This window comes from Drosophila hydei, unplaced genomic scaffold (assembly GCF_003285905.1).
Source record: "Drosophila hydei strain 15085-1641.00,03,60 unplaced genomic scaffold, DhydRS2 tig00000001-arrow-pilon, whole genome shotgun sequence".
Lineage (NCBI taxonomy): Eukaryota > Metazoa > Arthropoda > Insecta > Diptera > Drosophilidae > Drosophila > Drosophila hydei.
Window position 1 is genome coordinate 13,708,996 of NW_022045643.1, and position 121,896 is coordinate 13,830,891.

The window sequence follows — 121,896 nt, forward strand, 5'->3', positions numbered from 1 at the left end:
CAGTTGGCAGTGAAAGTCCTGTGCACTGTGCCCTGCCTGCACTTGGAGAAATCATTGTGTAGCAATTCTATGTTGCAGCTGTGACTCAGGTTCCCAGTTTGCCACGCACCTCAAAAGGGCACGCGACAGGAACTGGAACACATGTTCGGGTCTGGCTTGCAAACTCTGTGATTCATGGAAATTTGGCAATGCACAAAAGATCTCAATGTGGTCTTATATCCTCTTGGATCCTTTCTGCAGATTCAGGCAAACAGCTGATATCCATGAAACCGTCAATTGTGCGTGTAACCAGAGGTAAATGTGAAATGTGCTCACAACCAGGAACTCAATAGGCCAGAATGACCTGAAGTAGATGCCACATTGTATTGCCTAGTTCTGCAGGACTCTTAAACATCTGCGGCAATCGAAAACATTTTTATGCTCAGCAGGCACTAACTATGTGAAAAAGATGTTGAAAAACTGTTAAAATCCAATTAACACGAATCAGACAATTTAATTTATTTTATATGAGCATTAAATTATGTCATCTAAATATATCATCTGTGTCTCTGTAAATCAAGTCTTGCAAATTAATTAATTTTTTCAATAAGAACTTGTTAGATTAATTAGCATAAGACTCTTTTCGAAAGTATAAAATTGATTCAAATTTTTATTAATAAAAAATATTTTACATATACATTTTTATAAATAATAATTTATGCACACACATTTTTATAAATAATAATTTATATCAATATGCCAATTTTTATAAATAATAATTTATAGTACAAAATATTGCCAATTTCGAGGGTTAAATTTCTTACTTTTATTTTGAGTTAAGTTTTATTTAAATTTTTCCAATTGTAAAGCTTATGATTATATAAAATATAATTTATAAAATTTATTTATTTTTACATTATATTTTAAATTAAAATAAACTGTATTTCAATATTATCAGAGCATAGTAAATAAGCAAAAGCTCCAAAGGACTCGCTAACATATTTTTAATTCATTGTAATGTGAAATTTCTTTGCGTGTATTTTTTGGTCTTTGGTGCATTTTCAGGTTTTCATTTGGCTATGGCTCTGGCATTGGCTCCGGCTGTGTCGACGACTTCAGCTCCTGCTCCCGCGTCGAGCTCACAACGCTCAGACGCCGCACACAGGCACAGACAGCCCTGCCATAAGCTTGTCAAGTTTGCTTTTGGTGGGGTAGGCACGTAGAACACTCTCGCACACACACACAGCTTGGTCTGCTCAGCCACCACAAAGCGATTGTCAGAGTGCTTGGAGTGTGTACGCGTGTGTGCGTGTGTGTGTGTGTGCTTTGCATTAATATAATCGAAATGCGACGCCGTTGCCGGCGCTGTCCTCATGGTTGCCATGAAAGGGAATGCACTTTCGATTCCCAGTGAAGGGCTTTTGGTCGTACCGCTCGCACCAAACACAAATATGGCATATTATGTTCAATATGACGCCATTGTTGCTGTAGCTGCTGCTGCTGCTGCTGCCGCTGCTGTTGTTGTTATTCTTGTATTACGGTAGGCACGTGCGTGGCAATAGCAACGACGCTGTCACCACCCCAATTGGGTTTAAAGTATTCCCAGAGCGACAGCGTTGCCGCTGCAGCATTTGCTTTTGTCGATCGTCGCGGGGTGGTGACCCCGTCGTAGCTCGAATCTGTGTTTGCCATGCAGCTTAGAATTAATAGCACACGCACCGAATAGGCCAGAGAGCTGAAAGCTGAGCGAAATACAATTCGGACAGAAGTGCGCCGGCCACGCGAGCAGCAGCCTCCCAGCGTCGCAAAGTCCAAAATTCCAACCCTGTTTGCAATCCCAAACCCAAATCGCTCATCAGTCAGTCAGGCTGTCAACTACAAATGCTGCGTTATTTGCAGCTAGAGTCGAACTCGCACTCGCACTCGCACTCGCACCTCGATTCGGCATATTCCTTTGACTGCTCGGATTTCTGCGCTCCAAGGCGCAAATTTGCACTCAACAACACCCAGGACGACCCGAGATGACAGCGCTCCCCCTCGCCATTAAGCCAAATATGCCGCTGGGTCGACTGGGCTACGCATTTTGTTTGTCGTTTGTTGTTTGTTGCTTGCTCATAGCTAACCCTTAAGTGCATCTTTTTATGGTAATTTCAAGTGCAGACCCAGCCCCAAAGCTGATGCGTCTGTTATCCTGCCTGCTTGGCAATAATTAATGTTCGAAAATGCATCGTTTATGTGGCATAATGCATTTGCATCTGTGTGTCTCAAAAGGCTTTTCAGCCGCCGTGTACTCTTGCTTGGGCAGCTCCTCAAGGATGCTCCACTGTAGCACATGTTGCCATTGCCGCAGGCTGAAACTCAAACTGCTCCAATCTGTAGCAGGGGCAGAGCTCGTTTGAGCTGTAATTAAATTTTTGCTTCCATAATTTGATGCAATTTTTTGTGCAGCTCGAAAAAATGAACGGAAACTGGCTGGGATTTTGTTATATACCCTGTATCTATTATATATGGGTAATGAAAGGGTCTATAAGTGCCAGGAAATTTAGTAGGCAAACAGAACAAAAGCTGAGTAGGTATAGCCGGGTTTGCCTTTCTGAATGTTTGATATTTGCATTGCAAATGATCTTGCTGGCAGCTAAATTTCAATGTTTGTCACTCCGAAATTTTAATAATGATTTATTTTGATAACTCTTTTTGAAGCCATCAGTCACAAAGTGTAACGACTGCTTACATTTTTTATTACATATTCTCGTTAATCATATAAAATATTGATCTTTTTGAGTATTTAACTATTTTCTCACCTCTTTTTGAAAGCTTGACTGGCGCATCAAATGAAATATAAAATTTGCTTTCTAGCAGATTAAACCATTTCAAAAAACCATCAGCAAAGGCTCGCAATAAATTTCAAAATCTAGAAAGTTTTCCTATAGTATATAGGCATCGAATAAGATTTGAGGATCGAACTGCAACAGCCACTAAAGCAACGGGAACTCATAATGACTTATATGAATATGTCTGTATTTGTGTACGTATTTATAATAAAGATAAATCTATACAATTCGACGGCAGCTGAGTGCTCGAATAGGGTATCTAAAAGTCAGGCAGTCTTGTCCAACTCACTGGTGCTTTCTTTTTAATTCCAGTGTAAATTCTTCTTAATTGTTTTTCAGTTGGTTTTACGTTTTTTCGAGTCCCATATGGCAGCGATTAGAGCGGCATCACAATTGGTTGCAACTCGCGTCGCACCAATTAACAATGATTTGAGTGGAGCTTGCCTTTGTCCTGGGGGATTTAGTTGGTCGAGTTTTTGCCAGCTGCTACCTGGGGCAAATATTTTTCAAAACAACCTTTTATTTTGCATGACAATTATTCAATTTGTTGATCTTTATTTCGATTTGTAACTAGAATTAAATGGCTTTACAGCTTTAATGGATTTGGTCACAACAATTTGCGGAATCTGTGTGCTAAGAGAGATTCAATTATGAAAACAAAATAGAAAAATAACAAATTTGAACCCAGTTGGAGAGATGGCAATTTGCATAAAAGTTTTCTGATCCACTTCGATTAAATCTGAGTTCGACAGCAAGTATTTAATTATGAACGACGCAGCAGTGGCATGCCAAAATTTAAGTCAGAATAGGATTATGGAATTTGCACTCTAATCCACACCGAACACAAACAAAAGCCGTATGACTAACCCCCATTTGGACGGCGCACAGCAAATTGGCCAACTGAATAGAGGAAAGCAGGAGCGGCCCATGAGCAATAATTGTATACTAGATGAGCTCTATGCCTATTTATACATTGAATTGTGTGTGAGTCAAGGCAAAGCGCGTATGCGAGCACATGCATTCATTCATTTATGCGCCGCAGGACACTCGCACACATACACACAAATATCTGCGTTATAACTCGTCAAAGCGTTTTGCATGAGCGCGCAAAATGCGAAAAGGAAAAGCGGCGCAAAGAAAAAGGAAAACAATCACAATTCAGTTGGGTGTCGAAGTGCTTCAGGCACGCGACCATCAACCAACGTTGCTTTATTGTTGTTATTGTTGTTGTTGTTGTTGTTGTTGGTAATGTCCTTGCTGTGCACAGTCGCAGTCGCATAGTTGCTGGTGCATAGCGTCAATGCTACAAAGGGTCATTTTCCACATAGGCACACACGTTGGCATGTGCGCCGTGGAAATCACAATGCAAGGCACTGCAAGCAGGGCTACAACCACCCAGGCGTACATACAAACACACGCACAAAAGTCGAACGGAATCGAAGCCCGAAAAAATGTGGCCAGGTGCATTTGCAAACACTAACCAAAATGTCGTAGGGTGCACTCGAGCCAAACCAAACGCAAGCCGTAAGCCAACGAAGGACATTAACCAAGGGGGTTGGGGCAGAACAACGCAGTCGAGCCCCTGTTAGAGAACTGAATATAAACCAGAGCTCTAGCGTAGCGCGATTCCGATTCAGCGTTCGCGGTAACGCTCGATTCTGAGGCTGTTGCTGATTTCGAAAGTGCTTTAAAAATGTTTTAGGGCGCCTTGCGCTCTTTAGGGGTGGCTTGAACTGCAGCCGCATATATTCCAGACTCGTATATCCGCATGTCAGTCACAGTGCACACTGGGCTGGAGGGTTCGAACTGGGGTTGAGGTATTGCAGGGATCATATATATATATATTTATAAAAAATATATTTCATTTTTACCCCGCACCATTGTCTACAATATAAAATTCCAATTGGACGCGTACACAGCAAAAAAGGGGCGAACCTTTTTTCATTTTTATTGCATTGTTATGCGCTTGCAGGAGGTATTACAATTTGGTTACCAAATGTGTAACACACAAAGAAACCCAGTTCCGATTATATACAGGCGATATTTTAATCAGCTTCAGCAGCTGAGATCTTCTAATCGAGGGTCTCTGTCAATTTTAATCTTTAATTAAAAATATTTTAATTAAAAATATTTAGTCTTCAATTAAAAATAGTCTTTTATTAAAAATTGTCTTCAATTAAAAATAGTATTTAACTAAAAATAGTCTTCAATTAAAAATAGTCTTAAATTAAAAACAGTCCTTAATTAAAAGTAGTCTTTTATTAAAAATTGTCTTCAATTAAAAATTGTCATCAATTAAAAATAGTCTTTATTTAAGAATAGTCTTCAATTAAAAATAGTCTGTATTTAAAAATAGTCTACAATTAAAAATAGTCTTAAATTAAAAATAGTGTTAAACTAAAAATAGTCTTCAATTAAAAATAGTCTTTAATTGAAAATAGTCTAGTATTCGCGTAACAGTTGCATTTGTCAGATGGGAACATTATATCATATACTTGATACAGAGATCTAGCAACTTTAATCGGACTAATCTATCAATATAATACATTAATTAAGTTGTTGAATGGTATAGTATAGTTCTATAGTAGACTATAATAGTATAATAAGGTAGTATTCTCTAGTCTTATTGTACAATGTTGTCTATTATAGTAGAGTATAGTATAGTATATATAATATATAGTATAATATAGTCTAGAACAGTACAGTGAAGCAATATAATATAATTGTAGTATAGCTATAATTATAGCCCTATAGAATTGAAATGCCTCAAAGTCATATATTTTAAGAGTATAGAATATTCGTCAGACTAAGTCAGCTTGCTTGTTTTGTTTAAATATTATGGCTGAGCCGCCACTGCCTAGCAGGCAAAGATCCTGTGCAAGATTTGCTTTCGACGTTGACAGAAGCATCGGCATTAAGGCAAGCGGCGGCGTCAACGTTGACGTCGCTGCTGTGTGAAAATTGCACAAGTTGCGCTTCTGCTTTTGACAATAGCCTCACATTAACTAGTTTCCGCTGCAATTCCAATTCCGTAACCACCGTCGCCGACATTGCCGCCGTCGCCGCCGTCGCCGCCGTCGCCGCCACCGGCTCATCGCGACACGGCCGCCACTTTTAATGAGTAACTGTATACTAGAGCTGGGAACTGGCAACTGGAAACTGGCAACTGGGAAGTGACAACGGCCAACTGTGAACTTCATTACAAAAGCACCCCATTTGCGTTGGCCTGTGCTGCTGTGCCGTTTCCTGTTTGGTTTGTTTCAATTAAATCGCATGTGCGACCCACAAGCAGTGCCAGGACACAGGCAGGACATTGCTTGGCACATGGCTCATCTGTTACTTAATCATGGCATTGCCATGGATACCTCGCCGCTGTTGAGGGTGTGCACACACTCACACGCTAATTCCGCTGTCTATTTATGCAGTTGCAAGGATGTGCTTGCTAGATGACCCCTTAGTTACATCATTGAGGAGATGCTCCTTTGGAACTGAATTTTAAAGCTAAAAAATAGCTGCACAAAGATAGCACAACTGCCATTCATTATACAGAAGAACAGGCCAGAGGCAAGTGCTTATAAACTCCAGAAAAGGAAAACGATTTCATAACTAATTTTTGAATAAAAGGCGACGCCAATTGGGCTCAATCTGTGTGCTCTTCGAAGTCTAAGAATACTTTTTTAATTAACTTCGGCAGTTGTTATCGGGTCATATCATAATTTTGAATTCAATTTTTGCTCACATATATTAATATTTATTTAAAATAAAATAAAATATCGCACTGTATATATATAGATTATGCAGAATTACTGATAGGTAATTATTAGCAAATTGCTTGCCCGCTCGCTCCTTATGCTTATGGTTTAATAGAATCCGTAATTGTAGTCATATTCATAGTTATTGGGAAGTGTTTCGTTGCTCCAGCCCAATTGGTAGCGTACAAATGAGTCCAAGCCATTGACATCAACTCCCAAATTCCGCAAACGGCTAGCAAATGCGGTTGCCTGGGATGTGGCCAAGAAGCGTTCGTAGACCGGCTTGAGGGCCACCACACGCTGCCAGAACTGACCAAAGACGGCGCTCTGCTGGGCACTTGTCTCGAGGAGCTTGCGAATTGATGCCAGTGGATAGATGTAGTCGAATTCCTGTTCGAAGCCGGCTATGCCATTCACTGACTGCGCCCAATGGGGGTATTTGTTGAGCACCTTGATCTCCAGCTCCAGATCGTCGAACACTTTGAGTGACCCGCCTGACAGGATCAGCTGCTGGGACAGCCATTGGAGGAATTGACGCAGCTCCGGCTGATTGAGTAGCTGCAGCCGCAGGCGATATGTGGCCAGAGAATTGATCTCCCGCACGACTGCTTGAAATTCTGCATCGTTCAGCAGATAGGCCTGAACGAGGTGCTCGATCTGCTTATGAGGCACATTGCGCAATACGCTCCTTAGCTCTAAATAGAAATTGCTCGGAGGTACAGCGGGACTAGCAGGTGCTGCTGGTGCTGCTGGTGCTAGTGCGATTGCCGATAGTCCTGTGCCCAGGCTACAGAGCGTAATTAGAGCTATTGTACCCCAATGCATCCTACTATACGTGCGATTACTTTATGCTGTCTACGGCAGACTGAAGGGCTTTATATAGGTAGACGCTTATCTGTTGAATTTAAAGTCTTGTTTTGATTTGGCTGCAAGTGCATATTTGTTGTAAGAAACTTGATTTACATGACTCCCTTATCAGACTTTTATCAGCCTCAAGCGTTTGTTTTGCCAAAGCTTCGGACTACATGAATGTAGTTGGAATAGACAAAGTCTATTTGTCTGTCATCCCGTGCCAAGATAAACGAATTTACTGGCTTAGTCATCTGCTATAAGCAGGTGTGCGCTGTTCATGTTGCCACCCAAAGCAAAACAATCCGGATTCGAGCGAAATCAAGAGTGTGAAGTGAAGCGTCTTTCAGTTAGTTCTTCCATTGATAACTTCTTTTCACAGCTGCAGAGCTTCGAAGTACTTTGCCAGGAAATGTGTAACAAGTCAAGAACATCTATGCAATTTATTTCTGTGCCCAAGGGGCTAAATAATAAAAGCCGTAAATAATTAGCCAGACATGAGACTACGTAGAGATTGTTATGAAGGCAAGTAAATATCTTTTCTATTATAGCAAAGTACAGTAAAGTAAAGTAAAATCTTCGAACGGAGATGTCAGTAGTCACACGAATATTTCTAATTTTCTAACCTTTTTGAAAGATATTTTCAATTTTTAATTTGAAAATTGTAAGCCCAATATTTCAGGTACACAAATTTGGCAGCTTTCATGCGGTCGCACCTCTGGAGCAATACTCATTAGTTCCAGTCGAAGGGAGTTGTCGGTAAAGAGTTCATTGCGCTCGCCTATTTAAAATCTAGCAAGCGAGCAATTCGGGGCGAGCCCATTGCATTCTGCTAGTAACCACAGCGCCCCGCCCCGCCCACCGTTCACTAACAGATGGATAAATAAGTAGGGAACTGGAAACGGGGTGTTTCAATGGGAGTTGCAACTGCAACAGTAACAACTCGAATGGTCAGATTTTCGGCATCTGAATTTGAACGAGAAAATATTGGATTTCATGCAATTTATGTGCATAAAATAACAACAACTAAATAACTGAGAGCTGTTCTAAATTGTATAGCACACACACACAGAGAGAGTCACGCACTAGCATACATATGCATAGGCGAGAAGCCACCCCAAATGTTGTTTTGGGCCGACTCACAGGGGGTTGATTTTCGGACTCCCAGGCAATAGCATAAGCATTTTTCGGCCAAGGGCGATCGCAGCCCTAAAATGCCAAAGGGGCAGCAGCAACCAGCGGCAGCTGCAATACTCACACACACATGCAGTGCTTGGATAAATCATGTGTAAAGGTATTTTGATTTTTTACCTCGATGCGATAAGCGAATTGCAGCAGCTGGCCATGCGGGCAGCACAGCTTCAGATGGAAAATCGACACCGAGAATTTTAAAAATCAAAAATTACATAACGAACGAATGTAATGAAAGGAGAAAATATATATCTGTTGCCATGCACACTAGCAGGAAAACAAGCAACTACAAATTTTTAATTGATTTGGCATGCTTCAATTTAACGCTTGGCTGCCACTTCCTTTGCAGCGCGAGTCCTTTTTGCATATGTGCACGTGTCCCGTAATTGCCTGTTTTTAGTTTATTGTAATTTTCAATATTTTGTGTATAAAAACAGAGAAAGGAAAAGGAAAATGCAGTCCCCGCTCTGACAATCGCTTCCGCTTTACGACACGCCAATGACTCACAGGACACGGAACTTCTGATAGCTTTTACAGAAATTTAAACGACGGAACTGCGAGGCGGCGACGTTGACGGCAGACAGACGACGACGCAATATACGTCAGCGCCTCGCCTTGTCAGCGCAAGTCCTGAACCAGCTACAGGTACATATGCCGCGGCTTCAGCCAGAGTCTCAGTCACAGTCTTAAGCGCATTCCCAGTTGGAGTAGCTGCCTTGGCACACGTCATAGCTGAAAGAAACCCTCGGCTGTCTTGGTCGCTTTTTGTTTAGGGGTTGCTAGTTGCAAAGCAGTGGAAATCCTTATAAGAAACATTCCGAAGGAAGCGAAGCAACACGTTCAAGACATTGTTGAGTCACCGCAGCCCCTTTCTGCGGCGGCATTTATGTGCTTCACTGCCGACCCTTCTCAGTTTCAGTTTCAGTTTCTGTTTCTGTTTCGGAGCCGCCTTTCTTATCGGAACTGCAAGGTGCCCGCCTTTGTGAGGTGCTGGGTTTGCCCTTTTGGGTTTTCATTCAACTCTCGTCACTTAATTGAGTTGCGGCGCCGCAAGAAAAAAAATAATAAAAAGGAATAGGGAAAACGAAAAAGGGGCAATTCCTTTGGCTGGAAAGTGCCAATTGTAGGTTTCACTTTAGGCAGCTACAAATTGAAATGCCCACTGAAAGTCCCTGGCGCTGGCTTTTTATTCATGTGCCTTTTGCTCTGCCATTGTCTTCGGCGTCTTCACCTTGAGTGTAGTTCCTTTTTATGCTTGCTCTGCACCAGGGAAGCCATTAAATTGATTATAAAAAGTCTTCGAAATGTGTAAACACAATGTCAGACAGCGTGTCGCCGGAGCCAGAGCTCGAGCTAGAGCCTTGAGCATGGACTCTTTCTCTCTCTCGCTCTATGTCGCCGTCTCTGTCTGTCAGCTTAGGAATGCTACTAATTACATGGGCGTTGCGGAGCCTGCCGAGGAGGGACTCGTATACGGATTGTGACTTGGGTCTTAAGCAGCGAATGATTCCAACAATGAGCGCAGTAAGCGACAACTTAAGGGTTTATCAATGACAATAACGGAAATAGTAAGGGCTAAAGTGGAGGGCGTGCCGAGCTCCTTGAAGAAGGACGACAGTTGACTTTTGGAATGGGAGGTCCTTGCCACAAATTTGTAGCTGCAAGCCGAAAGGTGGCAATTACTGAGTTAGCTTTAAGGATACTTTAAGAGAATGATTATAGATGGTCGAAATGATGTTTATTACTATTTAAGGATGCAATAGTTAATCGGTACAAGTACGTAAATAGTGCTAATAGTAATGTTAATCTAATACTAATAATGTTAATCTCCGTACGTATTACTCAATTAAATATGTTATGCTGCAATAATGAACTTTTCAAACAGTTGTTAGACACTCGCATCCTTATCTTCCCGCAGCTATTGCTCAACTCTTATCGCATAAGCTGGTGGCGCGGCATTTCAATTGGTGCCTCGTGGCATGCCGCTGATAACCATCCGTCCAATGTAGAAATCTGTCATGCTGTTGGGTTCATGTCTAGGACCAATTCCAGGTACATAGTCATTTGCATGTTCACGGCTTGTTGGGCAACACACGTGTTCGATTCTACACGGACTTGGACTTATTTGCATGAGACGGGGAAGCGAGTAGATAAAGCTCGGTGCCAACTGTTCCAATCAACGAAGTTCTATGTAAAAACATGTTATATATTTATTTATTTATGCAAATATGGAAATTAAGCTAACAAACTGCGTGGCGGGCGCTGCGCAAGCGCAAGCATAACAACAGGCAGAACCAAAGCTGAAGCCATAGCCATAGCCATATGCACTAGCATTGTAAGGGGCGCAAGGCACGATCCAGGACACGTTCCATGGGCAACCCTCAGTTAGATAACGACACACACACACATATATACATACAGTCAGCTCGTAAATGTGTTACACATTTTACATAACATTTGCGGCTCGACTGCATTTCGTTTTTGTCTGTGTGGCAGCTGCCGGCGCTGGCTTTGCCAAAAACGTGTTTATCCTTATCCAAGGCGCGGTCCATATTCGAGCCTGGGCGAGCCGAGACTCGCGTGCCACCAGCCCCTTACTGTCCCACCCCATTCCGCCATATCAAAGCGTTGTGCTGCAGTTTCAGCTCATTTCGATGCTCATAAATAACAACAATGGCGACGCGGATGCAACAAAAACACGAATAATAAAAGCAACTGAGATCCCCAGGTATTTTTCACGTGTTTGGCACGTTTCACTCGATTTTCCGGTTCTCGATTCCCATTCGGCATTTCTGCCTCTGCTCTCTAATCCTTAGAGGCGGATGGCGAACGGCGAACGGCGCACGCGGCACGCGTCCGTCCTCTTTGTGATAAATTGGGCTTTAAAGCAGGGGTCTACAGCCGAATCCACCCGACTCCATTGACAAATGGGCAAAGCTGTGCCAATGGACAGCTCAACTTTTAGGTTTCCGCCTCCCTCTCTCACGTCTTGCGTCCCTCACTACAGTCTCCACATGGCAACATGCAATTGTTTGCTACATTGTCAAATAAATCTTAGTTCCGGCTCTGAGTCTCTTGTTTTATTTACAAAGTCGGCCAATTACATTAAGTTCACTGATACGCCTATATCATTTATCAAAGTCTGCAGATACACAGTGTTTATTGTTTGATATTACTTATATGAAGTTGACAATAAATAAATATTTATATACTCCGGCCCACACTACATTTATATTTATATATATACGAATCTGTATACCTCTGTATTTACAGATGCTACAGATATCTAGCCTATGCTGTATACATTTGCATACATACATACATTGATTGCATACTTATATAATAATTATTTACATTCATACACACATAGATATATATATCAACATACATACACACATATATACATATAGCAAAGCGGTATGTACTTAATGATATATTAATTCTTATTTAAAAATACGAGTATGATTCTACAAATATATAAATGCATATGTACATACATAGCTACAGACTTGTTTATTATTATAAATGCATTCATACATATCTAATTACATTTTTATATGCATAGCTGTGTTTAGTAACTCTGATCTGTGAATATATAAAATATAGATATATAATATCGGTGTAAATGTTTTCATCCGACCTTGACCAGACCAAGTTCTTATACTCGCTCACAAAATTGAGAGGGTATATTCTTTTTGTGCAGTGCTCGTCTAACAAAGACCCAATGCTTAGCAGTTACGTTACTACAGATCCAATCTTGATATTGCCCAATTGTCAAGCGAAAATAACCATAAGGAATCAGCTCATCTATTGATAGAGCTTTCAGCTGTATGGTTAGGCAGTTTCTCCTGTGAACGAGTAGCGTGCAGTCGTGCGCATTCGACTGCAACATTCTTACTTCTAATATTTGCAGCATGCAATTACTTAATCATACTTTAAAGTATTGATATGCATACAAATTCCTAACTCAACTATGGATGCTAGTTCTCAGTCGAGTGGCGTAGTCTTGTCAGAGATTTGTTGATTCCAGAAGTCGATCTTTTCCTCCATCTGCTTATAGGTTAGGCGCGCTGGCAGAACACTCAGCTTTTCTGGCAGCCCATGGACTCGAAGATGATACAGGAAGAACTCATACCTATCGTACTCATGCATTTTGGTATAATGGAAGCTAATGGCCGAATCGGAGCAGCAATCGCTCAACTGTAAAAAGGAACTTACAGTAATAATTCAATCTAATCTGCGAGGACAGCTTACATTGGGCTTGAAGTAAGAGTAGGTATCCAGCCAAGTGCCCTTTTGTATTTGGGGCATCAAGTGCCTGGGATGAAGTGGCAGAAATCTCTCACGTCCTCGCTCGTCCCTGGAATCGCCAGCTGCCACGCCCACATTCAGCAGGCAATAACCAATTTGCCTATCCTCTGCATTGGTATTTAGTGGACAGAATTTGGTATTGTTCAGAGCGAACAGGTTTAATCGACGCAATGCATCGCGACTCAGCACATAGCCAGCACCGCCCGACATATAGCCATGCGGATAAGAAGTGCGAAATCGATGCCCGAAGAAGACAGGTGCCTCCGGGTCGAAGGGATAGAGAAAGAGTCGCAGATTCTCCATTACCACATAGCTGACAGCAAGAAATACAGTGGAGTGAGAGCAATCAAGTGCCGTAGGTTATGTGCCACTTACGTGTCGTCATCCGCCTTGAGAAACCAGTCATAATCCTCCACGTGATGCTCATAAGCATAGGCAAAGCCCGCGCGCATCTTGGCGTACAGATTGTCGCGACTTTCCGACACATTAAGATTCACAGCGCCCAACACGTCGTCATCTTGGCTGCTCATAAAGATCAGCTTGTTGCAGCGTGCGCCCCATGTGGACATGACCTTTGCCGCCTTCGTCTTGTGGTGAGCTGGCATGGTCAGCACCAGGCACAGCACACGTGTCTCATGATAAAGCCAGTCCGCCAGCGATGCTCTCGCTAGGGCCGTGTGTATGGGCGCGGCTGTGTCAGCCGCAATAGCTGTGCTCTCATATTCCTCACCCGTAAGCGTCCAATAGTCCCACAGCTCGGTCAGCTGCATGCCCACAATGAGGCCCAGCGCCAGACACAGCACATTCCGAAACATGGCGTCCGACCAGCCCGCACATTTGCCAAAACTTTCAACTGAAGGCCTTACGAAATCTTCATCAGTGAGCGAAGTGCCTCTGCCTTCAGGTGCCTCGCGACTGTTTGTTCAGCTCGAAAATGGTCTCCAGATAAGTGAGTCTTGCACAGCCGTGGGCTAAAAACGAGTTTTGATTTGTTTTGGCTTGTGAATCGCATAACAAATGAAGTACAACGCTCCAAAGACGTTCTCCAATTGAGTTTAACAAATTATTCTTTGCTCGATTCCCGTTCCAGCTCCAAGAATACAGCAAATGTCATAATGTTCCTATTGCGAAACATTCAGCAATTTGCAAGTGTGACAAATATCTATAGAAACTTAAATTACGAAAACTAAGTATGTTGAACATCGAATACTCTTTCAGTTGTCTGCTTGATGGGCGTAAACTCTAAATCTAAGATCTATGAATTGAAAGAAGACAATGTTTTTCATATAGTATAGGAACATAATATTCTAGCAGTCGGGAAAGCAAGTAAAACAGTGCAATGACAACTTTAGTTAAGAATCGAATTAATTTTTATCAGCTTTATGTATAGACCCATAGCTCTTAGCTATCCCATATAATCTAGCGTATATAGCTTAGGCAAGTCCATTTTGTTCATATGCTTGGCAATCATTTCATTCAGTCATATTCATGATTTGGAAAGAGTATTCAAGTTTCGGGTAGTCAACAAAACACTGCAAATCGCTGACTTATTTGGAGAACCGGTTTTGAGCGTCTTCGTATCGTGTTGCTTTTGACCTACACAGCTGAATCTATCAACCGACTCTCTTAGTTCGTCTCCTTTCACTTTCCGTCCGCCGTCGACCTTTAGAGCCCTCAATATATATATAAAACACAAATTATTTTGGTAATGGTATTATTTATTTTATCGCTAGTTTAATTTTCATTTTAGTGTCGCTTGATGTATCATATTACAATTTATATAGGTATGTTTAATCTTTAATTAGTACAACTTTATCAATTCGTTTGTTTCTGTTTACACTAAATGTGGGCTAATATTATTACGAGTTGTTTGAATTGTCGTTCAATATTTATTAAATTTGTTTTGTAAAACGTCAAGTATTCATTCCTGTTTGTTTTGCTTGTTGCCATTTGCAATATGTATATTAAAATTGCTTCTCTTTCTGCGTTTCTCGCTTTTGACTTTCTCTTTCTTATTAGAAAATGATTACAAAACATTTAACCTTAACTTTAACTTTAGGTTTGTTTGCTCTTGTATACTTTTATAATTGTTTAATTCTTACTTAAAGTTTTTATTAATTATTTCATGTATATCTTATCTGTTTATCGTATTTTCGATTATACGTTTAGTAAGTGCACTTGCCAATTTTCGTTTATTTTATTTTCATTCCTTCTAGGGTCACAACAATTATCTCAAACAAACTGGAGAACAGAGAAAGGTAAACAAAAATTGTCAGGCAATGTTTCAACACAATGATTTTTATGATCTTTTGACTTAAACAGATATGAATTTGTATTTAGTTAGTTACACAGCCTTAGAAACTACTTAAATATAAAACATATTTGAGGGCTATCAAAATTGATGCAGCGCCAAAAGCAATATTAAATGAGAAGGAAACAAATTTAAATAAACAAACAAGTTAAAAAATTTGAAAAAATAACGTTCATAATTTGAAAAAAAAATTTTTTAAATAAAAAAATTACATTTTTGTGGGGCCTGGCTTGCGGAGTATTAATTAATATAAAACAAAAAATAAAACAAATTTTTCACAAAAATATATATATATATTACGTCTTTAGTTTCGGTAGCTTTTTTGTATATATATAGATATATATATGCGATGTATGTTGAACATATTAATTTCGCTTGAAAAAATATAATATGTTTATGTATGTTACTTATACAAAAGTGAAAATTCATCGTAATTTCCCTCAGCTTTGTAGTTATTCTTTCCGTTTTAGTATAAATTTAATTTATATATATTTATGTGTAAATGTTATGTATAATTTTGTTTACGTTTCATATGTTGTTAGCTTGGCTTTAAACTACAAGTCCTAATATTATTGTTTTTGCTTTTGTTTATCGTTACTTCACTAAGCTTTTTAGTTTTTTTTTTTTGCTTTCAATAGATTTTAGTTTTTAGTTGCATTACTTCTTTTATTATAATTCCACGTAGTTTTAGGAACCTATTTGTAACTAGCAAAGCACAGACGCTGTAAAATTTCTATAGAAAAAAATGTTACTATAATTTGGCTTACAAATAATTAATATATGTGTAACATCAAAATATATATATAGTACAAATATATATATATATATATATATATATAAAAAAAAAATATATATATATATATATATATATATATATATATATATATATATATATATTTATATGTATTGTATTACATCTATTCCTTAATCTTTCAAGAATTCTTGCTGTTTTTACAATGGCATTGCGCTGATATTTACTTAAGTTTCGAGAAGTTCTAAAGATAGTTTTCACGCCACATGCAGAACTCTAATTTTCTTCATTCAAAATTTAAAAAAAAATAATGCAGTTTATAAACAATTTGCTTAAAAAAAGACTTTGTAACTTGCAACTATAAACTTCATTATTTTAAGATGAATGTTCCAACAATTGTAATTCAGCGCATTTGCATTAGTTTTATATAGATTTTTCTTGTAATATATGTGTACATCGATTATTAAATATAAAACCTATTTCAACAAAAGATTGTATCTAATTGTAAATAATTTTAACAATATTCCTTTGATAAGTCACTGACTACACAAGTATCAAAAAATTATTGTTTATGGATATTAAATTTGCAATATTTTTTTTTCTGTAATTTTATCGAATTTTAACATTGGCACGTTATTTATAGTAAATGTAAATATAGTATATGAATTAGTAAATAAAATATGCATCTTTATGTATATGCCAATTATGTTATATTAACTCCATACGCAACTAGAAATCTTGATTGGTTGTAATTGTGAACGAAACATAAAACAATTTCTTAAGAAAATATAATATTTTTATATAATGTATGAGCCAATTTCACGATTTATCGCAACAGATACTAAAATATCATAATGGGTGCAAACAGTTTTCATAAAAGTATGGTATAATATATATATATGTAGTTTAAAATGAATGGGGCATCTAACTAAGCAACAAACTATATTAATTATAAAAATAATCGCCTAATTTTAATTTTTATATTTCTTTTTTGTTTTTATATTCACTTATTTCAACTTACACACAATATAATGCTATGTATTCATGTATTTTCATGTCTTGTATTGTATACAAAAGATGTTTTTTTTAGTTTTAAAGCATATTCAAAGCATTTTAATATAGATTATTGTTTTTAACTTGATGCACGGCTGATTGTTTTCTCTGTCGCCTAAATGCATGCTGCATGCTACAAACAATTACTGCAAGTAAATTCTACAATTTATTTTATATATAATATTTCATATCATATATGTATACTACGTATCTATGTACATATAGAGCTCTAAATGTTTGTCATATTGAAGAGGTCTACAACTATATATTATGCACGATTCTGTTTTTTGTGCCATTTAGATAGGATTGAGGGGCACACAGGATTTACAGATATTGGCTGGTTCGAATATAAGAAACTTACTACAAAGTTTATATGTATATAATTTGCTCGCTGTTTAGTTTAGCCATCCCAAGCGCTAAGTTTTGTACAAAGATTTCGTTACAACGACTTGTGGTTGGTTTGTTTTGCTTTGTTGCACAACTAAACTGTTATCAACTTAGGATTACGGCTAAAGCTTACCCACTAAGAGTTTTGTTTATTTATTAAACTTAGACTATACACACACGCATTCACCACACAAATACAACTACCATTCACACATACATGCGCTTTGGACTTTGGGCTTAAATATAGGCATTTAAATATAATAACCGTTCAATTATTTGTATATGCATAAAAAACCAAAACTCTGGCAAGCCCTTAGACCGAGATACCATTACTTTGACAACTTAGTTTCATTTATTATTCGCTGAGCTTGCAGCTGCTGTGGTGGACGCGGGACTGGCCGAAGAATGGGCATGAGCATGGATATTGTTGGCGCCTACTGTGTTGCCAGCACCGCCGCCATTGCTAGCCTGCATCTGTGGTAGGGTATCGAAACGGCGATAGTAGAGTAGATAAGGCACACGCGGCGTGTGCGGCTGTAGCACTTGCTTCTCGCCGATCGGCTTCACTGAACTGTCATCGTAACGCAGCCAATTGTTATAGCCGGTATGAAACACGTCCGTTATATAATGGCCTTTCGAGGCCTCTTTGCCGTCGTGATAGACCACCGCAAACAATCGATAGGTGCGCTGCTTCTGCGACGTCTTTTTCGAGCCAAGTATCTCTGCGAAAAAAAAACCACTTTAGTCTATCTCTTTGAGGTTTGATATATTAACTTACTGGCATCAATTTTGAGCTCCACAGGGAACTCAACCTTTTTCAGTATTTTTGTGCAGCCATCGGATCTATAGTCAAAATATTTTAAATGCAATATCAAAACGATAGGCAACTTTTCCACCGTCATTTGCTGCCAGGCAACCACCTCTTGTTTGCTCTTGCTGCCAGTAACGCCCTCTAGCTGATCACGACCAACAAGTATCTCCAGAGCCTCCTTCACCGATGCAGCTTTCTGCAATAATCATAATTAATAAACATGTTCTTAATAGGCTGTTGAATAGTCTCACTTACTTCAATATTCAATTGCAGCGTAAAGAAGGGCTGTATAACATCAGTGGAGTGTTCACCTTCACGCTGCAGACGCGAACGTAATTCACCGCGGAAGATATCACTAAGCGGAGTGCGTCCGAAGTCAGTTTGTCGCGTAATGCTGCCCTTATTGCGATTGTTGCAGATCATCTAGGAAAAATGAATTCAATAATAGTATAAATATATAAAAACACGTCGATGTTATTTAATTTCTAAGAATCAGTGAGCTAATATTTACCTGCCAATCGTCGCCTCCATCCTCGATCTCCATTTCTTGCTCCACGCCATTTTGTTGGGCATTTGGCTTGGCAATAAGCTTGATAATCTATTTAAATACAACATTCTTAGTTTACATCCATTTATATGACGAATAATGAATCCTTACCTCGAGCATCTCATCGTTCAGTTTGTTGAGAACATAGCCCAAGAACTCTTCAGCATCTTCCTGCCTGCCCTCTACGTGCTCTTCGCGACTGTCGTTCCACAGTTTATATATTTCAGTGGGCTCAAATGCCAAATCGCACTGCAGATCAACGCCGGCAAATTCATCCTTGCCCTTGATCTGAACAGCTTTGTTGTTCACACGCAAGCGAGTGCCGCTTGGTAGCGACGAAAAGTTGCTCATATACGACATCCTGTGATAAACGATAAAAGAATGTAATTTAGAAAAGGTCTACAGTGCTAGAAACCTAGAAAACTGATATAAATGTGCGTGCAAGTAGTGCTCATGATGGCATCAAAGGGCCAATCATGCGTATACACAATGCACTTGCGTCGATCTCGACGTTAAGCGAAGATAACATCCAAAACGGAGGAAACCTGCGCGTGCCAGAGATACTGACGCCAATTGCTATGCCATAGACGTAACACAAACACCAGCTGATTTTGGCGCCGAGGCGTCTGTTGACTTGCCTATGGCATCGTATTGGGTGGCAACTGGGTCACATTGGGTCATTCGCTACTTACATGGCATTCACAGTGGGTGTCTTGACCTCGCTCATAACCGCTGCCTGCTTGGGTATGGAACGCAGAAGATTGTAGAAGGGCGAACAGCCAAGCAACGCCTGCAGTATGGAGTTGATATAGCAATAGTTAGAACGATTAGTGAGACCGCGTGGCCGCAGGCTGATAGGCGCCAGGTTGGTTTTGTAACGTATCAAAAAGTCAGCATATTTGTTGGTCCATTCATCGAGCTGAGCAGCACGCAATGGCTCCGCTTTCAGCGGTTTCACAGCTGCTGAGGCGGGTGCTACTACAGAGGCCGGCACTGCCTGGGCCGAGGCCGCTGAATAGGAAAGTGCGCCAGGTGTGATAAGCGGACCAGTTGGCGCTGGCACCGGCGTTGGTGATTGTAACTGATGATGAACGTTTGGCAGGTTCTGTGTTGGGGACGTAAATGTCAATTGCTGTTGTGTTTGTTGCGCAGACAATTGCTGTGGCTGTGACTGTGGTGGCCCCAATTGTATCTGCGACGACTGCTGCTGCTGTTGTTGTTGTTGCTGTTGCTGTTGCTGGTGTTGTTGCTGCTGCTGTTGTTGAGACTTGTTGCCATCATAGGGAGCCACTTTGGCCACAGGCTTTTTGCTTGAAAACAAACTAGCCCAAGACGGTTGTCCGCTGTCTGCGCTGCTGCTGCTCTGAGAGGCAGGCGGTGCTGGCGGCGCCAAATTCAGCGCCGGCTGTACAGCTACAGGAGCTGCTGCTGCACTGAAGGATGCATCTGGGTTCAAGTTTTGGCTACTGTTTCTGGTTTTGGCTCCATAGGTTAGATGGGCTTTGGCACCTGCAGCATGTTGGCTATGGCCATGTTGTTGTTGCTGCTGTTGCTGTTGCTGGGGCAGCACTGTTGCATTGTTTGTGCTATTGGACTGACTTTCAGTGGACGTCTGTTGTTGAAACTGATGCGGCGTTGCAGTTATGCTAGCCGTTGAGGTAGTTGCTGTTGTTGTTGAATTGCTGTTGCTCAGTTGTTGCTGCTGCTGCTGCTGCTGCTGCTGGCCACTAAGCTTGCGTTCCAACGGTGGCGCAGAGTTGGCAACAGGTGATGAGGGCACCTTCATCGTACCATATGTGCGCATCTGTGGCTGATTGTTGCTGCTAGAATTGCTGTTATTGTTGCCATTGTTATAGTTGGCTTGATAGTGCTGCTGCTGGTAATGTTGCTGGTTAGTGTAGGTCTTGGTGGGATGAGTGAAGATACCGCCGCTAGCGGTGCTAGGCTGCTTACTAAAGCCTGCGCCGCCACTTGGCGGTGCAGTCGCCGCACTCGTAGCAGCAGTCGCAGCTGCAGAAACAGTTGCACCGTTGTTTACAGTATTAGGAGAGGCAGTAACCGCCACCGACTGCGTTGACTTCTTGTGTTGGGCGGAGTTTGTCCACGACATTGATTTGGTGGTTTGTATAGCAGTGTCGCTGCTTCCCTGATGATGGTGATGATTTTGCTGTTGTTGATGGTTGTACTCGGAGGAGTATTTGCGACGCACTTGTTGCTGCGAGCTGTTATTGTATTGCTGTTGAGGTGGCTTACGCTGCTGCTGCTGCTGTTGATGTTGCTGCTGCTGCTGCTGATGTGTTGGCTGTTGATGATGGGTATGCTGATGTTGTCCATGCTGTGGGTGTCCATGTTGCTCATTCACTACTGGCGTGTGTGGAGGCTGTGTTTGTTGTTGTTGCTGTTGTTGCTGAGGCACAACTGGCGAAGTTTGTTGCTGTTGATGTTGCTGTGGTGGCACTGCAGCTTGCTGTTGCTGCTGCTGGTGCTGGTGCTGTTGCTGTTGCTGCTGCTGGTGTTGTTTCTGCTGCTGCGGCGCAACGGTGGCAATAGATACAACCAGGTTGGCTGCCTGTTGCTGCTTATCGACTTTTTGCTGTTGGTAGTCCAGCTCAAGTTTCTGCGGCTTCTCGTTGTTGCCAATTTGCGTCTCATCTAGAGCCACCTCGTTGCTGCTCTTGTTGTTGTTATTGTTGTTGTTGTTGTTGTTAGTAAGCAACGTTTTGTTAACTGTAACAGAGAATTTCCATTAATGAGTAACTTTTCCCACAATTTTAATTAAAAATATAGTCTTACAAACAAAAGACCCCACAATTCATACCCCCTGTCTCTTGAGGCAGCACATAATACGCCAATTTACTGTGAGTATACAAAATAATTTACAATATCTACATAATTGATACCAATTGATGTCAAATGAGATATTTTTATTTAGATCGGATGCTGCTGATGTTCCCAAATTTGGACGTCTTTTAATTGATTTGTTTTGCCTCTCCAAAGAGGGCAACAATTCATAAATCGGTGAGCATGTGGCATATTTGGTATTCGAGCACAACTCAAAAGTACATAGATGGCACTATCAAAAAGTCAATTTCGAATGAGTTCACACGACGCTAATCAACAAAGACAATAGAGACTCGCCTGATCAACAATGAGGCAACTCGTGGTCTAACATCTAACAGTAACAATAATAACAAAAACAGCACGACAACAGTGATTATGCTGTTCGAACCGACGACACAGCAACTGGTCGATAAGGCATGCCACAGATTGTTGTCCACTGCGAAAAGTATAGCAAAGCACTTAATCCATGTTCATGTCAACTGAGATATGTGCCTCCCCCAAAACAGAGATAGAGCCAGCCAAACAACATTATTATGAGTATATCACACTGTGAACTTATTTATACAGTTGAACTTTGGGCCGTACTCTGATATGAGTCGTACGATAAACCGATTCAAAATAAGTCTGCCGATAAGGTAACGATACTCAACTGGGACAATTTTAAAACAAAGAGACCCAAAACAAGGCACACGTGAAGCGAATAACTCAGCGATGCGATGCTCGTCTCAGCAATTTGCCATTAATAAATGCCTAATTAATAATCTTCACTGATAGGGAATGTGGGTACTCCAACGGGTCTCGCCCCAAGTACTAACAATTACGCGCTGTAAATATTAGCACCTGATAAGGCCCAAGGCGAAGGCAAAGGGGTCATCTCACGGCCATTTGGGGCATAGAGGCGCGACTGAGACTGTGAGAAAATGGGGCGCCAAACTAAAGTTTGCACAGCTGATAAATCCCGCAATATTTTCACAATCCAATAAAAACGCAATCCAATGTATTTTCACCAGATGAAATACTTGGATTATCAGATTCAGAATATTTCTATAAAATTGTATGTAATCATTTCAGGGGACTAAATGATGCGTGTGAAATTTAGGAAACACCCACCACCCCCAAGACCCTGTGTTTGTGGTCGCCCATAGTCCTAAGAAAGATAGTTAAAATTTCTTAGAAAGCAGCAGGGCACTAACCTGCAGATACTGAAAAATATGGCAGTATGGAACAACGCATCAGAGGTGAAACACAGTAAAATACAAATGCAATCTTGGATTCAAATATATAATACATACACATAAGAAATAATGGGATTCCAGTTTAATACACTAGAGGACACAAAATTTGTATTGACAAACAAAATTTCTTAAGACAATAAATGAAAATACTCAATACACATTACAAAAATGACAACAATTTCAACTACACACAGATCGCGTTAGAATTAGATTGTAATATTTGAAGATATCGAGTCTATGCCAGCCACTCCCGTCCTGTCAGTTGTCACATGGCTGTGTGCACCGAGTGGACCAGGCCAGCTATTACAATTATAGTATTAAATATGCCATTAGGAATATCTTTGACGAAAGCTATTTAAAATTTTATTAGCGAATATATCATAACGAATGCTTTCAGTATACAATTCAAACACGGTGCTAAATATTATTTGCCCCATAACGTCATATGACAAACAGCAGAAATAGCAGCAGGGCGAACAGTTGGAATCGGATTTCCAACAATAGTAGAGCACCCAGAATTTCGAACTCAATGTGTTAATTAATTTCAATTAACGTCTAACGAGCGAGCCAGCCAATAAATATTCTCAATGATAGATAAACCTTAAAAAAATACAACTGGAACAGAACTCTCAAAAATTAAATGAAAATTTATAGATCAAGTTTTTGATGTAGCAACAATTAGATAAATACAAATTGAGTATTCACTCAAATGTGAATTGAATGAAAATTATATAAAGAACCTAGAGATTATAGTAATAATAATAAAAATAAAAAACTGTGTCACAATTGGGTGCGACGATGAGCTGAGAGAGCTGCAGTGTGACAAGGTTAGCTGGATAATTACGGACATGAGCGCACAGGTAAATTACAAATTACAAATAGCAACAACAATAGAAATCAGTAACAACAACAATAACAGTTAAACATGTTCAGCTAATAATAGAAGACAGCAACAACAAAAGGTTGAATGCAACAATGCAAACAAGGAAATCAACATCGACACGAACAAAAGCGACAACAAACGCGACTGTACTTCACTTTTACACATCAAACCGTCAGTCGGGAGGGAGCCGATAGGGAGGAGTATTCAGCTCAGCTACTACTGGAAGTGGAAGTGGAATTGGAAGCGTGAACAGCATTAGAACAGTTGTGACGTCTACTTCACTTGACTGGACAATTTCGCTTTCGATTTCACTATAAAAACTGTACTACAGACACACACACACACACACACACTCGGACATATTCCATGCACATATCGTATGGCAGTTATACATTACGCAAATGAACTTGCGTTTCTCTCGTTACAATGTGTTGCTATATATGAACAATCGAGATTTTGTTGCCAGCTCGTTTTGTAGTTGCTTTTCATTTGATATTTAATTGATTTTTCTTTCCAAGCGAACCGACTCAAAACGGGGTCAACATCAGCCGGAGAGCAGCCCCCAAAAGCGGGGCTGCCGCCGTCTGGTTCTATCGACTTCCCTCTGCTGTAGCTGGCCCCTTCCCTCTCTGATAGGCCATGCGCGGCTGTTGTTATTGAACGCGCGATTTTATTCAATTTTTATTAGTAAAACAACAACAACAATGATGAAAAATAAAAATAACAATTGCCACATTCAAGTAATTTGCATTTGACTTACAATTAAAAAACCCCTTTAATTGATAACGAACTGAGTGACAAAGAGAGTCGAAATAAAAGACATTCGCTGAATATTTCTAGTGACTCAAATGCTATAACTTGCAACAAGATGCAAATAAAAAGATATAAACATAAACACAAGCAATAATAATTTGGCATCTTTATAAAATTCACAATTTACAAACATTTCATACTAAAACTAAATGTTGTTGCGGAATCAATTATATTATTTATATTACTTTTTATAAAAATACTACTTTTCTCATACATTTTATAACATATTTGCAGTCTACCGCAACATAAGCAATTATTCATCGCATATTGCGTTCGGCTTATCAGTACAACAAAATAAGCTAAGCTTAGTCATTTTTGATTTGACTCACAGTATATTCTGCTAAAATAACAGCTTCAAGAAGAAGAGAGAACTAATCAACTGAAAGTGCAAAGTCAAGCAGGAAATGTGTGTTATATTCTTTGAAAGTTTATTTATATATAAGCGAGTTATATAATTCAGTAAATTCGCATACAATAAATAAATAAAAAGTGGCACGGCACTGCTATTATTAAATAAATGTATTGAAGCAAATAAATATATTTGCTCGTATGCATTTTCAATCACAAATAATTTGTTGTTTATCAGTAGGTGGAAAAAAAACTTGAAAGCATAATGCAGTAAACAAATAAAGCGTGATATAACTATATTGCCACACGTGGTACTCATTTAGTGCTGTTGCTGTCGCTGTTAATATTATTGTTTTTGTTGCCGTTGTTCTTGTATATAAATTGATAACGATTCTGGCCAACAATGCTACGTATTAGAGGCGCTCGGATTCGATGACAAACAGCAACACCAAAAGCAACAGTTAAATACACAAATGTGTACACTTTTGATTGCCTGGCAACAGCAATACAACAGAGAACACCCTGTGTTGTCCCTCTCTATGTTTGTGTGTGTGTGGGTGTGGGGCACCCTGTTATTGCTGTTGCTGTTGCTGTTGCAATTCAATTGAACTCATTTGTGTCAATTTACAATAAATAATAGCCCAAGAGCTGTGCCAGCAGTAAACAATAAGCCAAACAAATTGCATAATTCCCTAAGACGACAAACGGCGGCACGCGACCTTCGTCTAAACAAAACGAATTACCTGCCCCGCCCCTCTGCACTACCCCTGCCGCCAACGCACCACCTGTCAGCGGCACACACAAAAAGCCAAACAAGCGGCTAAGAACTGTAAAACGCTTTCTTATCAATGAAAGCACTAGCCAACAAATTATTTACGACAAGCTGGTTGCTATAAAGTGGGCGGCGATTATATTAAGCCATTTTCTTTTCTGTTGATACTGATGATGTTATTGTTATGAAAAGTGTGTAGAGCCGCAGGGTATATCAGCATTTCCATGCCTTAACAAAAATACAAGTGCAGTTCTACTCAGATCGGAAAGCCAAGTCGATGATCTCGGCATATCCTTTTATGCGTCTGCCTCTCAGAATAATCATTTTATCAATGTCTCTACTTTGTATATATCTACTTTGTATATATGTCCTCTTCCAACTATACAACTTAAGAGTACTTTTAGTTTTAAAGTCTGACATTATACGAAAATAATTGGGCGAGGCTTAGAAAACCATTTTGAATTTTCCCAATGCTGAAGGGTATCTCGAAGTGGAATCGATGACCCTTCTTTTGTATTAGCAAGAATTGTCGTTGATAGGTATCGACATAGATATAGGTAGGCGACAACAGCTGCATTGGTTGGGGCTGACAGTCGGCCAACCGAATAGGATAACTGAAAGGACACCGACAGCGACAGCAGCGACAGGATAAATGGTAAGGTGGCAACAGCACAGCAAGGACACACGTTTCACCTGCCTAGCTTGTAATGTAAATGTAAATGTAAGTGTGTGGCTATGTGTGTGCAACTCGCATTAACATATAAATGTGTATAACAGTTGGCGCGAGAATATCAGTTACTTATTGAGCGATGCCTTCTATAAGATACTACTGTATCTAGCAGGTACCACAGACGACAACAACATCAACAGAACAAAATCGGAAATAGACAAACGATGCTCACGAAAAGCAACAAGTAAAATACGAACAAAATATAAACGAAGAAAAAGACAAAACTAGCCAGCGATTAAACTGCGTCATTTTGTATAGATGTATATGCATATATATATATATATATATATACATAGGTATATATATTTGTATGTGCATTGGCTACACACTGTGTATATAGCATATTGATGCATATATGCACATATATATAGTATATACTGTGACAACGAGGAAAACTGTTTCGCAAAGCGTAAAAAATACACCTTTAAACAAAAGCGCACGAGAGCTGCCTGGCTGCCTGGCTGCGGCGCAATGTGGCGTATGCGCAATTTCAATTTCATTTCCCCCTACCAAAAATAAAACAGATAAAATAAAAGCAACAACAAACAATGTGCAGCTACGCGAATGAGAAGAAGGTTGTTAAGAAATTCTTGAACCGGCCTAGAGGCGATGACATTGGTGTCTTCAATACACAAGCATATCTATAAAAGCGCATTCAACTCTTTCGCAAAATAAAGGAAAGCTGTAATGAGATAGTAAATGGCCAGAAGAAAGAACACTCTCTTGTTCGCACTGATATATGTTATAGATAGATACAGATTAAATTATAATGATTTTTCAATTCATAAATAATTTTTTCACTCTTACCACATGAATTGTTTTGAGTTCTTAGATAATGCTTAAGCTTTAATTTTTTTGCATCGATTTTATATTAAAACACCACTCTCCTATTTTGTTTCTTGTCTTTTAACGCTTTTCTGGCTTGGGCCCAGAAAATTTACCCATCCCATTTGGTCTACGGCAGCTGCTTACCTCATTTGGTACAAGCAGATGAAATTGTGCAGGTAATTCAAACACCTGCTGCATGTACAAAGTGCCTTGTGGTTAGGTGGGCGTGGCAATGCAACCCACTCGATGCTCACACCGCCCACATTTGGCCTATTGCCACGTGTAGCAATCAGCAGCCTGGTTTGCATATCAAGTCGAGAACTTTATGCATTTCTAATGAAAACATACACACACGCACACGCATACGCACACTCACACGCACATTGTGTATGTGTGTGTATCGCTTGTGGTATAACAGTTTAGTCTTGTGAGGATATTATATTACGCTTTCTAGAATTACACGATGTGACCAAACTAATTGTGCAATTTCCTTGCGATAACAACTACTTTCACATGAAGTAATAGATGGGCTAGCAGAGGGCGGCTAATGCGCTAATATCATAGCAAATCAATTTGCGAAGGCAGAACAGCAAAACGTCAAGAGCTGCTGCCCTCTGGCATTGACCCACAAGTCACATGGCTGTGCCTTGGTGTGTGTGTGTGTGCGTGTAACAATTTTTATGAATGACATTGAACAGCCAGCCACACACAGTGATTAAACAGTTAGCCCGAAAAGCACATCCTTTTAAGAGAAACGCTTAAGAGAAACTCCGATCGAAATTCCCTTAAGCTCAACCTAAACGACAAATTATTAACCAAAAACAAATATAGAAAACTGTTATAAAATACACATTCGTATTACTTCAATACTAAAAATAAAAAATAATCCGTTTATTGGGTTATAAAAACTGTGAAATTAGCACGCTCTGCTTATCTAAAAACACATTGAGCTATTATAACTCAAAAAACCTGTTAAGATAATGCACAACTTTAGCTTCTGTTAGGGGCACTTTCGAAGGTCTCCTATTTAGTTCAGTCCGATGGCGGCGCCCAAAAGGCGGCACACCAAAAAATGTTTTAGCACACAGAACCACGCACACATACAGACGCATAGCGAAAAAGTAAAAGTTTGAAAGTCACAAGTTAACCTTTAACCTAAATCAAAACTAAGAGCAACAGTTTACGCTCTTTTGCTGCGTCTTTTATACACGGCTAAAACTGTTATACGTGTGCCGGTTTTTCTTGGCTTGCCAAAGCTAAGCAACAAAACAGTAACAGACATTTCTGAATAAGAAGACAACCCTTAAGAAAGTGCGTCATAGATGAGGGTAGTTTACCAGGGGGTTGGGTTGCTATGCGGATGGATGAGAAACTATGTGAAGTTGATTGTGTAAAATCTGTGTGAAACGTAACAACGTCCAACATTCCTTTCAGCGTTGTCGTTGACATCGTTGATGTTGTTGTTGTTGGTGCTGCTGCCGCCGCCTTTGGCAATGTGCACATCAGCTGTTTCTGCCAAGCTCAACCCTTACGCCGCATACCTGTAAACCGACGAGAGAGAACTTCGCAAAGCCAAAGAGAGCATTCGCAAAGCCAAAGAGAGCGCTTCAGTGAAGAGAGAGTGAGAGAGAGCTTGCGCGCTTGAACTTCAAATCGTTGCATGAAAATTAGACATCGGCGAGGCAATCGCAATGTCAGCAACCGCATGGCGAGAATATTTTGTTGTTGCCGTTGGTTGTTGTTGTTTTTTCTCGATATACTTTTTGTTTTCTTCGTTTGCATATTTGTTGTTGTTTGTAATTGAAATTGCGTTTGTTGTATAAGGTTGTAATATAGTTGTTGCTTTTGCATTTGCGTTCACATTCGGCGCTTTGTAGCTGGCTGTTTTGTATATCGCAGTATAACAGTTCTGGCAGCCCCGTCAGTCGGTTTCAGTCGTCTGTTGGCTACGACGAATTTTCATTTTATATCGAACAGCGCAGCAGTGACGACGAAACAGTCTGTGTGCGGTGCTTTTTGTTGGTATCTCTCGCGGCGCACAAAGAAAAAATAAAAGTTGTATACACCCAAAGAATATACTTAACTAAATATGCATATATCTATGTATATAGATAACTTAATATACCAAAGCTAGTCATCAGACTTAAGTTACAGCCTTTAGTTCTAACTGCAGCTCTGCGTCAATAGTTGTACGTGTGGTAAAGTGTGAAACACGTAAGCCAAGTTTCGTGTGCGCTTGTGTTATTTTTGTTGTTGTTGGATTTGTTTTCATTGTAGTTGTTGTAGTTGCTGCTACTGCTCGGCCTGTTTGTTTCGTTCAATTCACATTTTATCGATCACACGTTGCGGGGCCGCCCGTCGGCAACTAAAGTTTTGCTGTTTTCTTCTGCTGATGCCAAGAATTTGTATTTAATACACATTTGACAATTTCATTTCAATGCTCAGCAAATTATACAATTGCATTGCCATTATCGACAGCAACAGCAACAGCAACAGCAAGAGCAACAAAAGCAACGCCGAATACGTACAGCACCCCCAAAAAGCAGAAGTAGTGACAGCAGCGGCGGCGGCGACGTCGGCGGACAGCAATGCAAAAATGTGCCATACATAAAAGCAGCAGCGTGTACTACTAGCCCCAAAGGCAAAACCAAAACCAAAAGCCAAAGCGAAATTAAAAGTAAAACAAACGTAAAAGTGCAAAGTCAAAGACAAAAGCAAAGTTCAGCCAAAATTTGCAAAGCCAAAACAATAACACAAATACAATATTTAGTTTGGCCAGCCAGCTGCAACCGATACAAACAATTTACAAATATACATAATTAATAAAAACAAAACAAATTCAAGCACAACCACAATAACCAATATTTAGTAAATTAAAATATGTATGTATAGTTGCGGTCTCTCTCCCACTCTCTTTTTTGCTGTCGATAATGCAGAAGAACTTTAAGTAGTAACTATTTAACAATAACAACACACGCACACATCCAATATAACGGCATTCAAAGTCTCGCTGCTAACTCCGTGTGAGCAGAACTTAAGAGTGGCAACGCCATAAACATTGCAGAGCATTGGGGAATAGCAGAGAGCATGTTAAATGCTGAGCGCGCGCAAAGATAAAAACAGTAGCAGTAGCAGAAGCAGCAACAGCGACGTCGACAGCGGCTGCTCTAAGGCTCGCATAACTCGCAACGGCGCCGAGCGCGACACTTCGGCAACGCATAACAGACAAATCGTCGATTGTGACTCCCTCCCGCCTTCGACTGGTAACGGGGTCGAGCGAGCGAGCGAGCGAGCGGGCGTGCAAGTGAAATAAACGAAATTCCAATTGAAAAAAAAAGAAAAGAACATTTGCTTGAAATTCTGTCAACTCGAAAACAAGAGCTTAAGCAAAGTGTGTGCGATTAGGAAGGCGAACTAACGGCTTAACGCAAGCAACTACAAATCAACAGTAAAACACAATTATGGTTGACACCAACATTAATACGGGGTCGGCGGCAGCTGCCGTTGGTAACTCGGCGGCGCGGCTGCGCAAATTCGAACGCACTGACAGCGAACTAGCCTGCGAGGAGGCGGCACGGCTAACCGCCGAACAGAACGACAACAGTCCTGAGGATGACAACGACGAGGAGGACGACGACGAAGGAGATGAAGAGGACGAGGTCAGCGTCTACGGTGAACTACCGCCACCGCCGGACGGCGGCTATGGCTGGGTCATATGCTTCGCCAGCTTCATGTGCAACATGATCGTTGATGGCATTGCCTACACTTTCGGCATATTCCTGGAGGAGTTTGTCGCCTACTTTCACGAGGGCAAAGGCACCGTCGCCTGGGTGGGCAGTTTGCTATCGGGCGTCTATCTCAGCGCCGGTCCCATCGTCTCCGCCCTGGCCAATAAATATGGCTGCCGTGCCGTGTGCATTGCTGGCAGCATCATTGCCTGCATTGCCTTCGTCCTCAGCACGTTCAGCGGATCCGTGAGCATGCTTATGGCCACATATGGCTTCATGGGTGGTTTTGGCTTCGGCATGATCTATTTACCCGCTGTCGTGGCCGTGGGTTACTATTTCGAGACAAAGCGTTCCCTGGCTACGGGCATAGCTGTATGCGGCTCCGGCTTCGGTACATTCGCCTTTGCTCCGCTGGCCACATATTTGCTGGAGGAGTACGGCTGGAAGAATGCGCTGCTCATATTCGCTGGCTTGATTTTAAACTGTGCCATCTTCGGCGCCATGATGCGTCCTTTAACCTATCCCAAAAAGAAGAAGGTCAAGCCACTGATGCAGAGAATGTACGAGGAGAAACAGATGCAACTGGAACGCGGCTCCTTTGCTGGCTCACATTTCATGGTCCAGCTGCCCGATGGTACAATGGAACGCAAGTTGAAGATGCCCTTGAATGCCGATCCAGGTGTGCATTCCAGTCTCAATCTTGAGCTGCTGGCCCAGCAATCCGGCGGACTGCATCCGGTCTCAACGTTGCCCACCATCACAGAGTCCAAAGTGGTGGAAGTAAATGCTCAATCCCCTCCAAACAATGGCAATGCTGATAGCAACGGGCAACTGTCCACACGATCGGGTCGCCGTTCGCAGCGCAACTCAGAGAGTGAGCACAGTCCATACCAGTCGCACGATGCGATGATCCGTAATGCCTCCCAGCCCGCCTTCCTCGCTGGCGATCATCAGAGTCTTCCCAAGAACGGTTCGGTGCCATCTTTCAGCCGCGTGCGTAAAACATCTGGCAGTGAACGTTATCAGCCCTCGTTAGCGGCCATACGCGCCTCCTCTCGCGGCGACATCGAAGCGGGCGCAGGCGGCGACTTCAGTACCTCAAAATTGTCGCTGTCCCAGCGTCAAGGCAGTTCAAGCGGCAGTGGCGGACGCATGGTCCGTCCCATGTCACGCAAGGACATCTTCTACTCCGGCTCCGTCACGAATCTACCCCAATATCAATCCCAAAAGTCGCTAACAAATTACCGGAACTCCGTACTGTCCCTCACCAAGTACGAGAAGAGCATGCAGAGCATGCGTTTGGATCCCCTGGCCGAAGCTGATAAGCATCGAGACGAATATGATTTGTGTCCATGCCTGGGCATACCCGATTCGGTTAAATCTGTGGTGAACACCATGTTGGACGTGAGCCTACTCAAGGATCCAGTCTTTATGCTGATGGGCGTATCCAACATATTCGGCATGGCTGGTTTGTACGTACCGTTTGTCTACCTGGTGGACGCAGCCAAGGAGCACGGCATTGCTAAGAACGACGCAGCAATGCTGCTCTCCATCATTGGCATCACCAACACCGTGGGACGTGTCGCCTGTGGCTGGGTGGCGGATCTGCCCCAAGTCAATTCGTTGCTGCTCAACAACATCTGCCTGCTGATCTCCACAGTGGCGGTCACATTGACTCCACTTTGTTACAGTTATAGCGCCTATATCGCTATGTCAATCGCCTTTGGAATTGCCATTTCTGGCTACATTTCGCTAACGTCAATTATTCTGGTCGATCTGCTGGGCCTGGACAAGCTCACGAATGCCTTTGGTCTGCTCATATTGTTCAGAGGATTCGCTGCATTACTTGGAACACCGCTGGCGGGCTTCATCTATGATTTAACTCACACCTATGATCTGCCCTTCTACATGGCGGGTGCTCTGTTCGCCGTGTCCACCATCACTAGCTTTTTGGCGCCCTGTATGAAGCGCTTCAGTGGCTCTGATGAGACCCCAGTACACGCCGAAACACTGACGCCTATTGACGAGGAGCAGGGTGAGGATGCTGAGGATGAGGACGAGGATCAACCAATCACCATAGTGCCCAAGATCATCAAAACTCTGCCCAGCCCACAGGAATCGCCACTGCAGCCATTCCCCAGCACGCAACAGAAATCAGCAGCAACAACAACGGAATCAAAGCTCTAAGCAACAAGAATTTAGCACACAAACAAATAATATAAATAAAGTGAAGAGAGCGAGCAGGAATGTAAGATTGATAAATGAATTAAGAGTAGAGTGCGATATTTTTTTAGCAACTTATACAAAGAGAAATGAGGAACACGGAAGACGTTATAGAAAGATCAAAGCTGACATCGGAGTTCGGAGAGAAGATAAAAACACGCAGTTTAGGCAGGGGCAGGCCCAGGTCCAGGCAAAGCGAAAGTATTGTAAAGAGAGCACACAAAAAAAACTATATATATATATATGTATATATATATGAATTATATATTATATATAACAATACAAATACCGAAACTATGCCTAAGCAACTATTCAATATACATACAACAAATTATAGATTTGCTTGATAGCAAATTAAGAAATTCAAGAAAACTTGGCTTAGCTTCGATAAGTTTGTAGCAGAGCTCTGCTGCCATATATATACTTAGCTCTATACAAATATTAATATATAACACGCTCATGAAAAACAACAACAAAAGCAACAACAGAAACTAGAAACTCTGATAGAATTCTTATTGATTATAGTTTCAACTGTTATACAATAGCGAAAGCAAAAAACCTAGATTGTAAAATATTTTTATTATTTGTTTGTTAAATTTTACGATTTTTAAAATACCATTATGTACGATTATTATTATTATTACTATTACCATTATTGCTATTGTATCTGTATCTTCTGTACATGTAGTTTAGTAACTCTCGATCTATATAATAGCTGCTATGTCTATAACTGTTGTTGTGCATTCGTTGTTATACGGCAATTGTTTAAATGTGTCATACGGTCTAGTTATAGTTGAAGAAAGAAAGAAACCGAATAGCGATCGCAAAATAAAGAAAGAAAAATGAAACGAGTATAAACTTTACTATGCTAATAGTTAATAACTTTTTGTATGTAAAAAAGTGGAAAGCGATTTGCTTGTAAAGGGTGTATGCAAATTTAGAGGAGAAGAGCAACAACTATTGCAAGAACAACGCTAAACTAATAAATTTTATATTAAAATATTATATAAAAGAAACCTTAAGCAAGAATCAACTGAAATTGTTTTCAATTTTTTAACTATTAATGTATATGTACAATAACAAAATGGCAATTTTATGGCTCATATTTTGTAAATCAGTGAAATGAAAGAATCGTGCAAATATTTCCGACAAGTCCATGATTAAACAAATTTTTAAAGGCTTGTGCGTTTTGTAATACACAAGAAAAACTATTAACAAAATATACATACATATATAGATTGTGTTATATACATATATATATATTTATATTTTAAAACTAACCAAATGTATAGAGTGTGTACCACACACACCGACTCACACACACATAAAGAGCAATAAAATGCAGTTTTACGCCATTTACACACACACTTACACACTCACACATGCTCCTAACTAAAAGCAAAACAAATTTCAACTGTTATACGCAACAAATATATGAAGAAAAAATTAAAAAGAGATCGCTAAGCTATGCTAGTATAGATACAAAGTAAATACGCAGCACTAAGCAAAGCTGAACAATAAATGTTAGAAGAAAAACAATCAGAAAAAGAAAATAAAAACATTTTTCCATATTCTCCATACACTTCGAGAATCTGTTATACGGCTGGTAAGTAGTGGGTAAATGGTAATATAAATGTATAACAACTTGCGGCAAATCGGGTTAGGGCTCTAAAAATCATCGATCAAAGTTCAGATAATAATAATTCAGTTGGCAACTTATCGCTTTACCTTGTGCTCATACGACGGGAGCTCTAAATGGTAATGATGTGTGTGGAGTGGTCGTGCGCCACTTGAGCAAAACTCGCAAATCGCAGCCCGATTATAAACTTGCCAATATGATTAGCCTAATCAATAAGTGATATGGCAGCGTTTAAATCAGCTTTCGGAATTGCTTGCATTGCGAAGAACAGCTACAAACAGCTTGTCATACGCCAATCTAGCTGTGCATACACCACTCTACGTGATATCAAAGTATTGACAAAGTTGCCCAGCCAAGTGCTGCGAAAATAACAATAAAATGTCCACTGAGACATTTCAGCAATTTAGCAGGGTAAATACTCGTGCACACACCCATACTCATACGGAACTGGACGGCCAGATATCAATTTTACTTTGGGCCGGGTGCATAATATACATGTGAGCCATGTACGCGTGAAGTGATCCATATCGTTTCGCTTTGCTTTACTTTGCTTCGCTGTAATGGCCAGTGGCCAACAAAAATGTCATTGACTGTGTGTTTGATAAGGCGGAAGGCAATACTAAACCGGACGCCATGCATCATACAAGTAAGCTAGGGGACAAAACAAAGGTAAAGCGAAAAGAAGCTCACAGAAAATATGAACTTAAGAAATGCTCATTAGAACTATAAGGTCTTCGGGGAAGCTAAGTCCTAATAAATTTTAATCCACCCATAAATAATAAGTATTGTTAATGCTCCATTTCTGTACACTAACGACATCATTTATAAACTATTTACATTGAAGAAATAATTCAACTAGTATCAATTAATATATATATACCCGATTCAAGCCAGATGACCCTAACAATGCACATACTGCACTAATGCGACAGTAAGTGGATCATGACGCTGACGTATTATACTGTCTACACAAAGACTGGTGATTGATAAGCAGAAAGAATACAAAACAACAGCAAAGTACAAAGCGAGAGTTATCGTCCTCTTACACAGCTGATTAGTGGTTAAAACGAGTAGTAACACAGCTAAATATACTAAGGAACTATAAACCCAAGTATATGAAAACCGTGTCTAGCCAATAAGAGGTTACACACTCAAGTGCCACCCCTCATAACTAAATAGAGCAGGCATTACATGCAGTCAAAAACAATTCAATCGGATCGCAGCAAAGCAAGCGCCTAGCAACAATACGAATAACTCACTCAAAAAGAGCTGCCCCAGCAATTAAGCGAAACTATAAAAAATAACAGAAGAAGGAACTGATCGCTACTACATGACGAAGACAACATACCCTTACTAATGATATATGGGTTAAGAGGTTATTTAATACAGTAGTATTATATCCGAGTGATTCTAATTTGACGTTATAGACGAGTTCGAATAAGCGAAACCTAATCGACAGAAAATAAAATGAAAAGCTAAAATAAAATGAATAGCTATTTATACTTTTTGCTGCATACAAATTTAAGAACTATGACTCGAACAAGAAAATTACAAATTTGTTAAAAATATATAAAGAAAATATATAAATATATAAAGAAAATAATACTGGCATTGATCAATAGATATACTGCAAAAAAATTGCTTTCATTCTATTTACACATTTTGTGTTAAAACTGCAGTACTCTGTATAAAGTGTATCACAAAATTATAAAATAAAAAAGTTTGGAAGCCGTCGCAGCGACGTCCCATACATATATCATGTGATATTTTTGGTACACCTGACACAAACGCAACTGAACCCCAAGCGAATTCAACCGTAAGCCGAGCACTCATCGACCGCTGAAACCCGAAGAGTCAGCACAAATTACATAAAATAAACACAACGAAAGATCGAGATCGAATATGTTCATGAAAACCTTAAAAAACCTGCCTATACATTAGTTTTCAACTGAAAGCAACAAAAGGCAAAGTAGATACATAACGAGCTCAATGTTAATAAATGAAATCAATTAACATTCATTCATGTTTAATGAATCAAAAATTCAATTCAATTTTTTAATCAATTAGCCGAGAAATTTATTTCAACTGATTTGTTTTTATGTTGGAATAAGAAAATATCAATTTAAAAGAATGTTCTTTATTGACTTCTTGATAAAGTCAAATATTAAATAGTAAAGTGTAAATAATTGATTAAATATTTCTTTGCCTCAAAAAGTTGAAAGTTAACAATGAATATTATTTATATATACAGACGTATGAAAAGTCATTGTTTACTTGAGTCCAATTTAAGAAGAATATTGATCAACAAAATATATATCGACCTGATTTTTATCATTTCAACAGAAGCCCAAATTAACATGTATTTTATTTGAATCAAGTTCTATGTTATGTTAGAGCCAAAACATACCTGAATAAATTGCAATTGATAAACAAAAAATACCTAACAGACACTATCGCAAATCGTTCATCATTGATGAAAATATAAAAATATAAATAGGGAACGACATTATCAGTTATCCGACACTATCGGAACAATTACCAAGTAAAAACGCTGCTTATCAGCTTGAATAATCAATTTGTGGCACTTACCCAGCGTTTCCTGTGGGGCTTGTGGGGTGGGCGTCTCCGTTTGAGGAGGTTGGACAGGCAGTTGCTGTTGCTGCTGCTGTTGCTCGATGCAAATTGTTGGCTGAGGCTGTGACTGAATGATATGATGTGAGGGAACGGCCTGAACCAGAATGGGCTGCGGTGGACCATCTGCTGGCAGTGTCCACGCAGCGGGCATGCCGCCAACTTGCGCAGCACCACATTCGGATAGTTCGTCGTCATACTGTTGAAAAAAATCCATGAAAATAACTACGTTATGCAGAACTGTAAGGTCGCTCACCTGTGGCACTGGCGCGGCTATGGGATGCATAGCCTGAAGAGGAGCCAGTTGTCCATCATCATAGACCTGCATAACGCCCATTTGCTGTTGTATCTCATGCATTTGCTGAGTATCGTACATGGGATAGTTGGGACTCAACATGCTAGACGTTTCGGGTGAGGTTAACGTGGAACTATTATGGTTAAGCTCATCGCCATTCGCATGTGCCATCTCCTGGTAATCTTCGGCATACATATGAGTTGGATGCCACATTTGCCGGTCATCAACTACACCGCCTTGCGGTTGACCACCATCGTCGGGCATGTACTGATATTCAGACGGTGGCAACAGTGGCTGGTAGAAATAGCCGCTCATGTAGTTGTACATAGGTGCGCCATTGTAGAATGGTATTGGAGATATATACAAAGGCGTGCTAGTGGCCGGATGTGGTGTAGCTCCCGCAGCTGGCGGCGCTTGTATTGGGCCATGGTGCGGCGCAAAATAGGTGCCCTGATAACCGCCATAAGCAGCGTACGGATGCGGAGCGTAGTAGGACACTGGCTGCAACTGTGCCTCTGGCGGCTGCTGTGCTACCATCTGATCCGGTTGTAATTGCATGGCGTTTGGTGCCGGGCTAGTCCCATCCGGTTGCAGCTGTTGTTGCTGCTGCGGCGGCAACTGCAGCTGCTGTTGCATGTGTCGCGGTCCGTGGTAGTCACTACGACGTTGGCCACCTCCGCCGCGTGTACGATCACGTCCACGACCGCGTCCTCCCATACCAGATCTAATGTGGCCATTCGGATTGCCCTGATGGTGCGGCATTGGTGCTAGCTGTTGCATTAACGGATTGCCCTGTAAAACAGTGAAATGAACATGCAACTCCATCGCATTTGTATTTATTTAAACTTACCTGCTCCTGCGGCAATTCGCCATGCGCACTCACATAATGGGTCGAAGCACCGCCTCCTGGCATGTAGGCAGTCTGAGGCCAGTTATGGAGATTCACATTGGCGGTCACATTGTTCACAAACACATTGCTGGACAAGGGTGGCGGCAACATCGCAGATGAATGGAACATAGGACCGTGTGCGCTTTGCGACATGTGCGGATGTTGCGCTGATCCATGAGCAGTGGGCATGTACAGAGTTTGGTGCTGCTGATTGTAGATTGTAGGTACAGCATTCAGTGCGTTGCCGTTGCCGTTGCCGTTGCTGTTGTTACTGTTATTGTTAGATGACGACACAATGCTGTTGTTGTTATTGTTAATGGGCGGCGGCTGTGGCGTCGTTGGTGTGGACACTGGCGTCGCCGCTGGTGGCGGTTGCTGTTGCTGCTGCGCAACCGGCTGCTGCGTTTGCTGCGCCATAATTGGAACGACTGCGCTACACTGGCACCGCAGTTGACAATGATGACGACTGTCGGTGCAATCGAGTTTGGTTTGGCGTTTCTGAACGTATCTCAGGATATGCACAGCACATGAACACGGCAAACGCCAAACATTGAAGTTTTTACTGCGAAACAACAAAAAAAACCAAAAGTTAACACAAACGAAGCGCCAAAATTTGAGGTTAAATTGAGATAGCAGCAAAACATCTGGCAACACCGCACAGCTGTGGGCCACAGAACCAAGAAAAAAATACAAAAAGGCAAATAAACAAAGAGAGCAAGTGCAAGAGAGAGCGAGAAAGAGAGTGTGGCCATACTGTACCGGGTGGGGTGACAGTCCCACTTACCCCTCCCCCACGGCCACAAGTGGCGTTCTGGTGTCAAAAATATATAATTCAAAACAATTTGATTTTGCATGTCCACGCTTAATGCCGGCTGGCCAAAAAAATTGATTGCTATCGTTTGACACACACACATGCAAACAAACAGGAACGAATGACACATGCACGTAAATACACACACACGCACACCTGTAAAACAGGCGGCGCACTACGTCATTCAACTGGACGAAAAAAATAAAATGTAACTGCAATCTAAAGACAACGCTTTCAATAAGTGAAGAAACTCTTAACTAATTCGAATAGACTGCGTAACTTAAGCATGTAAATGCACGCATTCCAATGTCCAATGGCGGCGTCAGCGACCGACCCAGCAAAGAGAACACCACGTTGACGGCGAAAGAGAGCGCGGCGGAATGTGCCGCAGGGACGGGTTGGGGGCAAACCGGGCGGGCGGACAAGAAAAGTGCGTTGCGGTGACTTACCTTTAATGGTTCGCCAATGGTAATTCAATTTTGTGGCAAATCTTTCATGTTTTTTGCGTGCGGGCGGCCCCTCAACAGTGCTGCGGGTGGCTGCTGCCAATGAATGATTCGTGTTTCAGATTCACTTGCCGCGGCACTCTTTTTTCCAAATGACACGACGAATTCTGCAAGCAACTTTTCCACTACGCTTTCCTGTCGCGTCGGCTCTGGTCTAATTAACACTGTTACTCTCTGCATGCGCCACCCGCACACGCACAATTATAAATATATGGAGTATACAATTTGTTACCGCTAGCACAAAGTTTTAATTATTATATTTGCATGTGCAACAAAAAAATTCTTTTATTTCGTTTCTTTTACTCGTGGTGACAGTGTGACCTGTTAAGCAACAGCATTTTTACAGCGAATAAACATTAACATTTACTCATTCTGTAAACTAACAGAGAATAACACACTGCAATTACTAACACTAAAAGCACTAATAATTTCTCATGACTAAAAGCCTAACTAAACTAAACTTTTTTACATTTTCAAATATTTCTATTAAGTTTCTAATTATCTAATTATAAAATTAAGTTGAATTTTAAATTAATATCTGCCAGTTGGCTTCAAACTGCCATTAGCTAGAGATGAATCTATCGATAACACAACTGTAGTATTGTAACAAAAAATGTACATGATAACGATACGACATACATAGCCCAAATTAATTGTTTTGTTTTATGTATATTATTAAAAGAAAATATTCTTTTATAAATTTGGCATTTCAGAAACAATTTGAAAGCCGTTCAGAGTGTGACCGTACCTATGTAAATCCACGACAAATTTTGCCGCAATTGCGTTACCTTCTAAATCAATGCAACATGTTTTTATTACTTTTTGTTGGGAAAATACCCAATAACAATTTAACTCTTAAATTAAAGCTTTGACTTGCGCTGGGCAAAATCAATGATAGCCTGTATGCACTCAGTGTCGTAGAACCGTTTTAGAAGTGCATCGCACTCTGCATCATTGGCACGAATAAGAAGTTCACGTAGTGGCAACTGGATCAAGCGCTTGCATTCCCGCATCGAGTTAGGAGGCAACTCGGCATATTCGCGAATCTTTGGCCACACCACAGAATCCAATTCATTTAACTTGAAGATACGCGATACGAAATTAAATTTGTATGCTTCCTGGGCACTCATTTCTTCGTTAAAGACTAGCATCTCTGTGGCCTTCGATCGACCCATGATCAATGGAAAGGTAAGGCTGGAGCAGGCCTCAGGCACAAGACCTAGTTTGCTAAATGGTGTTTGGAAGTAGGCCTGCAAGAAAGAGTAGTTGGTGCATAAAGGCTTTTAAGCAACCTGTTGCTTACCTCTTCGGCGCACCAAGCCACGTCGCTGAGTCCCACAATGGTGGAACCGATACCAATAGCCGGTCCATTCACCAGTGAGAAAATCAACTTGTTGCAATTGAGAAAGCTGCTGACCATAGCTTTGAATGTATCGTTGGTTTCTTTAAGGTAAGCGTCCATGTCATTTACATCGGTTTTCTGCGACAAGTCATTACCAGCCGTAAAGAAGTCCCCTGCTCCAGTAATCACGACGATTGAGACAGTTTCGTCCAGGTTGACAGCGCCCAGAGCACGGCTGAGCTCTTTGTATCCATTGAAATTGATGCAGTTTTTCTTTCGGGGATTATTGAATTTGATTACCAGAATCTTATTCTCTTTCTGTACAAGCAAATGCGTAAAACCTTCATAAAGCATTTTAGTTTCTATTTATGTATATGGTTCGCAGTGTGGAAATAAATTCTACAATATAAAGTAATTTAATTGCCTTTTTATTTACAGTATGATTAAGGTACCTCTTGTATTTCAGTATTTTCCACTTGTGCTCTGCAATGTTTTGTCGCGGCGGAGAGCGAAGTCCACATTTATGAACTTCTCTCTGTTATGCCGCAGCCAATTACAATGGTCTACACGTAAATTAGGTGAGATTGACTGCATGCTATTCACAAAGAGCAAAGCTGAGTCCACCTTAGGCAAATTGTTACAGTCCGGCAACACCAGAAGAATATGAATTTAAAAGCGGCTTATCTTAATCGATTGCCTGGTGTGACCAATGTGAATCTTTAAAGTCACCGATTAGCTTAAAATAAATAGAATTTTTCAGTACGGCAACGCCATAAAAAAGAACTGTTTGAATTTGAAATATTTTTTACTAGCATTTACCGCCGTTTTTCAGTTTTGTACAAAATTTGACTTAAAACTAGATCTATTCGCTAATTTCATCAATAACGGGTACATTTTGCAGCTCTGAACATTTGCGCTTCCAAACAGCGATCTGCTCTCTAAGCACCTTCTCCTTGGCAGCAGCACGAGTCAGCAAAACTTTTGCCTTTTGCAATAGTTGTGTCTTTTTCATAAGCTGTTCCTTAATGTACTCCAGTTCCTCATCCTAAATATGTGGGTATATATAAATCCAGCTTGCTTTCATATTGTTCTAATATATTACCTTCCCATCACTACTGCGCTGCCTAAGTTCCTGCTGCAGTGCACTAATTTTCTCCAAAGCATTCGAATGCAGCTGCTGGAGTCGAGCTAGTTCAGCAGATGGAGACAGTGAGTCAGTGGAACCACGTGACTCAGTGGAGTTGCGACCATCTTTGAGGAACTTGTTCTCCGAACGCAGTTTTTCCACCAAATTGCGCAAAGAAATAATTGTGTGCTCTGCGGATTGGCCCTGATGTGTGTTGACCTTTAGTCCACTGCACTTGCACAACTCACGGCGTGACTCGGTGCGCGCCATTTCCTCCTTGAGTGCAAGGATATAACTGAAACAGAAATGGCATTAGTCAATAGATTTCAGCAGGATTAAGGCGCTTCACTTACTCCTCCAAATGCTTGATACGCTTTTGTAATCGGTCGGTTTTGTCACCCTGTCGCAGTAAATCTGAATCCAACTGCAATTGCAAATTGCGCGCTTCAAGGCGTATGTTCTGAGCCTCCACTGCTTGACACCGTTCCTGCAGCTTCTCCAGTTCTGTGGTCAACGCATTGCTGCCACGCCCCTCCAACTCCATGGCGATGATCTTCCGCTGCTGCATCTCAATACGTGCCTTCAATGCCTCTATCAACTCCGACTGCCCTTGCTCATAGAAACTGTGGTGACCAGAATTCGGCTGGGATTGATTGTGAGCCGGCGAGCTGCACTCACTGCTTGGCCCCGTATACGTTTCCGGACTCTCAGACGGGGAAGGTGTAAACTTTGCGGCGCTCACATGATGCAGATTCGGACAGGAGGGAGCACGACAACATTTTAAAGTGTTATGGGCATTGACATTTGTAGTCGTCGCAGTGCCTCCGCCTGATGCTGCCTTGCCCACCTTCGACTCGAGCAAGTGCTTGTCCTTTTCGAGTCGAGCTATTGTTGTGCGTGCCGCCTGGAGCAGAGTGCGAGTCTTGTCCAGCGCCAACTCCGTCTCGTCCAACTTGCTCTTGAACTTATCGGCCTGCTGTTGCCATCGCTTTTGCTTCTCCCAAAGACCCACCTCGTTGGCGCTGCGCGTGCGCTTGGCTTCCAAAAGCGTCTGTTGCCGCTGCAGCTGCGCCCGCGACTCGTCCAGATCCAGCTCCAGTTGCTGTATACGCTTCTGCAGATTCTCATTCTTCACACGAGCGTTCAATTCCGTTTTGATGGACACCACCGGACGCTTGAGCAGCTGCTGACGCAGCGACTGGCTCAAGTCCCGCGCCTGCTTTTCGCGCTGCGTGACATTGGCCAGCTGGCGACGCAGTGCCTCCATTTGGGTGTGATAGATCTTGTTGGTGGCCTCCATGCGATTCAGGTCGGCGGCCAGTTTGGCTATCTGCTCAGCAGAATAGTTGGAAGTGTCGTTAATGTAACGCTGTTGATCGTCCTGTTGGAAAACGATAAAAGCATTAAGTGAATCGCCCGATTCAAAATATTTCAAATAATACAGACATGGAAGTTTTTAAGTGTGTCCATGAGATCGCGAATGTGCTTGTCCTTTTCTTCTAGGAAGCCGCGTAGCTGCTCTAGCTCAGGACAGCTGCTGCTACTTTCCATGCATTTCTCGCGATCCTGGCAGAGCTTCAATCTAGTAAGTAATTTATTATAATTAAATATTGTTATTTCTAATAATAATCTTACTTTTCCCGCAGTATTTCGACTTCTTCTTCACGTGTCACCAGATTATGTTCGCAGTAGCTCAGTTTGTCCTTGAGTTCCTTGATTTGCTTGTGCAGTGTGGGCAGCTCCTTTAGCTCTTCGGTATCCTGTTTCTCCTGCTCGCCGGCTGCTTCGTCTGCAAGCACAGCGTCCACATCCGCCTCCGCTTGTTCCTGCTGCTGTGTGCCTCTATCGACGGAGTCATGTTCAAACAGTTCCTCAATCCTCTCATCCGTCAGCTCGTTGAGGGAACTCTCAGTTGCCTGGACATCTGTCTGCACGGGCAACTTGTGCAGGTCCAATTTGGCTTTCAGATCTAGCACTTCCAGATCTTTGGTCTTAATGTTGAAGTTCAAATTGTTAACCGTTGCCTTGAGAGTCTCATTCTCTGCTGTTTGCTTCGTGAGCAGCTGCTGACACTGTTCCCTCTCCGTTTGCAGAAGATCCTGAAACTTTTGAATGGACTGATCCTTCTCCAGCAGCAAAGTGTGAAATGATAAGATGGTCTTCTCCACCACGCCGCTATGATGACTATCCGACTCACTGCAGGCATTGCTGGTCTCCAACTGCTTGCCCAGCTCCTCAATACGTTTGTTTGCTACTTGCAGCCTGCCGCAAGAGGTAAGTACTGCCTTAGCATATGCATTTTATTACTTGTTATTACTACTTACTCTGCCCGCACTTGTTGCAGCTCTTCATCCTGCGTCGTTTGCACACCTTGATGCTGCTGCTGCTGCTGTTGCTTCTGCTGCTGATGTCGATTGCTGCCATTTGTTTGAACAGCTGTCTCAAGCAGCTGCTTGGTCGGGTTTTCTGTTTGCGTCGTGGAGTCATGGTTAGATAGTCGCCTTTTTGGCGACCCAATTGGCGACGATTGTCTGTCAATGAGCTGTGCGGTGCGTCGCATAGCAGGCACAGGCACAGGCGCTGCCGCCTCCGTATTGGTGGCCACATCAACGAAAGTGGTTGCTTTTGGCTCCGCGAACAGCGCCTCAATCGTCTGCCAATGCTCCGACTCTGCAGCATGTTGCAAACGTAGCTCACTCAATTCCTGCTGAAGCTCCGACTGCCTGGCCTGCAGACTATCACAGCGCTGCTCCAGCAACCTGGACTGTGTCTCCGATTTGATAAGCTTGATCAAATGCTGCGAGTTTTCCTCGTTGGTGGACAGCTTTTCCTGCACCACTTGCACTACATGCTCAACCAGCGCAGCACTGTCAGCAGATTGCTCCACGTGCTGCTGCTCCATTATACGTTGATTCAGCTTCTGATAAGAGAACACGAAATTGTTCAGGAAGATCAGGGGTGTAAATTTGGCATATTTCTCCTTGAGGGTAAACAGCGAACGCTGCAGAAATCTGTAAGCAAAAAGTAAAGCAATTAAAGCAGCCCACATCTTGTGCTATATATATTTATCTAATCAGAAAACAAGTTTATCGGACCTTTAACGGAGCAACTATTGACTCCGTAGAGGAGCTAGTCACATGGGAAGGTATCTAACTAAGGCTTACAGAGCCTGGCGCACTCGACCTGTGAAGCTATAAACAGAGAGGGACTTACTTCTGCTTAACGTCGCTATTGTTTCTTTCCAGTTGGAAGTCCTGTTGCATCTGACTCGCCAGACACTGCGCTGCCTGCAGCTGGGTACTCAAGTTATCAACGTCCTGTTGCAAGTGCTTTCGCTCCGATTCCAAGCGAGCGGTTTCCGCTTTAGCTGAAGCAATTTTAGAATGAGATCAACTTAAACTTAAATTTCCGCCAGCTTTACCCACCTTTGTCCAAATCGCGTTGCATCTTGGCTAGCAGCAGCTTGTCAGTGGAACTGCTCTGTAGATCCGCCACCAGATGACGCAGGCTGATCTGATTATCCGTAATTTCGTTAAGCAGTTTCTGCTGCGACTGGATCTGGCCGTTGGCCACCTGCAGCAGACCCTCTAGCTGTTTGTTCTCGCGCTGCAATTCCGCCTGCTGGGTCATCCAAGTGTCCAGCGTTTGCCGCTGCTTCTCGAATTCCGCAGCAGTCATATAGTCCAGCTGGTAATTGTCAGCAATGATGCCGTAGTCCGCACAGATTTCAGGTATCTTCAGTTCACCCATTAACTGTTCCATGGTCTGCGCTAGCTGCATGCTGAGCGTGGCATTCCGCTGCTCTAACAGCAGTCGTTCCTCCGTAGTGCAGTGCTGCCTGAGCTGCGCTGCGGCGAGCTGGTCGCACTTGGCAGCCAGCTCCGACTTGAGCAGCTCCAATTGCTTTTGCAGATTGGCCGTGCTCTCAATGTGGCGCAGCTCCTGCTGCTTCTGCGCCGACAGCAGTTGATCATAATCCTCGCGCATGTAGGCATATGAGCTCTTCTGTTCAAGTAGCTGCTTCTCCAAGCCAATCTGTTGCTCGTGCAGTTCTTGGGTGTATCGCATCAGCTCATTGCCATCTGCGGACATGTGCAGGCGCAGCTCATCATAATGCTTGCGAAGAATTGTAAGCTCCGCTAGATCTGCTGTGCCTGGCCTGGGCTGCTCCTGCTCCAGCTCCGTGATGACGGGCAACTGCAATCCTTCGACTACGTCAGTGGGTGTGGTTGGTCGCGTGGCTGAATCAACGGCCATGACGGCTGGCTGCTCCTCCTGCATTTCGGATATATCTCGCAAACTGTGCACGGAGGACAACTCCCCAGTCTCAGAATCGCTGATATTGTGATGCAGGAGCTGGCACAACGCCTCCTCCCGGGCCTTCAGCTCCTGCAGCTGGCCATGCAGTTGTGGAATGCCCGCACCGCTGGGCAGCGCTTCAATGAGACGCCGCAGCAGCTCCGAATCTATGGTGATGTGCTCCGAAGTAGCTACAAGAGATTTACAATTATTTCAAGAAGAAAGATGATACCTTGACTCTGGACAGGTAACCCACCATCGTATTCCCGCAGCTTCTCCAGAATCTCGTACATGCCCATGCGCAGAGCTTCGTTCTCTGCGAGGACGTCCTCGTATTTGGTCTGCAGCTCGGAGCTGGCGGCACCGTCGCCTTGCCCGCGACGTGGCGAACTCTCTAGCGGGGCACTCGGAGGCAGCTCGCCAATTTCACTGGGTTGATGCATAGACTCATCCAATCTCTGGGGCTCACCGTTCTGCAACTCGAGCAGCTTGCGTCTATAAATTACTAGCTTGAGCGCATGGACTTGGAGCTAATGATCTCTGCATACTTACCTCAGCTCGCACTTATCCAGCTTTAACTGGAGTCGCAGCTCCTCCGAGGTGCGCAGCTTGAGCGTTAGCCTCTCGATTTGCTTGTCCTTGTTGCGTTGCTTGGCACGCACATGCTTGGAGAGCACAACAACATCGTCGGGTATTTTGAGCCGTCGACGCAGCACAGAGTTCTCCTGCTCCAGCTCGTTCATGGCGTTGAGCTCCTGCGTATAGTTGCGCAGTTGCTTGTCCCGCTCTGCTAGCTTCTGCTCGAGGCCCGAGCAGCGCCGCAGTGCCGACACGAGGCCGTCCTCGCCACGTTTATACGCCTCCAGAGCATTCAGAGCGTGCAGTGCCTGCTTGGCCTTGAGCACGTTGTCCTGCTCGGTGCTGTCGAGCAGCTCGGAGAGCTGCTGCGACCGGGCATTGGCGACGCGCAGACGCTCCTCGATCAGCTTGCAGCACGCGTTGGGCTGCTGAGGATTCTTCTTGCTCTCGTGTTGCACGCATAACTGATTCATTACCTTGGTGGAGCTAACCATCTCCTCCGACATCGATTTCAGCTTGCTTTCTAGATCTTCAATCCGTTTTTCACGCAACTCAAGCAGCTGGAATATCAAATTGCGTTAGCTTCAGCTGAGAGCGTCAAATTCGGTCACTCACATGTCGCAGATTAGTTTCCTCTTCCTGCCGAGGACTCTGCTTACTGCTGGATGTGGATTCCAATGTACTTTGACCTGATGTCATCTGCTCTATTCTCTTACGGCACTCCTGCAGTTCTTTGTCCTTTTGATCCAGCAGCTGCCTCCAGTTGACCACTTGACTTTCATACTTATCCAGAAATTGACGCATTTCCAGATCCTGCTTTTCGCGCTCATCCTCAAGAAAAGTGACGTTGCCCTCCAGGCGAGCGATTTCTAAGCTCTGCTGCTGCTCCCGCTGCATTACGGACTTCCGCTCCTGCTCCACTTTCGTAATGTCTTGCGAGATCTGCTGCAGATTGGACCTAATCTGCTGCAGCTCCTGCTCATGCAGCACTATGGTCTTCGATTGGGCGATGTTCTGATTTTGCAGGGTCTGCAATAGAAACCACTTGGTAATAGAAAATACTTTAGCTAGGAGGAGTAAGCGTCATACATCGATTTCCCGCAGAAGACGTTTGATATGTTTGTTCTTCGTCTCGATGTTGTGCAGCAGATGCTCCTGTTTATCCAACTCGGAAAGCGGATCCGATGAGTCCTTGTCACTGGCGTCGGCTTGCTGGGCTGCCTGCCGCAGCTGTTCCTGCTGCTGCTTGATCTCCGCACCCAACTTACGGTTGAAGAGAGATGTATTTCTGATCAGCTTGAGAGTGGATAACAACTTACCTCCTTGACCTTGAGCTTAAGGCCATCACGTTCATTCTCTAGCTTCTGCACCATGCGCTTCAGCTTCTCGTTCTCATCCTGCAGGCGTCGCTCGCTGCTCTTCTCAAACTTCTGTGCCAGTTGTCCCTTGTACTCCAACACGGCTAGTGTCAGCTCCAACGTTTTGCGCAGCGACTTCTTGGGCAGCTCCTCTATCGAGTCAGCCAGCTCCAGTAGCGTCTCGTATAGCTCATGCTTTTGTCGCGAAGTGAATTCGCGAAACCTTCGCACAGATACAGTTTCCGGTATCTCCATGCTGGCTCATGCCTGAATCTGAATCGCGTCCCGTTCAACTTGCGTGCGATTTGGCGGCTCGTTGCGTTCTGAGCAAAAGAAAATTTTCTGATTTGCCACAAAGTGCTCAAAGTGCTCGCTTTTCATTTTCCAAGTTTTATTTGCTTGGGCCGAGTCGTTGTCATGACAGCTCGGTCGAAACACACCAGCTATGCCACTGGCTTCGGCTTTAGCTTTGGCTCTGAGCCTCGGGGGTTGCTAACTGACTCACGTGCTGAAACGGAAACGTTTGTTTTTGTTGGCATTTTGTTTTGCTACCAGCTTCGGTTGCTCTACACATCTCCACATGTACATATGTGTGCATAAAGTTTTTGACAGGATAATTGCTCCTGCAAATACAAATGGGCATTGCCCCGCTTGGGGCCGTCGTGGCTATAAACAATTGCAGGTAACCAGGAAAGTGTTAATTGGCAAAGTGTCAGTGTCAGTGTCAGTGTGCAAGCAAATCGTGAATTGAAAAAGCATTTCTAACTGTAAACTTATAGTCCTGACATTTGCTTCGTTCTTCCTCTGCCACGCCACGCTTTTTATGCGCTCTCTCCCTCTCTCTTTCTGTATGACAGGTCGTTGAGTTGGCGTAACAATTGCTGTACAGTTGTCAGATTTACATTTGTCCATTCCTATAATTGAAACTAATGGCAAGCGACTTCGGTTACCCCCAATTTGTGGATTCCCGCCCTATGTGAACAGTCGCAGTTGCCCGCAAAGCCCAAAAATGAATTCATATTTTACATGCCAATTAGCATGAATGTGTCGGTTCCTGGAAGTCGCTAGACTTATTTTAATAAATGTTAAATTCTCGCTAAGCTCATCGAATTTGTTGTCTACGCGGCGTAGGCGTCCGATATTGAACAATGATTTTCTTGTTCAATTACCTGGCTGTATTTGCTTAACCACTTTCGATTTAAAAATTTGCTAAAATAAAGCTTAATAAATTAAAAAATACAATTATTTAATTGCTTAAAATGATACGATATATGAATGCTTACTGCAAATCAGGAAAGATAACATTATTTGAAATATAAGCATTTTAGGTTTTACTGAGATTAAATACTTTATGTTTTCTTATGCCTATGTTAGTAGTTTTTTAATTTTTATTAATTATTTTTGTAAGATAATAATTTGAAAAAACATAATATAATTTAAAAAATATTGAAATCTCATACTTAGTATATTTTTTTATGTTAAAGAACAAAAATATAATTTTTTTCCCATGTGAAAACTTTCGTGTCAAACTGTATATATTTACGCATATTTAATTCATGGCAAAGCGAAAAGCTTTGTATCTTCTGAAGCTAAAATGTGAAATTGGAAATTTAAAATATAGAAAAAAAACAATATTCAGGAGTGTACAGCTTGAATTGTACAGCTTGAATTCCAATATTTGGCAGGGGAATTGCTATTGACCTTTCTACAGATGGACATTAAATGGTATTTCCGTGCCAAGTCAGGCAACTCTCAATTCTTGGTTCTACAGTTAAAACATTTGACAACCACTTGAAGCGTGTCCATGTGAGATACAAGTTTGCTAAATGAATCGATTTGATACAATTTAAGTAGACAAAACTCCAGCTGCCTTCAATTCGCACACTTCCCTATACTGCATCTGTCACTTACCTCACATCGTCTTTAGCTTCAATATAATCTTATTTAATATAGGTATTCCTGATTTTCAATAAGCATTGTTATATTTTATTAGACCAGGTACTCATGACTCCACTCATAACCTCAAGTTGAGTCTCTTGCAAAAGACATTGTATCTTGTGCAATTTTTAGTAATTAAATAATTTTTTTTAATTTTATGCCTCTAGATTTCATGCACAAAATGATTTTTTAAATTTAAGTCTATGCACATACATACACATACACATACACATGCCTAGGCATTTTCACATTTACACTTATATTTTCAATACTAAAATTTAACACTTCAGCGCGCTGGCTTTAGATGCAATAGAGCACTATATTTTTTGCGGACCTCTATATAATATTTCTTTTCGTATACTTCTATTCAGCGCCGACAAGTGTATGAATGCTAAAATGCTCGTATATAGGTATAGCACTTAAGAGAATTCATGCCATTTGGTTAGACCCTTCGACCTTTACCGCGTCCGTCACGCAGCTTCAGACAGAACTTTAATAGGCATCGCTGCTTTATACTCACGAAAAGTCAAGACGGATTATAATTTGTAATGACTGCTCTCAGCTGTAATATTCTCCTATGCAACCCATTGAAGTAAACCCAGTGCAGTTAAGAAATACAGCGATTCCAATAACAGAAAATCCGAATCTCAAAACACCCTTTAACAGAATAAAATACGATATTTCGCTCAAAAAACTAGCTTAAGATGATATAATAATATATAATATAATATACATATATTTCAGCTATTATTTTAATGAACCTCAACTGTTTATATGTACTTTAAAAAATTGCTGGTTTCGGGTCATATATTTGTTGATAATAAGTAATAAACAATTTAACAAGGCGTAACAAACAAAATGTGAGCACGGTTCCTGCATACATATAAATATATATATATATATCCGTATATTTCAAGAGCCTCTCGGATCAATCGTTGGCAGACTTCCAACTTGATTACTGCACGTACTAAGCTGTAACCACTTGAGAATTGTAAGATTGCAGCAATTGCACTTTTTGTCTGTGTGTCCAATTGAGTCTTTATGTATATTATTATTTATTATTTTAACTTTTAATAACTACGTAGAAAGAAGCATAACAGACTCTCCTTAAATTATTGATTAACTTTAACAATTCTTTCATATAATCTGTGTCTCTTTGCCATACGCCAAGCTCCAAACTGATGATTGATCTGATAGTACAATGTCAAATGGATTAACATATTAGTGTAAATAATTTAAAAACTTTAAAATATTTTTTTTTGAGAAATATCAAGGAACTTAGTCAGTTTTATTATGGTTAGTTGAATTTTTCCTTTCTTCAACTTTGTTCTTATGCCTTGTAATCGTATTCATACACAGCTATTGGCAAGATCATCCTTGTTGCTCTTGGCATCCAATTGCAATAGCATAAACTCATAGTAAACCAACGTCGTGATCATCTACAATAGAGAATAATACGTTGTTTTAATTATTGTTTATTTGCCAATGGCATTATGTGAAAGGCGCACTCCGAAGAAACTCCTGCGTGTCAGATGAAATAGGCCCAAGCCGGAGAGTCCAATGTACTGGCTGCCCAGTTGGTGGTTGAACCGCTGCACCTCCTCGGTCCAGCAATTACTGGGCACCGTGGAAAGGGCCCTAAGAGGCAGCAGCGAGGCCTCGTGAATTTTGGAGGCACACATAAAAACGGCGCAGGTGCGGCCCAGCAAATAGAGCAAACTGTACCAGAAATAAGCGTAGTTGATAGGATAATGAAGCTTTCTGTCACAAAAATAATTAAGTAAGTGATAAATATTTTTTAGAGTCCATTTAAGCGAAACACTTACGTAAAAATGGTCAATAGCTTATTGCATATAAAGTAAATGTTGCTCAAGCAGGAAATCAAAACAATATTCGACATGTTGACCTCAACCAGGTCCATGAGCTCACACAGGAGAATGTGATGCATGCGAATTTCATGCCATTCGGCATCAGGCACATACTGCCAGACAGTACAAAATGAGAAAGCCACTTAAAATATATGAAAATGTAGATCGTAGACTTACCCGCTTGACTGCATTCAAAACGCGATTGGCCATCTGTTGGAACCGTTGGGATAGGCCAACGCTTATCAAAATTATGAAAGTATCCATGAAGTTGCAAATGAAAGTGAAGGTGCCATTCAAAAACTGCGAACGTGAATACGTGAAAACTTTTCATTAGTTCCATTTGAGTAGCATATTTTGGGTACCACATACAAAGGCATAAAATATAAAGATGGAGTTGTAGGGCACCATTTCAAAAATATCCGCGAACTCCTTCATCATGTACCCTTTAAAGGGTATCTGAGTTATGTTCGGCTGACAATGCACTATTTGTATTCGAAAATTAGAATAGCTTGAAGCATAGTACAGCCAATGCTCAACTATAAAAAATATGAGTCTTAAAGAAGCTCTTAAAATATTAGGATACATTAATGCTTACGCAATGTCAAACATCCCATGGAGCATCCAGTGATAAGTAGCTTGCGTCGTAGACTATATTTCATTGTTTCATATGGGGGAAAGAGCATTATGATATCTATACCAGTCCAGGGCACAATCAAACGAGACCAGCCACGCGCCAGTGAAATAAAATTCACACAGATTACAATTCCGCTCGTAAAGAGCACGACGCTAACTGTTGCAGAAAAAGCAAAAATGTTTATTAAAATCGACTCGGAAAATTAGTTGAAGAAAGTACTAAAATGTTTAATAAAATAGACTCTGAAACTTAGTTGAATAAAGTATTAAAATGTTTATTCAGATAGACTCTGAAACTTAGTTGCAGAAAGTACAAAAATGTTTATTAAAATAGACTCGGAAAATTAGTTGAAGAAAGTACTAAAATGTTTATTAAAATAGACTCTGAAACTTAGTTACAGAAAGTACAAAAATGTTTATTAAAATAGACTATGAAACTTAGTTGCAGAAAGTACAAAAATGTTTATTAAAATAGACTCTGAAACTTAGTTGAAGAAAGTATTAAAATGTTTACTAAAATAGACTCTGAAACTTAGTTGCAGAAAGTACAAAAATGTTTATTAAAATAGACTATGAAACTTAGTTGAAGAAAGTATTAAAATGTTTACTAAAATAGACTCTGAAACTTAGATGAAGAAAGCACTAAAATGTTTATTAAAATAGACTCTGAAACTTAGTTGAAGAAAGTATTAAAATGTTTACTAAAATAGACTCTGAAACTTAGTTGCAGAAAGTACAAAAATGTTTATTAAAATAGACTATGAAACTTAGTTGCAGAAAGTACAAAAATGTTTATTAAAATAGACTCTGAAACTTAGTTGAAGAAAGTATTAAAATGTTTACTAAAATAGACTCTGAAACTTAGTTGCAGAAAGTACAAAAATGTTTATTAAAATAGACTATGAAACTTAGTTGAAGAAAGTACTAAAATGTTTATTAAAATAGACCATGAAACTTTGTTGCAGAAAGTACAAAAATGTTTATTAAAATAGACTCGGAAAATTAGTTGAAGAAAAATGTTTATTAAAATAGACCATGAAACTTAGTTGCAGAAAGTACAAAAATGTTTATTAAAATAGACTCTGTAATTTAGTTGAAGAAAGTATCAAAATATTTATTAAAATAGACTCTTAAACTCTTAAGTGAACTCGCACTCGGTTTAGATATAGGTTCCAGCAGTAGGGTTTTATTAAGTCACAACTTTAAAGCTTTCAGTCTATGGCTTCTAGCGAAGAACTTAATAATCAAGAAGACTCTTAACTTATGCTTAACTTATTAAGTTCACAAAATCTATTCATATATATTTGATTGAGAGCTCCTTAATGCGCATTTCGTTAGCATAGAAATTTAATAAATAAATGGAAATTTGATGTTTATAGTCAAAAATAGAATGAAGCATTATTAAAACTCTATTCGAATCTGCGTTTTCAAACACACTGCATATCAAGAAAATATATAAATACATTCATAAACATACATACATATATATATATATATACAGAATACAGAATAGTTACACATAGACTATATTTATATAAGCAGAAAAGGTGAAAACTTATAATGACACAAGTGTGCTCTAGCCGAGACTGCTCAACTAGGGGATGCTCTGAACCCTGCTAACAGCTAATATATCTATACTTATACGTTTATCAATCGGAGCACGTGTTCTACTGCGCAGTTTACGCAGCGGTTGCGCTTGGGCTGCCGTATGGGAATTTTATTGTTGAATAACTTTTCTTCTGGATGGATTTTCTTATTGGCATTCAGAATTTACCAAAGCACAAGTCTTTAGTATTTTCAATAGGATCTTTGTCAATTTAAGGGAAGGGGGCGCAGGTATTAAGAATCACAAATTTACAAAATCTCTGTAGTTATTACAGAAACCCCCACAGTAACTTGGATGAGTGAAGCTTTTGTGGTATTCAAGCTACGCTTAAAAAATTAAGTTAGATAATAATAAGAATAATATAATAAATATAATACTAATAAAAAAAGATGCATTTCCGAAAAAAGATTACTTCTTGAATCCCTATTTTAAATGAGTTCAGTGTGTACAAGGAAATTCGCCCTCTTCAGGAATCTGAAGACTGAATGTTCACTACCTCACGCATCGGCTCTACTATCCGCTTTTATCCTTTGGTCAGTGCATAAAATGTCGAAATTGTAACAATTCAAATATGACTTTATTTTCAAAGCTCTAGCTCCAAGGTTTCAAGATCGACACATTCAAACCTTTGGGCAGACGGACGAGGGAGTAGACAAACGCACAGAGCTAGATCGAGTCGGTTTTTGATCATGATGGACAACGGCCTCTGTCGCGCTGTTTCTGCCTTATACATACATTGAAAATGTAGCACAATAAATTATTTTTGAGAAGGCTTTCCCAGACTATAATTTCCAACAATCTCTCTTTCCAAAAAGATTTCCAAACTTACTCATACTTTTGGCATTCAGGCCGCCTTGGAAAAGCTTCGTTGCCAGACGCATAGTTTTTAGGCCACCTAACAGAAGAAATATCAGTGAAAAGCAGGTGCCACAAGAACGCAGTTGAAATTTAACCAGGTGAGGACTACGACTTAGCACATTCGTAAGTGGCATCATGCCGAACACCTGGGCCAGGCACAAGTCTGTAGATGAGCAGAGTGAGACGGGAGCATCTTTAAGCACACAAAATCTACCCACATGGCCGTATGGCACGATGAAACGTATCCAGTTGCTCCAAGTCCTCAGCATTGCCAGCACAGCGCCATTTTTTCTCCACTGTGGCGCGTTGCTGTCGCCGCCTCGCCTTTAACAGCGTGAAAAGGTTTCGATCCCATTCGAACGGATGTTTAACCACAGCGTGCCGCATGTCGACTAAGTTCTTGCTGCACAGTAAGCGCCGACAGCTGCTTTTCTCATTAGCTCCTAATTATTGTTTACAACAACTAGCTCCCACGCAGCGCGTGTTAACTGCATTTTTAAACTGTAATTTCCTCAGTGTGCAGTGTGACCAGCAATGCTCAAAACACATTTTCCAATTGGGTCGCGCATAGACGCAGGCGCTCCGGGTCAGTGCTCAAATGACCAGCGACATGGACGGACAGACTAGTGGGAAATTGCGGCGCATAATCAAACAGAGCCCACAAAAGTTGGATAAAAGCACCCAAAGGAAGCAATCGAATGGGGGCAATTTCGACTTTCGTGTAATAAAAAGCGAGACAACTACGAACTATGCGCAGCTGGAATTATTTCATCGAGCCGCTTCTCCTAGTAAGTAGAAACTATTTCACAATTGATGTGAAGATATGCTGTGTATACACAGATTTGTTCATGTTTTATATTTATGTAATATCTCATAAGTGTTAGAAAATAATTTATGAAGCTATCAGTTTTGAGGTTTTGAACAGGATAATTGCATTCTATCATTCTAAACATTCTAAATTCTAGTCTTAACTTTCCAGTCTTCAGCTCTGACCGAACAGAGTAAAGCCTAGAAATGCATGCCGTTTTCTAATCGGAATATCTGTTAACCCACTACCCATAACCCACTTCAAAACTCAATATACTTTTCTCTTTATTTCATAGTCATGTTGCTGGGTCAGTGTTTCGCCATCATGCCACTGACTGGCATCAGGCGAGCAAGTCCACGGCATGTGCATTTCCGCTTCAAGTCTGTGCCGATGATTGTGACGCTGATCTTCATGATGGCCAGCTCGGTGCTAACGCTGTGTATGCTGAAGTATTTGCTCAACATAGGCGTTACAGCGAAGAACTTTGGTTGGTATTAGTCAAAGTGAAGAAGTCAAAACCTGAAACTCATGGCATTTCCATTTTGCGTAGTTGGTCAGGTGTTCTTCACCTGTGTGCAGTGCGCTTGCATTTTATTCATTGACTTGGCGCGTCATTGGCCGTCTCTGATTCGCTACTGGACGCACCTCGAACTAGTGTTCACCAAGCCCCCCTACGAGGTGCTCAAAAGAAACCTGTCACAGCGCGTGCGACAACCAGCGCTTATCATAATAGCCTTGTCACTGGGTGAGATATTAATAAAAGCCGCTCTTATCCTCCTATAAAGTGTTGCTTTCCCTATTGCAGTCGAGCATAGTTTGTATCTCAGCTCTGCTATCGTCAGCTATAAACAGCGCGTGAAGTTCTGCACCCAAAATTACAACTCTACGATGGGCGTGTCCTTTGATAACTATGTTAAAGTGAACTACGACTACGTGTTCCCTATGCTGCCCTACACACGCCTTATAGGCGTCTACGTGCTGGTAAGACTCTAACAGAATTATAAGAAATGCTATTCATGAACTATAAAACGTTTATATAATAAGACTCTTAGATTACTACTGTTATTATTGGATACATATTGTATGTAGATCTCTTGCCTCGACTTTCTTTAGCTGGTAAATGGCACCTGCACTTTCATATGGAACTACATGGATCTATTCATCATGATGATCAGCAAGGGCTTGGCCTATCGCTTCGAGCAAATTTCGAAGCGCATTCGCAGACTGGAGCACGAGGATCGGGTGCCGGAGACTACGTTCATGGAGATCCGTGAGCACTATGTGCGCATGTGCGAGCTACTGGAGCGTGTGGACAACGTTCTCTCCGGCATCATTTTGTTATCCTGCGCCAACAATTTGTACTTCGTATGCTGTCAGCTGCTCAACATATTCAAGTGAATGATCAATATCGATCGGTAGTAACGTTAACAGAATTAATGCAAAAGCTTATGTTTTTTTCGCATAGTAAACTACGCTGGCCCATCAACTATGTGTACTTCTGGTACTCCATGCTCTACCTGGTGGGTCGCACAGCTTGTGTGTTCCTCACGGCGGCCACCATCAATGATGAGTCGAAGAGTGCCCTGAGCGTGCTGCGTCGTGTCTCCAGCAAGAACTGGTGCGTGGAGGTCGAACGCCTAATTTTCCAAATGTCCACACAAACAGTGGCGCTGTCCGGCAAGAAGTTCTATTTTCTAACACGCAGGCTGCTCTTTGGTGTGCGTATAGCTCGAGTGCTCCCAACTTCCTGTTTCGCACTAACATTCGCTGACCTTCTGTTTAGATGGCTGGCACTATAGTTACCTACGAGCTGGTGTTGCTGCAATTCGATGAACCCAACCGCCGCAAGGGCTTGTTGCCCTTGTGCGCCTGAATGGAAATGGCAACAACGATTATAAATTGTCATGGCTGACAGTCGGCCACATTTATCTTTAAATTATTGTAAATACTAGCTGCTAAATTGTGAAAACCCCGACACGCCCCCACTTATTGCCTGCACATAAAGCTTTCGCGAAAAATGTGCACAGTCAGTGCCAGGCCATGCCGCAGGGTGAAACATTCTATCGCGCTGTCTCCCAAGGTACGCGCCACATGTTGCGACTTGGCCAGAGATTTGCTATTTGATTTTCCTCATTCTGTTCGCAGTGCTTTTCATATCACAGGCTTATGGTCTGCTGCCTGTGAGTAATATACGCGCCCTGGACATAGAGCAAATTCGGTTCAAATGGCTTACTCCACGCGTCTTTTATTCGGCAATCATTTTCATGCTCAATCTGATTGAATTTGGAGCCGTATTGAATCGTGTCATCAGCGTTGGCGTCACCTTCCACACGTCCAGTTCGCTGGCACTCTACATTGTTTGCATGTTGGAGCACCTGTTCTTCTGGAAATTGGCATTCAATTGGCACAGTATCATGCGCCACTGGTACCGCGTGGAGCAGCTCTTTCTAAGCGTGCCCTATCGCTTCTATGACGAGTACAACATGAAGCGACGCATCAACATTGTTGTGGGTCTCATTATGTCATCTGCTTTAGGTGAGATTTGTGATTGCTCCTTCACATGGATGCTATAGGTGTATTTGTCGTTGCAGTGGAGCACTGCCTGCTGCTGGCCAACTCATGTCACTTAAGCAATCTGGAGCGCACGCAATGCAACATTAATGTCAGCTACCTGGAAAGCATATACAAGTGGGAGCGCCCACATCTCTACAATATACTGCCCTACCATATCTGGCTGCTGCCTTTGCTGGAGGCAAGTCTGTCGATTGATAGTGCTTGATTCAGATTGATACATGAATTACTTGCAGTGGGTTAATGAGACGATCGCCTATCCGCGCTCCTTCACCGACTGCTTCATCATGTGCATTGGCATTGGGCTGGCTGCACGTTTCCATCAGCTACATCGGCGCATTGCCGCCGTGCATCGAAAGGTGATGCCAGCCATATTTTGGACGGAGGTGCGACATCATTATCTGGCTCTGAAGCGTCTAGTGCGTCTGCTGGACGCTGCTGTAGCTCCGCTCGTGCTCTTGGCCTTTGGAAATAATATGTCATTCATATGTTTTCAGTTGTTCAATAGTTTCAAGTGAGTTCACACTCTGTTCGAGGATTCTTTTCAGCTAAAAGTGCTATTTTCTTGCAAACAGAAACATTGGAGTCGATCTCATTGTCATGCTAGCCTTCTGGTACTCGTTAATCTTTGCCATCATACGCACTGCTCTAACCATATTTGTCGCATCATCAATCAACGATTTCGAGCGCAAAATTATCACAGCCCTTCGTGATGTGCCCGCTAAAGCGTGGACCACAGAGGTAATCTGAACACTCAGTTTCAAAAGTTTTCCTCTGACAGCTTCTATGTCGAACAGGTGCAGCGCTTCAGCGAACAGCTTGGCAATGATATGACCGCTATATCTGGTAATGGGTTCTTCTATGTCACCCGGCAACTGGTGCTGTCCGTAAGTTGGGAAATCGGGCATTCAAAGGGCAATAGCTTTAGAGACTTTTTTCTCTGCAGATGGCTACCACAATTATCACGTATGAGCTCATGATCTCGGATGTTATTAACCAGGCAGCAATACGGCAAAGGACCGTCTATTGCTGAATCATAACAAAAATGCCCATCAAGTACTTTTGTGACCCTCACATTTCAGCTACTGAGAAAATCTACTAAGTGATTAGTGTTATTGATAAGCCAGGAAACACTTAGAAGCAGTTTCAAATGTCATGCCTGTCCATTCAGATCTTAACTGCAAATGCATTAATCAATTTCCGCCATACGCCCCGTTGTACACATTCGCTTGACGATTGCAATCGCTGCAAAACTGAACGAATCTTTTTTCGCATGTCCATTTGCCAGTAAACAGTCAAGAAATGGAGCATAGCCGAGAGAGGTGCAATAAAAACACGCTCCAGCACGCCATCGGACCCTGTAAGTAGCACTCTGTGGAACGACCATTTGCAAATAATATACGGCCTGCACTAAGTGTTTGATTGATGGTTAGTCCAAGCAATGCCTTAAGGGCTCGAACATACATTTAATACTCCCCGAAAATATTGCTATGTAACAACTGATAAAAGGGCAGCAATCTTCAGATTTTATGATAAAATGAATATTCGATTTTCTTTATAATAATAACAATAAAGAACAATATTAATGCAAATAATTCAATAATAAATATATATATATAAATAATAATACTCTAAGTTCTGCAACTGCCTTTTATAGTTCTGGTTCTGTCACAATTTCTTGGCGTGTTTCCCGTTTCCGGCGTCTGGCCCAGCGCCCCAGTCGAGAATGTCCGCTTCCGCTGGCTGTCGCCGTCTCTTCTGCTCAGTGTCATCATATTGGTATTTGCTATCATGGATCTTGGACTCTCTTCGAAAGTGGTGGTCGATCATGGACTTAAGATCTACACCATAGGTAAGAGGAATCTGTTCCGATAAGTTGATGCAGCTGACAATTTAGAATCTCGTTAGGCTCGCTAAGCTTCAGCGTCATTTGCATTGCCTGCTTGAGCATTTTCCTGTCTCTGTCGCATCGATGGCCGCATCTCATCCGGCGGACGGCGCACTGCGAGCTGGTCTTTTTGCAGCCCGGATACGATTGCCATTGGGGTCGACAATACGGACGCCGACTGCGCCTTTGGGGCGTGGGCATGCTGGTGGCCGCCCTCTGTGAGCACTCGACGTATGTGGGGAGCGCCCTGTATGGGAATTATCAGCAGATTCACGAGTGCAAACTGGACGTGGACTTCTGGCTGAACTACTTTCAGCGGGAGCGACAGGAGCTCTTCTCGGTGTTTCACTTCAATGTGCCTCAGGCGCTTTTCATTGAATGGACCACGCTGGCCATGACTTTCGTTTGGAACTTCGTGGACATCTTTCTGACACTGCTCTGTCGCAGTCTGCAGTTCCGCTTCCAGCAGTTGCACTGGCGCATACGTCGACACTCCGGGCAGCAGATGCCCAGCGAATTTTGGGAGCAGCTGCGCTATGATCTGTTGGATCTGTGCGACTTGCTCAGGCTATACGACAAGGAGCTCTCGGGCATGGTTATTCTGGCCTGTTCACACAACATGTACTTTGTCTGTGTACAGATGTATCACAGCTTTAAGTAATTGCTTAGTTGCTTCATGGTTTCAAATAGTTCCTAAACCTATTTCACAACTCTGTGCAGGGCAAGGGGCAGCTTTATGGATGAGTTGTACTTCTGGTTCTGCCTGATTTACGTGATTGGCCGCCTTTCCAACATGATGTTCGCTGCTTCCTCCATTCCACAGGAAGCCCAGCAAATATCGTACACCCTCTTTGAAATACCAACAGAACATTGGTGCCTAGAGCTGTGGCGAATACAGGAAATTATATTGACGAATCGGTTTGCCTTGAGCGGAAAAGGATATTTCTTTCTAACCAGACGTCTCATTTTTTCGGTGAGCTATTCGTTTCTAGCCAGCATAAATGTGCCTGGCCATCATTTCTCCCTGCTTTCTTGCAGATGGCTGCTACTCTGATGGTCTACGAGCTGGTGCTAATCAATCAAATGAATGGCTCTGAGGTGCAGACGAGCATTTGCAACCGAGGCGCTGGCGGCTCTAAAAGCATATTCTATTCCTAGCCGCGCACTAAATCGCAATGCATAAATTATAGGGCTGTCGCCGACGGCAATTGGCAATTTGCACAGAGATTGTAAACAGATAGGCAAAACAGATATTCAATTGGCCGGGCTGGCAGTAAAGAGAAACCCACCTTTCAGTTCTTGACTTTGACTACTCGCAAACGGCCGTTAGTTGGGCATAGAAACATGGCCAGGACTGTGGGTGATGCGACAAGGCGTCGCAAGAGCGTCAGCCTCATTAATTTTTGGCGTGGGGCACGCGTTGAGTGCGAGTAAGTCTGAAGTCTAATAAAGTTGTTTGGCTCAAGAATTGTCCATAGCTCCAATCTGAATAGCATCCAAACTGATGTAGCCTTTAAGCAAAAGTTGTATATTCGGTGGCCAAGACGCAGGCAAAATGCCAACAAATGCTTTTCACATAAGGTAAAACGAATTGTGCAACGCGCTGATAGAGAAAGCTATATGCACAATGGATCATTTCTGGAGGCCATTAGACCAGGTAAATACCATTTAAGTTAAAGTATTTTTGAGTACTTTAAGCCAAACAAGTGAGAGGTTTCAGGTCGGAAGCGTCGGAGATTTGTAGTTATTATATGAATTTATCTAATTTAGAGAGTGAGTTTGGTGTGTGGGCTTTTAGGGTATCGAAGTTAAGCTTGGAAAAAATTAAATTATGCTTATATTTAGAATTAGACAAAATCCTGTTTTGCCTCTCTCAATGGTTTCAGAGTATAACATATGATTTTATAAACCATAATGAAATTTTATAATCCAGCACATTGTTTAGTGGATTATTTTGTACTCAAATTATTATCATTATATATCTTCTATGTCAGCATTATGATACAGCAGAGATCTAATGATATGTTCAGTGAATAGTCGATGTGATGCAATCTAAAATCTAATATATATGTAGACAAATTTATCTTTATAAAACGAAGATATTGATGTTGCAAATTTAAAGTACATAAGTGCAATGCTTAGCCAAAATATGAGATGTGAACCATACTTTTGAGTTATATTTATAAATGAGAAATTCCTAGAGTAAGTTTGGCCTTAACTCTTCAGTCAGGGTTTGGCTGAAATATCCTAGGATAAAAAACTATATATCAATAATCTATAATCCAAATCTATACACTTTCATAACTCTGCTTTATAGTGTTGATCATTGCTCAAGTCTTTGCTCTTATGCCTGTGAGGGGTATTTCGTCGAAGTTTGCTGAGGACCTGAGTTTTCGTTGGATGAGTTTTCGCACCTGTTATTCATTGATTGTAATTGTGTGCTTCGGCGTTACCTCGGGGTTTATGGCGATGTTTGTCATAAGCATCGACTTTAATTTCGATTCGGTGCAAACGCTCATCTTTTATGGCTCGATTTTAGCCATTTCGCTGGCCTTCTTCCAGCTGGCCACGAAGTGGCCAGCAGTTGTCTCGGAGTGGCAAATGGTCGAGTCCCAGTTGCCAATGTTGCGCACAGATCGAGAGCGTTCTGCATTGGCTTCACACATTCGAATGATTATAATGATAGCCATAGGCTGCTCGTTGGGTACGTAGTTGCTATATATACACAGTTATATCCTCCACAGCTGACCAGCTCCGCCTTCCTTGTTGCAGTGGAGCATCTGCTGAGCATGCTGTCCAGTTTGTACTATGTGAACGCGTGTCCCGTCCTGCCAAATGAGCCCATCAACAGCTTCTTGCTTATCAACTTTTCCATGTTTTTCCACTTTGTCGACTACACTCCAATCTTGGGCATAATTGGAAAAGCGATCAATGTCTTGGCAACCTTTGCCTGGAGCTTCAATGATATTTTCGTGATGGCCGTCAGCGTTTCCCTAGCGGCCCGTTTCCGGCAGCTAAACGATCACATGCTCCGCGAAGCACGCTTGGTAGGGCACCTAGTGGAGGCTGAATATTTCTAATCCCAAATGTTTTTATCTCTTCAGCCCACCAGTGTTGATTTCTGGATACAGAACCGCATCAGTTTCCGCAATCTGTGCAAGCTATGCACTGTCGTGGATGATGCTATATCAGTTATAACGCTTCTATGCTTCAGCAACAATCTGTATTTTATATGTGGCAAAATTTTAAAGAGCCTGCAGTAAGGCACCGCCAAGGGGAACAATCAAGAATTTCATAAATATATTTTGTATTTGCTGTAGGAAGAAACCTTCGGCATCGCATACGGCATACTTTTGGTTCTCGCTGGGCTATCTGCTGAGTCGGACTTTAATCCTTTCGCTTTATAGCGCCAGCGTCAATGATGAGTCCAAGCGGCCGTTGGTTATCTTTCAACTGGTGCCAAGGCCCTACTGGTCCATTGAGGTAAGCTATACTACGGCAAGAGCTCTCTGCTAATATTAAGCTTACAGCTAAAACGCTTTTCGGAGGAGGTTCACATGGACCAGGTGGCTTTAACGGGCATGAAACTCTTTCGATTGACACGTGGCGTTGTCATAGCGGTATGAAGTGTTATCCATAAAGCTGCGAGCTCTATTTATATTTTACACAGATTTATTTATAAACTCCCCATGACGTAGGTGGCTGGCACGATTGTAACCTACGAACTGATATTGCTGCAATTCAACAAGGAGGACAAAGTTAATGACTGCTATGAGCACTAAGCTCAAGCGAGCCCTGCACAATTTGTACTTTTATTTGTATATGCCACGTTAAGCTATCAATTATAGATTAGTGCAAAACAACAGGTGTTTTTAATGACAGGACATGCACGACCGAATAAACTGACTTGCGAATGCAAAACACATTTGTCCCTTGGCCGTGGCCTCAACATGAGGTTTCTGCCCACGCTGGAGCGTAAATTTCGACGCTGGAAAAAGCTAAAGAAGCCGCCGCTGTTACGTAAACTAGATATACTGTTCAAAAGGTAGACATCTCGAGACGAGCATTACACATAGACTAAGCTCTAAATATTATTCAGCACGCACAAAGGACAGATTCAAGAGGACAACGCAAAGCGGGCACAGCGAGATTTTGGCAAAGATAACAAAAACGGTATACTATCTATACTATATATACTGGGCAAGGTCTCCAATAAAGGGGCACAGTTCTCTTACAACTGTAGTTGTCCGTCCACGCCAGATTTCACTGTATACTATATATCCAAATTAATTTGTGTACATATTTAGAGCTGAGCTACAGAACACGGCAACAATTTATGTCCAACGGAACTTTCCATGAGGCAGTTGGCTCGGTCCTATTGACTGCCCAATGGTTCGCCATGATGCCTTTACGAGGGGTTACGGCCAAGCACCCCAGCAGCCTGAGGTTCTCGTGGCGCTATGTGCGCACGTGCTGCTGCCTGCTGTTCATTGCGTCTATGCTAATCAATCTCAGCTTGACCATTTACAAGGTGCTGAATGGTTCGATAACGTTTAACAATATCCGACCGTTGATCTTCAAGAGCTGCATCTTCTTGGTGTGTGGCAAGGCTCTGAGCTTGGCACGACAGTGGCCCGATCTAATGATGAAGTGGTACGAGATCGAACAGGATCTGCCACAATATCAAACACAGTACGAGAAGAGGCGCATGGCCCAGACCATCAAAATGGTCATGCTTGTGGGCATGATGTTATCCTTTGGTAGGATTGTAACTTAGCTTCAACTCGCTCTGTTTTAATGTCATTTACTTTGCCAGCGGAACATTTGCTGAGCATTATTTCAGCCATCAATTATGCTTCGTTTTGCAATCGAACTGATGATCCCATACGAAACTTCTTTGAGATGACCAACGATGAGATCTTCTATGTTCTGAACTACTCCACGCCGCTTGCCCTGTGGGGCAAAATACAAAATGTTTACTCGACCTTTATATGGAACTATATGGATATAATGGTTATGATAGTAAGCATCGGCCTGGCATCTAAATTTCGCCAACTCAACGACAATTTGCTCAAGTTTAAAGGCTTGGTAAGAAAGTGTAACATCAGAATTTCTCCATTTATCACATATTTATGTATCTACCTAGCATATGGCTGCAGCTTACTGGTCTGAGCGGCGCATACAATATCGAAATATATGCACGTTATGCGGCACCATGGACAATGCCATATCCTTTATCACTATGATATCGTTCTCCAACAATCTATACTTTATATGTGTCCAGCTGCTGCGCAGTCTCAAGTACGTACGTGTATTTAAGATGTTCTTAGGGAAGATATAATTTTGCCATGAAAGATGTAAATCAATGATGCACTGACTCCATTGCAAGTATTTGCTCTCATTATCAATTTTACGGTTTTATATAGCTTGTTCGGCCTTTAACTTTTATTATGAAAAAGGGACTTCTTATTTCTTGGCTTGAATCACAGGTCATCAAACTTCACAGTGATGCAGATATTTCCTCCTATTCTATACTCCTATTCTGTTTCTTAACTTAATCCGCAGCACTATGCCCTCGGTAGCTCATTCGGTGTACTTTTACTTCTCGCTCTTTTTTCTCATCGGACGCACTTTGGCCGTGTCTTTGTATGCGGCCAGCGTGCACGACGAGTCGCGTCGGCCGCTGCGCTATTTGCGCTGCGTGCCAAAGGATTCTTGGTGTCCGGATACCATGCGCTTTGCCGAAGAGATTACCAGCGATATGGTGGCTCTTAGTGGCATGAAGTTCTTCAATTTGACACGCAAACTGGTGCTCAGTGTAAGTCTCTGAAGATCATCTATTTACATGACATATAATTAAGTATTTGAACAGGTGGCTGGCACAATCGTCACTTATGAGCTGGTGCTTATTCAGTTCCACGAGGATCAGGACTTGTGGGATTGCGACCAGAGCAGTTATTCATAAGTACTGAGTGTAGATTTGCATAATAAATCGATTAGTTCTAATTCGTGTTTTGCATTTTTATTATCGTTGAAGCAATAAGGAAACCAACAAAAGATCGCTCCTTAATATCAATCGGTTACATGCTTATCTAATTACACAACTACGTTCTTATGTTCATTTATGTGTATGTGAGATTGTAGATTGTTAAATATCAAATATTCATGTTTTTTTTAATACAGTGGTCACTAGTTCTCTTACATTCTAATCATCTACTGTGTGTGTTAGAGGGCGAGTAGTGACTGTCATGGGCTCTGCTTTCAGGGTCGGGGTCGGTGTCGGTGTTTTTGGTGCTTTTGGTTGATAACGATTTGGGCATACGATGCAATCGATGCAAAAGCTTCACACAAAAAATTCAGCTAAACATTTTCAATTAGAAACTCGCTTAATATTAAATTCCGTTGAGTTTGGGTTTTACATTCGTAATAATTTATAATAGTATTTTGCTACGATAAAGAAGGTAACATGTACGGAAGTCTGGTGGTTTTTAGTTGCTTATTTCCTTGTTAACATTATTTAAAAAAACCAGGCTTGTATATGTGTTGTAGATTGTACGGATGGTTATGCGTATATGTATGAATATATGGAACTAAAGCGGAAGCTACATGATTAACTATAACTATGCATTAGTGGCTGCGCAAGTATGTGTGTTTGTATATATGTGGTGGTTAGTCCTAGTTCCTACTTATGTGAGTTTTACTGCTGCTGGTAAAAGCAATCAAAAACTTGTTCGATGTTTGTTGAACGCCGCGAATTAAATTACATAGCACATAGCGAGTTAGAGTACATGGGTTGAGAAAGCAAAATCAAAAGTATCACATAGATTGAGATCTTAAATTAAAGCATAGCAAGAGTTTAAATAAATACAAGACTGAGAGCAATTATTACATTAAATAGATCTATCAGGGAATGCGAAAACACAAATTCGAGCGTGTGTAAATGTTGCGTTGCGAGTGAATCAAGCCTGAGCTAGCAGTTATTCAAAAATTTGAGTGGTACGAGTGTGCAGCTCAATGTCGCTTGGCATCGTATTGCTTAACTTTCTCCGGTATGGCTGCCTTTTCCACAGCAACGTGCAGGCCCAGTTCCTCCAAAGACTTAACATAAATGAGCTTACGCCAAAATTTTGTGCTGTTGAAAATATATAAACAATTTATAGTATGTTATAAGTAAGCTTGCTGACAAGTTTATATACCTGACAAATGGCCGCGCCATCCATACCAAAGACTTGATCCAAAAAGTGGGATGCACCAAATACATGTGCTTCAGACTCTTGCGCAGGCGACGATCGAGCAGTTGATAGCAACTAAAAAATACGCGACAGTCAAATATTTTTTAATGAAAGCTACTTGGATAACTCACCGCTTGAGCCATGGAAATGGCGGCACATTACGTCTACTGGATCCGCCGTGCAGATAGATGAGCACATAGTCATCCGTGACTAGCTGTTCCAGCGTTTTCACTACATACAAAAAAAGATTGTCCATGACGTAGCTGTAGTCCGCACGGGATCTGTCAGGCAAATGGCAGGCGCAGAATATAACAATTGCATTCTGCCCACCAGCTTTCAAGTAACCACCATGAGACAGCACACGCTTGTAAGGTTCAATGACGCGCATGTCAATCTCGCGAGTCCGACCATCTGGCAGCGTGATCTTTTGCCAATTTCGTGAGTCGCGTCGCTCTTCGTCAGCCGTATATTGCGGTAACTCTGAAGCGGTTGCACCTGTATCTGATGCTGCCACTCCTGCGTGTGGTGTGGGCGTGGTTGCCATACCAAAATCATCAAGGTCGTCATCGTTGTCGGGCAACAGCTCGGGGCCCTCGCAGTCGTCATCATCATCATCCTCACCATCCAGGCCATCAATCAGCGAGCTGGATGGGCTCAGAGAGGCCAAATTGTGCTCGATGTCTTCGTCATCGTCGAAACTATGATTTGATATGGAATCCAAGCTGGAAATGTCCTCACCACCAGCTAAGGTCGAGCGTTTTGCTCTTCGCGACGCTTTGTTATTCGCATTGGGCAGCAACGAAACCGATTGAAAATTTGACTCAACAGCAGCCAAATACTGCGACACGTCTACATCTGACTCACTACTCAGCAGGTCTGGGCTATTTGCCCGCAGCAGACTCACTTTCGCGTCTTGAGGCTTAACCCGCATATTGTTTTGTTGATTCAACGTATTTCGTACAGCTTCCGTTGCGGTCTGCTCTGTGCGCGGTACTACATCGGGAAAATTCTTGCACTTGCCCTGAAAGGGCTCTGAATCAGAGTCGGTGTTAGTGGGCGACATGAGCGGGTGGCTATTGGCCAGTGTTAGGGTGCGTTCCGTTATTTGTCGTTGTGGCATCGTTTCGACTGGCAGCAGCAACTCTGGTCGTATTATTCTGTTGTCTAGCATTGACGTGTTTTTGTTTTCGTTATTCTCCCGCTCAACTTCAATATTCGATTTGTTTGGCATTGTGGCATTGGCACGCTCATCGGCAAGCGGCGAAACTCCCGTGGAGTCCGTAGGCGTCTCCGAGATGTCCATTTTGCTCTCGGATTGTGATGATTCCGACTCCGCGTAGTGACAACTACAGGCACAATCGATTAGTCATCACATTCGTCATTATAGTTGCATTATGCACTTACCTCATTGTTTTGTAGCGCTTGGTAAAGCTTTTGCGAATGGTTAGCAACACTGAAATTCTTTAATGCACATATTAATGCAGCGCATTCTTAAGAATAGACATCACATTATTATCTTATTATCAAGTTTCACATCACTACTTTGTTAGCAAACTTAGGGCTGCAGCACAGACTTTCAGTATGTTGGGCACACTTTATTTTCGTACCGATATGTATCGATAGTGTTGCACCAACTAACAGAGATGTGATGTTAACAAATTAACAAATTAAATATTAAAATATTAAATAAAAAACATTTTATCACACAATGTGAGAAATTCTTTCATATAACAATAAAAGTTTTATTGTTTACCTCTTACCAATAATTTAAAAATTTCTTTAAGTGAGGAGTACCTATGTTAAAATACAAATTAATAATGTTATGTGGTGCTGCCACCAAGCAGAATATTGTGTCACGATGGAAGTGACTTATCGAATAGTTGGTATATATCGATTTGTCACAGCGTTACCAGTACTTTCTGCGTCGCAAAAGAAAAACAAAAATATTGCTCAACGAAGCTATGGAAAACACGCAATTACCCACAACAATATCCAACAATGCAGCGCCTGTAAGTGTAAATACGACAATGGCTCCTGTTGTTGCTTCGCACGCAATAGACGTCCCTGCCACTGTCAGTGTGTCATCGACATCTGTCAACACTTGCGCAGCCCCAGCACCAACACCAACAGTATCGACAACAACAACAACGCTTTTGAGTAAAACTCCAATTCACAATTTGCCAATAGAGTTGCTACAAAACGACGCTGCAAAGCGTCGAAGGTGAGTTTGACATTTAAGCTAACTGTAAGCTGTCATTAACTCCAATTGTTCGTTAGCTCCTCCCGTACTATAAAACGAAAACGTTTTGACGACGAAATTGTAGAATACAATCTTACAATACCAACGAACCGTAGCGGAGCCGATCCGAACCGATCAAGTCGACCGCGAACTACATCTCAGAATTATCCTGGGATTGTTACGACTCCAACGTTGCAACAATCACCCGCTCCAGTTGCAGCTGCTGCTGCCGTAGCACCAGAATCGCCTCAAACATCTGGAGCTGAAATAGACACGCTACCCGGTATAACGAGCGTAGCCACTTCGTCAACGCCCGCGACGCCTTTAACGCCAGCCACGCCCACATTGCCACTGCCAACAGTACATACTCCTGTGCAGCAACCACAGCCAAAAGCAAAGCCAGTAATGGAGCGTGCTTTAGCCGCTGAACGTCGTCCACGTCCTTCGCGTCCAGCAAGCAACAAAAAGCCACGGCGCAATGGCCGCCCTCTCGCACAGATGGCCACCAAAGATTTAGGTCGTTGGAAGCCAATTGATGACCTGGCACTTGTTATTGGAATACAGCAAACCAACGACTTACGCATGATACATCGAGGCGTAAAGTTCTCCTGTAAGTTTACCTTACAAGAGCTGCAACAGCGATGGTATGCCCTTCTGTACGAACCATCCGTATCACGGATTGCCGTGTCTGCCATGCGCAATCTGCATCCAGAGATGGTGGAGTCCATACAGCGTAGAGCACTATACAGCGTGCAGGAGGAGGACCTTCTAGGCACTATTAAGAGTGTAAGCAATTAGCTCTCCTTTTTTTTTTTGCTTTGACTAATCTAATGTTATGCTTCTAATAGTCGGAGACCCCCAAGCTGGAGCAGTTTCAGGAGCTGCTGGACAAGAATGCCGCCACGTTCTATTGCGCACGCACAGCTAAATCCCTGCACAATCACTGGCTGCTGCTCAAGCAATACTGTCTGTTGCCGGATCAATCGGTAAAGCCGCTGCAAGGCACCGATCAACCGCTCAGCTTTTCAGATGCTGAGGATCAGTTATTCGATCAAGACTTACAAGAGCCTCGCGATGAGGCATTAGAAATTGAGCTAACACTGGCCGATCGGCGCAACAAACGCGACATCCGTCTGCTGGAGAACGAGCTCTCACGCTGGGGCGTGCTGGTTGACTCAGTACTCGGACCCACGGCCGCCAGTGAATTCGATAATCAAACTCTTGCCTGCTTGTGCGGACGCCTTGTGCGTTATTTGATGCGTTCTAAGGAGATAACATTCGGTCGCGAGGCTAAGGAATGTGGCGTAGATGTTGACCTTTCCCTGGAGGGACCCGCTGCAAAGATTTCACGGCGCCAGGGGACTATTAAGATGCGCAGCAATGGTGACTTTTTCATAGCCAACGAGGGCAAGCGCGCCATCTTTATTGATGGCACACCTCTGCTAAATGGGAACAAGACGCGACTGGCCCACAATTGTACTGTGGAAATCTCCGGACTGCGCTTGACTTTTCTGGTTAACTATGAGCTCATCAATGCCATACGGCAGGAGAGCGCCAAAACATCGAATCCTTTAAATTAAGTCTAGCCTAATGAATACTTTTAGCAGTCGCAATTGTCCCTAACAACGTTGCTGTAATGAATTTCTATTTTTTAATCGTCAAAAAGAAATAAGTTCTAAAAATGAAAATATACGACATCAACAATAGCATAAGCGGGTACTTAACGCCCACTTGACTTGGAAAGTCAATGTGCGCTCGACTTCAATCGAACAAGCTTGCAATCAAGCCAAGCGCCCAAATAGCACACGATACCCGAAATAATTCTATGACCACTTTTTTATATAGTATTGAGCAGGTGCAGATTATGAATAGTTTCTTTAAGCAGACCCAACACTTGGAATATGTGAGCTTACTATAGTTACTAATACTCCAGTTTAACAACAGTTCTTAGATCAGGTTTGTTTTATAGAGTATACAGCAGGCATTAGCGCTTGTTGTACCCTGGCTGAAATGAGGTCTTTGTGTTTTGGTCAATGGTTAGAAAACTCAGATGAGAAATTTGTGCTCCCTTGGTAAATATCAATATCAAGCTCCGTTCAGCTCTAAATGTATACCTATCTATATGAATAAGTAGCCGCTGGATACAGAGTATTTAGAAATATTGAAATGCATCAATTAAAACGGACCTTCGTAGGTTTTCAAGTTTCAGTAATAATATAGGGTATCTAATCTAATATTGCTCATTTCATTAGAGCACGCTTCATGCTTGTCTTGACACAAATTGTAACAGGATTACGTTCTTAAAGCGATCAGTTCTCTGGAGCCCACGCTATTGGTGCGATTTGAGTGCAAACCTCCTACGCGAGTGGGTGCCGAAAGCAGCAACAAATTGAGTTCTTGGCGCGCTATGTCATTTGGCTAATTTGCGACCAAGTCGTAAGCAGCTATTAATTACAGCATAGCTTTTGAAAGTATCTACCAAAAACCATTCTATTCGAATCAGTCGGCGTAAACATAAAACAAAACAAAAAAAAGAAACAAAAGAAACAAATCTGTGCTTTTGGGAATTTCGGATTAATACTGAGACACGCGATTGTTTAAATTATTTCCCATATGTAATTAGAAAGACAAATTTAAATAAAGTCTTTTGTCAAATTACACAATTGTACTTACTTAACTATGTATTTTAATGTGTTCTAAGTGATTCTCATTGTTCTACATAAAATAAATAACTCAGCACGAGGGGATAGTTGTTGTTGTTACTTACGAAGTGAACGAGTATATTAGTTTTGTGCAATGACCGTCCGTCTGTCCGTCTGAAGCCATTTATTACTCTCGTCTGATATACTGTTTAGATTTTCTCAACTGGACTCGAACATTTTTTGGCGTTGATTGAAATTTTTGTTTGAGTTACTGTTAAGATACTCAACAGATCAGACCAGTACAGATCAGAGTATATAGTGTTTTTGACAACTGGTGTAAAATGTTTAGCTCTATTAGTACGTTTATGTTTAGCTCTATTGACATTTGATATATGTATTGTTGGCACAACTGGCATCTAAGATATCGAGCGTGTCGAATCGGAAGAAAATCATATATTCCAAAGTTTTGGAGCAGGCAGCGATTATACCGCGATTGAGTCTTACGAAGTCGATAGCGCCCGAGTGAAACATTCTAAGTAGTTTTATAAATAACCTTGTAGACACACATAAGTCAGTAATGCTAAGTCCGTATGGCTCACAATTTAGATTTAATGAAAACCATAAAGTATTAATAAACTAGCAAAAATAATCAAGTATCCCAATTGAACATCCTAAAAACTGAAATGCTATTGATTATTTGAAATCATCTTGAGCTTAGCGGTCAGTAGGAGGAGCAACAATTCAACAATTTGGCCATATTGATTGGTCACAACAATATATCTACTTGATACGAGACAGACTATGCATACCTTTTACCAACAACAAACTATCCTTAATTCCTATTGTCAATGAGTTCAGGCTTTAACAAAACTAAAGTCTTGATTATGCTACCTCTTGAGCTTCCATCGTATCAGCATTTAGTTAGATTTGGCTCACATGCAGAGATTATTGTAATTATTGGATTATCGCAAAGGTAAGCAAGCCACTGAGCTTTGGCATAGTTCCAATTACAGCTATATAGAGGTAATATGGACATTGCGTCCATTTAAGACCGAAAAGTGAATTCCTTTATATACTTATAATGACAATTTTTTTGACAAAATTCCTACTTTTAAGAGCACTTGATATATAGTCAAGCTGTGCTGCTAATGGTTACAAATTTACGTCTCTCGCTGTTGACTATCGTCAACTGCAGCAGACTTAAGCTGACCTGTTTGAGGCGCCTGCCAAAACATAATTAATTAATGTGTGGCTGACAACACCTGTAACATAATATAGAAATTAGCCGAAACAAAGGGAACCTATGGAGAAAGTTCGATGACTTACGGCAGCTGCGACGACCTTTCTTCGGCGCTGTCTCCTCCATCGCCTCTTCGAACGTTCTTTAAGCCGCGTTGTTGACACTATAAACTAATAAGCTGTCGGCCATGCTAAGCGGCATTTGCGACGCAGTCTCAGACGAAGTCGGAGTCGAGGGACTGGTCAGGTCTGGTCTGGTCAGCTCTGGGGGCCACACGTCGCAAGGCACATTGCAGGCATATTAAAATATAATTAATTGTTGTCACTGTCTATAAAAAGTCAATTTGTTTTCGATAGATCGAACTTTTGGCTATGGAATTTTGCTACGCTTCTTCTTCATCTTCTTTGCAGATCTTCTGCTTTGGTTCAACAACAATTCGAACGTTGATTTGTGTGCATTTTTTGTGGCCAGAATCATCTGCTGCTTTCTTTTTGGCCAAGTTAGCTGATGATGCGAGAGCCAACTAATGAAGTTTGGCTTTGTCTTCATTCTGGTATTGTTGTTGCTATTTTCGTTAGGTTTTTGTAGTTTTGTTATTACATATTATATCTTCACCTGCCTTTGTGCAGTTCAGCGAACTTTTGTTGTTGTTTGTTGTTCGAGATGCTGCGATGTTTCGTTGATGTCGCAACTGCTAAAATTAGTCTGAATTCTCTAAATTATTTTTTCTTTATGTTTTTTTCTATTAGCGTAGGTCATGCGGTTTTTTTTATTTTCTATTTTTTATTTATTTCGTATCTTTGCAAATTTCTTTTAACTGTCAGTGTGCTAGGCCAGCTTAGTTGTGCCTCCAAATGTGGAGCGACGGCGATTTTTTAATGCTCGTTATGATTCTTATTCCATTTCCATGTGTGGGTGCTGGAGATTTTGGCCTTTTGTCTTTAGTTTTTTTGGGCCACAACTTTCACAACCCAACTCATTGGATTAGCTGCATGAGGTCATATCAATGCCCTGGATTTGGCTTAGTCTGTATGCGCCTTACAGTCGATATAACTCAATGAATCTCTCATGCAATGAGCCACGCAGCTTATGTAAAAAGAAAACAAAACTGTCAAAGTCAGATCGCGTGAACAGTTCGTGACTTTGCAGTAATAATGCGAAAAATTTATATGTGAATAATATAAATAAAAATAAATAAAAAGCAATAGAAAGTTAACTTTAAATAATACTGCAGCTAAAATGCCCTTTCCAAAATATATAATTCTGTATATATGAAGATCTTTAGCTGATGAAGTTACCGATGAATTTAATACATTATTCATTTGTTAACTGACTGACTGATGTTTAACGTGCACGGCTTAAAGATAGTTATGGTGGATAATGAAATAAAATATTTTTGTGGAGCAGGGAATATCAGATACAGATGAGAACTCTATGATTACAACTGTGACAAATTTTTCAATAATTTTTAAATAAATTATTATGAAGAGTAAATAATTTTATCAATATTCAACCAGCAATGAAAATGCACTTTAACAAAGATAAGACTTTGTTCTAACAATTCTTTTAGGCGTGTTTCAGGAATATAATATATAATATAATATAATCAAACTTCTACCAGGCAGTGCCAAATCATTTCTTGTTTTATATTCCTACAATTTTAAATTCCAATCGAAATAAGATCTTAACTTTATTTTGTACAAATTAGTCTAAGATAGTATCAGCAGCTCAACAGTAACTATGAACGATTAAAAGATTGTTGTTCTATGAACACAGTTAATCTTTGATAAATTCAAGCTGAGATCGCTTGCATTAATAATCTCAGGTCGATTAGCCACTTCTGTGTGTGTTTTGATTATATCTTAACACTTTAAATTAATTATGTCCCAAGCTTCGTTACAAATTGACAATATTCAATCGGCCAGTGTATTGATTGCTTTTTTATAAATAGATTACAAATTGACGCTAAACGATTTGGCGAATCGATATGCGAAACTCAACTCCTCCTTCTGTCCATCATCATCGTCATCCGAATGGAAACGTTGTCATTCCAATGTTTTACAATGAACAATTTGGCCGCTGGCGTTTTACACTGGGTGCCATAAGTGCACGCACTTGAATTATACAATGTGCAAATATGATAACATTTATAATACTTCAAAGTTGGTCAGCTGTTGTAGTTGTTTGGTATTAATTTTGCTAATCGCGTTTCGATCAATTTCATTTCAATTGTCAAACGCACAACAATGTTGTGTGGGGCGGGGGCAATAGTTGGGGCTGAGGGGGCGTAGCCAGCTGAGTGACACTTTTGGACAGCATGTCGCATGCGTCATGTTAAATATTTAAATTCTGTTTCGCTTGTAACGCATAAACAATCCAAGCACTCGAATTTGTTCCGTGTTGCCTTTTATTTTAGTTGCTCATACGCACAGTGGGTCGCGGCTCTGTGAGCTGCATACTAATGGCAATGGCAGAGACTCATAGTTTGTTTATTGCAGCGCATTGCCAATTCATTTCGGACTGTGCGCAGCCTTAGATTTATGAAATGTTTAGTTTTTCGTGTGATTTAGTGTGAGGAAAATGATATCATGGCAAAGCTGGTAGACTGTGACGTCACAGCAGCGCCCACAAATATTGCAAGCGCTATATGGGCGCAGCTAGCTGCGAATTGATTTGCTTGTTGTTGTTTTTGCAGATTGGTGGCGACTCAAGCGCCAGCCGGCGGCAACAAGTTGAATCAAGCGACAGCCTTGAAATGCGTCGTTCCAATAGACAGCGGCTTCGCCTGTCACTCACCCACGCACTCCACTGTGTACTACAACAACAACAACAACAGTAGCACCAGCAACAACAACCATAATAACAATAACAATTCCAACAACATTCAGCATACTGGCGCCAAAATCAACTACGCTCAATTTGCAAACTCCACTTTGGAGCTTAAGACCTCAAGTTGTTATATGATCCAAGATCTTTTGCAGACAAGCGATTACAACGATTTTGCTATTTTTTAATTAAATTAAGTCACAAGGCAATCGCTGATTGTGGTCATATATAAATATATATAGCTATAAATATCATTTGTGTCTCAGTTTTATGACTCTGTGTGGGTGCATTATTCCTCTATGGCTTATTTGTATCATAACATTATATATGTATGTATGGAGAAACAAATGTCGCTGACTCAAATGTGATTCGCCTATTGATTGATGTTATATTAATTATTTTTCAATATACTATATAATTTACAGCACATTTTTGCCTAATGCAAAGCTTAAACTAAATGCAAATATAATTGCATATATAGAAAATGTTGATTGATTGATTGGCAGAATGATCATTTCCATATGTGATAGATGAGTAACTAGATATGCTTGACAATCTAGAGAGCAAGTACAAGCACTAACATTGCCGTCACTTCTTCAAAAATTGAAATAACAAGGCAAGAAATAACCCTTTCTAAAATATGAAGCATACGATGTCTCAAGTACTGCACTTCAAATTAGAGCGTCAATCAATAAGAGCATAAATTTTACTAACAGCTGGCGATGGGAATTTTGAACTTAAAAATGCGGCAAGCATTTGGAATTAACTTTAATAACATCAGTGCCTAATATAATCTATATATAGTATAGATATATATATATATATATATATATATTGTAAGCCTAGACACAATCGATTTGGCGCGTGACAGTTGCGGGTGGTCAGAATGATATCGGCTTATGGTGTCTGAAAGTGCCCAAGAGTGCTCATAAAGTAGATTACTTCTAACAGCCATGACAAGCAACGGCTTTCAGCGTGACGCCTCAGCCCAGAGTCAACCTCTAGTCGGCTAGTTGCCCCTTTCCCATAGCCAAGAGGCTATGCTTCGTGGCAGTCGAGCCGCCGCCGTCGAGCCGATACGAGCCGAGCTGCGATACGAAGCGCCGAACCGTTTGGCGTTTTGAATTTGAAGTTTTTTAAACCGTCAACTAAAAGCGCTGCGATTTTAGTGGCAGTCGAGCCAGCTGAGCAAACGGACGTGCGAGACGGCGCAGATATCGGTTGAGCAATATTAATTACCAGTCATCATTCACGAACATCGGAAGTGCAGGCGGGGCATCAGCAGTCGACGGAACTAATTAAATTCACTAAAGCAAAAAAAAAAGATTTGTCTATTAACGGCGCATCTTTTGGCGCAATTTTCCGTTCGACTTCAACGCGCTCGGGCGTGATGTCGCTGGCTGCAGCAACATCAGCAGCAGTAGCAGTAGCAACAGTTGCCAAATATCGTGTATACGCACTGCCAATTTGTTCAAAGTAAATGAAAAGTTCGACAAAAACAAATTCTTGTGGGGCAGCAACCGCGCAAATCCCAGCGACAAATTTTAATTTCAATTTCAAAGTCAACTTGAAGTGTGCGTGTTTACATTTATAACTATTGTGCAACAAGAAGTAACATTAAATCATGTTTCAGCAAAGTATGCAGCTGTTAGTGGTAAGTAAGAGGCCCTTGTTTTTTATGGTCAGGAAAGCTCTAAAATGTGTGTAACGAAATATCCTTAATGAAATTCAGCGAATAGCAGCGATTGTCAGCAAACAAAACATTTAAACCTAATGCGTGTTCGGGTTAAAGACTAAAACGAATTCACACAGCTTCCGCATTGAGCTCGTCGCAGCGGTTCTTGTTCTTCAACAAATACGTAGCCAAATAGCTAACAGGATCTGTAGGTCTATCACGAGCCAGAGCCTGCAAGCCGTGCAGCAAAATTGGTGCAACGGTCTGATCCAAATACTGACGCACTGTCAACGAGTTGACATCCGGTCGGGGTTTACGGCAAATGGGCAATGCATTTTGTATCTCGGTAATAGTTGTGTTCGCCATGTCCTTAAACGAGGACTTGGTGGTAAACTCTTCCGACATGATTAACCTGCTGTCCTAAGGTAAAATGAATATCCAAATACAATCAAACGAAGCCAGAGACTGCTTACCGCTAATACTATAAACAATTTGAAAATCCAATACACTTTTTATTTATTTTGTTTTCGTGTCGATGGCAGCTTCAGATGTGTCCGTTTCAAAGGTTATGAAAGTAATGCCTAAGGATTTTCATCGGCTTGAATTGTGAACTTTCACAGCCTACTGAAGCCATACGGTCTTTTCAAGTATTTTCACATCAATATTGATGAAAAAATTCTCTATGAAGCTTAGTAATTTTCGATTCTCGTTCTGTTTTTCTTCTCGATTCAACGGCAGTTTCAGGCACTTTAAATGCTAATTTTATGACACTTCTAAATGGTTCCCACAATTTTGTTTTCTATTTGAGCTGTGGCACTAAATCTATCAGCGTTTCAACTAAGCAAAAATTGCAAAGTCGTTTGTTTTCAGCCGCACTTAGAGACAAGATTTAAGAGAAACGTTGCACTTACGTTAATTTATTTATTCATTTATTTTTATCTCGATAATTGTGAAATTCAGAAATTGTTGAATTGCTAACATAAACGAGTTTCTGTTCTCGTTGCTGTTGTCTTTGTGTTTGCCTAATTAAGCAATTACAAAAAATTAAGATCAAATTGTGTGTTGCCAATTATGACTTTAAGTACTATGCCTTAAGCTGTTCGCCAAAAGACTTAGGCAACAAACTCGTTGACTAGGTGCACATGTAAAAAGGAATTAATTGCTGCCTTAACATAAAACAAGTATTAAATCTAGTTAAATCAATGCCAAGTCATCAATGAATGTAGAATATATTTGAAAGCTGTGTAAAATATATATTCCAATATATTGCAATTTTATACTTAGCTGCTACTTGCTTTTCCTTCACTAGCTTCTGTCGTATAGCTTATGTTAATAAAAGGCTATTGAATAATTTATGCATACTATACGTACTAATCATACGGCAAGCATGCTAAAGTACAAAAGAAAATAAAAACAAAACAAAACAAACGATTAACATATATATTTTTTTTCGCCATAGACAAACCTGTAGTTTTTGACCCATATTAGAGCTGACTAGTTAAATTTGAATATCAAAAGAATTCAGTGAATAGGCAAAAACGTTATTTCTTAACAGTTAGCAGTGGGCATCGGACTTCAATCAATCTTCAAAAAAAAAAAAATAAAAATAAAAACCATGAAAATTTCAACAAAAATCGTGTAGTACGATTTTCTTACGATGAGACAGCAGCTGCTTCGGGCTTCCCCCGATATCGATCTCGGCGCTGAGTTAACGTGTAATGTGCACAGCACAGAGCCGATAGAGAGTGGAAAAATGAAATAACAATATGAAAAGTAGCATGGCAAAGGTCACTGGCATCGTCTAGCCTAAACGATAACGAAAATACAATGGCGATAATGATGATGCTGCTGATGAGTACGTGCTGATGCGTTGAATACGTTGTGCCATGATGAATGTATTGCATATGCTCAAAGATGTGTCAAAGTGTGGTGGGCAGAGAGCAGCACGTGGGCAGGCCAAACCTTTCCCTTGAATGGCAACAAATCAAACAAATTACAGCAGCAATTGCGCAAATTGGTAAGACAAGTCCAAGACTGGTCCAAGACAAGCATTAAAAATGCAAATGAGCAGCTGTAAGAGCCAAAGCAAAGCAAAGCAAAGTAAAAAAGTAGTTTATATATATATTTATATATATGTTTAAAATAGGGCAGCAAAATTAGCGCAACTGAATTAATTAACAACTGTAGCATTTGTTTATGCGGATTACTTGTCTGACCTTGACAGAGGCAGACACAGACACAGAGACAAAGAGAGAGGGAGAGATGGGGACAGTAGCCGGCAGATAGTGAAGCTATCAGGTTGAGTGACAGCAATAAATTGAATAGATTTGCCGTTTCGGTCCAGCAATTATGTAAACTCTCTCAACACTGAGCTTATGGATGCCAGACTATATTTAATTCGCTCATTTCTCATTTCGGCATTTCACAATTACATATTATTAAATATCATTTCAAATGTAACATGCCGCCAAGGCAGCTCGGGGCACTGAAATCAATGAAATTTTGCTTGGCGTTTTGTTTTGCATTTTACGCATAAATTATTTACCCATAAATTTGTGAACGCCCCATAATGAACCTTGATTAAAATCGCATTTCGTGAATAGTCAAAAAAGCCCACCAAAGTAACAGCAACATTATTTATTTATTTTTGTTTCTTCAACAATGATGCTGCAATTTCTTACTTTATTGACTGACCCAATTGCCTAAAGTGCGGCTAATGTAAAAGACTCAAAGAAATTTTTGGGAAATGCCAAAATCAGAACAAAAAATAAAAATTGAATTCTAATTAGTTGGTTCACACGCCTGAGTTATAAATGGAATTTCTCACTTAACTCAGTGAGCTGCACAATATTTGTAGCCAATTTGCCAAATTTTAATGGTGCTTCAAACAAATTAGCCACAGCTGCTGCCAAATGTTTATGGCCACGTTCAAATGCATGAATTACGGGTCAAGCCGTGTCCGCCTGAGTAATGTGGGAAGATGACGCGCTTGGAGTCGACATTTTTGGGTAATTTGTGGAGCACTGAAACTGTTTTTGTGCTACCTGAATTGTTTGAGATCATTCAATGTGTGATGAAAACGCGAATAAAAAAATGATATAAAATAAAACATAAATTTGATAAAACACTCTCAGTGAATAATTAATTACTGTTTAATAAATAGAAAGAAAAGTACTTAAGCGTTCTTAAGTTGAAGTTTCCGAATGTGAGTTACTCTGAACCCGATCATTAACCCTATTGTCATTATGACATTGTGATCATTGTCAGCATCGGCAGCAATATCATAATTATTTTCATTCGAAATGATAATTATTCGATGATGATAATTAATATCATAGATACTTTCATTAGCATCACCATTATTAACATTAATATTATCATCAACATCATCATCATCAATATTATTATCATTATTCCTGCATTGTTATCATATCATTATTATCATTTCATTGTTAACATTGTTCTAATCATCAACTTCATTATCAAATCAATAATAATATTATTATCATCCTAAATATGATCATTGTTATCATTATCATTAACATCATATAAATCTTTAACATTATTACCGTATTAATAGCCTCATCATCATTAACTTCAGTATTTCATACGTATATATATGTCAACATCATTATCATGTGGTCCGAGCTGCCTCCGGCTAGCCCAATGCAGTGTCTCTAAAGTCCACTTTTACAGTCGATTGGTATCGGTTTAATGTATCGAGCAATAAAAATATGAAGCTGAAAAGTATAATTAAAGTATATATATAACAGAGAGAAGTCTATACCACAATAATATATATATGTATAGAAATACCTCTGTTACATACTTTTCCACTCAAGAATTATACCCGCCTCAGTTATTTAGAGTGTAAAAAGCACTAAATGGATAATTTACCTGTTCACATGAAAACAACATTTTGTTCTCATTTAGCACTTGAGTAGGTGTAAAATGCTTTGAACATATGAAGCAAGTGAAAATGCCTTAAACTGATTGGATTAGACTATTCAATACTCTCTTCATCGTGGAATTATTAATTATTTATTATTTATTTTATAGACTTTGTAGAAAAATAGAAATATCTTTAATCATTAATTTAAAATATAAATTAATTTTTAATTTATTTTTTTATTAATTTAACTTTTAAATTTAATCTTTAATCAAATCTTAAATATTTTTGTACTTTCGACATCTAAAAATATAAAATCCACATTAAGTATTTTAGGAATTTACTCTCGTGCACATATGTCAAATATTCAGAGATTTATATTTAAAGGAAGTCTGTCATGTTTGTTGTTTCGACTTATTATCATTATTGTATCTTGGGAACAAAAAGACATAGCTGCACTTTGTACTTAGACTTCAGATTTTTACATTTTCTGTTGGCATAATTTTCCATTACTATGCCTGTATCTACGACTCACGCCTTGTCACACTTCTGTCTCAAATATTTCAGCGAGAACAACTGACAGCCCCAACTGGAAGTTGTTAGAGTGCAAACAAGACAACCACGCGATGCTGTGTCCCTGTGCCCACACAGCAGCACAGTGTCGCCAGATAGCGGGTTAGCTCTTGCTGGCTTGGTTTATCAGAGAGTTATATCCAAGGTGTAGCCCACGCATCCACAAATGAGTCTCTTTGTGGTGCTTGACAAGCACAATGGAAATGATCAAACTGAACAGCCATTAAAACTATGCCAAAGTCACGCTGTCGTTGGCCCTTTGGAAAGTCAAATAAAAAAACAACCAAATACCTGCATTATCACACATTGCATTTGGCTGGCAAATAGTTTGGCGTTTTAATCAGTGGCTTTGGTATTTGACGCCGCGGCGTTTTGCATAAAATGCAGCATTGCTGACACAGTTCACGGCTCGGCGCCCAGCCCAAAGCAACAGCAACAGCAACAGCAGCTTGTAAGCGCTGCCAAAATGCTTTTCCCACATGGTCTTATCTGTGAGATACTCATACGTGCATGCATATGAAGTTCATTTACACGCAGCTCATACACCGAGTGGCAAAAGCGGCCCACGCCCCCGCCACAGCCGCCCCGCCCTGAGCTGGCCAATTACTTTGATTAATTTGGCTGCTTCTTTTTGATTTTTTGTGTGTTTTGTGGGCAAAAGCAAAAACCTAAATAAGCGAGGAGAGAAATAAAACACCATTGCATAGCTTACAATGTACATTGACGCCACTAAGTAACCCACAGCAATTATGAAATACGTTTTAGCATTTTAGCCAGGCACCAAAAGAAGCATCCAACCTGGGCAAACAATGCAAGTTGCATGCCCGCACGCCGCTGACAATGAAAAAAGCTTTATACAACACGAAATTAAAACACGATCGCACATCGAACATGGCCAAAAGCAACAATAGCAACAACAACTATAACTACAACAACGCCAACCGTAGCTATGCCAAGTTGCATTGGGCCATGTCGAAGCTGAGCTGAATTTAATACAATATATTGTTGCCGTTGTTGTTGTCTTCCTTCGTGCAACTTTCACTCTCTTGTGGGGCCGAATGTCACGAGCGCGTTTAGTTTTTTTTGGCCACAAAATGCTTGGACTTGGACTGTAACCCACTTGGAACACTCGCAAATTGGAGCAGCCAAGTGCAGCGCCTTAAATGCGGAAACTTTGCAAAATGCAAATTTTCGAGTTGCCAGCCCACAGCGTCAAGGCATTAAAGCGCTGATGCGTTGCAACTTAAAAGAATCGGCACGCATTAAACGAAAAACTTAGGACACGAACTTGTCAAACCCAGGCGTAGGTAAGCTATTGGTGCGTGCAAGTGTCACTGCTGACAGCTTCTGCAACATATTTGGTGAACGTCGTATGTGCTTTATGGCAATATATTGTCTAGTCGGCTTTCCTTTGATGTCCACTCAGCCAATGCCACATTTTCTTGGCCTTCAAATTGCTTATAATCATTTCTGATGAATCAGTGCGGCGCTGAGCAATTTTTATGCCTTTTGGGCGCTTGCTAAGCATCGGCTTCATAGCTGGCTGCCTAATTACAAACGGCCTTCATGCAGCTCGCAGCTGACAGCAGACTACAAGCAGCTGACTTTATGGTGGGCGCCCAAAGATTACATAACATTTCACGGCTCGAAAGATTTTGGGCGCGCCACCTACAATTCTATCCGCATTATGCAATTCCATTAAACGGCTACTCAACGATATTCATAATCTAAAAAGCAAATCCATTAAGCATACGAAAACAAAAAAGTGAAAAGCTTCGGAAGCGCGTGAAAAACTTAACCGCCTACGTGAGCTGCCCAATTGATTCTTATGAGCAACGTAGCTGACCTTGTCGCCGTGACGAAAACGCATAAAAGTCATAATATTTTTTATGGCTTATTATTTATGATGCATGTACAATTGTTTAACAGCCGACTGGCATGTTTGCATGCCAATTGCATAATTATTGTACAAAAAGTGCCATATTCTATTCTGTTGTTTAAACAGACAATTGCGTGACTGACACGCGCATCGAGCCTGCATTGTGGGTGTTGTGGGATGTTAGCGATCGCATTCAGAGTGGAACAATCACATTTCACTCATAATATTTACCGAGTATTACACGTAAGCGCCATTTCACACCTCATGCATGCCACAGGTATTACGCATTTGGCAAGTTCCACAAAAATGGCTCAAAAATGATGCAATGCCGCCAGCGCCAGCGCCAGCGACAGCGACAAATGCTAGTCAAACTGTCTGAATGCAGTTTTGTTCGCAATTTGTTAAATGATCTATGGCAGTCGCGCAGTAACAAGCGACAACAAAAACTACTCCGAAAGAAAATAGTCGCATATGGCATGACGAATTTGGCATGCCCTTACAAGAGATTGTGCATTGAGCACTTTGTGATACTTAAATCAAGATTTCAAAGCAAACTAGTAGCGACTCTGACTCTGACTCTTGGAAAAACAGTTTGTCTTGTGCTTCACAGTCAAACGATTTTGTAATATTATTCAATAAGTTTTCATGCAAAGCTGAAAGGTAAACACTTCTTAAAAGATGCTAAGACCTTTGCAAATAAATCCGCTCGCTGAGCATTGAAAGCCAAGCTTTTTGTATAGAGTATTTGAGTGCAGTCAAACCATTTGCCTGCTGCCGCTGAGTGCGTCGGATGTGATTTTATTTATAGAAATTAGCAAATGTGTAGCCGAGTAGCAACAGCTGCCAAATGCAAATGTCGAAAACTGGGTTACCCCGAAAGGGGTTTCAATGCAGCAGCTACTGCGATGCAGGTCAGTTTTGAACACTACTAACAAGACGGGCGGACGCTGGCTCAGAAGCGCGTGGTTGGAGTCGCTTGCTTTGAAAACATGTCCCAACAAATCAAACACCAACACACATTGTTAGCATTTATTCTATTTAAGTTGCCAAATCATATTTTCAATTGAAATTCTAGCAATTTGTATCGCAACGCTCAATTGTTGCTGCCTCGAGAAACAGGAAATGGCAGCACCAAAAACGTTGACCAAAAAAGGCAATCAATTTTTGCAGTTACGAAAAGTCAATCAACTAACGAAACTTAATACAAATTTATAGCGGCTGTTTTTTTTTTATTTTTTGGTACTGCTGTTGTTGTTGCTGTTGCTGTTGCTGCTGCTCCCACAGTAATTTGGCCAATGCTCGAAATTTGACGGCGGCCTGTCAGTAGCTGCTCATAAGCTCACATACTCAGAGACCCTCTGCTGTGTTTGGTGTGGGTGTCTCGTCGAAATGTGTAATTCAATAGGCAAGCAGAGTCCCTCGCTGAGTCGTTCCGTTTTATTGTGTCTGTGGCGCACATTCTCGGAATCGATTGTGTCCACTGAAATGTTTCATTAATCGCCACATGTTAATATAGAATTTCATGTTGTCCGGCGCATTGTTTTGTGGAATTTGAGCAATTAAAAATTATTATTTGCTTCATTGGCTCGCCGATATGTTTGCCACTGCTCAAATGCCGGCGAAAGCCGTTGTAATTGAGAGAAAATCTCACAAGTTTTTAGCTAAACATATGGTTGCCTTAATCAGTGTGTGACTAACCAGCAAGCAAACCAACTGATTCCCACACGCCTACAAACCCACAAAAGCCACAAAATAAAACAACAACAACAACAACAACAACAAATATAGCAACTGTAGTTTTGCATGCTATGTTACAGGTTTGTGTCTTAAGTCATTTATTTTTATTTTGCATGCGCTACACTTACCCATTTGCTTAGCGCTGATTCCAGTGTTTTGGCATATTCCAAGACGGAAGCGGCAACATATTGTGATTAACATGATTATACATATGTTTATCAGTCAACTCCAGCAGACAGTGTGGGTTGTCTACGTGTATACATAAGTATATATATGAGATATAGGTCTTTCTCTACACATGCAGATGTAGGGAAAGGCCAACATGAAAGGCTCGCCGTCATCGCTATAGGTGTGCTTCGATCATTAATAGATTGAAAAATGTTTGCTAGTAGAATGTATGGCATACTCAAAATCGCAAGCTGCGCTATAAATTCTCCGATCATTTATCATAGTTTTATTTGCTTTTTTATTTTTAGTTTCATAAATTTAGAGCGCTCGCATAAGTATAATTGAAGTGATTTTTAATTAAAAAAATACAGCACTGAAGGTCAGTTTGGGGCAAGGCAACACCCGAGGGCCGAGGGCACTCAGATATAAAGAGATAGTTGCTTGGCTATTTGGTCTCTGAGACACTCACAAATTGCAGCTTGCCCGAATTGTAGAATTTTTGGGGCCAGGCAGCTAACGGGGCGAATGGTTTTTGTTGTTGGCTGATGCTTGAGCTGCGTAAATTATGCCAAAAAAAAATATAAAAAAATTGTTGCGCAACAGTTAGCGGGCTTTGTTACCATTTCGACCAGCAGCAATAACAATAACGTAAACAAAAAGCGGCACTTAAATCTCGCGCCAAGAAAAACGTGATTTTCCACTTTTGATTTTTTTGCTTTTGTTTTTCTTTTTTAAGGCGCGCTCGCGCCCAAAAGGAGTCGCTTGACTCTTGTGATTCTCACGTAACCAGCGCCAGCAACATGCGGCAAGCAGCCGGCAACATCACCGCCACTAACAACAACAATCACAACATAAACACATGTTGCCAGACTGTGGCTGGAGCAAACACCAACGCCAACCGGTTGAGTAACTGCGCTGCCAATTTGGACTAAAATTTCTTCCAGATCTTTGCTCTCGCAGCTGAAGTGGTTTGTGGCTGTTGGCACTTTTACTCTCGTTGTTACCATAGCCACAGCCACAACGACTCAGCCGTCCGTCTGCCGTTTTAGCCCCATAACGGAAATGGCCATAATAATTTTTGCACAATTTATTACGTTGCGTTAGCAAATCAAATAAATTTCTAGCTGTGTAAATCGCTGTTGATTGACTATGACGCTTATGCGCAAATATTTAAATTGATTGTAATTGAATGGGAATGGGGACTTTTATTTGCGATCTTTAGAAAGTGGCTAAGTATTTCGGCATGTTCATATGTGTATATATTTTGTATCACTCACTCACCGTGGGGCATGCTGATGTAATTTCTTCTGCATTATGTGCATGATTAATGGCTGCATGTGTATTTATAAGGCATGAGCTGTGATTCACAAATTCAATTGATCAAAACGCTAATTCAAAGAAATGAATTACAAATATTTATAAATTATGTCAGATATCTCCCAAAAGGCAATCGAATGTTAGCAAAAAACTACAAAGCCAAAGCAATAATAAGCAAAGCCCGAAAATTAGTTTAAGAATACGAAACAAATTTCAAACTCAGTTCAACTCGAGTTCAGTTCGATAATTCCAAAAATACCCAAGTAATTTGAACTCAACTTTGTGTAGAGATTTATTATTCATATTTACAACCCACAATACAAGTAAATACGAAACGAAGCCTGTCATAAGGCGACACCTTAAAAAATTACATTTTTAAACAATAATTAATTAAAGCACAATAAATAAATAAATACAGACGAATGCGAGCACGAATCGGGTAACAAGCACAAAATTATAATAAAAATGTCAGCTACGAAAACATTAGCTTAATTGAAGCGCACAAACCACAATCCGCAGTGGCAGACGCCTACATAGCCGCCGTGACGACGCACCCGGTCGCTGCCCCCATCGAGTGGCAGTTGTGAGTAGTTTATGACTGCATGCTTAGATAATTGAAGCGTTAAGCTGTTTACGTGCGGGTGGCAGCATTAGAATAATTGGCAAACGAATCTCAATGAGCCAATCGCGCCAAAAGGCAACAGAACGACAACCTTGTCCCTGAATTACAAGCATTATAATTTCTGTGCCGCATGGCGTATACGCAACGTGTGTGCTCTAACCGGTTCGACTCGGTTGCCGTTCGGCAATTGCAAAAGAAACACTTTCACAAGCCACATTTCCGTTCGCAACTTGTTGCTGCGTTGCATTGGGTTGTGCAACCGTTGCGGTTGCATCTCATCATGTCACCTTGACTCTGAAATTGAAGTGCAGCGATGACTGCACGTTTTCGGCCAACTTAAGTATCGCCAACAGCTACCTGTCGGCATTTATCTAACAGTTATTGCTGGCCACGTTTGGCCAGATCCACATGCATTTCTAGCTGCCATTACCAGCGGATATGCGGCTATTGCCATATGCCATTAGTCAAACTACAAGAGCAAGTGGCAAGTGGCAAGTGGCAAGTAGCAAGTGCCATGTTACTGACCCCTTGTCGACAATTTTCATTGCAGCTGGCATTGGTAGCGTTGGCAGCAGCCTCGTGGGGCGATGCGAGTCAAAGTCAGTACCACATTCAAACGGATGAGGGACCTGAGAGATACTTCCGCTTTCAGACCGACAACGGACAGTTCCGCAAGGAGAAACGGCTGCAGGACGGCACAGTCATCGGTAAGTCCAAACTAAGAAACACTTATTAACGACTAGTTGGTGATTAGTTAAATCAACACTTGCTCAGTAAATTTCTCTTCAGAGGAAACATGCACTTAAACTTAATTTAGTTCGCTCATGGAGAACACTTTCATGCCGAACTGAATTAAAAATTATAGAAAAGAATCCATCAAGGTATTAAGCTACGCATATCTAAGAAAGTTCTTCACACTTAAGAATCCAAATCCTCAAATTTGTGTTACTTTATTTTGCAGGCACCGAAGCCTGGATTGATGCCGCTGGCTTTTTACGGCAGAAGGATTACATAGCCGATAAGGAAGGATATCGTATACTTAAATCCAAGACTATCTTTGTGGGTCAGAACAGGGGCATTGAGGTAACTATTTAACGGTACAGAAAACCCACAAAGAGCAGCTCCTATTTATTGGCCATTTACAGGAGGCAATCAAGTCCACGAAAACAGCGCCAGCTCAATCTGGCGTTCTGGTTGATGGCAATGTGGGTGGTAATAGCGTAGCTGGTGGCTATCGGAAACATGGCTATGGCTACAGCAGCACTAGCACAACCACCACGACCCCAGCACCATTGTATAGCCCACCGAACTTGGCCACGGCAAATCTGGACTCAGGAGTGGGTAAACTTAACTATCTGCCGCCCGAGCAGGCAGCCAAGATACAGCCACAAACGCAACTAGGATTCGACCACTATCCGGATGAGCTGCCGAGAGCTCGCGATCAATTGTTGGGCGGAAACGTGCACATTCAGCCCAACGCAGAGCCGCTCGATGACATTAATGCAATCAACGTGTACGACGAGGAAGCTGATCATGGCTTTGCACCGGGTCGCTTCGCTGCTGTGATTGGCTCAACGACGCCGCGTCCACCTCTGCTTGTGCCAGAGCTGTCCATGTTGCCACCTCTGAGCTCTCAGCACAGAAGAGCTCGTCCACGCCCAACGGCCATTGGCATCGTGTCCACGACTCCTGCGCCCATTGCGCAGCAGGATCAATTTGTTTATTCAACACCCGCACCTTTCGCTGCGCCGCCTTCCGTTGCTGATGCCGGCTATCATTACGCGCCCACAGCCACAGCCCCACACAATCCATATGGCTTGTACACATCTAATTTGCCTTTGGATGTGAACGCATTGGATTCGGCTTTGTTGCCCCCATTGCCGAATCGGGCGTACCGACGCCGACTGCGTCCGCTGCACAGCAACAATCTGGATGCCACGGACTATGATGGTGTCAGCGTAACACGCAACGGATTCCGCTACGTGCTGCCCAAGCAGTATCACGAGGAAGCCCAGGTCGATGGCAAGCAGGCGGGCAGCTTTGGCTATGTGGATCCGTTCGGCATACGCCGTGTCGTCTACTACAATGCATCGCCCGGACGCGGCTTCGTGCATCGTAATAACAATCAGTATGTGGGTGCGAATGGAGCGCCCTACGACGATCCCGGCCCATCGCAGCTGGTGAATGAGTAAAAACGTTACAAGTATCCTTGTCATAGCAGTTAATCAATACCAATCCGCAAACTGCCCCCTTCCCCCACAAAGCACCAAAACTAACCGAACAGCCTCAAGTTTAGGAACAGGAAGTCGTGCCTCCTCTGAATGGTACTCACTAAATGAAAGCATTTTCAAATATTTTACAAACTTTAGAGTGAATACCCATCACTTGTTAATCTGTATATAACCACGCTTTAACACTGCTCTCAAACACACGAACCACATAACAAACAAAACGAATATCTGTGTTAATTAATTTAATACTTATATATTTAACTTAATTTATGAATAATCCAATGTGCAATTCGCGCCTAGATTTAGTTAGACTAAACCTTCATTAGGGGCACTCGCTGTCGGTGCAGTAAGTGAAAATAGTTTCATGTATTAATCTTGCCATATTAACAACACGTAAATAAACACAAAACAAGCTAAGCACAGCAACACCCACACACACACACACACACACGTACACACGTAAATAAGCACACCTAGATTTTAAATCAATGAGTAATTTCTTTGCTAATAGTTGTTCATTATGCAAATCTTAGAACCAAAAGTATCAAAATATATTTCTTTTTTGTTTTTGTAATTCGATTTTTTAGAAATAATGAGCACCCGTTGCCTAGAAATTATAGCAATAACGACGAACATTTCTTGTATAATATTTAGATTTACAAGCGTAAATAAAATATTTGATTTTACAAAAAGTCTATTTATTCAATCGCGCTTTTGATGCCGTTTGGCCCTTTGTACCCTGACCCTGGGACGCTGACGCTGCAGGCCATAAATAAGCAACAAGGGAATCAGTGCCAGAATAGCGATCACATCCAAAGAATGCGATTGAAAATAGTTCAGTTCCTTGGCTGTCGAGTGCAAGTGAGCCGGATCAGGATGACGCAGCAGATACTCTACCCACCACACAGCCAGCTCCAAGGGCGGCACAGGGTTATCACGCAAACGCTGAGAGCGAATTTTCATAGCTTGCACGTATCTCTTGTTCTCGGCGACTTCTCGAATGGCTGAGACCAGCTGGACGGTGGTCATATTTAAATAGTTGACCTGAACAGCAGCACCGGCATTGATTGTTTGAATGAGATTCTAGGAGAAGGCATTGGTCAAGTAACTTCAGACATCCCAATAAATAAGACTTACCCGATACTGATCGAGGAATAAAGGAATACCGACAATGGGCACGCCGTGCCAAGTCGCTTCCTGGATGCTTAATCCACCGCAGTGTGAAATAAACAAAACCAAAGATTCATGACCTGGAAATGGTCATGGAACGTTTTATGTTGCATATCGATCAGCTCGTAAAATATTTAAAACTTACTCAATATATCGCCTTGCGGCAGAAAATCCTTCACCAAAACATTGGCTGGCATCTGGACATCTTTTAAATACTCCTCATCAAACTTCCATATGAAATTATACTCAGGCAATTGCCTGAAAGCCTCCACAATGTTTAATTTAATCTGCAGGTCCACATTGTGTGGTAGCATATTGGTGCCCAATGAAAACAATATGGCTCCACGCTTGCCACTTCTAATAAATTCATCCAGTTCATCGGGCAGAGCCTTGCCTGGCTTACCTTGCATGCCACCCACCTCAATCACATTGGGTGGCAAGGCCTCCACATAGTCGGTGGCTGGATGTGAATTGACCAGTGATACCTTTGTAAGCTTTGCCAAGTCTGAAAGGGACGGCATATCGGACCCGAAAATGGGCCGCATTATTTCATCCAATTTGGGATTGTAATACCATCGGCGATAGCTAATTATGAACATTTGATAAATTAGTTAAATGGTATATGAAATTGCTTTCATACTCACATTGTGTCCGCGGCAAAGACGAGCGTATTATCCAAACGCTGTAAAAAGCTCATGTTCGCATTATACAAAGTTGAATAATAGGGTACTAGAGCTGGAAAATAATGATTCGACATAAAATCCAGTGTGATGGGCGCATTGTGAAAGGCTGTCATGCCAATAATAGGCGGATAGCGAAACTTGTGCGCAAAGCCCAGTAAATATGGTCCCAGTGTATAGTCATTGATTATCACATCGAACTTGAAGTCATCTGGATAGTTCAGCAACTGCAGCAAGCCCTGCGACCTGGCTATGTTTTTCGCTGTTTTTAGGCCGAAATCATAATGAATCGGAATGGTCACATAGTTGCCAATGCCAATGAACGCGCTAATATCAATTTTATCGGCACCTTCCGCATCATAAAAGTCGTAGGCACGTTCCAGATGGATGTAGCTGACATTGGTTGGGACCTTAACGTCAGGCCGTGGCAAGTCCACAGACAGTATAGTCAAATTGTGACCCCGCTCAGCCAGCTCATACAACAATACGCTATTCCTGTAAGCGAGACTCTTTCGTTATTGTTCTGTCCATACTCTATAACTAAGCCAACTACTCGCCATAAATGATGACTATGAGACGTCATGCCCATCAGCGCCAATATATTGGCGCCCATTGCCCAGCCAAGCAGCTGTATAGCAATAGCAACGCGGACACCGAGATACTTGTCGGTCTGCATCTGGTCAACTACTAAACGGTGGTCAGGCATGCTTTCTGCTCTTATAGCGCTTCCATTTGAGGCCTGATAAGAAATTGAAAATTGATTTCGAAAAATTTTCCCTATTTGCTCTGATCACAATCTAAACGAATGTTTCAGGTGGACAATTAATATACCCAGCCCAGCTATTTACATAGACGATGTGGACATTAAGTTTTTGATTATTTATATGAAAAAGATTTTTAGTTTTGTTTTGAGTTCAATATTCTCTCAAGATAACGACTTAATGCAGTGTCTATATCAAATAATGTAATCAAAATGATAAAAACACCGATAAGGGTGCATATGACAGTTTCAGTTGTCCGTTTTAGAATAACTAATTTAAACAATTATTCACAAATCCAAACTGGGAAATTGTTTGTAACAGGTAGAAAGATAATAAAGTTTATAGAAAATTTCTATATATTTATGATCGGTTCCAGCTAGCTACGTTCGTCTGCTCGACGCAGCTGGCACATAAACTGCAATAGGCAGACACTTGAAAGCTATTTTTTCGATAACTCATATGTTTTCACTACAATCGATAGCATGCGATAATAATTCATGTGTTGATTACTACACTATAAAAGAAGATGAATTATCGAGAGCGACTGTTCGAGTGCTGCCGCTGCACACGGTGCGCAGTAAGCGGACTGAGAGCTGCTTTTCAAGTAGTAATAAAAGAAGCCAAGAATGATTGAAGGCAACTCTGCGCAGAGTTCAGGTGATCTCTAAGTCGGGCACACCCGACTAGAGCCCTCTCATTTGCTTTTGTCAATTTGATTAGAGTTTTTTCTTATCACCAAACGTAAGCAAAGCCGAGCTTAATCTCATTCAGACTAATATTGCTTATCAGTTTGAAAGCAGTCTAGCGATTGATTAGTTAGTCAGCTATACATAGGTGGCGTTGCCAAGCCTGTTATGCTGAATCTATGTGTGCATGCTCTTCCATATTTTGTATTTATTTTGGGAGTACACAGTTCTCTCCTGGGGAAACAAATAAACAAAACAAAACTTATCGCTTTGAATACGTTGCCTTCATTCCCGTTATCTTATCACTGCCGGCGAAACCAGAGGTGAATCAGTCGTGTGGTTGTGGTGCTACAGTTTGGTAATATGAAAACGATTGCGGCAGCTTTGCCGCTGCTGTTGCTTTTGCTTACGTGCAGCCAGTGGCAGCAGTCGAATGCAGCTCGAATTTTGTGCATTGTTGGCACACCGGTGCATAATAATCCTGGCTGGGCGCTGCCCTTCTTTCAAACGCTCGCTGGCCGCGGCCACGAGCTGACAGTCATTAGCACACACATCGATGCTGAGATGCCGGGCATACAGATCGTGCCATTGACCAACGAATACGATGTGGTTAAGAAGCATTATGCAAACGCTATGGGTCACTACCAGAGCTATTGGGATATTAAGCAGCTGCTCATTTGGTATGAGGCGCTGCTTGGTACCTGCCGCTCCACGTTTGAGACACATTTTTTCAAAAAGTTCAGCATTCCGGACGTGAACTTTGATTTGCTTATTTATGACGCCACCTATTCTTTGGAATGTCTGCTTACGAAGCTGCCGCAGCTTCGATCTGTGCCCGTAATAGCTCTGAGCGGTGGTAAGCTGACGACAGACTTAGCTCAGTTAGTTGAAGCAGAGAACACAATCAGTGCTGCAACCATTCCGCATTTCACCAGTCGTCTACCTCTTGAAATGAATTACTGGCACCGCCTACAGAACCACGTCATGTACCTGGCCGAGCAATTGTAAGTATGAAGTTAACACGCACCAAGCTGAGGAAAGATAATCAGTATACTTATATTTCTTGATAGCATTCAGTGGTCTGTTGTGCAACCCGTTTTAAACGGCATGCTGGGCAAAGGGTACTATAATCCCGAGGTGCAGGTGGTGCTACTTAACACGCATCCAATTCTGGATTATGTGCAAAATATGCCACCGAACGTAATAGAGGTGGGTGGCTTGCATATTCGGGCCGAGTCGGAACCATTGCCTTTTAGCACGCAGGATTTTATTGATCGCTTTTCTGAGGGTGTCGTCTTCATAAATCTGCCTTATATTGAGCTGATGTATGGCAAGGGCATACAGGCGATTGAATTCATGATTAGGGAGTATGGTCAGTTCGGGTTTCTTTGGAATGTGAACAATGTAAAAGATTTACACCTATCGGAGAACTACTACAATTTGAGAGCCATCAATGTGGTGGAAAATATGCAGCAGAACATTTTGGGTTAGCTGAAAACCTTCTCCCTCGAATCTTGTCTCAATTCTCTTCTATGATTGCAGCTCAGTCCAATGTAAAAGTATTTTTCACCCATGGAGATAGCTTTAGTATTCAGGAAGCTATCTACAATGCAGTTCCAATTATTGTGTTGCCACTGCTAATGGACCAAATCAACGTAAGTTAAGCTTAAATAATAAGATTAAATCTATTTCAGCGAATCTTATCTCTTTGCATCACAGAACGCCAAACGCTTGGAGGAACGTCATTTGGGAGTTGAAGTCTCACCAAGCAACTTTGAAGTGAATAGCTTCTCCGCAGCTCTCAAGCAATTGGTACGTGAAGATTCTTATTTGGATGCAGTGCAGCAAGCGCAACTTAGTTTTCGCACACGCCAAGTGAAACCCGTGGATTTAGCTGTTTGGTATGCGGAGCAATTGGTTAGCCAACCCAACCTTTTCAAGCATTTGTCCAACCCCACGTCTTCTGGAAAGTTTTACCTTGTTAGAAAATCTATGGAAATTTTAATTCTACCTCTACTTCTTATTCTCATATTTTTTTGCAACTTTATGCTTCTGATTTGGCAAAGCTTAAGTCAAAAGAAAAAGATGAAACGCATTAAGGACAAAAAGGGAAAAACCAAACAGCAGTCGGATAATAAAGAAGATTAGTTTTAGTTTAGCGATTCAAATTAAAGGTGCTTTAATATCCAGACAAGCTGTTAGCTATTCAAAAATGACAAAAGTATTAAAATATTACCAATACAAACAAAAGTCTAATCTTCAAATCATTTAATTTATTCTGATATATTTAGATATAGATTTATATATTATCTATATTTCCTTAAGATTATATTTATGTCTATATTTCTATAAGATTCTGAATAATTTTTCCCTAGTTTGCTTTGATTAGTTTCATTAGCCAGCACCTAAACGTATGCACCACTTTTCGATTAGCGGAAAACAGAAGCAGTTTTAAGAGCAGAGCTGGGCACTCTCTTCGTCGTCAGGTAAACGAATGGTTTTAAGTCTGCATCACAGGTAAACACGACTCGGCCGTGAGCAGATTGCTGAATTCTGTTACCTTTTCGGTGACAAGTGAAACAAAAGAAGGCGCAATCAACGAAAAACCCAAATGCTTGCCCATCGTAAAATTCTTCTTCAGTACATTTCGAGAATCGGCGTTGGAAGCAACTGAGCGGAGCAGAATGTTGACGAAGTTATTAAAAATCTGCTGCAACTCGCGGCAATGCACGTTCGCCAAACCTTTTGAGGCGATGCCGGGGCCTCGAGGCCCGTTTGGATTGGGTAATCTGTACAACTACATGCCAGGTATCGGTGCATACTCCTGGCTGCAGTTACACAAGGCCGGGCAGGATAAGTATGAAAAGTACGGATCTATTGTGAGAGAGACAATGGTGCCAGGTCAGGATATTGTTTGGCTGTACGATCCGAAAGACATCGCGACACTGCTTAACGAACGTGACTGTCCGCAGCGACGCAGTCACCTGGCGCTGGCCCAGTACCGCAAGCAGCGCCCACATCTCTACAAGACCACGGGTCTGCTGCCCACAAATGGACCCGACTGGTGGCGCCTTCGATCGCAGCTGCAAAAGGAGCTGAGTGCGCCGAGAAATGTGCGCAACTTTGTGTGCGAGGTGGATGGAGTGACCCAAGAGTTCTTAGCATTTCTGGAGCAGTCAGCTGGAGACGAGGCAGTCATCAATATGCTACCCAAGCTAACCAGGCTGAATTTAGAACGTGAGCGAGCTGTACTATAATCTTTTTTCCCGATCTCAATACTCAAACAACTCATTGCAATCTTTAGTCACCTGCCTGTTGACCTTTGGAGTGCGCATTCAATCTTTTACGCCCGAGGAGCAACATGCCAACTCCCGTTCTACGCAACTGATGCATGCTGCTGAGACCACAAATAGCTGCATTCTACCCACCGATCAGGGCTTGCAGCTCTGGCGTTTTATAGAAACGCCTAGCTATCGCAAGCTGCGTCGCGCTCAAGCGTATATGGAAAGCGTTGCCTTGCAGCTGTTGGAACAGAATGTTCAAGAAAGTTCTTTTCGATCCTCACTGATTGCTAGTTACCTTCAGAACCCTCAGCTGGATCGACTTGATGTTGTGGGCACAGCGGCTGATTTACTATTGGCTGGCATTGATACCACGTCGTATGCCTCCGCCTTTCTGCTGTACCATGTTGCTCGACATCCTGAAGTGCAGTTGCGTCTCCACGCAGAGGCAGTCAAAGTGCTACCCAGTCCTAAAGGGGCACTCAGCGCGGAAAAGCTGCGCACGGATATTACATACACGCGGGCAGTGCTTAAGGAGTCGCTCCGCCTAAATCCCATTTCCATTGGTTTCGGCCGAATCCTCAACCAAAATACAGTGCTCAGTGGTTACTTCGTGCCCAAGGGAGTAAGTGCAACTGAAAATGCTAATAATAATAATTATTTAAACCTCTGCGATTGTTTAGACCACCGTGGTTACCCAGAATATGGTTGCTTGTCGGCAGCCTGAGCATTTTCCAGATCCTCTAAGTTTTCAGCCCGATCGTTGGCTGCAACAACGCAATGCTCTGAATCCTTATCTCGTCCTGCCCTTTGGACACGGCATGCGGGCCTGTATTGCTCGACGCCTAGCTGAACAGAATATGCACGTCTTGCTCTTAAGGGTAAGGATTAGCTCTAATCTCTGCCATCATATAGCATGACAATGGCATTTAAAATTCAAATTGTATTCTACACAGCTGCTGCGCAACTATGAGCTCATATGGCGAGGCCGAACGGATGTCGAGTTGGATATCGAAACTCTGTTGATCAACAAGCCCAATGCTCCGGTGCTGATCGAACTCAGACGGCGCTCTGCGTGATTTGCAATTCAAAACTAAGCGAGTGGCTACACTGAGAGTTCATTGTTTATTTTCCTTAATAAATGAAGTTAAATAAACTTTTATTAAATATATTTATAATTAATGTAAATCATATGACTAGTGTTTATTAATATATATATATATTTGTTTTAATTGAAAGGCTGCGGGTGTTTTGGTCTACATGTACTACATAAACGATAAACAAAACTAATCTGATTTCTAAGTCTGAATATAATAGAAAGGCATACGCATGAAATTCTTTATATGGTTTCGAAGTTGCTTTAGAATAGGTTCGTATAATACTTGGAAAAATAGGTGTGTATGTGTGTGTCTCTGCTCTTCAATCAGGGCTATTTACTTCTATTTCTTTTCGTTAGGTAAACTTAGCTAACATCTCTGTTGCCGTATCAGCCCAGCCCCTGGTCGCTAGCCACTAGCTTATATATAATTGTGTTACAAGTCTAAGTGTTTTTCGTTATGTATGCATTATATTATGTGTATATGGTTTTAAAAAAGTCTTTCCTAACCTGTTGGCCCACTAAAAGCCCCATTCTGCTTGATCTTAAACCGACTGTAAACCTAACCGAGGTACAGTTACGCCCTGTAAGCTCAATTCTATTGAGAACTTAAGCACTAATCCACTATCGTTTCACTATAATCAGACTGCTTCACGTCAAGTTCAAGTCAAAAATATGTCGTCTATACTGATTTACCTGCTCCTTGCTCTTTCTTCTATACTTCTACTCTGTACTATTCTGTAGTATCCTGTTCTAACCTATAAGGACTTTGGTTGTTTACCGCACTAAACGCTACAATGATTGGTGGAAAAATACATATACATCTAGATTTCTCTGGAGCCTTCTCTTCTGTAGGAGGACTATTGGATCTTGCCTTTGAAAAATACAATATATATAGATATATAGATGTGTGTGTTTTCTCAATATCGGATTTTAGTATCAGGTCGAGAGCACTAGCTCTCCATATGGCTATCGCTGAATATATGTTTGATGAACCTAAAGATATGAGTTAAATATATAGTTCTGCTGCCGATGTTAGTCTTAAAGCTCTAGCAGCAGAACCTCCTCATGCTAGAGTATATTTAACAGCGACGAGTCCATCATGCGATCGTCGTATAGACTCAACGTCTTCGAGGCACGCGCTTTTCGCACTGAGGGGGGCACGTCGCCGGGGGTTTTGACCCGCTCACTCGGATCGCGCAGACGTTCACTGCTGCCATGCCCACTAAAGACTTCGCGGAAGACTTCCAGACTGCGTTGGCGGCGCATTTGCTGCTCTGTTGGCGGCGGCATGTTGCCGCTGTTGCTCGTTACCAGTAGCGAATTTGTGCGCAGATGTCCAGGACGTCGCTTTGGCGCCCGGGAACTCGACAACATGTGCAGTTCGTTCTCGTTGTTGTTGTTGTGGTTGCTGGTCCCATTGCAGTTGATGTGCTTGATAAGGCTGCTGGACAGCGAACGCGGCACTATATGAGCGGGTGTGCCAGTGCGCTGTTCCGCGCTGCGAAGCTGCAGCAGATTAGCTCTATCCAATGGCTGCAGCGGACTCAAGTCTAAATTGTTGGGTCGCCTCAGGCCACTCGCCAAATGTGCATTGTCCATGCTTTTCAGAGCCGCCACGAGATTTGACTTCTCCTCGCCCAATTGCAGCTGCCTGCAAAGTTCCTCGGCGTGCTCCTTGCGGAAGAGTTTCTTGTGGATCAATGCGCGCACTCCGTGCCAGCCACGCAGCTTGTGATCTGTGTTTTGTTGCTTGGGAAAGCCCTGGCCCAGACTTGAGTTCTGCTTCTGTTGGCGACTGGCAATGAGCTCTTCTACGCTTACGTCATGCTCCAAGCAGGACAGACTCTGCTCCTGCTGTGGCTGAAAACTGTGCTTCTTACTGCGCTCCACTAGCACAGGCGGCGTACGCAGAGGCTGCGGTGCCAAGTTGCGCTCCTGGCAGGGATTGCGCCCCTGCAGATGGGGCTGCAACTGAGGCTGTGCATAGCTTAGGTGATTCTTTTCTGTAGGAAATTGCTGATTGGGCGGCGGCTGCAACAAACCACCATCGGCTGATGTTAGCTGTGATTGTGTTTGATGCACTGCAGCCGCAATTGTTGTGGTGTTGCTGATTGTGCTAACGAGCAACTGCGCCGTCGGCAAGGCCAGGTTGTTGGTGTTAAGCAGCGGACTAGCCGGCTGCGTTTGGAGCCGTGGACGCAAGCTCGACATCTCCTGCATGCGTTCTTCGGCACAAAGCGAAGTTAGCCTGGCATCTGCATCGTGATCCCAGCAATCCTCGCATGTATCGCGCACAAGCTTGGCAGCAGCACCACCTCCCCAACCTGCCGGAAATAGCGGGCGCGCCTTATGACGCACCACTAAGGCCTGCATCTGGTCGAAACTGGGATGCGGACCTACCTCCTGTTCGTAAGGAGCCTTATAGGGTGGCGTCAGCTGGCCAGGTGCATAGAAATCGGAGCAACGTGTTGCTACCTCCCACAGCACCAGGCCCAGTGCGTAAACATCCATTTGCTTCAGCGATGTCTCGCAGTCTCGCAAGTTGACGGCACCTTCGAGCAGCTCTGGGGCCATGTAACGCAGTGTGCCCACCTCATTGATGCTCTTGGTCTCGGCCATAGCCACCTCGCCCTTGTATTCGTACTTCGAACCGAACACTTTCAAGGCAAAGCCGAAGTCCGCTATGCAGCAGCTGAGATCTGCCTGCACTAGGATATTGCGCGAATTGAGATCCCGATGAGCCACGCAGGGCTTGTGCAGCTCACCCAATCGTAGCTCTGTGTGCAAGTGGGACAGACCCCGCGTAATGGAGCGCAACATGCCACAGCACTGGGCAAAGTCCGTGCTATTGGCAATTAGCCAATCCTGAAGGCAGCCCAGCGGCGCGAGAGATAAGACCAACTGGTACTCCATGCGGCCATCCATGGTGCGACGTTCATCGTAGCCTAAATGGAAAAGAAGAATTAAATAATGGCATTCTGCTGATACGTGCAGTCTGCTGCATGCTCACCAAAGTAGCTGAGCAGTGCTGGGCAATCCATCAGTGGCAATGCATAGATGTTTCTTTCATTCACATAATACTGATGATGAGCTTCTGGATAGATCTTGACGGCCACCTCCTGCTCATGCAGCATGCCCTTCATCACAGTGCCATATTTGCCACTGCCCAGCATGCCAATCAGATTCATATTGTCGACATTTCGCAGATTGGAACTGTAGCCGGGACCTGAGGGAGCCAGAGGCGATTCCTCTGGTTCGCTATTCTCCTTCACACCACGACAATATTGAACAGCCAACATAATGCCAATTATAATGACTGTCAGCAGACCCACGCAGCTGAGCATCGTGGTGGCTCTAAATGAGTTATGCTGCTGTGATGCGGCTCGATTGTAGATCACCAACTGCACATTATTTATCAGTTCTTGGGGCGCTGGCTCCACAATAGCCACTTGCGCATTGCACAGCTCGCCGGAGCAACAGCAATAGTAGAGGCTGTTGTTGCGGGACGTGGGCGCCGAGCTAGTGCACTTCGTGTGGCTGCAAATGGAATTGCGATCAGTGTTGTCCTTCCAGCAGCCTACATAGAGTAGAAGATATACTAATTAAAATATTCTTTCTCTTGGTTTTCTTTTTACATTACCCTGTTTTACGAAACGCGTGCCATTCGAGGTCTGATTCCACAGAGTAAAACAGAAGGTATAGCCATCCGTACAGCTGCGCTTGTGTGGCTCAGTAGGCATGGCACCTGGTTCCAGATACTGCTGCTCCACACTGATGCCTTCGCTACTCTCCTGCTCGTAGTCATCGTCGTGCTGCGAGTTGTCATTCTCCTTGTAGCTCATGCAGCTGTGCTGTCTACTAGGCGCAGGCGCTATAGCAATCGAAGCAATCGAATCAATACATATTTATCTGTAAGATTAACATATTTTGTCTACTCACAAGCCATTGATAAAGTAATCATGAGCATTATGCACAGCGTCCCGCACTGCAAACTCCACATCCGCCCAGTCATGTTGCGAATTTTAGATTACTTTGGCTTTGAAGTGTTTTTTGCTTGCCGTTTCTGTTGATCTTATCAGCTCTCTGCTCCTTGGCGCTTATTGTTTATAGCATTTTGGCTGATCAACAATAAATAGTGCTGAAAGAAGCATTTGATTATTAACAAAACAATGTCTATCTATATATATACACAAATATATAAGTTTGCGGAACGGACACATAATATTCGTAAGCAGACAGTAACGCAATGAGGGGTCTGGGCATTTGCCATTGGACTCCAAAACCAAAACATATTTGTGGCTTGGCTGTAGCTTCAGCTTCCATTCCATTCTGTATTCTATGCGCGCACTGCAAGTTTAGCTAGCGTTGCAATTTTATTGCCGACGATAACGCCGAGACCCAAATCCAAAAAGACTCAATCTCACTCAGTCGCAGTTGCTGATCACCCAGCAATAGTAAGAAATACAGCACTGAGTCGTTGTTGTTGCGCCTGGGCTTGGCGCTTCTTTATCAGTCTGTTTGTCGATCAGTCAGCCACTTTTTCAGAAAGTGGAGCTGGCGCTACAACGGGGGCGTTTTGTCGACATTATTGTACTTTGGAATCATTTGGTGCCGCATTCCGCTAAGCAAATAAAAAATATAAAACCAACACTCAGCAAAAAAGTCGTATGCACGCAATAATTAGCCTGAATACGAGTGTATTGAATACTTGGCACATATTTTAGTTTTTATTTTTAACATGGTAATGTGAATTCACCTAGAAATGGTATGTATTTCAATTACTTTATAATTATTCTGGAAATTGTATATACTTTACTCGGAGCTTATATGATGATAATACACAGATTACGACTTCTAGTTCATAAATTTGTGCAGTCATACGAAAGGAGAGTTTTTATGTGAGAGAAAGCTTCTCTCATTTCCACGATTGGTTTTCAAAATATAAGCTAACAAAACACCTGTATAGTAGTAGTCTGTCGGATGTTTAGTTCAATTTTCAAGAACTAATTATTTCTCCGCCTTTTCATTACACAATCGCACTGCCTGGCGTAGTTCATATCAAGTAAATATAAAGAATCGAACAATTATGATTGATCATGGAAAGTTTTTTGTTTTAAGACATTCTCAGGCGAACTCTTCGTATTTGATATTTACTCTATAATCTAATCAATCATATACATGATATACAATCACTTGCAATACAATTTAATATTCTCCCCGATCATTTTAAAATTTAACTTATGGAATTTGAAATACTGTAAACCTAAACATGATTGAAATGAATACCTAATTTTTCTCTCTGTACACATCAGACAAACGTTTTACATACATGCAAATGTATGTATGCTAAAAGCCTTCCCCATTGAAGTGCCTTCTGTGACGGTAATTGGAAATTTTCGCTTTTGGCTTTCATTAGGCGCTCGACTGAACTGTATTAAAATGTCTTGAAACTTTGCGTGAATTGATACGCGTTGCTCGTGTAGCTCACCTTATCGAGGCACACATATGTACATAGAATTTGTCGTATAATTACGTTTATGAATTATGTTCCTCGGTAGCTGAAATTGGGTTAATTACCTTGCAGATGTTAGCAAAGTAGACCGGAGCCTTCACAGCAATTCAAAATATGATAATTTTCAGTCATTTGTAATAAATATTAAATAAATAATATGAAGCACAATGTGATACGCATACAAGTACCTTTGTATATGTATTAAACTCTTTGATATTTATGTACGTTTGTGGTCATATGTATTGAGCTTAACGAACGAAATAGAAAGCATTGTCTCTCAATTTATGACTTACTGCTGATAAGAATCGGCAAGAAAATAGGGATGGGAAGTTACAAGCGAGTCGTGTCACGATGGCGCAAAGTCATTTATAATTTTGCTTGTTGATTAGACAATAAAAGTTAAGCTCTACGAAAATGAAGGAAATATGCCGATTTATTTGTGCATATAAACTATTTGTATTAAGAGTTATGTAGCCCATCGTGGACGATTCATACTCGTTGTCGTCGCAATGGCCCATAGATGTAGTAAATATAAACATGGAAATAAATTGTGCAGCCTTTTGCTTTATGCTTTGTATTCGCATGTTATCGTCAATGAGAGTGGACACCGAAGCCGGCGCGTGCGTCCAATGAGCACGAGCATCAAAACGAAAGCGAGAGAGGGCGAGAGAAAGAGAGCGCAGACCACTTCACAGTCTAGACATGGCACTCAGGCACTCTCCCGGACACATGCGCACGATGCATGGGCATAGGCAAACGAGAAGCGCAACTGGCGCGCCAAAACAGGTTCCCTAAGGTGAGTGGAGCGCCGTAGGGGCAAGGGAGAGCGTCTGTTCCAGCATGACAGCCGACGGCGCCAGTTAATTGCAAACTTTTTTATAGCCATTTGCTGCTGCGTATCTTTTTACTCTATGTTGTTGTTGTTGTTGGGGGACTGTGCAGTTCGCTGATTAACTTTTTGCATGCTGAGCGTGTGGTATGTGTGCATATGCATGTATGTCTGGCTGTGTGTATTTCCCTGTGCATCTGCCGCAGATTTGTGGACGAAATGTGTGTATGCAGAAAACCAATGCAAGCACACACATCTCAACACAGGCAAATGACATAGAAGTGGATTGTTCGGTATTTTAAAGGGTCCTGAGTCTGGTTTTGAGTGCACCAGGGTGGGTGGGCGCCAAACTCAGACGGTCGCATTTATGCATGTGTGTTTGTGTATGCGTGTGCTTGAGTTTGTGTTTAAGTGTGTATGTGTGTGAGTGCGTGCGCAGACCTGCTACAAAATTGATTTTTCCAAGTCATTGCGAGTTGTTGCCGCACACGTAATTTGAAAAAATATTCACATTAACTTGAACAAACTGGCTATACTTGTCAAGCTGGGAGCGATCTTTTATATTACAAAAAATATTAAATAATTTGTAATTCTTCTTACACTCTTAACGGATTTTCAAGGCATGCCCGCACTGCCTTAACATAAATTGTAATTATTTTCCTTATTTTAATATTTTTTTTTATTCTAAAAAAACTAGAAGTTTAGCCATTTAGATTACGAGCGGCGCCAATGGCTTTTGGGTCATTTTATTATCTAATTTTCTTTTTTTTTATAATTTAATTCTCCCCTCTTCATTGAATATTATAAATTTGTTTGCGCGCGACGCTTTCAAATGACTTTTGCCTTCGCCGTCGCTCACTGAGAACTGAATGACTGACTGCGACTTAGGCGCCAGCAGTGTCGTCGACGACGGCCGCGACGCCGGCAGCGTGCGCATATTTACGAAGCAGCGTGCAAAGGCGCAAAGACCGCTTGGCGGTACCAGAGAGCGCTCGACTTAAGAGAGCAGTTATCGAAGCAAAGAGCTTTAATCTCACTTGTTGATTACAAGCGGTGTGTGCTGAAAGATGTACATAGATTGTACGGATACAGATTCAGAGTTCTTTATTGATTAAAGAATTATTATATTCATATGAGTATATAATTATTGGTCCACTGGGTGAGCCGGCAGCACTTGACCAGCGCAACTGCCAAAGCCAATTCGCAGGCCATTTTTCACGCAGTGTCCACGGATGATGACCTCATCGTAGTCCTGCAGGAATTTACGTGTTTTTCCACCTTGTAACTCCACTGTTTTAGTGCCACGCCAGCACAGCTCCAAGAGCGACCCATACGAATCGGCCGTTTCGCCGCTTATCGTGCCAGATGCCATTAAATCACCTGGACGCAAATTGCAACCGGTGACCGTGTGATGTGCGATCTGCTGCAGAGGAGTCCAATACAAATGCTTGAAGTTGGACTTGCTAATCAGCGACTCATTATCATTGGCAGCTATAAAGTAAAAAACATTATTGTCCACATCTAAAGCTCTTGAGTACAATTTAAGTCTTACGCTTTAAAGAAACTTCCAGATTTATGTCAAAGTTAAAGGGAATGCTCTGCCTTAAATATGGCAGCACTTCTGGTTCCTGTGGAAAGTTATCGAGCAAAAATGGCTTCAACGCTGCCGTCGTTACCACCCAAGGAGATATGGTGGTGCCTAAGTTCTTGGCAGTAAATGGGCCCAGTGGCACGTACTCCCATTTCTGTATATCTCGAGCACTCCAATCGTTCATTAACGTAAATCCAAAGACATTCTGCCAGGCATCGTCCACCTTGATGGATTCGCCTAACTGGTTACCAGGTCCGCCTATAAAGAACGCCATTTCTAGCTCAAAATCCAACAGCTTGCATGCACCAAAGATCGGTTTGTCAGCGCCCTCAGGCAAAGTCTGTCCCAAGGGGCGGCGAATGGGCGTGCCAGACACAACAACAGAGCTGGCGCGACCATGATACCCCACTGGTAAGTGTCGCCAATTAGGCATCAGAGCATTATCCGCACCCCGGAACATAATGCCCACATTGGTAGCATGATGAATGGAGGAGTAGAAGTCCGTGTAGTCCCCAATTTGAGCTGGCAAATGGAGCGATATCTCCGACTGAGGAATCAGAGCTCTAGCAGAAGCAATGAAAAAGAACTTAATTAGCAAATCGAAAACTACGAAGCTATATGGCTAGCCTACACGCTTCTTAAGTCCACATTCTGCTCCACTTCGGAACCCTTGGACAACAGTTTTTGGGTTTGAGTCCTTACTGCATCCCACGCTTCGTGACCCAAGCTCATTAGCAGGTTCAACGTCTCTGCCTGCAGAGCAGCCTATAAAAAATAACAACAAAGCAGAGTCAATAAGCAGTTCAGCAAGCAGTGCGCAGTACATACTTGCAGTGGGGGTGCAAACAAATGCGAAACAGCTTTTAGATCCAACACATGCTCGCCGATTGCGACGCACAGCCGATGGATGGGCTGCAAAACGACAAAAATACGATCATTAAAAATACGGTATTCAGGTACGATATTCCGAGATAAGCAGGTGTTATACATAGCTGTAGCTGTTATGACTATGGAAATCGCAGATTGTTTTCGTAAACAAACTAGTTTTATAAATATTTTACTATGCAAATGATATGCACTAAAGCGGTCTTTGTTCTGAATTGATAGACCAAAAACATGTGAAACTTCATTTCTAAATCTTTTATAATATTCCATGTGACGTTCATTATTAAATATTTTTAGATAATATAAATACATTTCACAACTTTTTCGTATATATACATATATAGAAAACTGAAATTTTAAAATATATATTTTATACTTTTAATTTTTTAAGTTTGAATCACTTACATTCGACTTAGTGGAGAAGACAGCATATGGTAAATTTTCCAAGGGAAAATCGCTGTCAGCTGGCACTGGCACAAAGCTAACTGACATTTTATCCAATTTGAGATTAGTATCAACTATATAACTGAAGAATTTACAACGGCTGAGCAGATGTGTGCTTAGTAAACTGATTAAAACGACAGCCGCAATGGAAAGTGTGCGTAGCGCCAGACTGACGATTACAACTGAGTAGCTGCTCACATTTTATGGTCTATATATATCGTATGTTAGCCTATCTGGTCGCTCTTAAGCCGGTTGGGCCGGTTGTCATGAGCTCTTAGCGAAACAAGCCCCTCAAATCGGCGTCACGTACAGAGAGTCAAATAAAAGCTCTCTTTCTTGCTCTTTGGTTACTTTTATTTATTATTTACTCATATATTTATAAGTTATATATATGTATATATATATATATATATGTTTAAGATGCTGGAATAATTGTTTTTATTAGAATTCTCAAAGACATTTACATCAATTTATACACGAAATACAAATTATATGATTGACTTTTGAATTTTGTATTTAATTTGATATACACATGATATATATTTAATTTGACTTCCATTCAACTTAGTTAACAGCACATTAAACTACAATACATAAATGTATATTTTATATATATTTGTGAATATATTTATACTGGTAAATATTACGTACGTACAGCGCGTATATGTATTTTGTTCTTGAATTTTGTATAACTCATTTCAAACCAAATTTAACAAAATTGATCATAAGTTAGTTTCATTAAAATTGTTTATATAATGTTCCAACACCTTTTTCTTAACATTTTATTTAATTGCATTTAATTGACACCGAATATATCTTCAATATATATATATATCAGACGTATATGATTTAAGCACGATCCAACAACTAAAATTCAACTGAATGATTCGTTATACGTATTTATATATATATAGCACAGTTCGATACTTGGACTAGTTTTGGCTCAAGATCCATTCTTATAGACTTATGTAGTACATGAAGCTATTTTAGCTTTCTCATTCGATCTTGAGGCCTTCATTTTTGAACTGCATTAAATGTGTAAAATTTAACAAGCACAGGTCTCTTTTGATATATGGTGTAAAGGTACATACAATTGCCTGAAGCATAAACTTTGCCATAGATCAACTTTAGATATACTTTTTTATATAGCAGCAACATAATTATATAATTTAAGTATTGCAAACAATTTAATTCGAATTCAACATACTATTGTTTTTCATTAATGATATGTTAAGACATCATATCATCTTACAACACTTAAGTTCTTAAGTTTTACTATTTGGCTTTAATAATTGTTTCAAATATTCCAACTTTGATTTTTAAATTGATTCGATTTTTGGTTTGGTGGTGAGTGTGGCGGGTGGTGTTTGTGTTTGTATTGTGCTTTAAATGTACACAGAGATATTCTTTTAGAGAACTTTACGATATAATAATTTGATATATTTTGTAGGTGCAACAGTCGCAATCAAACTCTTGAAATTTCTTTATGAAAGTGAAACATAAAATAACATTAAAATTGGCAACACTTCGATTATAAGTATATGAGTACATATTTGATAGTTTTCCAACACTGGCTTGGATCTTAGAATCAAATAACTGAAAAACGAATTCAAACATAACATTCGATAACACCTTTTAATGTACAGTAATATATAACTTTGATTAGTTGAGAGTTATTCTCTTTGCGTTCTTATGATATGCTTTTTACCTTAAAGATACTTCTTGGTTGCATCGACTACACAACAGTAGCTAGATTTATCTTTTGGAGACATTATAGGTTCTCAGCTAGAATCGCTTACAAATCATCGCCCAATCGGTGTATCTCATCAAGCATGAAGTCCACATCCTGCTCGGTCACAGCAGCGGAAGAGATGATCGAACGGAAGAAGTTGGGCCGTCGATCATCTGGCTGATAGCCAACCATAAGTGTGCCCTTCTGCATCATGCGCCCCTTGATAATGGGGCAGATCTGCAAAAGCAATAGATGTAGATACCAGTCGGGTTTTACTGGCTAGACAGGCAGACATCTTACCTTGCCCAACTCCACTTCCTTCTTGCTGTCATGTGGCACACCTCGCAAACGTTTGGGCACATACCAGAAGGACACATTGACGCATTCTGGTTCCAGAATCAAATGGAAACGATCGGATTGCTGCCTAATACGCTTCAGCTGATACTGAACCAATTCCATCAAGCGATCCTGCTGCTGCTCGAATCCCTCGGTGCCCTTAGCGCGCCACTGCAGCCAGAGCTTGAAAATGTCGTTGTGGCGTCCACACTGGATCACCTTGTCGCCAGTGTCGTAGCTGATGTCGTACTGTTTGTCGGTCATGAAAAGATACTCAGCAGACATTTGATTGCAGCTGATGAGCAGGCCCTGCAAGCAAATGGATTTTAGTTATCGCTTTTTCCTTTTTTTCGCTCGTAAGTCAAGTTCAAATTTTAATTAAAATTCCGGCTGCCAAAAGACGCAACTGTGACCGATGGCAACATATTGCACAGAATATAAAAAAGCAAACCCAATCCAAGGGTGGCTCTCGCCCAACTAAACAGGAGTAACAGCAGCAGCAGCAGCAGCAGCAGCAGCAGTGGCAGCAGTGGCAACAGGGGCCACAGGGTTGCCAAACATTTGCTCATTCATTGTAATTTTTCGGGCTGCGACAGGCCCCGTCCATGTCTGACTGTCTGTTGTTTGGCATGAAAAATAACAAGGAATTGTTCGCAACACAATTGGAATTCTTTGGGCAAACAACACACATTGTGATATGCAGAAGAATGTTGAGGAAATAAGGCTTAAAACGAAGGACAAGGAAGCTTGAAATGGGTATGAGTCAAATGGGCATATATTAGTCCTTCAGTCATCAGATTTAAATATAATTCTAAGCCATTTAAATGGTTAAAATAAACACACATTTTAAATAAATTTTAAACATTGGCCATATTTATCATAAGGCAATTAAAACTTAATACATATGGTTGCAAGTTCGGCAAAAAATGTTGTTTACAATTCGATGCAAGTCCGTTCTATTAGGTTCGCTAGCTAAACTACATTTGCCTTTTTTATAGGCCACATTCTTGTTTCAGGCTATGGGATTTAAACCTTAACACTATTATTTAAGCTGATATAAGGATACTTACAACGTCTCATGAACTTAGGCTTTTGTTCGGCCCTGGGATGACAAAGGGTATCAAAATTGAGTAATAAAAAGGGCTCTGAATCAGGCAGATTAGTACAGACCTAGTCTAAATGGCTCAAGAAACACTTTCCAAATGTATTATGTGTCATTGATATTACTTTGCATCAGACAAAATGCAAAATTCATAGCCACAAATGCTCTGAATGAAGTATTCTAAACTCAGCCACTGATGATTGGGTTATCTTAACAAATATATTTGTACCTCAGCTATATTTCTATGCATTTAAGATTGATTTATGAATTTAAAAGTTTCGGAATTGTTACTTACATCTTCCTTGAAGTGAATAGTTGAACACTGGAGCAGGGCTCCCATGAGCTTGTGTGGATTCCAGGTGACAGAATCCGCGCTGCAAAAGTCAAATCAGGACGGGCAACAATATATTAAATGACATTCAATTACAAATTACAAACAATTAACACTAAGCTGCCGCGCTATGTGGTCTGTATGAAGCCAGTGGCCACCCTCGCTCACAGCCACCCCGCCGGGACAAGGACAGCGACAAGGACAGAAGCTTCCTCACAGGCAAGTGCCATAAATTGTGGCAATTTCAAGCCGCAGACCTTTAATTGAATTCAAAGCGAGCGCAACCCCAAAGCCCGAGGGTCGGCAGACGCCACTAAACATCCCCCAGGGGCAGCTATTTACAGTTCCGTGTGTGTGAGTGTCTATAAACATGATGCTTATGGAGTGCCAGTGTAAGCGTGCTTCAGCTTGAGTGGCGGCATGTGGCGCTTGCCACAAATTGTATCAATGACTGTTCTTGTGCTCTAGCGAAAAGTTTGCTTTGTTTTAGGCATTTCCCGCAAGCTAAGCAGATTTAAGAGCATCTCCTAGCAGCTGGATCCGAATGCTATTAATCAACTCGGGCTTAGCTGCCAATGGCCACAAGATGTCAGCTGCACGCGCATTTAATGATTAATTTATAGAGAGCGTTCAATTAGGGCCCGCAATTTGCATGCCAACCAGGATTTGGGCGCCAAATGAATTGAATGGCCCCTTGATGGATGGAGCCCATCAATTTGAAAGTGTTTATGGGACACTTCTCCCTTGACCGCAAAGCTGTCAATACGACAGCTGCAGCGGTGACATTTGCCTAAGCTATGCGGCGTTTCCAGTTACGAGGGCGGGAGTTTCGTAAAGTGCACTTACGAGCTCCGATTTTAACTTTAAAATTAAAAATTCCTTACACAACAATCTAAGGGAAGCGGCCGCCTGGTCTGCCCTCCAGTTATTGTTTGGCGTAATTGTTGTGTAAGTAATGCCCACCACCCTGCACGCAGCACCCAGCCACCCAACCCCCACCACCTAGCCAACCATCCTGCATCCACGGCCAGGCGGAAGGGTGGCAATTGAGTGAGTGTTGCAAGGACGCGCGGGTTGAATATCCACTTTGTTCATTTGTTTGTCTTTTGCGCAGACGAAAATGCACTCGGCTTTGGGCCTTGTAATCCCGTTAAGCTCTGAACACCTGATGGAAGCACTAAATGGCAAATTGAGATTTTTACCACATGTCGCTGAAGGCTCGCCCTGTAAGTACTTTGGACTTTGAACGATGCGGGCCATTTGGGAGCATTTAGATTTAAATTTGCACAACAAGAGATTTCAATTCTTGTTTTGACTGCACGAATATGAGGGCAGATGATAAATGAGCCAAGTTATTGTATGGGACACACAGACTTGATAAAGACAACGAAGCAGCTTTGTCTTTAGGTTGATGCATTTTAAAGTAAATTTCAATTTGCTTAATAAAAACTTGAAGTAAATAATGTGAGTAAATAAACATTAACTTAAGCTGTCAAGTGCACATATAGAAAAATAAGATATATTTAATATATTTAATTTTGCAAATAAATATTTTAGAACTAAGCTCCAGATGGCTTTTATTTATATTTGTAAGTTTGAATAACTTGAATTTATAATTTAGATCTAAATTCAATTAACTATATTTTATTCTATGTCTATATCTATTAGTTGGAATTGAATATTTTAAGCCATAAAATATTTGTTGTATTACAAGTGTCTCCTAGTTAAACGTTTTTCTCTTTTTAAGCACAACATAATATTTATATATAAAAAAATATTAATTTATTAAAATTATATAAACAGGAATATTAAACACTTAACAACTTATTTTTTCAAAATATCTTTAGCTTCGCCCAACTCATTTTATTCTTCTCAATTTGTATCTGTGAGTTTAGGTCAGTCTATAGCTACTATAGGTACTTACCGTTCAACTCCTGTGAATCTGGGATGACGATGCTTGCGCGACATCAGCAAGCCTCCGCCCCAAGCAGCCTGTGGAATATGGAACAGAAACAGATTTTATTGTGGACTCTCCGAAATGCCATGGTTACTCACATCGATGTGCATCCAGCAATTGTACTTCTGACAGATATCCGCAATAGTATTGATGTCGTCAAATGCACCCAGCACAGTTGTGCCAGCCGTGGCGTTGACAAAGAAAGGAATGTCGCCCTTGGCCTTGCGCTCGAGTATTAAGCGCTCCAGCTCGGAGGTAATCATCTTGCCGTGCTCATCGGATGGCACCACGATGCAATGGTCAGTGCCGAGGCCGCAGACAGCAGCGCAAGACTTGATCGAATAATGGCACTGGTCCGATGTGAACATGACTAGGGTGCCGGGCAAGCCAGCCGAGCCGTGCTCCTTGTAGTTGGGGAACATCTTGTGGCGAGCGGCCAAGAAAGCATACAAATTCGAAATGGAGCCACCGGGCGCCAAAATCGAATCGCCGCCGGACCAGCCAATTATCTCACGCATCTTGGTGAGCACGACGTTCTCCATGAGTATAAATACGGGGGCTATCTCGTATGTGAACATGTTGGTGTTGGCAGTGGCGGTCAACCATTCGCCAGCCATGGAGATCAGATCCAAGCCGTTCGACAGCTGATTGAAGAAGTGTGGATGCCCTGTGGAGCAGAAATGTGAGTTGCTTGTTTAATGTAGCTGAAAATGCCTTCCGCCTTCCGTCTTCCGTCTCCCGTCTTCCGCTTTTCGTATTTCGTATTTCGCCATGGCTGTCTGTCAACTGGAGCTGGTTAAGCTGACAACAGATGTGCCTGGCAGCTGTGTTGCCATCTTTCATGCTACATTTTTTGTTTTATTAAAAATGTTTCAGCTGAAACAAAGCAACAGCCGGCTGGCTACCCAACCAAACACGGCTGACTGGCATTCAATACAGCGCCGGATGTGCATGCGTTCAAGGGCAGACGAGCCCGACAAACATTGTTGAAGGCCTGTTCGGGGTCACAAAAATCAATAGGGCCCAGATCTTAAAGCTCTACTCGTGTCCATTGTTAGCCTAACAGTCATCAGTTATGTGTGTGTGTGTCTTAAATTGTTCATTTATTGCAGCTAATTGCGACTTGCTACGACTCCGCTGAAATCCCACGAAAAATCACAAAATGCTTTCAGTACAAACAGCGGACAAGAGCATCAGGAATCTGTCGAAAGCCCCCTTGCTAAATGTCCTGCAAACCCTTCGTGTGGCTCGCTTTGGGCGTCTGTCAGTTCACATCTTGAGTGCCATAAGTCGTGTGATTAAAATCCCATTCGCCACAAGGCTAAATCCATCCGCACAGACTCACACTCGCACTCACACACACACACACATATAGTATATAAAAGCGTCGGCATCCAAACATTTCAATTTGCGGATGTGGCCTCAGTTGCTGCCAGGAATAAGGACTCTTTGCGTCAGAGGACTTGAGTCACCCTCGACCTAGACACGAGCTTAGGACTGCCGCACAGAGCGTCAGGCAGTCAGTCATTCATTCGCATCAAAGGATCAGGAATGCAGCGAGTCAGAAAATAACAACGGATTTTGATTAAAGCTCCCCTTTTTATAGAGTCGTCCACGAGAGGCAGACAGAAAGCCTCCTGGCACTCGTCTCTGGCATATCATGTTTCCCCCGTGGCAGGGTGTGCATTATGTGAGATTATGGATCATATATGGGATTTATATCATGCTAGTTTAAGCCAAAAGGAAATTCCGTCAATGAAAAATGCGAATATATGTGATATTTAACACGTTCAATATTTATAGATAATAATAATATAAATTTAACATGAAACAAATTAGTGTACAGTGGACAAATCAAACATATTTATTTGAATACTTTCCATGTTTAGTATTTGTATCTCCAAGCTCTCACATTTAACATTTGACATTCCGAAAGCTTTCCCTAAATTGCTCCACCTCTTACCACAATCTGTTCGTAATTGTATTCTTTTAATAGTATTCAAATCTAATCAAAACTTTGCTTATGCAGCGACTCCCTGATTACATTGTTATTTCAGTCTAGTTTTAATTCAATTTTGAGCACAGTGAAGCCAAAAGCCTTTGCAGCGTTCGTTCCTTTCCAACAAGCCGGTGTAATTTCCTGCTATCGCCTGTTGGACGAGCTGTACGGAAGCTCACGCAGTTTCCTAGACAAGGCCGCAGCATCCGGGGTTGGGCGGCGCTTATTATCGATACTCCAAACAGAATTGCGGTCACGTGCGCACTCCTGGCCGCCCCTTGCATTAATTTTCAATGAAATCAGGCGAGTATTCACGTTCAATGAAAAACTAGACTGAAACTTTCGAGCATGCCTGACTAGTGTACACCCTGTACACAATGTAAAGTTATTGTAAAAAGCAATAAATATTTATTTCATACATACATATACATATACATATATGCAAATAAAAATATTATTTATATTTTTTCGTATGCACTATGCTAAAATCTAAGATTTGATGCTTCAGATAATTCATAAAAAATTTAATATTATTTATTACATCTGAAGCTCTTGAGATTTCCAACAATGATGCACTAATCTAGATTGATTAAGATTATCTGCCTGATTCGTATTATTATATCATTGATGCATTAGCCTGCAGTTCCAGTCAGTTCCACAAAAACAATATACCTTTGTTTTTAATTTTCAATGAGTATCGCATATAAAAACGAGCATAAAGTGAAACGTGCGAATGACTTTTGGCTGCTAAAGCCGCATTTAGAACCCTTTTGGCGGATTTATGATTGATGGCAAGTCAGTTTTCAGATTTAAGTCCATTTTGAATGGGGTCGGGCGGGTTGAGACGAGTGTTTTTGAAAGGTGTAAACAACAGCGGCGCTTGTTGTTATTGCTACTGGGACGAGCACAGCTCAATGGGCCATAAAATGGCATTGTCTGTTGCGATGTCCTCGCAGCTAATGTGCTTATCTACAAGGCTGCACACTTTGTGCCCTAATGCGACCGCAAGTTGTTCGGGCACGCGCCCTGTAAAGTATGCTACTGCCAAGCAAACATATGCTTTGTGTTTGCGGCGCATGCAAATTTATGCAGAGACAAATTTGATTAACGCCGACTGGCTGGCTGTGCAAACATACGATAAGCTACCCCTGGGAAAGGCCAAGTCAAGCCCATCCATGCCTAGCCATCGCGCTTACCTGTCTTCACTTGATACTTGAGCGTGGTGGCACAGTCCTCGATCAGCTGCTGCAGCGGCAGCGCTCGATCCGGCACATCCAGGTCGAGCAGACGCTTCATGTCCTCCGGATGATGAAAGTCAAGCACCTTCTCGTTTCGATCATTGGTGGCCTTCACAAAGTCCAATAGCACATCAATTACTTTCAACAAAAATTCACGAGTCTCTGCTCCAGCGGTGACTGTGGTGGGCATCAGATCTAGATAAAAAGAAGAAAAAATCCGTATTGTCAGTGGAATTAAAACACTTCTCTGCCAACATCTAGGTCTCTCCCTCCCTACGTAACTCTCTTTCTCTCTCAGCATCTATCTTCATCTCTTATCGTCAGGCATAAAAAAAGGAAGCGCGTGCGCTGCTGCTGCTGACAGCGAAAATGGCTTTTTGCCTTATCTAGCCGCAGTAGCTCGTTATGATATATGATTATTATTGTGATGATGATTTGTGGGCGGGCTTTATTTTCAATCGAGACGGCTGAGCCATAAAAAACAGATTTCATATTAATATCTGACGAGAGTGTATATGAGTTTATAATGTATGTTTTTTATTCATTTGAGGCCAAAATAAATGTTATTGAAAATACTTTTGTTAAAATTTGCAGCGATATTTTCAAATGTACCTTAATCTATACTAGGTAGAGCTTAATGTAAAATGAACATTGTACATCTTAGAAGATGTTATCAATTTCATAATTCATGCTTGGTGCTTCTAGTTAAGAGCGATGTTTTTCTCTTTTTGCTGTTGGATAGATTTAACAAGTTAAAACATGTACTTAATGTTTTCTCTCTAATGTGTCGCAGCTGACAATCAAATAAATTTCTTCAAGGCTTGTCCCGCCTTGATAGACGCACTAGAAAATTTATAGGTTTATCTGTTAAGCTGATCTAAATGGCAAGTAAGTTAAGTATAACAGGAAATCATAGTTTTTATCAAATTGGCACGATCCTATATACCGTTAACTATCGCTTTCATGAATTGTCCACAAATGTGAAAAATATGTATATGTTATTACGTGCTGAAACCTCCAAGTTTTATTTCATATATAACAATCATTTAGCTTCAAAAGCGCATAATTGACTGTCATGGGCTGTAGCCAATATACAAATATCACTTCGTAAATGAGTAAACAATTCCTTTCTCATCAGCTAACTTATGAAAATAAATAGAATTCAGATACTCTTTTCTTCATTCATTTTTATAAAATTTCCTTTATATTTTAAAGTAATGAATATTTGTGTACTGAGAGGTCTTTCATCTGTCAACCCCCTTCTCAAAATAATGTTTTTAGGAGCCAGGGCTTTTTGAAATATATATTTCTTATACATTGTATACACTATTCGTTAGCATATATGAACAGAGGCATACATATTAGTGTGCTTCTCTCTGAACTTGGTGCCGTATATTTTCAAACTTTTATGGGAGCATTTTAATAATATCTATCAAAAGCTTTTTTTATTGAATATATATTATTTCTGAACGCGTAAATTGTATCCAACTGCGAAACCAAGTGATTTAATGGCTTCCAGTCATATGCGGTCCCAAGCTGAGGCTTCGGGGTTGGCCAATTCCATGGACAGCTGCTGGCTACTCTTAACTGTGACTTGTGCTATTAATTGCCTGCCTTCATAATGAAATTAGTGTTGAGGGGCTCCGCAGTCTTCTTCAATTGGAAAGTTAACGTTGCGCATAATTGCCATTAAAAGCGCATTTCATGAAGCCGAGCAATTGTCAATTCAAATAAGCAGCAGATCAACCCTGGGACCAGCAGCAGACAAATTGTAGCAATTTCGAAATTCCTCAAGTTTACGGCAAAGTTAAATAAAATTTAATGTGCTTTGCCCACATAAGCGAAAACTTGTCCGCGTGCGCTTAATGTCAGACACAGCCGTGACCAGGACTCTCGGTCCCTGAACCCCTGCAACAGCTCCCGATCCTTTGCGTGCATACGTATGTACGTTCGTATGTTCGATGCTCCATCCCGCTCTCACATGTAAGCGTACGTAATATCCTGTGACTAAACGGTTTATGTTTGTTGTGCTTTCAATTTTTGGCACGCGTCTTGCAGCACCTTTTTGTGCCCTATTCTGGTCCTGCTTCCAGACTGTCGGTGGTTGATTGCCTTTGACTTTTGTGCTTAGCTCTCTTTCACTCTCTCTCTCTCTGCTTATAAGACTGATTCTGTGTTTGTCTGTTTGTCTGCTGGCCAAAATCTGTTACAAGGCATTCGCCAGTTTCACGCATCGGCGAAGTCAAGCGACGCAGCAATTTATCAAGGTCTGCAGCAAGGAATGTAACTGGCAGCGTGTGTCCTGGACAGCAGTCCAATGTGTCTATCGAGAGTGTGTGCTGCTCGAGTACGGCCTTGTGGTCGTCCTTTTCGCTCGTTTTGTTTGTGCATGTCAGTTTAACACCTCTCATTTATTATTTCCTAAGCAAATAGACTTCAATGCTCTCACCACTCTGAAGGACGCTTAATACTTATGACTACAATCCCTCAGTAGATATTTATATTAGACAATATTTATAATCGAATATATATACAGACAAATCCTGTATGAAAATTTATGTAATAAAACCTGAATTTCAGTTTCAATATTTTCTTATTTATTATAGAAAACATTTATAGAATATCCAATGAATAAATATATTAATTTTTAAGACAATATTATTACAAACTTCATAAGCAAGTTGAAAGCATAGTTCATGATCCATAACTGTGATAAAAATTTAAAAATAAACACTAGATCAAATATCATATTATAAGAACAAAAATTGTCATTATTATTTTATACCTTCCTAACACAATTGAATAAAAAAAAATGAAAGTATTTAACATAAAATATATCAATGTGATTGAGTAAATATTGAAGTATAAGAACAATCTTGTGCTGAGAACCTGTCAGATAATAATTTAAAAAGCTCCACAAAAGAAATATATTTTAAATATATTTGAACAATTTGTATATTAGTTATATATTTAATTTTTATTTTCTTTTAGCTTTATTATTTATTAATTGGTTACTTAATTTTCTGCTTAAAATGTATGTAAATCTGTACTTGAAAAACTGTATATGTTTTGGACTTTAGCTTCCACTAACTATATATTATATGATCTTTATACTTACCATATGCTGTTAGTTTGCCCGTCCTTTCGGAGAGCTTATACCCGTTCGGATTGAGCGACATTTTCTCCTCTGCAATAAAAGCGAAGAAAATGCATTATTAGAGTTAAGTATAGTTAGTTAGTTAGTTAAGTATACGATAATGTCTCCCTGCTTCATGAGCAAATGTTCTTATTATTATATAACCCTGAATCGAGATGAAAACATATGCAAATGGCAACTGTGAGCGTGGTGTTATACAATAGCCAACCGATAAATAGATACCTCCAATTACATAACCAACGCCAAGAACAACAGCGCGAAAATGCACTGGCTAAGTAAATAAACAGAACTGAAAATGGAGTAGGAAAATGTGTGTGTACAAGGACAACTGAAGGACAAAATTGGCGAGTGAGTGTGGGTGGCACAGCCTCATATACAAACTCGTATATAAGGCCAGCAATGCATGTACACAGATTTGATAGGAGACTGGGACAGGATTGGATGTACATAGCAATATAAGGCTGAGCAGCGTCTGCTATTGCGCAGTGAGTGTTAACATTATTTCCTGAGTGTGTAGGTGTGTGGGAGTATATAGCCAGACTATGTGCTGGGTACAGACAACGCGACAGCTGTAAGCAATGTGGAAAACCTTAAACCTGTACCTTAATTATGTAACAGACACTCAGATCAAGAATGTGTTTTGTGTTTACAAGAGATGGGCAGTTTTTGTTGTATGTGGCGTATAGGATATCTTACCGATTATCCTGCGGATATCGTCGATGTATTGCTTTAGATAATTCACTTTGGCTGCTTTACTGGCAATTACGTGTGAAGAGCGAAAATGTGCGATATAGGGAACAACAAGAACAATAACAAACAACAAATGACGTTTGCGATCGAGCGAGTGCGAAATGAGCGCTAGACTAAGCTAGTTTAATTAGCCAGCTGTCTAGATGACCTTGAATGCAATTGAATTGGTGGCAGGTGCAACTACTAAATTGTGCTACAGCTACAACTTACAAAACTCGGTTGCACAACACTCGCGTGAACTGGGAACTTTATTAACTGAACCGAACGGGACGGAGCCACAAGACCAACTGTAACGAACTACTTTCGAAAGTTTTGGATGCTTACAAAAAGCAGCTACACTCGCTGACGATCTGCGGAGCTATGAACAGCAGCATCCGCTTGGGTTGCCTACGAAGCTTGCGATGCCACGCACAAAATGGCTGCCTACCTAAACACACAGCCGCACACACACACTCACACACACACACACACATACACCCACTCGCATTTATATACCATATGTCGAGCTGTGTGTTACATAACCTTCACAACAGCAAAGACATGACCAGCTCCTATGTATGGGCACGTCGTATATATGCAGATGTATGTTTGCTAGTTTTTGGGCGCCAAACTGCGCAGGCAGGCTATGACGTCACGAATTCGTTGGGAAACCATCTTGGCGTTCCGTGGGCGGAGCCACTTTAATGGGCGGCAGCCTTTTTGCGTATCCAACAGATACATACTGGAACAGCAAGCGCAGCGGTTGGCACTGCGCAGGCCTCGTAGTGCAAGGCTTTACCCCCATCTCGTCTCCAGCATCTGTTTTTTTAACATTTTAAGTGCCTGGTGTTGTTGTTGCTTGTGATAAATTCTATTTTTTTTATCCTGTGGGCACTTTGTCTGTTTTTGCTATGTGATGTGGCAGAATGAAAAGCTAATTAACAAACTAATTTTCCAACTGTTTTTGACATTTACAATGCCAAAGTTTTTTATTGCCATTTGGCAAAAAGAAAAGCGCAATTTGTGCCAACATACATAAAAGCCAAGAAAAAACCTTCAGTTGTTTTTATGGAATTGCTTCATATCATCGGAAAAACCATTTACTATATACATATGTATCTCTGCGCATATGTGTGTGGTCTTTTGGAAAGTTATGGATTTTTCGTGGCAAGCTGAAATTTAGGTCAAAGCAGGAGTTGCAAAGAGCAAGCAGCAACACCTACACACATTTTCGCATACGCAGATAGACACAGTTTTTGCAACAACGCCGACAGTTGGCACAGGGACC

At 41.4% G+C, this 121,896-nt stretch overlaps 22 protein-coding genes across 28 annotated transcripts; 10 read left to right on the forward strand and 12 right to left on the reverse strand.

Annotated features, from left to right (window-relative positions):
• Positions 1 to 6,618: 6,618 nt before the first annotated feature.
• On the reverse strand, positions 6,619 to 7,396 carry LOC111597550. The gene has a single exon (XM_023312346.2). It carries the CDS (start codon positions 7,385 to 7,387, stop codon positions 6,671 to 6,673), a length of 717 nt encoding a protein of 238 aa, XP_023168114.2. The 5' UTR covers positions 7,388 to 7,396; the 3' UTR covers positions 6,619 to 6,670.
• Positions 7,397 to 12,173: 4,777 nt separating this feature from the next.
• On the reverse strand, positions 12,174 to 14,034 carry LOC111597511 (glycoprotein-N-acetylgalactosamine 3-beta-galactosyltransferase 1-like). Its single transcript, XM_023312280.2, has 3 exons — positions 13,289 to 14,034; positions 12,857 to 13,226; positions 12,174 to 12,802 (listed from the first exon to the last, which is right to left on the reverse strand). The coding sequence occupies exons 1-3, from the start codon at positions 13,726 to 13,728 to the stop codon at positions 12,590 to 12,592; spliced, it is 1,023 nt and encodes a 340-aa protein (XP_023168048.2). The 5' UTR covers positions 13,729 to 14,034; the 3' UTR covers positions 12,174 to 12,589.
• Positions 14,035 to 16,945: 2,911 nt separating this feature from the next.
• On the reverse strand, positions 16,946 to 21,219 carry LOC111597470 (ubiquitin carboxyl-terminal hydrolase 10). Its single transcript, XM_023312219.2, has 6 exons — positions 19,466 to 21,219; positions 18,885 to 19,134; positions 18,738 to 18,824; positions 18,482 to 18,649; positions 18,194 to 18,422; positions 16,946 to 18,137 (listed from the first exon to the last, which is right to left on the reverse strand). The coding sequence occupies exons 1-6, from the start codon at positions 20,881 to 20,883 to the stop codon at positions 17,764 to 17,766; spliced, it is 2,526 nt and encodes an 841-aa protein (XP_023167987.2). The 5' UTR covers positions 20,884 to 21,219; the 3' UTR covers positions 16,946 to 17,763.
• Positions 21,220 to 29,925: 8,706 nt separating this feature from the next.
• Positions 29,926 to 33,731, forward strand: LOC111597471 (monocarboxylate transporter 12). Its single transcript, XM_023312220.2, has one exon. It carries the CDS (start codon positions 30,685 to 30,687, stop codon positions 33,136 to 33,138), a length of 2,454 nt encoding a protein of 817 aa, XP_023167988.2. The 5' UTR covers positions 29,926 to 30,684; the 3' UTR covers positions 33,139 to 33,731.
• Positions 33,732 to 40,706: 6,975 nt separating this feature from the next.
• Positions 40,707 to 41,860, reverse strand: LOC111597473 (enoyl-CoA delta isomerase 2, mitochondrial). Its single transcript, XM_023312221.2, has 3 exons — positions 41,740 to 41,860; positions 41,249 to 41,686; positions 40,707 to 41,195 (listed from the first exon to the last, which is right to left on the reverse strand). The coding sequence occupies exons 2-3, from the start codon at positions 41,639 to 41,641 to the stop codon at positions 40,806 to 40,808; spliced, it is 783 nt and encodes a 260-aa protein (XP_023167989.2). The 5' UTR covers positions 41,642 to 41,686; positions 41,740 to 41,860; the 3' UTR covers positions 40,707 to 40,805.
• Positions 41,861 to 42,111: 251 nt separating this feature from the next.
• LOC111597469 (centrosomal protein cep290) lies at positions 42,112 to 49,379 on the reverse strand. The gene is made up of 13 exons (XM_023312218.2): positions 48,611 to 49,379; positions 48,381 to 48,554; positions 47,907 to 48,320; positions 47,265 to 47,851; positions 46,969 to 47,207; positions 45,839 to 46,903; positions 45,627 to 45,780; positions 44,738 to 45,424; positions 44,049 to 44,675; positions 43,860 to 43,995; positions 42,767 to 43,794; positions 42,390 to 42,708; positions 42,112 to 42,332 (listed from the first exon to the last, which is right to left on the reverse strand). Exons 1-13 carry the CDS (start codon positions 48,902 to 48,904, stop codon positions 42,150 to 42,152), a joined length of 5,907 nt encoding a protein of 1,968 aa, XP_023167986.2. The 5' UTR covers positions 48,905 to 49,379; the 3' UTR covers positions 42,112 to 42,149.
• Positions 49,380 to 51,936: 2,557 nt separating this feature from the next.
• On the reverse strand, positions 51,937 to 55,939 carry LOC111597569 (gustatory receptor for sugar taste 61a). The gene is made up of 8 exons (XM_023312367.2): positions 55,771 to 55,939; positions 55,524 to 55,715; positions 53,051 to 53,245; positions 52,825 to 52,991; positions 52,633 to 52,755; positions 52,414 to 52,568; positions 52,096 to 52,348; positions 51,937 to 52,026 (listed from the first exon to the last, which is right to left on the reverse strand). Exons 1-8 carry the CDS (start codon positions 55,937 to 55,939, stop codon positions 51,937 to 51,939), a joined length of 1,344 nt encoding a protein of 447 aa, XP_023168135.2.
• Positions 55,940 to 56,657: 718 nt separating this feature from the next.
• Positions 56,658 to 58,333, forward strand: LOC111597568 (gustatory receptor for sugar taste 64a). Its single transcript, XM_023312366.2, has 6 exons — positions 56,658 to 56,847; positions 56,911 to 57,105; positions 57,166 to 57,341; positions 57,474 to 57,754; positions 57,826 to 58,078; positions 58,144 to 58,333. The coding sequence occupies exons 1-6, from the start codon at positions 56,658 to 56,660 to the stop codon at positions 58,231 to 58,233; spliced, it is 1,185 nt and encodes a 394-aa protein (XP_023168134.2). The 3' UTR covers positions 58,234 to 58,333.
• Positions 58,334 to 58,400: 67 nt separating this feature from the next.
• LOC111597477 (gustatory receptor for sugar taste 64b) lies at positions 58,401 to 59,998 on the forward strand. The gene is made up of 7 exons (XM_023312226.2): positions 58,401 to 58,440; positions 58,506 to 58,895; positions 58,952 to 59,112; positions 59,168 to 59,445; positions 59,507 to 59,672; positions 59,729 to 59,818; positions 59,878 to 59,998. Exons 1-7 carry the CDS (start codon positions 58,401 to 58,403, stop codon positions 59,962 to 59,964), a joined length of 1,212 nt encoding a protein of 403 aa, XP_023167994.2. The 3' UTR covers positions 59,965 to 59,998.
• Positions 59,999 to 60,233: 235 nt separating this feature from the next.
• Positions 60,234 to 61,977, forward strand: LOC111597476 (gustatory receptor for sugar taste 64c). The gene is made up of 5 exons (XM_023312225.2): positions 60,234 to 60,291; positions 60,589 to 60,783; positions 60,840 to 61,476; positions 61,540 to 61,792; positions 61,858 to 61,977. Exons 1-5 carry the CDS (start codon positions 60,234 to 60,236, stop codon positions 61,975 to 61,977), a joined length of 1,263 nt encoding a protein of 420 aa, XP_023167993.2.
• Positions 61,978 to 62,163: 186 nt separating this feature from the next.
• On the forward strand, positions 62,164 to 64,601 carry LOC111597475 (gustatory receptor for sugar taste 64e). The gene is given in 8 exon segments (XM_023312223.1): positions 62,164 to 62,325; positions 62,401 to 62,476; positions 63,137 to 63,523; positions 63,592 to 63,866; positions 63,924 to 64,078; positions 64,140 to 64,302; positions 64,350 to 64,439; positions 64,518 to 64,601. Coding segments are annotated over 8 exon segments (1,392 nt in total).
• Positions 64,602 to 64,757: 156 nt separating this feature from the next.
• Positions 64,758 to 66,765, forward strand: LOC111597474 (gustatory receptor for sugar taste 64f). Its single transcript, XM_023312222.1, has 6 exons — positions 64,758 to 64,864; positions 64,919 to 64,992; positions 65,127 to 65,579; positions 65,636 to 65,907; positions 65,966 to 66,120; positions 66,385 to 66,765. The coding sequence occupies exons 1-6, from the start codon at positions 64,770 to 64,772 to the stop codon at positions 66,647 to 66,649; spliced, it is 1,314 nt and encodes a 437-aa protein (XP_023167990.1). The 5' UTR covers positions 64,758 to 64,769; the 3' UTR covers positions 66,650 to 66,765.
• Positions 66,766 to 67,075: 310 nt separating this feature from the next.
• On the reverse strand, positions 67,076 to 69,617 carry LOC111597514 (protein prune homolog 2). The gene is made up of 4 exons (XM_023312283.2): positions 69,456 to 69,617; positions 68,183 to 69,397; positions 68,016 to 68,126; positions 67,076 to 67,951 (listed from the first exon to the last, which is right to left on the reverse strand). Exons 1-4 carry the CDS (start codon positions 69,458 to 69,460, stop codon positions 67,831 to 67,833), a joined length of 1,452 nt encoding a protein of 483 aa, XP_023168051.2. The 5' UTR covers positions 69,461 to 69,617; the 3' UTR covers positions 67,076 to 67,830.
• Positions 69,618 to 69,921: 304 nt separating this feature from the next.
• On the forward strand, positions 69,922 to 72,186 carry LOC111597513 (microspherule protein 1). Its single transcript, XM_023312282.2, has 3 exons — positions 69,922 to 70,272; positions 70,329 to 71,076; positions 71,139 to 72,186. Exons 1-3 carry the CDS (start codon positions 70,013 to 70,015, stop codon positions 71,868 to 71,870), a joined length of 1,740 nt encoding a protein of 579 aa, XP_023168050.2. The 5' UTR covers positions 69,922 to 70,012; the 3' UTR covers positions 71,871 to 72,186.
• Positions 72,187 to 78,501: 6,315 nt separating this feature from the next.
• LOC111597531 (protein dpy-30 homolog) lies at positions 78,502 to 79,257 on the reverse strand. 3 transcript variants are annotated; one of them, XM_023312308.2, is made up of 2 exons: positions 79,147 to 79,257; positions 78,502 to 79,085 (listed from the first exon to the last, which is right to left on the reverse strand). In XM_023312308.2, the coding sequence occupies exon 2, from the start codon at positions 79,076 to 79,078 to the stop codon at positions 78,803 to 78,805; it is 276 nt and encodes a 91-aa protein (XP_023168076.1). In that variant the 5' UTR covers positions 79,079 to 79,085; positions 79,147 to 79,257; the 3' UTR covers positions 78,502 to 78,802. The 3 variants fall into 3 exon arrangements, with proteins under 3 accessions (XP_023168076.1, XP_023168078.1, XP_023168077.1); XM_023312310.2 differs by having other exon boundaries at positions 78,502 to 79,088; XM_023312309.2 differs by having other exon boundaries at positions 78,502 to 79,093.
• An 8,462-nt stretch (positions 79,258 to 87,719) lies between these two features.
• LOC111597567 lies at positions 87,720 to 91,540 on the forward strand. The gene is made up of 5 exons (XM_030225952.1): positions 87,720 to 87,820; positions 88,735 to 88,819; positions 89,409 to 89,565; positions 89,820 to 89,941; positions 90,004 to 91,540. Exons 1-5 carry the CDS (start codon positions 87,720 to 87,722, stop codon positions 91,048 to 91,050), a joined length of 1,512 nt encoding a protein of 503 aa, XP_030081812.1. The 3' UTR covers positions 91,051 to 91,540.
• Positions 91,541 to 91,771: 231 nt separating this feature from the next.
• On the reverse strand, positions 91,772 to 93,636 carry LOC111597530 (UDP-glucuronosyltransferase 2B15-like). The gene is made up of 5 exons (XM_023312307.2): positions 93,497 to 93,636; positions 92,904 to 93,434; positions 92,405 to 92,844; positions 92,227 to 92,339; positions 91,772 to 92,172 (listed from the first exon to the last, which is right to left on the reverse strand). Exons 1-5 carry the CDS (start codon positions 93,613 to 93,615, stop codon positions 91,792 to 91,794), a joined length of 1,584 nt encoding a protein of 527 aa, XP_023168075.2. The 5' UTR covers positions 93,616 to 93,636; the 3' UTR covers positions 91,772 to 91,791.
• Positions 93,637 to 94,582: 946 nt separating this feature from the next.
• On the forward strand, positions 94,583 to 96,620 carry LOC111597497 (UDP-glucuronosyltransferase 1-8). Its single transcript, XM_023312255.2, has 4 exons — positions 94,583 to 95,390; positions 95,457 to 95,872; positions 95,929 to 96,041; positions 96,106 to 96,620. Exons 1-4 carry the CDS (start codon positions 94,750 to 94,752, stop codon positions 96,532 to 96,534), a joined length of 1,599 nt encoding a protein of 532 aa, XP_023168023.1. The 5' UTR covers positions 94,583 to 94,749; the 3' UTR covers positions 96,535 to 96,620.
• A 102-nt stretch (positions 96,621 to 96,722) lies between these two features.
• Positions 96,723 to 98,746, forward strand: LOC111597565 (cytochrome P450 302a1, mitochondrial). The gene is made up of 4 exons (XM_023312364.2): positions 96,723 to 97,623; positions 97,691 to 98,292; positions 98,351 to 98,548; positions 98,624 to 98,746. Exons 1-4 carry the CDS (start codon positions 97,071 to 97,073, stop codon positions 98,744 to 98,746), a joined length of 1,476 nt encoding a protein of 491 aa, XP_023168132.1. The 5' UTR covers positions 96,723 to 97,070.
• A 127-nt stretch (positions 98,747 to 98,873) lies between these two features.
• Positions 98,874 to 105,955, reverse strand: LOC111597498 (bone morphogenetic protein receptor type-2). Of its 3 annotated transcripts, none has more exons than XM_023312256.2 (5): positions 105,708 to 105,955; positions 102,706 to 102,904; positions 102,407 to 102,637; positions 101,777 to 102,343; positions 98,874 to 101,711 (listed from the first exon to the last, which is right to left on the reverse strand). In XM_023312256.2, exons 2-5 carry the CDS (start codon positions 102,776 to 102,778, stop codon positions 99,835 to 99,837), a joined length of 2,748 nt encoding a protein of 915 aa, XP_023168024.1. In that variant the 5' UTR covers positions 102,779 to 102,904; positions 105,708 to 105,955; the 3' UTR covers positions 98,874 to 99,834. The 3 variants fall into 3 exon arrangements, with proteins under 3 accessions (XP_023168024.1, XP_023168026.1, XP_023168027.1); XM_023312258.2 differs by lacking the exon at positions 105,708 to 105,955 and adding an exon at positions 105,549 to 105,699; XM_023312259.2 differs by lacking the exon at positions 105,708 to 105,955 and adding an exon at positions 104,344 to 104,441.
• A 296-nt stretch (positions 105,956 to 106,251) lies between these two features.
• LOC111597529 (fumarylacetoacetase) lies at positions 106,252 to 108,214 on the reverse strand. The gene is made up of 5 exons (XM_023312306.2): positions 107,989 to 108,214; positions 107,527 to 107,610; positions 107,330 to 107,463; positions 106,660 to 107,261; positions 106,252 to 106,598 (listed from the first exon to the last, which is right to left on the reverse strand). Exons 1-5 carry the CDS (start codon positions 108,073 to 108,075, stop codon positions 106,252 to 106,254), a joined length of 1,254 nt encoding a protein of 417 aa, XP_023168074.2. The 5' UTR covers positions 108,076 to 108,214.
• A 1,081-nt stretch (positions 108,215 to 109,295) lies between these two features.
• Positions 109,296 to 120,976, reverse strand: LOC111597478 (glutamate decarboxylase). 3 transcript variants are annotated; one of them, XM_023312229.2, is made up of 9 exons: positions 120,840 to 120,976; positions 120,576 to 120,583; positions 119,841 to 119,909; positions 116,681 to 116,917; positions 113,584 to 114,152; positions 113,453 to 113,520; positions 111,493 to 111,571; positions 110,060 to 110,404; positions 109,296 to 109,996 (listed from the first exon to the last, which is right to left on the reverse strand). In XM_023312229.2, the coding sequence occupies exons 3-9, from the start codon at positions 119,899 to 119,901 to the stop codon at positions 109,823 to 109,825; spliced, it is 1,533 nt and encodes a 510-aa protein (XP_023167997.1). In that variant the 5' UTR covers positions 119,902 to 119,909; positions 120,576 to 120,583; positions 120,840 to 120,976; the 3' UTR covers positions 109,296 to 109,822. The 3 variants fall into 3 exon arrangements, with proteins under 3 accessions (XP_023167997.1, XP_023167996.1, XP_023167995.1); XM_023312228.2 differs by having other exon boundaries at positions 120,576 to 120,629; XM_023312227.2 differs by lacking the exon at positions 120,576 to 120,583.
• Between the last annotated feature and the right edge of the window lie 920 nt (positions 120,977 to 121,896).

Coding starts and splice junctions, on each gene's coding strand:
- LOC111597550 (XM_023312346.2), bottom strand. CDS start 7,387: ATGCATTGGGGTACAATAGCTCTAATTACGCTCTGTAGCCTGGGCACA.
- LOC111597511 (XM_023312280.2), bottom strand. CDS start 13,728: ATGTTTCGGAATGTGCTGTGTCTGGCGCTGGGCCTCATTGTGGGCATG. Junction 13,227..13,288: donor CTCAAGGCGGATGACGACAC/GTAAGTGGCACA, acceptor TCTTGCTGTCAG/CTATGTGGTAATGGAGAATC. Junction 12,803..12,856: donor ACTCTTACTTCAAGCCCAAT/GTAAGCTGTCCT, acceptor TCCTTTTTACAG/TTGAGCGATTGCTGCTCCGA.
- LOC111597470 (XM_023312219.2), bottom strand. CDS start 20,883: ATGTCGTGGACAAACTCCGCCCAACACAAGAAGTCAACGCAGTCGGTG. Junction 19,135..19,465: donor ACACCCACTGTGAATGCCAT/GTAAGTAGCGAA, acceptor CGTTTATCACAG/GATGTCGTATATGAGCAACT. Junction 18,423..18,481: donor CGCTGCAATTGAATATTGAA/GTAAGTGAGACT, acceptor TGATTATTGCAG/AAAGCTGCATCGGTGAAGGA.
- LOC111597471 (XM_023312220.2), top strand. CDS start 30,685: ATGGTTGACACCAACATTAATACGGGGTCGGCGGCAGCTGCCGTTGGT.
- LOC111597473 (XM_023312221.2), bottom strand. CDS start 41,641: ATGCTTTATGAAGGTTTTACGCATTTGCTTGTACAGAAAGAGAATAAG. Junction 41,196..41,248: donor TGGCTTGGTGCGCCGAAGAG/GTAAGCAACAGG, acceptor TCTTTCTTGCAG/GCCTACTTCCAAACACCATT.
- LOC111597469 (XM_023312218.2), bottom strand. CDS start 48,904: ATGGAGATACCGGAAACTGTATCTGTGCGAAGGTTTCGCGAATTCACT. Junction 46,904..46,968: donor GAAGCTGCGGGAATACGATG/GTGGGTTACCTG, acceptor AATCTCTTGTAG/CTACTTCGGAGCACATCACC. Junction 43,795..43,859: donor ACACACTTAAAAACTTCCAT/GTCTGTATTATT, acceptor GTTTTCCAACAG/GACGATCAACAGCGTTACAT.
- LOC111597569 (XM_023312367.2), bottom strand. CDS start 55,939: ATGCGGCACGCTGTGGTTAAACATCCGTTCGAATGGGATCGAAACCTT. Junction 52,569..52,632: donor TTTTGAATGCAGTCAAGCGG/GTAAGTCTACGA, acceptor ACTGTCTGGCAG/TATGTGCCTGATGCCGAATG. Junction 52,349..52,413: donor AAGCTATTGACCATTTTTAC/GTAAGTGTTTCG, acceptor TTTTTGTGACAG/AAAGCTTCATTATCCTATCA.
- LOC111597568 (XM_023312366.2), top strand. CDS start 56,658: ATGTTGCTGGGTCAGTGTTTCGCCATCATGCCACTGACTGGCATCAGG. Junction 56,848..56,910: donor CGTTACAGCGAAGAACTTTG/GTTGGTATTAGT, acceptor CATTTTGCGTAG/TTGGTCAGGTGTTCTTCACC. Junction 57,342..57,473: donor TTATAGGCGTCTACGTGCTG/GTAAGACTCTAA, acceptor GACTTTCTTTAG/CTGGTAAATGGCACCTGCAC.
- LOC111597477 (XM_023312226.2), top strand. CDS start 58,401: ATGCCGCAGGGTGAAACATTCTATCGCGCTGTCTCCCAAG. Junction 58,441..58,505: donor CTATCGCGCTGTCTCCCAAG/GTACGCGCCACA, acceptor TTCTGTTCGCAG/TGCTTTTCATATCACAGGCT. Junction 59,113..59,167: donor GGCTGCTGCCTTTGCTGGAG/GCAAGTCTGTCG, acceptor AATTACTTGCAG/TGGGTTAATGAGACGATCGC.
- LOC111597476 (XM_023312225.2), top strand. CDS start 60,234: ATGGAGCATAGCCGAGAGAGGTGCAATAAAAACACGCTCCAGCACGCC. Junction 61,477..61,539: donor CAGATGTATCACAGCTTTAA/GTAATTGCTTAG, acceptor AACTCTGTGCAG/GGCAAGGGGCAGCTTTATGG. Junction 61,793..61,857: donor CCAGACGTCTCATTTTTTCG/GTGAGCTATTCG, acceptor GCTTTCTTGCAG/ATGGCTGCTACTCTGATGGT.
- LOC111597474 (XM_023312222.1), top strand. CDS start 64,770: ATGAGGTTTCTGCCCACGCTGGAGCGTAAATTTCGACGCTGGAAAAAG. Junction 65,908..65,965: donor TGCTCAAGTTTAAAGGCTTG/GTAAGAAAGTGT, acceptor GTATCTACCTAG/CATATGGCTGCAGCTTACTG. Junction 66,121..66,384: donor CAGCTGCTGCGCAGTCTCAA/GTACGTACGTGT, acceptor CTTAATCCGCAG/CACTATGCCCTCGGTAGCTC.
- LOC111597514 (XM_023312283.2), bottom strand. Junction 68,127..68,182: donor CCATTTCCATGGCTCAAGCG/GTGAGTTATCCA, acceptor CGTATTTTTTAG/TTGCTATCAACTGCTCGATC. Junction 67,952..68,015: donor ATGGCGCGGCCATTTGTCAG/GTATATAAACTT, acceptor TATTTTCAACAG/CACAAAATTTTGGCGTAAGC.
- LOC111597513 (XM_023312282.2), top strand. CDS start 70,013: ATGGAAAACACGCAATTACCCACAACAATATCCAACAATGCAGCGCCT. Junction 70,273..70,328: donor GACGCTGCAAAGCGTCGAAG/GTGAGTTTGACA, acceptor ATTGTTCGTTAG/CTCCTCCCGTACTATAAAAC. Junction 71,077..71,138: donor TTCTAGGCACTATTAAGAGT/GTAAGCAATTAG, acceptor TGCTTCTAATAG/TCGGAGACCCCCAAGCTGGA.
- LOC111597531 (XM_023312308.2), bottom strand. CDS start 79,078: ATGTCGGAAGAGTTTACCACCAAGTCCTCGTTTAAGGACATGGCGAAC.
- LOC111597567 (XM_030225952.1), top strand. CDS start 87,720: ATGCGGCAAGCAGCCGGCAACATCACCGCCACTAACAACAACAATCAC. Junction 87,821..88,734: donor GCAAACACCAACGCCAACCG/GTTGAGTAACTG, acceptor GCTTAATTGAAG/CGCACAAACCACAATCCGCA. Junction 89,566..89,819: donor GCAGGACGGCACAGTCATCG/GTAAGTCCAAAC, acceptor TTTATTTTGCAG/GCACCGAAGCCTGGATTGAT.
- LOC111597530 (XM_023312307.2), bottom strand. CDS start 93,615: ATGCAGACCGACAAGTATCTCGGTGTCCGCGTTGCTATTGCTATACAG. Junction 92,845..92,903: donor GTCTTTGCCGCGGACACAAT/GTGAGTATGAAA, acceptor GTTCATAATTAG/CTATCGCCGATGGTATTACA. Junction 92,173..92,226: donor TATTCCTCGATCAGTATCGG/GTAAGTCTTATT, acceptor GCCTTCTCCTAG/AATCTCATTCAAACAATCAA.
- LOC111597497 (XM_023312255.2), top strand. CDS start 94,750: ATGAAAACGATTGCGGCAGCTTTGCCGCTGCTGTTGCTTTTGCTTACG. Junction 95,391..95,456: donor ATGTACCTGGCCGAGCAATT/GTAAGTATGAAG, acceptor ATTTCTTGATAG/CATTCAGTGGTCTGTTGTGC. Junction 95,873..95,928: donor TATGCAGCAGAACATTTTGG/GTTAGCTGAAAA, acceptor CTATGATTGCAG/CTCAGTCCAATGTAAAAGTA.
- LOC111597565 (XM_023312364.2), top strand. CDS start 97,071: ATGTTGACGAAGTTATTAAAAATCTGCTGCAACTCGCGGCAATGCACG. Junction 98,293..98,350: donor GTTACTTCGTGCCCAAGGGA/GTAAGTGCAACT, acceptor GCGATTGTTTAG/ACCACCGTGGTTACCCAGAA. Junction 98,549..98,623: donor TGCACGTCTTGCTCTTAAGG/GTAAGGATTAGC, acceptor TATTCTACACAG/CTGCTGCGCAACTATGAGCT.
- LOC111597498 (XM_023312256.2), bottom strand. CDS start 102,778: ATGACTGGGCGGATGTGGAGTTTGCAGTGCGGGACGCTGTGCATAATG. Junction 102,638..102,705: donor GATTACTTTATCAATGGCTT/GTGAGTAGACAA, acceptor CGATTGCTATAG/CGCCTGCGCCTAGTAGACAG. Junction 101,712..101,776: donor AGCACTGCTCAGCTACTTTG/GTGAGCATGCAG, acceptor TTTTCCATTTAG/GCTACGATGAACGTCGCACC.
- LOC111597529 (XM_023312306.2), bottom strand. CDS start 108,075: ATGTCAGTTAGCTTTGTGCCAGTGCCAGCTGACAGCGATTTTCCCTTG. Junction 107,611..107,988: donor TCTTCTCCACTAAGTCGAAT/GTAAGTGATTCA, acceptor GTCGTTTTGCAG/CCCATCCATCGGCTGTGCGT. Junction 107,262..107,329: donor AATGTGGACTTAAGAAGCGT/GTAGGCTAGCCA, acceptor TGCTTCTGCTAG/AGCTCTGATTCCTCAGTCGG.
- LOC111597478 (XM_023312227.2), bottom strand. CDS start 119,901: ATGTCGCTCAATCCGAACGGGTATAAGCTCTCCGAAAGGACGGGCAAA. Junction 113,521..113,583: donor ATTGCTGGATGCACATCGAT/GTGAGTAACCAT, acceptor CATATTCCACAG/GCTGCTTGGGGCGGAGGCTT. Junction 109,997..110,059: donor AGGAAGTGGAGTTGGGCAAG/GTAAGATGTCTG, acceptor TTGCTTTTGCAG/ATCTGCCCCATTATCAAGGG.